We start from the raw sequence: 144,179 nt of genomic DNA on the forward strand, positions 1-144,179 counted from the left end.
ATGCCACCAATATATGAGAGGTATGCACCAATAGAGGGAGGAGGAGAGGTAAGCCACAACAATAATTTCTTTGATAGTTGTTTATAATTTACAAAAGATTGATCGGCTCTAGATAAGATGAACGTAATGTTTGAGTAATGTGCATAAGGATAGGAAGTGCTTATAGCAAAGAATCCCAAGTGTGTAGTTAAGAATATTATGTGCAAGAAGAGAATGAGTAGTGAGTTCAAACTTGATGTGAAAATTAGAGCATATGATATGGACCATATTATCCTTGACCTAGGATTAGATGTTAACATTATTCTAAAGAAAACATGCACTACAAGAAAAAAGAACATTGGTGAGGGGCAAAAAATGTCACCATAAGCTCATTGGTGATGGTCAAAAGAGCCTTCGTCACCAAAAATTGAACGTCACCAAAGTTGTCGTCACCAAAAGTATAGGTGTTGTGGTGACATTCAAATTCTGTCACCAATAATGATTTATAATGACAGATAAAGACTGTCACCATTTCATATGAGCAATGGTGATAGACCATAGCTTCCGTCACCAAAAACTGAACGTCACCAAAGGTGGCATCGCTAAAATTATAAGTGTTGTGGTGACATTCAAATTCCGTCCCTAATAATGATTTATAATGACGGATAGCGACTGTCACCATTTCATATGAGCAATGGTGATGGACCATAGCTTTGGTCACCAAAAATTGAACGTCACCAAAGGTGGTGTCGCCAAAAGTATAGGTGTTATAGTGACATTCAAGGTCTGTCACAAATATTGATTATAATGATGGATAGCGACCGTCACCATTTCATATGAACAACAACGATTTATTGTGATGAATCTTTCATGGTTGTCACTATTGGTGCATGTAGATGGTGACGGTGGTGACAATCCATAGCTTCGGTCACCAAAAATTGAACGTCACCAAAGGTGGTGTCGCCAAAAGTATAGGTGTTATAGTGACATTCAAGGTCCGTCATGAATATTGATTATAATGATGGATAGTGACTGTCACCATTTCATATGAACAACAACGATTTATTGTGATGAATATTTCATGATTGTCACTATTGGTGCATATATATGGTGACGTTCGTTGACCGTCACCAAAAGCCACATTGTCAGAAGTATAGGTGTTGTGGTGACATTCAAGGTCTGTCACGAATAATGACTATAATGACGGACAATGACCATCAACATTTCATATCAACAACAACAATTTATGGTTACGGACCTTTGAGGGTCGTCACTATTGATGCGTATATATGGTGGCGTTCATTGACCGTCACCATTTCATATTTTGGTGAGGGTCAAAAAATTTCACCAATACTCATTGGTGATGGTCAAAATAGCTTCCATCACCAAAAATTGATCATCGTCATTCCATATGGATGTCAGGGCACGATGGAATCGAACCACCAACCTCCTGCTTGTAAAGCAGGTGCTCTTCCATTGAGCTAGCATGCTTTAAAGAATTAGACTTTGAAACTTCATAAATTGTAAATTCTACAACTTTCAATAAATTAAAGTCTTGACAATCTTTTACTAAACAAGCAAAGAAACATTGAAGCTATAGGTCCCTACCTAATGGTTATCGAAGTTATGAAAAGTGGGTGAAGGGGAAAATAGTTATGTATAAGTGAATAAATATGTTTAGTTGAATACTCAATTAAAAGTGATACTCTGAAGACATTTATAACCTATAAATGACCTATAAATAGAAAATGCACCAAATATTGCATAGGAAATGTCATAAGTGGATAGCATATTGTTGTTGGGAAAAGTATCCAATACGGAATGACCCTATCCCACTCTAAGGGTGATAGTACCTCAGCAACAATCGAAGCAAAGCTATCTAAGATTTCTTCTTTATGAAAGTAAAATAGGGGAGAAAGAGATCCACTAACCAATGTCTTTCGCTAATGGTTGATCCAATCTTCTCTCCTTGCTGCTTGCTCCCAGCTCCTTGCTCTTTCACTGGCCCAGCTACACCAAGATCCTGCAAAATGACAAGAGAGGGAAACTACAAGAAGCATACATTCATAATTGATTCAAGGATTAGAATAAATCAAATACACAAGTATAACAATACACCATTGAGACACATATATATAGAAGAACCTCAAATGCTTTATTAATGGAAGAAGTAAAGTTCAGGAAGTGATACAACCATAAGAGGCCTAATCCAACATCACCTTCCCAGCAGAAAGAAATCTCCTCTTCACCTCCTTCAAAGCAAATCACCCAATAGTTCTAAACTCAAACCAACAGCACTTCCTTACATTCACAAGATTCCAGCCTCCCTAGACCTCATGAGAGAGCTCTATATATAGGAGTTTTGGAGAAAGGATGAGTCAGCTTGAGGCTGGCATGAAGCTGACTAGTGTCCTCTCTCACTTCAGTTATTCTTCAGTTTTTGAGTCCACTTGGAGGTTCTTGCTTCCACTTGGAGATCTAGACCCTCTTACTCATCACCAGTCGAATTCCTTGATCCAAGTGTCATTTTGGAAGCTTCCTGGGCATTGACACCTTGAGGAATGACTGTGCCACATGTCCCAACTCACCCAGCGCAGGTAGCCTTCTTTGCAGTTGACATTCAGCGTAGGTAGACAGTGGAGCAGTTGACATTCAGCGCAGATGCTCAGTGGAGCAGTTGACATGATCCAGAATTGCCTTGTTTTTGAGTGTTTTCAGGTGGAGAACTGCTATTCAGTGCTGTGGTTTGCTGACCTTGTTCCTCTAGGGGTAGGAACAACATGTTTAGGGACTTGGGATCCCTCAGATTATGGACATTTCATGCTTCATGCTGCAAGGCACAAAAATGTCTATAACAGTTGCCCCCTAAAGTATGAGGTCGTTTATCGGGTGAAATGCTTTATCAGGAGGATCCGAAGTTCATTCAATCGCTGAGAGGTGACCTGTAATAAAATAAAATACAATACATTATTTTTCATTTTGCTTTCATGATCTAGCTGAGGCGGGCATTCCCATGCTCAGCTTTATAAATTCATTTTGGTACATAGGACAGACGATTGTCTGATGGTAGACTGATAATTCTCTGCTGAAATTATCATCCTTTGAGTAGGATGATCATTTGCTGCAATGATGTACATGTCAAATGTCTTTATATTTCCTGAATATATATCGCAGCCCGGATGGATGAAACTAGATCCGGGGTCTTCAAACTCGTTCGATCTTCACTCTAAGTACAAGTCGATCCATGTGAGAATTGCGCTGAAGTCGAACATGGAAAGAAATCGCTTGATTACCGGTCAATAATGTAAACCGTTAACAAGAGCGAGAGGAATCACCGATAATGATAATGACCCTCAAGGTACTATAGTACAATTCATGTGGTGTGAATAAAGGACTTGGCGTCGAACACCACGCAAAATCTTTCGGTCGAAGGTCATTGATGTATACCTGTCGCCGGAAGTGAGAAACTTGCCATTGAGGCATGCAAGCTTCAAAGTACTGAGGGGGGTGTTCCTAGATCAACTTCTTGGATAATGAGCTGAAGTCGACAAGAAGAGATCCGTCAAAGGAGGGCCTTAATGAATCCCATATCAGTGACATGGAATGGAGCTAATGATTTTAGTGGAGGTGGAAACAATCTGTGATATATGATTCAGGGTGGCGGTCATGGATGGATGAAGGATAATGTATGGCAGTGGATGGGACACGGTTGACTCTTTCTGAACAACATCTCTTGAACATATAATGACACTGATGCGATGGATCGGTAGCATTACCCCAAATGTGGATGGTTTGGCGAGACCATGGTGATGAGACCGGTGAATGAAACAACCCAACCCGATGTGGTACGGAGGAAAAGTGTCATGTTCAAGAGCGACTTGCTACCATTAAAGCTTTGAGGTTCTCCCAATTTTTCCCCAGTCATTTCTGACCAGTACCTCTTTATTTTTGTCAAGCTTGAGGAGGATAACATATGCTTGTTCTATAACCTGCCCTTCGGGCAAGCCCATCGCTATGTTTTAACGAGCCTAGAGATAGGGAAACTCGTTCTCGTCTAAAGACAAGTTTGTCGCTATTTAATCATTTTAACGAGTCTAACGACAAGGAAAACTCGGTCCTTTTCATTTTTAGAGAGTCTGAAAAGGTACAAAAAGTTAACTCCAAAATTACTTTTTCGTCATCTAATCCCTTAAGTCTGAAAAAGTATAAAACAATACAGAGGGGATGAGTTTTTGATAACTTTAACGAGCCGAATAAAACAAGCGCTCGACCTTTTTGTGCAATAATCCCTCAGGTCCAAAAAGATTAAAATCTAGAGGAGGGATAGCTCTTCCGGTCCTTTTAACGAGCTGGAAGGCCAAAACTCGGCAAACTTTTCATATTTTACGAGTCAGATGAAAATAGCTCAAAGAAGACTCGTCTTTTGAGGAACGAGTGATAAACAGGGATAGCAACTGATTCCAGGTACAGGTTGGAATTTTCCAATCACGGCAGTGTCACAAGGATGGCTAGGTGAAATCACTCTTCGCAGCTGTTCCTCAAAATGGGTAAACACTCATATGGAGGTGAACGATCGACCAAATGGAAAGTGGAGGTGGCAGGTGCAAACACGACCAAGGGTTTTATGGCTGATAAATTTACGATCAGAGTGGTTATTTACCGGAATAGGTTCATTTTTTAATGAGCTTGAATGCACAAAACATTGCTCAAGCTTATGTTTTATTTTTTAACGAGCATGAATTCCGCGTTAAAACTGCTCGGATCTTGCGTTTATTTTTTAACGAGCATGAACTTTGTGCTAAAACTGCTCAATTAATTCTGCATGCCCCCAGCACAATAATGCAAACGAGGCACATGCCCCCTAGACTCTAGGGGGTCGTTTCATTTTTTAATGAGGTTGACACAGTAAAGAACTATCCTCTTCGTCCAAATCCATTAGATGTAGAAGGTTTCATATTCCACTGTGGCCACTTCCGCCAGATTAATCGGAGCCGGTAGGGCAAAAGTACCCATTAAGGCAGGGTCTTTTAGGAGACCTACTCCGATATCTTGGAGCGAATGATTCCTTCCATGGATCATTGGAATGCTTCCCGTAACTTGCGAACTGTTGGGGAGAAAAGTTTGTTGGTCAACGATTGTAATTCCTCCTTGGAAGGGAAATGCAATCTTCCTAAAATAGGTCGACACAACAGCTGCCATGGCATATATCCATGGTCTTCCTAGTAGGATGTTGTAATCAAGGTTCCCATCGATGACTTCAACATCTATTTCTACCGTTTTTCCCTCTAGTTCAACTTTCAGGTTATTTAGTATACCATATGGGGTATATGTCCTTCCGTCGAATGCTTTTAACGTCGTCGCAGACCTCGACAAGGTTGGAGATCCTAAAGTTTTCCAGCAACTCATCGACATAATGCATGTAGATGCCCCCTCATCAATGATTGTTCGATGAACAGTTCTGTTGAGGGCTTTCACTTGAATAAGGAAAGCTAGTTGAGCTGGTAACTGAGGGTCATATCCTTTATGATCAAAGGCCACAAGATTGGAATCCATTGGGTCAATCCCACCTATTGCTGATAATAAAGCTTTCTCTTGGGAGAAGCAATTTTGCGGTACCTCAAGTGTCGACATAGCGGACGGCGATTGGGCCAGGTCCTCCATCTGTGCTACTTTCGCACAAGGATTAAATGTCGATTTGTGTACTGCTCCCTTTTGCGACTTTATCATTGGCCTAGGAACGATGGGTGGCACAACTTCGGTCAACGTTGTTGTCGAACTACTAGCCTTTTCTTTGACAGCTTTGGATTCCTGTAATCTTTATTCCTTGTCAAAGCATCATTCTGTTGCTTTGAGGTAGACAACATAAGCACTTGGGATCGGGAAGCATTTTGATTAGCAACCAGATTTTGACCTGGATTAGGAAACGGATCAGTCAATACTGCTGGGGTTTTTGAACTCTTAAAGAGTTTCTTAACTTCAGCTATATGTGGACAATCTTTCGTCCAATGATCCTCATCGCATATATGACACCCTGCCGGGGGTTTCCTTTTTCTCCCTTTCTTTTTCTCCTTGCCCCCTGGTTGCTTCAGTTGTTTGCGCTTGTCGGTCGACATGGCATTTACTTCTGAGGCAAGAAGTTCTTCATTTGCATTTTGACTAGAAATTTTGTGTTTTCTAATCACGCCATTGCCGGCGTGAGAGTCATTGTTTGATTTAGGAGGAGGAGGAATTGAGAATTCCGGTCTAGGGGCGTCAGGTATTTTGTCGTAGAGCATGCCGGACTGAGTATAGACCAAGTCCAGATATTGCGCACGAGCAATAACCTGCTCTTCCGTTACGACTCCCCCCTTTGCCACATCTTCCGTGATGGCAGGAAGTAATGACTTGATAAACCATTCAGCTAATAGCTGATCGGGAACGTACGTTTTTACCATCCTACGACGACGTCGCCACTCATGTATATGATCAGATATGTGGGTGGCAGTCGTCTGTTTGAATTTGGTAAGGAGTTCTGTTCCCGTTTCATACCTTATTGGTAATTGAAAATGGGTTAAAAAGGTTGTGGCTAAGGTACTGAAGTTGTCGAACGAAGCTCTAGGCAATTCAATGTACCATTTTGCCGCTGGACCCGTTAACGTCCTCTGAAAGAGGCGAAGTCTTATCGAATCATCATTCAGGGTGTTCGATGAACACCATAGATGGAATGTCATCACATGATTCGACGGGTCTTCACCCGGATTTCCATTAAATTTAGGAATATCTGACGGAAGTTTATGTGGAACGCTGGCCACCAAGGGGCATAAGCAATTGGATCATTCGTCAGCCGGTTTAGATCTGGTAATTCTAGAGTTGCTACAAAGGGCAACTGTTGATTCAGGTTAGGCGAAGCATACCCAGGATAAGATGGGATCGCCTGAGCAATGGGTCCTTGCAAACTAGCATAATGCTGGCAACTTTGACAAGGTTGATGGGCATAACCATTATAGTATGGTTGCCCATTACTTACAAAGACTTGTTGCTCAGGTCCTTGATATGATTGCTGGAATGGCGGTTGTTGAGATTGAACTAGCTCTGGTTGTTGGACCATTTGCTGTTGACCAATACTGGATGATTGACCAGGATGAGGAGTCACAGTACTTGTTTGAGCCTGAGTCGCTCCAGATAAGGAGGCACTACCCTGAGATTGTGATTGAGTCGTTGAGACAAGAGGTTGTTGTATTGCAACCTGAGAAACTTGGGGTTGACATACAACAGGTGGAGCTTGTACTTGCGACACATTCACTATAGCAGGTATGGTGGGAATATTCGACACAGGGTGTACTGGTTGCATTGAATATGCAACCCCTGGTTGTTGAGGCAGTATTGGTAGCCAACCGCTGGCTGTAATTCCAGTTTGACCTAAACTTTGTTGTAAACTCCCATATGGTTGTTCTCTGGGAGGGAACAATGAAAGAGCATACTGCCCTCCATATGGTGGAAATCCAGTACTTAAAGGGTAAATTGGCCTTTGAAGACACATTGGATCAATTTGTTGAGTTTCAACATAAGAAATACCAGATGATAATCTGGATGAAGAAATAGGAACTAACCATGTCGTCGTCCCTGGTTGGACTCCGGCTTGTTGTTGACAATTTGCCGGGACAGATGGTATACCAGCGAACATCGTTGGAGTAGCAGCAGGAGGCTCTGTTGCCGTTGTGTCGGACGACACAGTCCTAGATGTCGACGATTGTTCAGACATATCTAGTCTATCCAAAAGATTTCTTAGCGATTCTACAAGAACTTACGATGCCAAAAGACTAACTTCGAAGATCAACGAGGGAATGGTGATGATTATCCCGTTTAAAATAAATTTTAACGACGATTAGACACAACTTGCTTTTTCACTTTTAAAGAGTCGAGAAAAAGCTAAAGATGACTCTAGTCTCCTTCGATGTTTTAACGAGCCCGAAGTGACAAATGCTCAGATGGACTTTTTCAGTTATAGAGTTTGAAAAAGGCCAAAAGAAACTGCTCTGGAGATCTAGGCAGAGGGTGTGCCAAACCTTTCGCAAAACCACAGAATACGTTTTACGGTACGAGTGGTCGATCTTCGTGAATGCTGTGTTCACTGCATTGCGATCAGTAGGGCGGCCGACACGGCTTCCTAAGGATAAAGGTTTTGTTCCTATAGGGGTCTCCCAATATATACGCGACGGTACGTGGGAGCACAAGTCCGTATTAGTGCCATCGACTCTCAGGAGGAATCACCCACCTTCTTCGAGATCGACAGTCACTACGTTTAACGACGCCAGAACACGTCTCTAGCTTAGAACTCTATGTGTTTGCGTTATGTTTCAAAGCGTTGTTAGGTTCATTCAATATATTTTAAGTTGATCTTTTTAAAGTTTGCCTTTCAAGGTTCACCACGAGATGTATGATACAAATTCCTAAATGCAGTCTAAGATGAGAAGTAAGCTTTTTCAATCTTTTCGACTTATGAAAATCTTAACTACTGAGGGAAAAGAAAGACATCATCTTTTCACACAGATCATAGAGCACACACTAATGCACTTATTCCTAAATCAACATGCAAACTTATCAAATGGAAAATGCACAATGCAGGTATTTCTTTTCTCTTTCTTAATGTTGATGTACTACAAAAAGAAAGCTGTTGTATAACTTTGAATTCAATTTCAAGTGAAAGCAAACAAGCTTTTGTCCAAAATCAAAAGACACCTTAAGATTTACTTGTTTCGACACTAGAAATACATAAATTCAAACCATATGACGAAAGCAAAAGCTCAATCAGCTATGAACAACAAACAAACTAACTCTTAAGATCAAAACGACACTTATCACAGGTCTAGATCTAAGAGGCCACAACAAGACTAGTTCACTTTCGTTATGGGAAACTGCAAATGATGTAAGAAATACACAAAGAACAAATACAGTTTCTTTATACAACGAAGGCGGAATAGTGGCAAGGAAAGGTGGTTTCAGATAGGTACATTGACTGATAACAGGCTGCAAAAACAAGGATGAAAACAGGGCAATAAACAGCAGGGAACCCCAGTCGCACAAGGCAAAACTGGTTCAGCGTAGGTAGTACACTGTCAGTTTAACATTCAGCGCAGGTAGCCCCTTCGGGACTTGCGATGAAATGCAGACTGCCTTCACAGTGCCTGCAATGAAGAGAGAAACTCTCATTTCTGTTGGTTTCCGGGTTACAGATTGCTCTAAAATTCACAGTTTTTGGCCAAATCAGAAGCTATCAATCAAGTACACACTAAAGGGTAATTAGGAGGATGAAAAGCTATCACTAAGAGCTGTTCAGAGTCCTTGTGGATCAGCTCTTCAAATCATAAACATGCCCAGAAACTGAGCTAGAGTAGCTGCCCTCTACTTTGCATTTGAAAGATTCAAATGCAGTTCGATTCGGTACTCCCTGTGTTTAGGAAATGAATAGCAAAAACACAAACAACCAACAAGATATGATCCCCAGTGGAGTCGCCAATTTGTTGTTGGGAAAAGTATCCAATACGGAATGACCCTATCCCACTCTAAGGGTGATAGTACCTCAGCAACAATCGAAGCAAAGCTATCTAAGATTTCTTCTTTATGAAAGTAAAATAGGGGAGAAAGAGATCCACTAACCGATGTCTTTCGCTAATGGTTGATCCAATCTTCTCTCCTTGCTGCTTGCTCCCAGCTCCTTGCTCTTTCACTGGCCCAGCTACACCAAGATCCTGCAAAATGACAAGAGAGGGAAACTACAAGAAGCATACATTCATAATTGATTCAAGGATTAGAATAAATCAAATACACAAGTATAACAATACACCATTGAGACACATATATATAGAAGAACCTCAAATGCTTTATTAATGGAAGAAGTAAAGTTCAGGAAGTGATACAACCATAAGAGGCCCAATCCAGCATCACCTTCCCAGCAGAAAGAAATCTCCTCTTCACCTCCTTCAAAGCAAATCACCCAATAGTTCTAAACTCAAACCAACAGCACTTCCTTACATTCACAAGATTCCAGCCTCCCTAGACCTCATGAGAGAGCTCTATATATAGGATTTTTGGAGAAAGGATGAGTCAGCTTGAGGCTGGCATGAAGCTGACTAGTGTCCTCTCTCACTTCAGTTATTCTTCAGTTCTTGAGTCCACTTGGAGGTTCTTGCTTCCACTTGGAGATCTAGACCCTCTTACTCATCACTAGTCGAATTCCTTGATCCAAGTGTCATTTTGGAAGCTTCCTGGGCATTGACACCTTAAGGAATGACTGTGCCACATGTCCCAACTCGCCCAGCGCAGGTAGCCTTCTTTGCAGTTGACATTCAGCGCAGGTAGACAGTGGAGCAGTTGACATTCAGCGCAGATGCTCAGTGGAGCAGTTGACATGATCCAGAATTGCCTTGTTTTTGAGTGTTTTCAGGTGGAGAACTGCTATTCAGTGCTGTGGTTTGCTGACCTTGTTCCTCTAGGGGTAGGAACAACATGTTTAGGGACTTTGGATCCCTCAGATTATGGACATTTCATGCTTTATGCTACAAGGCACAAAAATGTCTATAACACATATGGAAGAAGAGCATTGATGAAGATAGATGCAATATGTTATAAATTGAGTGAAATAAAAATATCAATGTTGTTGTTGTTTGGTGTTTAGATATCTAAATGATATCTAAGCTTCTATGCATATGTAACACAAATCTTCGGAAACCATGAATGACATATAATAAAAAAAATATATATATATATATATATATATATATATATATATATATATATATATATATATATATATATATATATGTATGTATATTTCCCCTTCACATAAACCAACATGAAATTTGGAATTTCACAAGTCTGCACTCAAAACATGACAATAGCCAACAAATAAAAAAATTTGAATTGGACAGAAAGCAATAGCTTCACCTTCATTCTTGAGCTACTTTTGTTTCTTTGAATTTGACTTGTGACATTCTTTATCTAACAAGGAATCAAAATCATCACTAGTATTAAATTCATCCAACACAAACTTTGGAGACCCCACTGACATCTGCGTCTTTGTTGCCATGCCCGAAAACCATGAAGATCCATGTCGATAGTAGAATAAGATGTGTGTCTTCTACTCAGGAACACATTCCTTATTAACGATTGTTACCTGAAAAAAGACAAAGAGACAACACAATATCAGCGTACACAAAATCCCCTACTAAAATATAATCATAACTTAGCTAAGACCTCTAAAAGATGTTCTTAATTAATAAACTTTGTACTAGGAAATCACTTCTATCTATTTATCCAGGAAATTATATCATAGCATATGTCACACAGTAGCAATCTATAGTACCTAAAGTAAAAATACAAATTTTCTCAAGAAAATGGATTTAGAAAAGAGCTTTGAAAACTATATGTTTGTCATCAAAGCTTTAATTAATTTAACAACAAACTAGAAATGAAGAGGACAATGGCCAAAGTCATTATTCATACAATAAAGCTAGTCATTATTTCCATTGCAGATAACTGAAATTTGGGCAATGGTCTAACAGTTAGAGCTTATTTGTAGGTAAGACTTGTCAATACCGTCATTTTTTTCCATGGTCAGTTGTGTCTCTAGGTCCATATTAGATAGCTTGTTATTCTTGAGTTCTACCTTTCAAATACTGATTTTTGGCTCACCCTTTAAAACACAATTCTACCACTCCATTTGATTTTGTTTTGTCAAGAGAATTGGTAGGACCTTCCCATCCTCTGTTTTATATCAATCAATAACCATCCATAAATTATATAAAGAATAAAAGATACACAACAAAGGCCAAAGATGCGTTTTTTTTATACCTATGTTCTAGGACTCATCTGACCTTACTGGTGCAAAGAAATCACCCTGAAAAAATAACATCCACGTGGAATTTACAAAACTTTTTAAAATCAAGCTCCAAGTAAACCAATCAAAATATGAACATCCTTTTAATCAATAAAATCTCTGACTTAAAATAAAAGTGGCCTAGAATTGAATGTTATATCAACCATGTCAAGTAACTAACATTGGGTGAGAAATACAAGCCATGCATATTGGATTATTGAAATAATTGATCTGATAAAGCTCAAAATCAAACAGATAACTTACAACTAAGAAACACAAATAAATGACTTACAACTAAGACATGAGGTTTCCCTTTCAACCCTGTCATTAAATAACTCTTCTTTATGTCACAGACCATTAAACTTTTTCTAATGCCAGGTGGAAGTGGTATTGTAACATTAACCTCTGATAGAGTCTGTGTCCATGACTACTTCTCAAGATCCACTCCATTACCAACATTTGGGGCTAGATAACATGCAAAAACCATCAACATGAAAATGAAATCTACATCCTTGTAAAAAAATGGGAGGAAAAAAAAATCCACAAATTGAAATAGACTGTAGGATAACTCATTTCTGCAACATGATTATCTTGTCATGAGCAATAAAAAAAAATCAGGAGAAATGTAATTTTTGCCACATTTTGACAATCATTTCTTTTTGCATATTTTATGAGCAATTGATGAAAAAAGTCAGCGAAAGCTTGTCAACATTAGGATTATAGTAAAACATATACGAACTACTCCAACACATATATAATCCTAAACATAAGTATTTATACATAGAATTATTTATTGAGGACATTGTATTTTGTGAAAATATGGAAGTCAAATCTTTGAAATAACACAATTTATGGTACCACTGCCTTATGAAGTCCGTTCATTCGAGTATTTACGAAGTCTATTCAAGAGTTTCTTCAAAGTTCAAAGCTCAAACAATTAATATGTAGTCTAAAAAACTTAGATTTGAAAAGGAGATGACCCAAAAATATAGAGTATATATCTCACATCTATATATCCTAATTTCCAAACATTGAAATGACACTTTTTAGCATACTATTGTGAATTCATCCAAAAATGATAGAAAAAAATATTGATGGTTATTTTTGTTAAAAATGAAAACTAGGGCCAAATTCCAATTTGAACAGGTCCTTTGGGGAAGATAATTGTGACACTGAATTCCTCTTTTCGAGATGACCAAAATATATCTAAAGATCATCAAATTTGGATAAGTAGAAGTGGAATTTTGAATTTATGTTTCTCATGTAAACTATTTAGGTTGGCCTCAACTATATGTCGACTTAAGAAGATAAAAAGTCACACCCATTCAACTCCATTAAATTGTATATATAGAGGAGAATTCTCTCTCATTTGGGACACATCAATCAAAAGAAAAAGATATCTCGCTGGAAACAAAGATTAAGGAGGATAAATTCTGGTTATGGTTGGCACTGTTTTGGTTAGGGCTTTGTCAGAACAGGTCTGAGTTTGGAAGCAGTGCTTCACTATGGTTAAGGAAAATCTTATATATGGGTTGTGACTTGTTTTGTATGGGAATTCTTCTTGTAGTTTGGCCGCAGCTAGAAGTATACTCACAACTTGACCATAAGCCTTGAATCACTTGCCCAGGAAGCTAAAATACAACTGAAAGCCGCTGACCTTATTTGATAGTATTTGAGTGCTTGTTGAGGATGACATGGAAACTTAAAAACATGCTAGGACTACTAAAAATAATAGAGCCCTTGTAAGAAGAAAAAAGTCACATTGTTTGTAGATATTCCAGGGCTAGAGCATCATGCTTCAGAAGCCCTAATCTAGAACCAGAAAGATAATATCAACGGTGTTAATGTGGTCATAAACTAGCTCCTTAAGCTAGTGAAAGGGAGGATCATGTTAAATAAGGAAGGTCGCAATAGAAAGGAGGATTTTTGGATCAGTCAACCTAGAAAGAAATGGATTGTTGTTGCCCTAACCAGACCAATCTTCTACAACAATATGATTTGTCCTCTATGACCATACTGCCCAGATTACAAGATTGAATGGATCTAAGAGCAGTGATGCCTGATCTTCATATTGGCAAGTTATTTTATATCATTGTACTCTCTCTCATTCTATATTGAACATTTGATGATAATAATAAGAAGATTTGATCAAGGGTTTTCCCCAGCTTAGGTTTTTTCCCTGGCTTAAGCCATATTCTCGTGTCTTTCTATCTTGGCTTGTCTTCTGCATCTATCATTTATGTTTTTTCCTCAGTTATTGTTATATAATGTCTAATGTGATTGGTAAATGGATTAATGGGCATGTTATCACAAAATTAGACCCTGATAGGCTGCTGATCAGGAAGACTTTGAGTAACTATTTCAAACCTACTTTTGGCTGAGGCTTAGCCTCCTCAATCTGAGAGGGCTCTCTCAAATGATTAATGATATTGATAATGGATTAGATGGATAACTCTATTGAACAAATGAAGAAATGTAAGTAGTTGAAACACAATCAACAAACATCCATTGGGCTTATGGAGTCAAAAAAGCTTAGTATGATAGCAGTATCAGCTAAACATGGAAGTCAGGGCATCAAAGTTAAATATTTTTGTTTAACACATAGAGACATGTAGGAAAACACACTCCATGAATGTATGAAGGAAGTTAGATAATGTCAATGAGTTCTAAGTATCATACATTCATACTAATGCACATAAGGAAATAAGGACAAACATAAACAAGCCACCATTGAACTCCTTCTGAATCCTGAGAAGTAAAGCCAAAGCCTACATTCATAAAAACATAATCTTCTACAATGGCACAATATGAGTCTTTCTCTGAAAATTTCCAACCCTTAATACATTAGTTCTTCTCCCATATCTAGAGTTCATGTAGCTTCCTTCCTCTAGCATGAGGGGAATTCGAATTCCTCCTAATTTGACACCTACTGACACTTAAAACTAACTATTTAATACAAAGGACAACTAACTAGGAGTCCTAGAGACCTAATACAACTAGGAGTGTAACTCCTTATTATGATTACAAAAACCTTATATAAAAATTTAAAGAATTATTTGACAACTAAAACTCCATGAAGTTGAATATGATGGTGCTCATAACCTTCCAGCTGGCCCTTGATGACTCATCCTTCTGCTGTTCCTAGAAACTAGGAGACTGTCCCTTGCTCTGTTCTGGCTCAAAAATAGGTCTTGGGACAAAGCTCGTAACTTCTCATAAAAAATGTATTTGGAAAAATGGAATGAGGATTTTGTGAACCAATCCATTCTGAAAGAAAGCCTCTCTTGGTTTTTTGAAACATCTTTCCTACCGTCCAGAATGAGTCTTTGAAAAACAGGTGTAAAAATATGCTTGTGAAAAACTGCACTTACAACAGTTTCGTAGCGCAAGTTTGATCATTCATTTCTCTCAAATCATAATGGATTTGAAGAAAGTGGAAGAATTTTTTGTACTTCAGAATCTTAGGAATGAAAACCTCTTTCACTTTTCAGAGATGAGTTTTTAACTGCTTGGTAATCCCCTCGGAAGTCGACTGCTCTTTTCATAACATAAAACTTTGGAGTTCATAAAAGTCTTTCCTTTCCTTGTTTTTCCTTTGCTTGATGTTTATACCTTGTAAGTAATCCCTTTCAGCTGCCCATCCTCAAAAATATATCCTTTTGTCTTACAAAAATGGTCCATCAAATCACAATATGCAGCTACAACAGTTTCGTAGCGCGCTACGAAACTGCTGTGCATTAGGCATCACTTACAGCAGTTTCGTAGCGCGCTACGAAACTGCTGTGTAATTTCAAAACACAGCTTTAAGACCAAAATTTAACCTTTTTGAGTCTTTATTTTTCTTGAAATGGCTTTCTCCACATGTCATGAAGTTTTTTCAAAACTGAATATAATAAACACCATTCTTCAAGGAAAACTTCAAAAAGGTAATGCATATCAAAATTTAGGATTACCTTACTTGCCTTGCTTGACCCTTCAAAGAACTTTGATGTATGATGACCCTGAGTTTGGCAAGTGCTTCTTATGCATGAAAGGAGCATGAGAATAACAAATACCAAATCTTTCTTACCTTACCCTTTTCCTTTGAAATTAGTTTAGTGATAACAGGGCATATGGTTGAATGAAGTATCTAACCTAAGCAAAGAACATGTTGTGAATTACTATACTGGAGCATATTTGATGGCTAGTTTAACCCTCCCTTTTGATGCCATGGCTTGGCAAATGATGGCTTGAACTTCTAAGAAAAAATTGGCACTGGATAGGTCAGCAAAAATCTTGGTGAAACTACCCATAAAAAATACCTTCAATTTACAGATAATAACTGGTACGACTTCCTCAAGTGATCCCAAAGTCTGTGAGTGAGTGAATCAACCCCCTTTTTCCTACACGAACTATAGATGGAAAATATGACCTCCAAAAATCCCACAGTCTCTAGTGGTACCCATGACCTAGCAATGAGATGAATCTTTAGCAATAAATACCAGTGAAATATCTGAGTGTTCTTTTTTCTTCTGATCAACTAGGGTGGATTTGTTTCACCACCGAAACTAATTCATTCAAGGATTTCACCCTTTGCACTCAAAAGGCACAAGAGATCTCCAAATTGTTATGAGAAAATGATTGTGCATGCCTTAAGAGTGAGCTTCATCTCTCTTTTATGATAAAAAAGAGTGAGCTTCATCTCTCTTTTATCATCAAAATTCCGCTGGTGTCTTTTTATATCTTTTTTCTCCCTTGGTGTGATCATTCATAGAGGAAAATTACACTTGCACCAATATTGACTCCTTTTAAAATCATGATACAGGTGGGGTTGGCCATAAACATTGGTGGATGGCTTAACTGTTAAAATTGGAAACTAGGGCCAAACTCCATGTGGGTCTTCTTATTTATGGCAGCTGATATTTTTCTTGGATTCTTCTCGTCAAGAGGTGTATTTTTGATCTAAATATCATCCAATTCCGACATGTATTCATGGAGATATCAATTTATTTGTGTTACTTGACAATTTGTCAAGGTTGGCCAGCAACTAAATTACCCTAGCTTATCGTCAATGTTTCATTATAAATAGAAGAGGTCTTCAAGTCATTTTTCACACACAATTCTCCTAATGTCTCTCTCCACTCATTTGGGTTTGGTGGCTACAGAGATCAAGAGAGAGAAGTCCTAGGCATAGTGGAGGAAGAGTTCTATACACTGTTGATGGAGGAAGCCTAGCCACTGTTCAAAAGGAAGATCTAGCCATGCCCTAAGGATGTATGGTCATTGTCTTAGACATGCCCTAATGCCCTAACAGTAGGCCTTATTATGCAAGATCAGGAGGCCTAATCAACAGCCCTAATCCGCTGTCAAGAGAGACTCATACGTAGTCTTGGGAGGCTCTTATTTACTATCATGAAAAGGCCTTATACACAGCTCTCCTAGCTACATTTTGAGGCCCTAATCAACAACATATGAAGGCCTAAAGCCACAATTATAGGAGCCCTTATCACAACTTGAAAGGGACCCTTAGATGTAGCTAGAAGTGTGGACCTAGCTGCAACAAAAGGAGTACTACAACAGTGTGAAGGTTCTGTGTTAATACCACATTGTTGTAGGTGATAGTGTGGGCTCATTCAAGGTTGTTTAGGCATGATAAGGTTGGTCTTCAGCTTGATTTGCAAAGTAGTAGAAGCCTCTAAAAGGAGGAGAAAGAAAATGTTGTTTAAGGGCTGATTGGGTCACTGTTTGAAGGGATCAAAGTTACAGTCCACTGCTGGGCTAGGCCACAGGCCATAGCCAGCAGTTGGAGACCTTTTAAGGAGTTGCGTTCAGAAGGTAAGCAGCCCTATAAGGCAGTGTATGGTTGGAGGGATTGTATGAAGGCTAGCCATAGTCAATAGGTGGACTGTGGGGTGTGTTTAAGGTGTTGTGGCACTCAGAGCTTGTGCCCTAACCAGTGAGCAAGTCTGCCATGAAATGCACCAGTCCTTGCAACATATGAAAAGTGCCTGATTAGCAACCTTATCATGATCAGTGAAGCAAAAAAGGAAGGAGAATCTTATTGAAGGAAAGCCTCAATATTCTAGGTAATTAGTTGAGTTGTTCTAGGACTATCATATGTTGCATATCTTCAATCCTTGGTATCAGAATTGCAACCTCATTAAATCATTGTCACGGAAAAGATTTTTCATCTCCTATTTGGCAAGTCAAGTATTGAATTCAAATCATTATACTATATCTCTTTCTCTCTGCTAAACTATTGAAGAATATAAGAAGAATTGATCAAGGGTTTCCCCACATTGGGGTTTGTCCCTGGCTAGTGCCACATCTTGTGTCCTCCTGTCTTGGTGTGTCTTCTACTATTTATTTTTATGTTCTATCTGCACTTTATTATCATGCTAATGTGATTTTTAATTTGAATATTGACATTGGGGTAATATGAAAAATTGAAGTAAATTGCTCTAAGCATAGAACATACCTAATTTTAACATGGTATCAGAGCTGAGTTGAAGATAAAGCCCAAGCAAGAGTGGAAGAGCAATCATCAAAGACAGTTGGAAAGGGAAAAAGGCTCAATGGGTTCCTCATCCCACTTCTCGGTTGAAGACAAGCTCCATGAAAATTCTGACTATCACGGATGGAAGATGTCTCTTGATCTGACATTGGAAGATCAAGAAGTGTTGGATTACATGAAGGGTAAAATCCCTGAGATTTCATTAAATGCACCAGCTGCTACAAAGAACAAGTACACTAAGGGTGAAGTCAAAACGAAGAAGATTATCAGAGATTCCATTGAAAAGTGTTTGGTGGCCAACATCTCTGATCTAAACACCTCCAAGGATATCTACGACAAATTGGTAAGCATATTCAAGGTTAGTGATGCAAATCAAGTTTTATTACTAAAAAATAAGCTAAAGGATATTAAGAAGGGTAAAGACGAGGATATTCAATCCTACTTCTTAAGGATCTTTGAGATTAAGAATGATCTTTTATCGATTGCAGAAATCATATTGTATTAATTCCATCCGCAGTTCGTGTAGGAAAAGGGTGGCTACTAGTTGTTGCTAAAGCAATACCAAGGCAACATAGGACAACACATGAATTGTTTGAGCAGTTATCTACAAATTTCTTGAGGGTGATAGATCTCATGGAGGCATGGGTATCATCAAGATGGCAAGGAAAAAAGGAAATTAAATACAAGTCTGAAGATGATGATATAAGCAAAACTGAAGACTTAGTGGTGTATACCAAGGCAGGCATAGAGGAAGACTTGAAGACTGCCAAAGATCAAGGAGCTTTGGAAATTACATCTGAAGGGAGCCAGAACAAAAGTGATGAATCAAAGGATATGGAGAAGGATATGAAGATCACTTTTCCAGAAAGCATCCTCAGGGCATCGATGAAAATGATTATTTGATAGGTAACAGAGGACCAGAGAAGTCCAAACCTAGCCAAGAAGATTATGGTGACACTGGTCATTCTATAAATAATGTTGGTGGCAGTATCAATAAGAATTATTCTACTGTTATTAAGGAACAACAAGCTGAGTTTTCCATCAAATGACTTGGAGTCTTGTTAGAACACATTGGACCTAAAAGGAAGATATTTGAGAGGGATAATCCAGCTATCCATAGTAATCATAAATAAAATATTACTGATCCAACATAGAGTAGCAAGACCTTGGGTTTATTTCCATGTGTGATTACTTTACAAGGAAGAAACATGAAATTTTCCCAAAGTTCAAATAAGGATCAAATTATGAAGGAGACTCTTTTCAACTCTTGTAAAATGGAAGGTATTGAATTGGGGGATATGTATCATCATCAAGATAGCAACAAAAAGACCTATACTCAGTTACCCAACAACATAATTATAGTTTTTGATTGAGGTAAGGGGAGAATACACTAGAAATGGTGCAGTTCCTTCGGGAATGGCCTAATTGAGAAAATGGGCCTTTGGCATACTTTCAATGAAGAAGACGCAGAACCATATCCTCCACTCTTTGTTAAGGAAATTTGCAAGCCAAAGGGTATTAAGACTTTAAATCTAGAAACATTGTTAAAGGAAGGTGTGCCTAGTACTTTTTGGCCCTTCTTAAATGAATATGATTATCAGTCAACCAACAGTCTGTCTCCTTTTGATGCTTTGCAGATTTTGAAACGAACACCTCGAAAAATCATGAAGGAATTAGGTGTGACGACTTCAGTAATATAGCCAGGTGCATTTATTTTAGATTTCCTTCCTAAATGTGCACTATATGCTAATATGACATTTACATTGAAGAAGATTATTGGCACTATCGGAAAGGTCAAAGAATCAAATTCTAGCGGAGCTAAATTCTTGTTACATAATGTATATGTACCAACTTTTTTGTGGATATGTTGCATTCAATCTCTTCAAGGTTTTCCCCACACGATGGAGTCATTCAATAAGAACTTACAATCTATACCCTTGGAGATTTAGTTGCACATTTTCATAGAATTAAGCTAGATGATGATATTTATTACTATAGAGTTATTTCTCCCTACAAAATTTGCAAGGCTCTATTTGTAGAACGCCTTTTGAGGCATTGGGCTCGCCACCCTTTGAGAAGTAATGGAGAAATTAATGCTATAGAAGAACTGCTGGCTTGTCCAGAAATTAATGTTAAGGGATTTTGGGGCTCATCAAATAATCATCTAGTACCCTTGATGGGGAACAAGAAATTTCATCAAATTTACAAAGTTATCAAAAGGCTACAAGATGAGATTGAAGGACCTCCGAAATTGCGCTTGTTGTGGGAAGCTTCAAGGGTGAAAAATATAAGTAAGGCTAATACAATAGTCAATCGATTGGAACTTATAATTCAGAGGCATTTCTCTTTCAATATGGAATCTCAGAGTGTTGTATTTTCCTTCTCATTGTATAGTGAGGTTGTTGAATTCTCTTATTATAGAGACACCATGGTACACAAAGTTATACGTGTTTTGACACTTGCTATATATAGAAGCGATGAAAGTGTCAAAAAGTTTATCACAAGCCACAAAATGTTATCATACTCAAATTTGGTGAAATTCCTTAAGGAGAAAAGCTTAAAATTAGATGTTCTTGTTGTTTGTGTAGTACAGGTTGATGATGTTTTTGAGATTGCAACAACATTATTTTCTTTAGTTGAATAAATAAGAGATGACCTTTATTACTGCAGGTGACATAATTTGTGCTAGTGTTTCTGATTTGAGCAGACCGATGACACATAATTTTCTTAATTTATTGGTTTTGCAAGATTTTCTGTCATCCCTTAATTTATCTCTTCCCAAGATGAGCACTCTTACATCATTGTATATGACGTCTTGTCTTTTACAAGTGGTCAATAACAAAGAGTTAGTGAATAGTATTGTTACTGCTTTTTTGTGCCCACAAACATTGGCCGCTGCAACCTTCAACCCTGAGTGCAATGGTCATTTATTTGTTGGAGACTTGCTAAATGAGATAACAAAGGTAGCTGAAGGATCTAGAATATATATGGTCAACACTAGTATTCAAACTGAAGAGCAACAAAGTCAGGGAAATGTTGTTGGACCTTTGGAAACACAACTTGTGAATATTACACTTATGGATACAAATAAAAAGACAAGTTCAAGTGGATTTATATCCTTTGTTTTTTGTGGGAACGACAAATTGGTGTTGGCATCTCCGAGCTTGCTGGCTGTCCAATTACAGAGTGAAGAGTTAGATAATTCATTGTTAGATGTACAGGGTATTATTCCTCAAAGAGTGCAACATAAAAACTCACAAGGTGACCCTAGTAAGGAACTAGGATCTAGTGAGAGCATGCCAATGTGCTAGATTCTTGATACACTGATAAGTCTTCTCTGTTGGAGACCTTTGTGTACATAAAAAACATATCATGCAACCTTGTCTTTTCAAAAACTACTTCCATAAAACGAAACAAAATTTTATCTTCATAATTGTAATGTTGCTTATGAGAATGCTTGTGACGATCTTATGAAAGAAGTCAATAGAAAGACTGCAAGAAAGCCTTAGAGATACCCGCACTTCAGGAAGATTTCAAGTTCATTCTTCTACTTGATTCTTGGCCACATATTCTAGATGGTGACAATTCTTCTTACTTTATCAAAGTAAGGAAGCTAGCAGTAGAAATAAAACATATGGAAGGTAAAAGTTTAATTGGTGAAGGCAAGCATGTTGATTTTGTGGCCTATTCCATGTAATATGGTTGTGTTAGTTTGGAGGGCATTTAAGACTCCAGCCAGAACTACAATGTTAAAGTCTGCAATTCATTATTAATGGACACACATTACTTTGCCTTAATGGGCGTTCACTTTAAGTTTGATACTATACATGGAATATTTGTTGCATACCTACTAGAGGAAACTTGTGAATCCTTGAATAGAGATGCCATGCTAGGGGCTTCTAGTCCTAATGATGCTAATGCAATAGCTACTTCTGAATCCTTGATGAAATGGATTTGTCCTTGTTGGTATCTAGAAAACCATTCTACTACGGACTCCATGGTACTAGAACAATAAAAAGTTGCAGGTTCAAAACAGATGGGAAACTTTACAAGTATATGAAAGATTATCAAAATACCTTTTGGTCTCAACAATGGCACATGCCACAAACATCATTAGTTTTAATAGTCATGGGGATGAAAGAATTATGGCTCTTGTATCTAGGGTTTTTATTAAAGTATGGGACCCAGACATACAGGCGGATTACTTGGGACAAGAAATATTAGGTAGGGAAGACTGTAATGTCCCTATCATTTGAACAACAAGCATATTTTGTACTTTTTTGGAATTTTTGGTTATTTTTGCAAAGGGGAAATATTTTTTTTTTTGGAGATTGGCAGAAAATGATTATTTTATTGGAGAATGGTGGAAAATGAATATTTTATTAAAAAGGTGGCAAAAAACTATTTAGTGGAAAGTGGCCCTCACTAATAAAATAATATTTAAAAGAAATTCTAGAGGTTGCTCAAAGAGAAATTATAAAGAGGGGAAGGAGCTCATTTGGGGATCATTCTAACTTACCATTCTACTTTCAGCTGAAGGTGAGATCAAGAGAGTTCAACTAGAGTGTCTCAAGGGAGATCCTTAACCCAACTTCGTTAGATTTAATTGCTACCCTAGCTAGTTTTCCCTTCTTCGGTGAACATTCTTGCCATCCTAGTGGGATTTTGTTTTTGTGCTTATTTATGAAGATATGACGAGAATTTTGGCAAAGAGGTTATTGGCATCATAATCTGATTTTGTAGGTCTGATATTCCTTCCAAAAAGAAGCACGAGTTTCACTGTTTCCCAAACCCGAAATCAGTGAAATTTGTGGGTTGACTTCCCTGAGTTCTATAGAGGCAAATATTAGGAATGAAGAGGGCTATATTCCTTGCTTTGATACAGGTAGTGGGTTATTATTACTTGTTGGAGGATTCCTAAGGGTGATCGAGTTGAATCCCTTGCCAATACCAAGGTTGTGGTAATTTTCTCTTGAAAATGGACACATTTTGGGCATAAATCCAACATCTCTCTATGTTGTAACTAATTTTAGGGAGGCCCATAGTGTTGAGTATTATATAGACACCAATGCCACAAATTTATCAATTTTGGGTCATTTGGAGCTAGAGAGAGAGTACTGAAGCAATGTTAAGAATTCTGAGTGCACTTGGACAGTTTGTGGGGGGGGGGGGGGGGGGGGGGGCGAGGAATTTATATCATATCAGCCTCAAAGAAAGGGCCACAAGCTTCCCATCTACTGGATTAAAAATCTATTAACTATGGACCACTGAAATCGTAGTACCCTGAGGGAAGAACATAAAATATTTCCATGCTGAATTTTATGATGTATTGCTGGTCACATTCCTTCTTCAACTACCGCTCTGGAAGCATATCGTGAGAAAGAGGTCACAGGTTGCTTGATTTTCTTATGTCTTTGTGTATTTAGTTAGTTAATGTGAAAGAATCTCCTCTATTTTATTTATCTATGGTGTACTAGCTATATACATATGTAAATTTCTGAACTTTCATAAATCTATTTGAGCGCTTAGAGTACTTTATTTTGGTATGCACGTTAATTTTTTATGCACATTTAATTGGGTGAAATTTGTAAAGCCGAACCTACAACTACACATGGCTAAATTGTTGCTAGAACACATCACTAAACCTCACACACACTCAGAAACCTATTGAAAATTTAAGGCTTTTCTGGAAAGGAACATTACACTTTTCAAAGCTCCCATCAACTACATGCTTGATCTTGTCAAACTGTCTAAAATCAATCATTGATTCCCTAGTAGGTCTTGGAACATATCCAAGAGATCATTCTCAAGAAAGGAGTTATACTACTCAGTTACGACATCCTTTTGTACCTTCTTAGCAGCTACCCCTAAAAAAGGGAGGTCTATGTCTGAAGAATAGAGGACAATAGTGCAACATAAGTAGGAAATTTCATAGTTTGATGACTCACCTAAGACATGGATATAGATGCCCCCACTTGTTCCTGCACACCCTATAATGCTTGAATAAGCCATCTTGACTTCCTGGATACACTAGAATGTAATGAGGTCTTTGTTTTTTAACTAGAATATTGCTGATACGACTTTGATTTCTTTTTCAATTTTAGAACAGAATCGAGAACACCAAGCTTTTTGTGTTCATTAATCACTATAAGATGTTTCTATGATTTTGAGGACCATTCATCCTCATCAAACTTCATATCCTTTCTCACCAATATGTTCATTTGAACTTGAATTTAGATTTAGTAAGCCTAAGATGTATTACTCTATCCAACAAATATCCCCTTTATATTCAAGGGTTCAAAGTTTAGTCCTTTTCTTATCATGAATATGAATATAAATTGGACAAACAAAAAGATATGGAAATGTAATACTTGTGGCTTCTCACTAGTAAAATATTTCTTTGGTGTTTTGTCCTTCAAGATCCTGTGAGGACATTGGTTCAAGATATAGACAACTATGTTGTAAGCTTTGTCTTAAAGACAGATGGGTAAATCCACATCATGGATCATGGTTTTAACTATCTCAATGATGTATTTGTTACTCTACAACCCCATTCTTAGCACCCTCTTGATTCTTGTTTCCTTGAAAAAGGTATCAAAATCCTTGGAGGTGTTCTCTCCCCTAAAATTAAAGCATTTTGATATTTTCCCCCATTTGATTTTCAACCAATGCTTTGAACTCTTTAAACTTACTAGATACTTCATATTTAGTCTTCATAAAATAAATCTTGGTTTTGTGAGAGGAATCATCAATAAAAGAAACATAATATAGCTTATCTATGAATGAAGAGGAAGGCATAGGCCCACAAACATCTGATTGCATTAACTTGAGAATATTTCTTGATTTTTCCTCACTAGATGGAAAAGCAATCTTTGAATGCTCATTGAGTGCACACCCTATACACTCTTCAATCTTCTCTACCTTGAAGTTTGGCAATCCATACACCATATCTATCAAGAGTGGAAGAGCTCCATGGTTCAAGTGACCAAAGTGCTTGTACCACAACTTGCATAGATTTCCACTATCATGCACTAGAGTATCATCCTTTGTAGTATTGGAAAGAAGCTTGTAAAGGCCTCCTTTGAACACACCTTTAGCTAAGAACCAAGGAAATTCATGGTTGCAATATCTAATAATGCACTTCTGATCATTGAGCTCAACTATATGCTTCTTATTTGTGATAGATGAGATAGAAAGAAGGTTCTTCATTAATTCTAGTACATAAAAAACATATTTCCAATCAAGATTATCCCCTGATGGCATCCTAAAAGAGATGGTTCCAATTTTAATCATATGATATGTAGTATTATCACCCTACTCCACTTGTATACCCACATCTTGTTCTAGAAGCTTTCTGAATTTTTTTTTATTGGTCACATGCTAAAATGCTCCATTATCCACATGCAAAAAAAATACTAGAAGGGGTATTGGTAGAGAGGAAAATCAAGTTAAGGATGAAAAAACACACTCCAATGATATGGCTTCATCTACGAACAAGATAGGGGAAAAGACTGTTGCTAAGTCTAGAGGTTTAGGGTCACCATTCAAATGTATTGGGTTGAGTTTAGCCCAATAGATGAATACAAAGAGGGATGAAGAGATGCATGCTTCCAAGCGACATATGTAGCTCAAAAAAGGAGGTACATGGCTACTCTTTGGAATGACATTTTGGAATTACAAAACAATATTTTGAAAAGCTAGCAACAAGTTTCAAGGTGATCATACTTGTATTAATGATGATATGTGGATTCAAAACCCTCTAAGTGGGTGTAGATGAGACCAGGTGTAAGTCCTGGATTATTTTGATGCCATAGAATTTCCCCTCATAGTGTCATTTCTTAGCCAAAGGATAGTTGTCAACAACTTTCTGAAAAAACATATCATAAAATAAAATCAATGATTGAATCTTCCCAACTTTAACTCATGTTACCTTCATACCTTACTGTTGATTTCATGCAAGGCTTAAAAGTTTGGCATCTCTATTCGATTGATGCAGATTTAGGCTTTTTTAGCCTTTTTTCTCACCCTTTTATGTAAAAAAAAAACACATGCGGGGTGTCCAGATGTCCCCCTTTTTGGGAGGGGGCACCCACAAGCCCAACTTTTTGGGAAGTGTCCTTGCACACCAGCAAAACATTGGACTGTGCATTTCATGTATTTTTTGCAAAAGAGAGGATGCAAGGAAATGTTTTGCTAGATGGCCCTGAGGCCTGTGGTCCTGAGGATGCAAGGAGCATGTCCCCAACCTTGGGAGTATGTCCCTATGTAACACTGGATATTTCCACAGAAAGCTAATAGCGGAGACTTGGGGAGCTAGACTCTATGTCATAACTATTTTCATCTGTCCCTAATTGTCCATGTGTGTTGAAGGACAGGACCTTTCTAAGCAATTGGGAGGTTATAAATTGTTAAACTCAGCTTGAAACCATGCCCAAAAAGTCTTAGTAGATGTGCATGTGTGCTTTGGTTTAACCACTCAACCCATTGTTCAATAAATTAAGATAAGTTTGGTATTGAATATAGAAATTTAAACTCCAATATTTTAGTTTTTATTTTAAGCCTAAGTTATTTGAAATTTGACAGAGTCCTACATTTTCGTTAAGAAATGCATCAAATACTACCACAACTAACAAAGAGTAAAATCTTTACGGTAAAAAATGAATTTGGATTCAAAATCATTATAGAATAAACTGAATTTGGCTTTAACAAGCAAAGCTAGTTCTTGTTGAAAATTATTAAATTCCCCTCAGCTAAGAGGCCATGTTACCATGTGAAAAAGTAACCTTACATATTGTTGCATATCTGGTTGGTTAAATACATTGTGACATACTTTAAATGTGTACATTCTTATTGTCTAACACAATTACTCACTCTAAATATAAGCAGTCTCTTTTCTATGTGATACTAGCCTTCTACAACATAACTACTATGATTCCCATGACTTAACTTATTTCACCTTCAGATTGAGTCTAATCTCTCTTGTACTTGGACATCATTAAAATAACACTAGCATCCAAGGTGATTCCTTAGGATACCCCCAAAGACTGATCTCCCAGTCCAAAGAGGGCATCTTGCTGAGGTGACAGTGGTAAGATCCTTGATTTGCCCAAAGTTGGCACCCTATGAGCCTTGCACTACTTCTTAGAGCCACAGAGTGGGAACTAATACACTACTTCTTAGAGCAACTAATTGGGAACTCATCCTCTTCAGATGGAACCATAGAGACAGAAGTGGAACTACTCACTTTAGATTACAAATAAAGAATTAAGAAGTTGAACTCAATCAATAAGGATGGGATGAATCAAGATATATTGCAATCACACTAGCCTTCTTAGAAGCTTAGAAATGTTGAATTCATTCAATAGCCATAAGGATGGAACAAAACCATAGATATTGGAACCAGTTCACTAGCCTTCATAGAGCCATAGTGTGTGGTTTCACTATAGAATTTAGTACAGATATATAAGATGAGAATGTATGCATAGATTCTCGTAAACAAAGAAAAGCATAGACTCATAGATAAAGAGGAAAGGTTTTTGTATAATCCCCGACTGAAGGGAGGCACCATATAAAGTAGAAGGTTTGAATTCGAAGGTTTGGAATTGAAAGGGAAGGGATGGTACCATGTACCAGGTACTATATGGTACTATATATCACTCTATATAAATTATATGAATTCTAATCTAATATTTATTTTGAAGGGAACTAGGTATAGTGCCAGGCATAGACAAGAAAGAATTGGAAGGGAAGAGGTAACGAAGTAAAAGTTGGTAATACCACTTCAAGCAAGTAGGAGAATGGTCTTAATGGTCCCAACACCCATTGTAAAACAAAGAAGATGTGGTCAAAGGTTAAATGCTTGGTTTGAGCACCATAGCTCAAAGGAGCACACATTGCAATAATGTATGATCTTAAGAAAGAATGATAGTCAACCTTGAGAAGCGCTCCACCCAAATTGAGGTTTTAAATTTCTATATTTGGACATTCTTGAGGACCACTACAAGGAGAGGAGTACAGGTGTTATGTGCACCCTATTAACAAAGTAAACAATCCTAGTTTAAAGGGAGCACTCCTCATAAAGCTAAGATTGGAACAAGATGAAGAAAGAAACAATCTCAATATTTTGATATAGGATACAATTAAGAACGTAGTGAGTTGGAAACCAAACTTATTAATCTAAAGAATCAAATGATCAATATGTCTCTAAACATGTTGTAGCATACCATAAGCATGGCAAGGTCAAACAATAACATAACCTCATGGATGAATGGTCTTAATGGTCCCAACACCCATTGTAAAACAAAGAAGATGTGGTCAAAGGTTAAATGCTTGGTTTGAGCACCCTAGCTCAAAGGAGAAACATGGCAATAATGTATGATCTTAAGGAAGAATGATAGTCAACCTTGAGAAGCGCTCCACCCAAATTGAGGTTTTAAATTTCTATATTTGGACATTCTTGAGGAGCACTACAAGGAGAGGAGTACAGGTGTTATGTGCACCCTATTAACAAAGTAAACAATCCTGGTTTAAAGGGAGCACTCCTCATAAAGCTGAGATTGGAACAAGATGAAGAAAGAAGCAATCTCAATATTTTGATATAGGAGACAATTAAGAAGGTAGTGAGTTGGAAACCAAACTTATTAATCTAAAGAATCAAATGATCAATATGTCTCTAAACATGTTGTAGCAGACCATAAGCATGGCAAGGTCAAACAATAACATAACCTCATGGATGAAGTTTGAGACTTGAGTTCTAAATAAGAAGAATCTGAATGAGAAGAGAAGAAAAAGTGGGAAAAGGGGAACACTATAAAAGTCCAAACACCCATTAGAGAGAAAGCGAAGAGTGACTTCAAGCCTTATGTAGTTGAGATTTTCACCCTTAAATTCAATCAATGGTTACAACAAATCGATGTTTATTTAAGTGTGCATGCAATTAGTGAAGAGAAAAGAATCTCTTTCACTTGGTTGAATTTAGAAGGTTGTGCATTAACCTAGTGGCAAAGGTATGTTACCATTCAAATAATTGAGTAGGAAGCACTAGTAAATCAATGGGAAACATTAAAGAATCTCATTATATGGTAGTTCTATCCCAACGGATATAAGTAAGAAAAAAAAGATAAAATGGAATCTCTTTCAACAGAGACAAGGAAAAACCATGCAAGGGTCCACCATTGAGTTTCAAAAATGGGCCATTCAATTGATTATATCTCCCAATAACAATATTTTTTTAAGTCAATATTTGGGAGGACTACATAGTGATATCCAAATACAACTGATGTTTTGAAAACCAAAGTCCATTGATGAAGTTAGTGTACAAGCAATTGGAGTTTTGATATCAGTGTCCCCTAGTAACCAAACTAAGTTAATGGGACTAGAATATCTCTGGTAGACTTTAAAGGGAAAAGAAAAGAAAATAAAAAAGCAAGCCCAAATGATGCCCAGAAAGAAAGTCATAGAGAACTCTTCAAGTCTAAATGAAACCTACAAAGATAGCCATAGATATTTCCAAACGGTTAAGGGGACGAAGAACAAAAAGTTCCAAAACCCAACTCCCGAGGACAAATAATCTTGTAAATATATGATGTGTATTGTGACCCTGAGTTTGTTATGATCTAGGGAATCTCAGAGCACAGAGGGAGAATGTGCTTGTGTTGAAGAACCACGAAGAACCTAAGGAAAAGAGGTATGTTTGACCAACTACTTGTTGCATCTTGTGCTTAAATGGGGCTGAAGATGTGGATCATCTATTGTTGCATTGCAACTACTCAAGAAAGGTTTTTTGGGAACTGTTTAAACCCCTGGGAAGAAAATGGGCTATGCCTCCCTTTTTCCAAATTATGGCCAATGGGATGTCAAATTATGGTGGAATATGGCACCCTCATTTTGTATGGGCTATTTGAAAGGAAATAAATCGAACAACGGGACAAGAAAATGGAGGAAAACACTTTGGCGAGAAGGAACAAGATTCTAATAAATGAAAAAGTGAGCATCATGCCAGAAAAGGAGAAGGACAATAAACCTTAAATCCTTGAGGGTGTGTGGTTTCCCTATCATTCCAACTACCTTAAGATAATTCAGGGGATGGGTTATGGCTAAAGCATTGGACCCCATCATCTAAAACATTCATGTGGGAATAGGATAAATTCACCCCCTAGTATTAAGAATTATTCCCATACTATAATAACTACTCACTATGAACCTGGCATAGAGGAGTAGAGATTTGCCTTGAGGTTGATGTTCATGGTTACTTGGTTCATGGTTAGTGAGGTGATATGTTCTTTCATGGTTGATTTCTCAAGTAATTACTGTTTTGATCATCCTAGTTGTTGAATATGTATTTACTTTGATGGTTCCTCTCTCTTGTATTGGTTAGGTGTTCTCATAGTCTATCAAGGCTAAAACATAGTTTGGAAGCCTTAGTTTATTGATGCATTAGTTTTATACCACATCCTTATAAAACCCTAATCTATGATAACCATTTTATTGTGCTTGGAGTTGTGCTTGCTAGACTTCACTCTCCTTCCTTGAGTAACCTCAAACCCTAACCCTAGTTGACTCCATTTGCCCTAACCCTAGATTAGAGTGAGACACTAGTATTACCATAAATTTGATGCTTTTCACAAAACCCAAAGTCTCATCCTAGGTAACAAATTATCTAGGGTTTAATCCTAAGCCATAGAAAAACCTTTAAATACTATAAAACCCTAAAATACTCAAATCTAGACCTACTTGACATAGGCGCCTTACCTCCTTGTTTTTCCCTAGCTAGTAGGATAAATACATTTACTATTTTTATAGGGTTGTATCAGCCTTACTATCAAGGTTTGATTGAGTTTGAGAAAGTTTCAACTGTTGAAACAAATCTTTTTCTCCCTAAGTCTTCTCCTTGTATCTAGGACTCATTTTGATGGTTGATTTCCTTAATTTGAAGGTTGGAACTTGCTATTGTTCCTAATCCTCTAGTTCAAGTCTTAACGATTCACTCTTACTGCTGCAAAAATACAGTTGTATATTTTCCTCTTATTTCTTTTGGTTTGAATTCAAAAAAGTACCCACTTACCTAGGAGAACTAGCTCCAACATTGGTTTCAATCTGCTGCTGATATAATTGATTAATTTGTTGATATATAGCTGGTGTAATTGACTATACATATACATATATATATATATATATATATATATATATATATATATATATATATATATATTTATACATATACATATATATATCTATATATCTATATATATATATATATATATATATATATATATATATATATATATATATATATATATATATATATATATATATATGTATATGTATAAATATATATATATATATATATATATATATATATATATATATATATATATATATATATATATATATATATATATATATATATATATATATCTATATATATATATATATATATATATATATATGCTGTTGAATGAAAACAAAATGTTGGTATGACATGATATAAGTGTTGGTGTGATTATGATAGATACTATTTTGTTTATGATGTATAACAACACTTGTTAAGGGAATAATATTATTACCAAGGGATTATAAAATTACATATTGTTGCACATCTATTTGGTTAAATACATTGTGACATAATCTAAATGTGTACATGCTTATTGTCTGACACAAGTAATCACTCTAAATAGAAGCAATCTCTTTTCTATGTGATACTAGTCTTCTACAACATAACTACTATGACTCCCTTGACTTAACATATTTCACCTTCACATTGAGTGTAATCTCTCTTGTACTTGGAAATCATTAAAAGAACACTTATATCCAAAGTGATTCCTTGGAATACCCCAAAAGACTTATCTCCCAGTCCAAAGTTAGAGGGCATCTTACTGAGGTGACAGTGGCAAGATCCCTGAGTTGCCCAAAGTTGGAACCCTATGAGACTTGCACTACTTCTTAGAGCCATAGAGTGGGAACTAACACACTACTTCTTAGAGAAGCTAAATGGGAACTCATCCTCTTAAGATGGAACCATAGAGAGGGAAGTGGAACTACTCACTTCAGATTGCAAATAAAGAAGTGGGAAGTTGAACTCAATCACTATGGATGGATGAATCAAGACAAAGTGCATGCAAAGGAAGAAGTGGAACTCAATCACACTAGCCTTCTTAGAAGCTTAGAAAGGTTGAAATAATTCAGTAGCCATAAGGATGGAACAGAACCATAGAGATTGGAACCAGCTCACTAGCCTTCGTAGAGCCATAATGCGTGGTTTCACTATAGAATGTAGTACAGACAGATAAGACGAGAATGCATGCATAGATTCCAGAAGAAAGAATAGATTCCAGTAAAGAAAGAAAAGAACGGAATCGTAGATAAAGAGGAAAGGTTTCTCTCTAATCTCCGACTGATGGGAGGAACCATTTAGAGCACAAGGTTTGAATTAGAAGGTTTGGAATTTGAAGGGAGGGGATGGTACTAAGTACCAGGTACTATGTGGTACTATATATTTCACTCTATATGCATTATATGCATTCTAATCTAATCTTTATTTGGAATGGTACCAGGTATAGTGCCAAGTATAGTTAAGAAAGAAATGGAAGGGGAGAGATAAAGCAATCTAATAACAAAGTAAAAGTTTGTAATACTACTTCAAGCAAGTAGGAGAATGGTCTTAATGGTCCCATCCCACTGCAGGACAAAGAAGATATGGTCAAAGGTTAAATCCTTGGTTTGAGTGCCCTAGCTCAAAGGAGCACACATGGCAGCAATGTATGATCTTAAGGAAGAATGATAGTCAACCTTGAGAAACACTCCACACAAATTGAGGATTTCTATTGCTATATTTGGACATTCTTGAGGAGCACTACAAGGAGAGGAGGACATGTGTTATATGCACCCTATTGAAAAAGCAAACAATCCTGGTTTAAAGGAAGTACTCATAAAGCTAATATTGGAGCAAGAAGAAATGAACAATCTCAATATTTCGATATGGGAGACAATTAAAAAGGTAGTGAATTGGAAACCAAACTTATTAATCTAAAGACTCAAATGATCCATATGTCTCTAAACATATTGCAGCGGACCATAAGGATGGAAAGGTCAAACAATAACATAACCTCATGGATGAAGTTTGAGTTCTAAAGAAGAAGAATCTGAATGAGAAGATAATAAAAAGTGGGAAATGGGGAACACTATGAAAGTCCAAACACCCATCAGAGAGAAAACAAAGATTGACTTCAAGCCTTATGTAGTTGAGATTTTTACCCTTAAATTCAATCAATGGTTACAACATCTTGATGTTTATTTAAGTGTGCATGAAATTAGTGAAGAGAAAATAATCTCTTTCACTTGGTTGAATTTAGAATGCCATGCATTAACCTAGTGGGAAAGTTATGTTACCACTCGAATAATTGAGTAGGAACCACTAGTAAATCAACGGGAAACATTAAATAATATCATTATGTGGCAGTTCTATCCCATTGGATATGAGTAAGAAAGAAAGTATAATGGAATCTATTTCAACAGAGCAAGGACAAACCATGCAAGAGTCCACCATTAAATTTAAAAAATGGGCCATTCAATTGATTATATCTCCCAATAACAATAATTTTTAAGTCAATATTTGGGAGGACTACATAGAAATATCCAAAGACAAATGATGTTTTGAAAACCAAAGTCCATTGATGATGCCGATGTACAAGCAATTGGAGTTTTGATATCAGTGTCCCCTAGTCCACTAGTAACCAAACTAAGTTAATGGGACTGGAATATCTATGGTAGACTTCAAAGGGAAAAGAAAAGCAAGCCCAAATGATGCCTAGAAAGAAAGTCATAGAGAACCCTTCAAGTCTTAATGAAACCTACAAAGAGAGCCATAGAGATTGCCAAATGGTTAAGGGGACAGAGAACAAAGAGGTCCAAAACCCAACTCCCGAGGACAAATAATCTGGTAAATCTCTGATGTGTATTGTGACCTTGAGTTTTTTATTATCTAGGGTTTGAGCACAAAGGGAGAATGTACTTATTTTTATCAAGACTCTATTTGTAGGTTGGTCTATTCAATGTCGAGCTTGTATATTTGTTACCGGGAATAATGTCTATGCAGAGCTGCTAATCCCACTAAGGCTGGTAGCTACCTTAGAAACAAACAAACTTAAAACTACTTTCGTTTTCCTTTATGAGAGATAGATGAGAGAAGAATAAAGGAGACCAACCTCTGTCTTGTGCTTGGTTCCTTGCTCGATTCCTCTCTCTTCTGATAGTCCTTTGCTACTTGCTTTCTTGTATACGCAGCTTCACAGAGTACCTGTAGAATCAAAGCAACATAACACTATACGAGAACATAGATCTATTATCATAAGAAATATAGGATCAGATATATATTAAATATACAAATGCATAAAACATCAATCACACAAGTGTATGGAGGAAAACTTGAATAGCTTTATTGATAATCAAGAAAGAGCCAAGAGAATTACAACCAATTGTTTTGACCCAGCATCATCCTCTCAGCAAGAAGCCCTTCTTCACCTCATGAAAAGCTTAGATCACCCAACACTATGATATTGCACCAATAAACCAGCAGCAAGGGAGGTGATTCAGCTTTTGAGATTTGATTAGTGTCTTCCCTCTGATAGTTCTTGATTCCACTTGGAGATTGATGATCTCTTACTCATCCCTGGTCGAATTCAGAGAGGCAAGTGTCACAGGAGAAGTTTCTAGAAGATTCAATGCTTCTCCACCTTGCAGATTGACCCTGCCATTTGTCTCTTCTCGCCCATCGCACCCCATAGAAGGGATTTTTGACATGCAACACACCTACTGAGTGTATTTAGGTGGGATGCAACGCACTTTGCCTATGGAGCAGGTGAAATGATCTAGTTTTGACCAGTTCTGAGTGGTGTTTTATGGAGAACTTCTGGGAGAAGCTGTAATCAGTTGACCTTGTTCTTTTAGGGGTTGGAACAACACCTTTAGGGACTTAGGAGCCCTTGGTTTATGGAAATTTATGCTTGGGGTTGCAGTGCCCAAAAATGTCTATAACAGTTGCCCCCTAAAGCATGAGGTCGTTAATCTTTTTGATGTCGGGTGAAATGCTTTATCATGAGGATCTGAAGTTCTTTCAAGCTGGAAGGAGACCTGTAATAAGATACAATACAATACATTATCTTCATAACACTTTCATGATCTAGCTGAGGCAGGCATTCCCATGCTCAGCTTTATAAATTCATTTTTCATGTACATGAGACAGACAATCATTTGAGTGTAGACTGATGATTCTAGTAGAGCCATCATCCCTTAGATTGGATGATTATCTGTGTAGCAATGATGTACATTTGATGTCTTTATTTTCCTGAATATATATCGCGACACGGATGGATGAAACTAGATCCGCGGTCTTCAATCTCGTTCGATCTTCACTCAAAGTACAAGTCGATCCAAGTGAGAGATGTTCTGGAGCCGAACATGGAAAGACATCGCCTGATTACCAGCCAATGATGTAAGCTGTTAACAGGCGCGAGAGGAATCATCGATAATTTTAATGATCCTCAAGGTACTGCACTACAATTCACATGGTGTGAATAAGGGACTTGGCGTCGAACACCACACAAAATCTTTCGGTCGAAGGCCATTGATGTAAACCTGTCGCCGGAAGTGAGAAACTTGCCATTGAGGCATGCAAGATTCAAAGTACTGAAAGGGTTGTTCCTAGATCGACTTCTTGGATAATGAGTTGATGTCAACAGGAAGCGATCCATCATAGGAGGGCCTTAAAGAATCCCACATCAATGACATGGAACGGAGCAAATGATTTTAATGGAGGTGAAAACGATCTGGTGATATAAGGTTCAGGGTGGTAGTCATGAAAGAATGGAGCGTAAATGTATTGCAGTGGGTGAGACACAGGTGAATTCTCTGAGCGACTTCTCTTGAACATATCGGCGACATTCACATGATGGATTGGTAGCATTAACCCCAAATGTGGATGGTGTGATGGAACCATGGTGATATGACCAGTGAATGGAACAACCCAACTTGACTAGGATGCGGAGTGAAAGTGTCATGTTCAAGAGCGACTTTCTACCAACAAGGTTTCTTCAAGTTTTCTTCCAAAATTTCCCCCAGTCATTGCTGACCAGTACCTCTTTATTTTTGTCAAGCTTGAGGAGGATAACATATGCTTGTTCTATAATTTTCCCTTCGGGCAAACCCATCGCTATGTTTTAACGAGCCTAGCGATAGTGAAACTCGTTCTTGTCTGTTATGGACAAGTTTGTCGCTATTAGGTTTTAACGAGTTTAACGACAAAGATAACTCGGTCCTTTTCAATTTTAGAGAGTCTGAAAAGGGATGTAAAGGAAACTCCAAAAATCCTTTTTCGTCATCTAATCCCTTAAGTCCGAAAAAGTATAAAATAATATAGAAGGGATGAATTTTCAGTACTTTTAACGAGCCGAACAAAACAAGAGCTTGATCTTTTTGTGTAATAATCCCTCAGGTCCAAAAAGATTAAAATCTAAAGGAGGGATAACACTTCCAGTCACTTTAACGAGCTGGAGAGGCCAATGGCTTGGAAATCTTTTCATATTTTACGAGTCAGTTGAAAAGAGCTTAGAGGAGACTCGTCTTTGAGGAACGAGTGATAAATTTGGGTAGCAGCTGATTCCAGGTAAGGTTTGGAATTTTCCAATCATGGCAGTGTTACAAGGATGGCTAACAGGATCACTCTTCGCAGCTGTTCCTCAAAAGGGGTAAACAATCAAGTGGAGGTGAATGATCGACCAATACAAAGTGGAGGTGATGATGAGAACACGACCAAGGCTTTAAAGGCTGAAGTACTACATTCATGACGGTTATTTACCAGAAATTGGTTCATTTTTTAATCAGCTTAAACGCTGGGGGAAACACTTGCTCATTGCTTATGTTTATTTTTTAACGAGCTTGAAGTCTGCGTTAAAACTACTCGATATAACGGTCATTTCTTGACTTTACCATTAATAGCTTTGTTCCTTCAAAGATTGTACTACATGCTCAATTGCTTCATCAAACTAGTTAGAAATGAACAATATATGTTTGAAAAATGAGCTAAGACACTAATATTTTACTTGAATTACGTAAAAAGTAATTTAAAAGTGCTTTTACCTCTCATTTTACCATTTCATTTGAACTTTGGCTTATTGGAGCTTTGGAGGTGCTTTTCCCCCTTGATTTTCACCAGTTGATTCCGGGAGATTCTGTGGACGATTTTTGGCGCCGTCTGGACCAGGTAAGAGCTAAACTTGAGCTCTTTCATTTCATCTTTTCCATTTTTCATTCTGAGCTTGATTTCTGGTTTTTTCTGAGCCTCTCGGGTTTTAAGAACTCGCTCTGGCTCCATCGCACCCTTTGTACATCAAAAGGTGCGTTGCATGTTGGCCTGTTCACTGGAAAATTGGCATGCAACGCACCCAGGACAAAGTTGGAGGTGCGATAGGCGCAAGGAGGGAAATTTGTGCATAGTTTTCAATGGACATTTTTGCCTGTTTTTCACCAAATCAGGATCTAACTCTTCTCTTATTTGTTTTTAGAGATTTATTGGAGCAAGATGACCATTACATGGCGAGAACGTGAGCATGAAGAAGAGGACATGCTTGCTTTACATGATCCGGCTATAGCAAATGCACTGCGGAACTGTGGCCTGCTGAAGTTTTTCCGCATTTCTAGCATGAGGAAACAAATCAACTTGTTGCAGTATTTGCTCAATGCTTGGGACCCTATCAGCCAGGTGTTCCAGATTAGGGGCAAATCCATCCCCTTGACTATCGTGGACATCTATTTTTTGACCGGCTTATCGAGATGGGGTGCCCCCATCTCCTTATCAGGTTCGGCCCGTGGGGGTGAATCTGTGAGAGCTTACATTCACAGGTATTGCAGAGAGGGATCTCAGCCGAGTAAAGACGACAAGATCATTATCCGAGATGTCACTAACAGGTCCCTGAGGACCATTCTGTTCACCTTTGCTAGGATGGCTGGTGGTGCGGCTCTTCATGTGGCCAACTGGTCTTATATGCAGTATGCCTTAGAATGTCTCGAACCGACGGTGTTCAATTGGTGTGATGCAGTACTCCTTGTGATGAAAGAACAGTTGACCAAGGTGAAAAACGAAAGATTGAAGAACTTTGGATATGGTTCTATTTTGACTGCCTTCGCCTTGGAAAAGATACCACTGATGCATCCGCAGTATATTGCACTTAGTTTACCTCCACCGACTGAACCACGGATGTAGAGATGGGTCGACCATATGTCCAGGGATGCTGGTCAGTCTCAGATTTCCTTTTCTGATACCTTCTTCGGGTGGTTCGATCGTCAGGAGATGGTTTTTTCCGAGTGCCCATATGTTGGTATGGACTTCCGGGGTGACCCGGATTCCGTACTGCCGGCTGGTGAGCAGTGGGGTGCCATTGGTAAATTCTTGACCATATTTCTATTTATCATTTTTCTTTTATAATGTCCTTGTGCTTTATTCTATCAAGACTAATCAGAACTCATGTGCTCATGTAGATGTTGGTCCCGTTCGGCTAGTAGTACGCCTGAGAGTGCCAGCTGCCGCTCCAGCAGGAGAGGTTGTGGGAAGGGCTATCCTTTGCGACCTTGATGTGGCCGAGACTCTTTCAACATTACAGGATCAGGTTGAGGGCCTCACTCTCGGTATTCCAGATGTGAGGACTGATGAGCTGCCTTTGAGGTTGCAGCGACATACTACTGGCGTGCCAAGTCGATGGACTAGGCTTTTATGCATGATTGCATAGGCAGTGACTTGTTATCACCAGCATCATTAGACTAGGATACCCCCTAGCGTTTTTAGTTTTGGGTCATTTGACCAATTTTGTCTTTGTTATAGAGCATTATGTGTAAACCATAAACAATTATATATATATTTTTGATTTTCAGAGTTTTATTTTGGTTAAGTTACATGATCCGAATGTAAATATTGATGAAATGCTTCTTTTTATAAATGTTGCAAATGTCTATCTAACACATAATTTTCCAATGAGTCAGTTAATGTGTTTAAGTTTCTAGAAATATGCTAATATTGAATAAAATCAAATTGCCTTTCCAAAATCTTAACCCTTAGGAACATGCGATAGATAGCTAGATTTCGGACGGAGTAGATACCAGTGAGCTATAGTATGACAAGCTGTGAGTCTAGCCTGACGACCAGTCAGCGTATGCCATGTGTGATGGCATCAAAGAGGAGTTCTATCAACGCGATATATTCAGCGATTTTATTCATTGATCAACCAATACATACCCCTCTGAAACTTACTAACTCGCCGCTTGGATCAAAAATGGCCCAGGCCGCAGAAGATAGGTTCCGCGAACTATGACTTGCTCCATCGGCATATCCAACAAAAGATTCCAATAGGTTCGACATCTGTGACAAATGTAAAAAGTGGATTTACTTGACCAAAACGATTACCCTTAGCGAAAATAAAAATGTAACAAAAGCATATAGGTTACCACACTGAATCATGCATAGTAATGCTTAAGGTACAACCTGTTACGGGGTTGCGCCAGTGGAATTCTGTCGTGATCCATTAACTCGTAGGCTCCTTTTGCTAACACTCGCTTAACAATATAGGGGCCCATCCATAAAGACTTTAATTTACCTGCTCCCAATTTATCGGATTCCTGGTCGTAAAGTAAGACCAAGTCACCTTCTGAGAAGACACAGGGTTTGACATTCTTGTCGAATTGCACCTTGACTCGTTTCTTATGGGCTTCGTTAGCCAAAGCGGCATCACGCAGGGTTTCATCCAATTGGATTAGTTCCAAGAAACGAGCCTCCTCTTTTGAAGTTCCGGGGAGAAGGTCGGTTGCGAGTTTGAGGGATGAGATTTCACACTGAACTGGTTAGATTGCTTCTAGGCCATACACCAGTTGGAAAGGTGTAAACCCGGTTGCATTCCTTACCGATGTTCGGTATGACCACAAGGCTGAGTACAGGATCAAGTGCCAACTCCTTTTGTGGACTCCAATCATCCTTTGGAGAATGCACTTCATGACTTTGTTGATTGCTTCAACTTGTCCGTTGGCCTGCGGGTAGTATGGAGTAGAGCTATCATGAGACAACCATAATTTGGCAGCTAATTCGGCCATGAAGTGATTGTGAAAATGTGATCCATGATCTGTGACTATAGCCTGTGGAACGCCGAATCTGGCGACTACATGATTGAAAAAGAAAAGGGCAGCGGTTTCACCAGTGTTATCTAATGTAGGCATCGCCTCAGCCCATTTGGTAAAATAGTCCATTGCGACTATGATATACCCATGCCCCCCGGTCGAGGTGGGGTTACATGTCATGAAATCAATGCCCCATTTGGAAAATGGCCCAACAGTAACTATCGGCTGCAGAAGTGCGGGTGGTCTTCTGGTTTTGCTATCGAAAATTTGACAGGCATGGCAACTTCTGACTGCGTTTATGCAATCTTTGAACATTGTTGGCCAGAAGTATCCTACTCGTAAAATTTTTTGCGCCGTAGCGTAACCGGATTGATGCCCCTCACACGCGCCTAAATGGCAATCATTCAGGACTTTTTTGACTTCCTCATGGGTAAGGCACCTCCTTAGAACTGTATTGACACCACGACGGTAAAGCGTGTCACCGACGATCTTGTAGTCTTTTGATTGGTATCGAATACGTTTTTGTTCGGAGCGGGAGGTGTTAGGCCTATATTTTTGGGTTTGGAGATATATGATTATATCTCCATACCACGGATTGCTTGAAGATATCAGAAACAAAGATTCATCGACGATTGTTTCTTCGGATGTTTCATCATTGGACGATGATGGGAGATCGCATAATAATTCTGCGAAAACTAGGGCTTTCTTTGACTTGGATTTTACAAATTCCAGATCAAACTCTTGTAGAATTGTTATCCATTTTGAATATTTGCCCCCCAGCAACTGTCGCGACAATATATAAGTCATGGGGTTGCAATATGACAGAATGGTAGTTTTTCGAAAGAGGACATAGTGTCGAAATCTCTGTATCACTTGAACAGCTGCGAGTGCTAGCTTTTCAACATAAGAATATTTGCTTTCTGTATCATTTAAGTTCCTACTTAAATAATATATAGGATGTTCAATTCCGTTGTCTTCTTGAACTAAAACCATTGCGATGGTTGTATCCGCTGCAGCCAGATACATGTTAAAGTCTTTTTGATAATCAAGAGTGTACATTAATGATGCTTTCATTAGGGATTCTTTTAAAGCATCAAAGGAAGCTTGTGCGACCTGATCCCAGACGAAGGGTACTTCCTTTTTCAATAGACGTGTATAACCTTTAACAAGTTCGACGTAATTTGGAATGAACCTCCTCAGAAAGTTTGCTTTCCTTTGGAGTTTCTGAATTTGAAGCAAATTTGAAGGTGGAGCCAAATTAATGATTGCCTGAACCTTACATGGGTCAAGACGAATCCCGTCCTTTGAGACTACAAAGCCAAGTAAATGACCAAAACTGACACAGAACACATATTTGTGTGGATTGAGTCGTATCTTGTAGTGTCGACAACGTAGAAATATCGCTCTTAAATGTTGTGGATGATCAGTCCGCTTTCGCGAATGAGTTGGAAGGTCGTCGAGATATGGTTGAACAATGTTTTTGATGTCATGGAAGGCATAATTCATTTCCCTTTGAAACATTGCCCCTACATTCTTTAAACCAAAGGGTGATTTGCGATATGCGAATGTGCCCCACGGACAAATAAATGTAGTCTTTGACTGGTCCTGTGGGCGGATATTTATTTGATTATACCCGGAGAATCCATCCATAAATGAAAAGAATTCACATTCGGTGCATTCATCAATTATCTGGTCAATAAAGGGTGTAGGGTAGTTGTCTTTTGGACAAGCTTGATTTACATCCCTATAATCGACGCACACTCTAATCGTTCCTTGTTTTTTCATAACACGAACAATGTTCGATACCTAATCGGTTAGAGGAACCGGGTAAATGAAACCAGCATGGAGAAGCTTTTCAACTTCCGCCTTGATGGCAGCGGCTTTCTTGGGGTGCACCTGCCGTAGCCATTGTCGTACTGGTTGACATCTCGATACATCTTAATTTCGTGTTCAACTATACTCGAGTCAATGCCCGACATTTCATCATATGACCAAGCAAAGACATCTCTGAATTCGCGAAAAAGAGCGTTATATATTTCCAGTTCGGAAGGAGAACAACATTTGCCAACATATATATTCTCTACAACATCTGTTTTGGTCGAGATATTTATGGCGATAGTCTCTTCAATGTTGGACAAGTTTCGCTCGGAATCCACTGTGTTTACAGTATTTGATAGGAAATCAAAAACTGAAGGATGATGAAGGTCAGCAGGAGTATCTTTTTTACAATCCGGAAGATGGGAACGATGGTAGTAATCTTCCCATGGCGCCCCTTCAATTACCATTGATTGAACAATTCCTTCGTCGGTGTAATGCACTTGCGACCAAGGATCTGAAGGGGTGCCATATTCCTTAGACCTATCTATCCAAACGCTTGATGAGTGTTGATTTTGGTTTGCCTCCCATGCTAGGAACATTGATTGCTACAATATTTCCATTGGGATTGGAGGCAATACTTGCATATGATCCATGTTTATATCATTTTCTGAGATCTTTTGAATCGAAGATACCATATTGCAGGTTCCTACCGACGCTGCTTCCGCCAGATTGATTGGAGGTGGAAGGGCAAAAGTCCCCATTAATATAGGGTCTTTTAGTAGGCCTACTCTGATATTTTGAAGCGAATGGGGGCTTCCATGGATCATCGGAATCCTTCCCATAACTTGGGAACCATTGGGGAGGAAAGTTTGTTGATCGACAAATGTAATCCCTCCTTGAAAGGGAAATGCAATCTTCCTAAAATAGGTCGACACAATAGCAGCCATAACATATATCCATGGTCTTCCCAGTAGGATGTTGTAATCGAGGTTTCCTTCGATTACTTCGACATCTATTTCTACTGTTTTCCCCCCTAGTTCAACTTGCAAGTTACTTAGAATACCATATGAGGTATATGTTCATCCGTAGAATGCTTTTAATGTTGTCTAAGATCGCGACAAGGTTGGAGATCCTAAAGTTTTCCAACAACTCATCGACATAATACATGTAGATTCCCCCTCATCAATAATTGTTCGATGAACAGTTTTGTTGAGGGCTTTCACTTGAATGAGGAAAGCTAGTTGAGCTGGTAACTGAGGATCGTATCCTTTATGATTAAAGGACACAAGATTAGAATCCTTTGGGTCTATCCCACCAATCGCTGATAATAAAGCTTGCTTTTGGGATGGGAAATTTTGCAGTACCTCAAGTGTCGACATAGCGGATGGCGATTGGGCCAGATCTTCCACTATATTATAATGTTGTGTAGCTTCGGCACAAGGATTAAATGTCGACTTGTGTACTACTCCCTTTGGCGGTTTTATTGCTAGTTCAGGAATGATGGGTGGCGCAAATTCTGTTGAAGTTGTTGTTGAACTACTAGGTTGATCTTTATCCTTGTTGTTCGACAGCAGTGGATTCCCGTAATCTTTGTTCCTTGTCGATATCAAAGCATCATTTTGCTGTTTGGAAACTGACAACATCAGCACTTGAGACGGGGAAGCATTTCCACTGTCAACCAGATTTTTTCCTGGATTTGGAAATGGATCAGTTAATACTGCTGAGGTTTTTGAATTCTTGCAGAATTTTTTAAGCTCAGCTTTAAATGGACAGTTTTTCGTCCAATTATCCTCATCACATATTATGCATGGGTTTCTTGGTTTCCTATCTCCAGGAGGGTTTGCAGAAGATTTTTCAGGTGATGATTCCTCCTTTTTCTTCTTCTTCCCTTTGTTTTTCTTCTTGCCTCCTAGTTGCTTGGTTTCTTTGCCTTTATCTGTCGAGACGGCATTTACTTCCGAGGCAAGAAGTTCTTCTTTTGCATTTTGACTGGAAATCTTATGAGGCTTTTTAGATGTAGCCTTTGTCAATTTTGTGTCTGTCGTGCCAATCAAGCCATCACTGGCATGAGAGTCAATGTTCGGTTTAGGAGGAGGGGGGACCGAAAATTCCGGTCTGGGAGCGTCAGGGATTTTATCGTAGAGCGTGCCAGACTGAGTATAAATCAAGTCTAAATATTGCGCACGAGCAATAACTTGCTCTTCAGTGACGAATCCTCCTTTTGCCACATCTTCTGTAATGGAAGGTAACAAATACTTAATAAACCATTTAGCTAAAAGCTGATCAGGAACATACGTTTTTACCATTCTACAATGACGTCGCCACTCATGAATATGATTAGATATGTGAGTGGCCGTTGTTTTCTTGAAATTGGTAAGAAGTTTTGTTCCCGTTTCGTACCTTATTAGTAACTGAAAATGGGTTAAAAAGGTTGTGGCTAGGGTACTGAAGTTGTCAAACGAAGCTTTGGGTAATTCGATATACCATTTTGCTGCCGGACCAGTTAACGTCCTATAAAAAAGGCGAAGCCTAATCGAATCATCGTTTAGGGTGTTTGATGAACACCACAGATGAAAGGTCATCACATGATTCGATGGATCTTCACCCAGATTTCCATTAAATTTAGGAATATCTGACAGAAGTTTATGCAGAATCGCTGGCCACCAAGGGGCGTAAGCGATTGGATCGTTTGTTAACCAATTTAGATCCGGTAACTCTAAAGTCGCCACGAAGGGTAACTGTTGATTCAGGTTAGGCGAAGCATGCCCAAGATAAGACAGAATTGCCTGAGCAGTTGGTCTTTGCATACCCACATAATGCATTTGATGCTGGTAACTTTGGTAAGGTTGATGGGCATAACCATTATAGAATGGTTGATTTTGACCATTTTGAATATACGACTGCCCACTATTTGCAAAGATTTGTTGCTCAGATCCTTGGTATACTTGTTGGAATTGTGGTTGTTGGTATTGCACCAGCCATGGTTGCGAAGCCATGTTCTGTTGTCCAATACTGACCGTTTGACCAAGATGTGGGGTAATTGTACCCGTTTGGGCCTGTGTCATTCCACTAGTTGGTGATTGTGGTTAAGTCACAGGGACAAGGGGCTGTTGCATTACAACCTGAGAAACCTGAGGTTGACATACAACAGGCAACGCTTGTACTTGCGACACCGTCACAATAGCTGGTGTAGTTGGTATATTTGACATAGGTAAACATTGTTGCATTGAATACACAACTCTTGGTTGTTGAGGCAGTATTAGCACCCAACTGCTAGATGTAATTCCAGCATAACCTGAATTTTGTTGTGAACTCCCGTATGGTTGTCCTCCCAGAGGAGACAATGAAAGGGTATACTGCCCCCCATACGGTGGTAATCCGGTACTTAAAGGAGTTGTTTGCCCTTGAGGACCAGACTACCCAAATTGACACCCTGAAGGATTAATTTGTTGAGACTCAACATAAGAGTTTCCGGATACTATTTTGGATGAACAAACAGGAACGGACCATACTGTCGAAATATCCCCTGAGTGGGCCCTTTATAGCGATTGAGAGCTAGTTGGGACAAATGGTATACCAGCGAACATTGTTGGAGTGACAGTAGGAAGTTCTGCCATCGTTGTGTCTGACGACACAGTCCTTGATGTCGATGGTTATTCAGACATTTCTAGTCTATCTAAAAGATTGCCTAATGATTCTACAGGAGCTTCCGATGGTGGTAGACTAATTTCTGATGAAGAAGGATACAGAGTGATCCCGACTCCAAATTGCAATGGAGTACTAGATGGAGGATCTTCCACAATCTCTTCTATAGCAATCAGACCTGGTGGAAGAGGTAGACCGTCTGGTCCGTAAAATATTTCTAGTGCCAAAGAAGGTATAGAATCTGCAGCGACAGATGTTTGGGGAATAACACCCTCCGAATCAGCTGTAGATGGAGCTGGTTCAGTAACACAAGTGTTTACCCTCACACTAGGATCAGTGCTACTATCCTTCTGTGGCTGCTGAACTTCTTTTGTAAAGGCAGGGATACCAGAAATGTTTGGAGTAACCGAAGTCTCTGATGGTGTTGGAACACTTGTTCTAACTTTACCAGGGGATTTGGAACCGGTTAAACGAGTTCGCTTTGTCCGTAATAGTTTCGATTCCGGAGACAAAGACGGTTGACTCGTAAGCCTCCGCGAACGACGAGGTTTCAATTGACTTTCTTCCACGATTGCAGATTACTCGATCAACTAAAAATCAAGGGGAAGTATGTTTCCGAATTAGATGAATTTTAGACGCTTTGACACAACTTGTTTTTTCAATTTTTCTATCGCCATTTTGTTATCGGGAATAGTGTCTATGCAGAGCTGCTAATCCCACTAAGGCTGGTAGCTACCTTAGAAACAAACAAACTTAAAACTACTTTCTTTTTCCTTTATGAGAGATAGATGAGAGAAGAATAAAGGAGACCAACCTTTGTCTTGTGCTTGGTTCCTTGCTCGATTCCTCTCTCTTCTGATAGTCCTTTGCTACTTGCTTTCTGGTATACCCAGCTTCACAGAGTACCTGTAGAATCAAAGCAGTATAACACTATACGAGAACATAGATCTATTATCATAAGCAATATAGGATCAGATGTATATTAACCATACAAATGCATCAAACATCAATCACACAAGTGTTGGGTTGTGTTATATTCTTTCCACGACTAACCCACGTAGTGAACCGGGGGGTTAGAGGGGGGGCGGAGCCCCCCTTTTGTTGCACCGATTGCGTAGCTGGGGCAGTAGCCCCCCCATGTTTGGGGTGTTTGAGGGGGGCGAGTAGCCCCCCTCTACGGGGTCTGGGGCAGCGCCCTGGGAAATTTTTTTTTGGACCCTATATTAGGTTGGGCGAACCTACCTATGGTTTTCGGTCCATGGTTTTGGATTTCATGGTTTTCGGTCCATGGTATTGGATGCTTCGACATGTATAAATATGTATTGTAACATTGAAAGGAACATAATGAAAAATCAAGCTGGTAGTCCCGATTTTGGGATCCAGGGGAAAATCTCTGTGTATATGTGTTTTATGTGTTATGCTCTCGCATTGTTTATTTTTATGTGATTTAGAATTCGTATGTAGGTAATTTCTGTATGGGGTTGAAACCTAGATTTTGTATCAGAGCCAAAGGTCTCGAGTTCGAATCACACCCGGCTCGCGCTGGGGGGAGATTTTTGGGCATTGGATAATCCAGCACTCCCCATGTGTTTCATGACATGGACTAACTGCCTCTCGAGGATCCATTAACTCTGGCGATGCGTCCATTTACTAACACCTACGGGTTTTGGTATCAGAGCAGTTTTGGCTTCAAGGGGATGCCTTTATTGTTGAGGGGTTTCACTCGGGCCTGTGGTAGACCCTGTTTAGTGGGAGATCTGCGAGATCGATTTTGGTGGTGAAAGAAGATGGCGAGCATCAGAAAGATAGAGATCGAGAAGTTCAATGGTCAGAGTTTTGAGTTGTGGAAACTCAAGATGAGGATCTGTTGGTGGATAAAGATCAGTGGATCGCGGTAGATCCAGGTACTAAACCAACGGGAGTGACCGATGAAGAATGGAAGAAGTTGGATCAGAAGGCAAAGAGCACAATTGATTGTGTGTCTCAGATTTAGTATTGTTGAATGTATCAGGGGAAGCTACGGCGAAGGCTTTGTGGGACAAGTTAGGGACTTTGTACCAATCTAAGTCTCTAGTGAACAAATTGCTCCTGTGGAAAAAGTTGTATAACCTGAGGATGAAAGATGGAGACTCGGTGACAGAGCATCTGAACACATTTAATACTTTGATAAGTCAGTTAGCGTCTGTTGATATTACAATTTCATATGAAGATAAGTGTATCAGTTTGTTGTGTTCTCTACCAGATTCGTGGGATAGTCTGGTTATTGAAATAGGTAGCAATGCAACTGCTTTGTAGTTTGATGAAATAGTCTCAGCCTTGCTGATGGAGGAGATGAGACAGAAAAATATGGAGAGCCAGAATGGTGATGCCTTGTCTGTACAAGGACAGTCCCAGAATAGAAACAAAAATAAGTCATCGAGTGGGAGATCTAAATCTAGAGGGAGACCTAAATCTCCGGGAAAACTTGTAAAGGTGGTGTGTTGGAAATGCGGAAAGGAAGGGCACCTCAAAAGGGACTGTAAATCTAAAGCTCCCGATAAAGGAAAGGGATCTGATGATGCTCCTTCTGCAGAGGCGAAAACCACCTCAGATGAAGGTGGGAATGTGTACTTGGCTTCTTCAAGTACACATGTAGATCATGAGGCATGGTTGATTGACTTAGGTGCATCCTTTCACTTCACTTCCCATAGAGAGTGGTTCTGCGAATATGAGAAATACGATGGTGGTGATGTCTTCTTAGAGATGATAGGAAGGCTAGAATCATTGGTCGCGGAAAAGTAAAGTTGAAGTTGCAAGGTAGAAGGGTTAGAACACTTCCGGGTGTTCTGCATATTCCTACATTGGCCAGAAATCTGATTTCTGTAAGCAAGTTGGATGATGCAGGTGTAAAAACAGTGTTCAAGAAGGATACCTGCAAGATGGTTCGGGGAGCACTGGTATTGATGCGGGGAGTTCAGACTGGAACTCTGTACAAGCTGCAAGGTAGCACTGTTGTTGATGGGTGCAACAGTTTTGTGGTTCCTAAACATGGAGCTGAAAATCTAGTGGTCTCTGGAGAGAAGACCATGCTGTGGCATCAAAGGCTTGGACACATTGGAGAGAAGGGCCTTCTAATACTTCATGGTAAAGGTATGGTAGAAGGTATGAGCAATAGCTCTCTGGATTTTGATTTCTATGAAAATTGTGTATATGGGAAGTAGAATCGAGTGAGTTGCACCTCTGGTGCTAAGAGGGTGAAACAGATATTCGAGCTTGTGCACAGTGATGTGTTTGGACCTGTGAAAGTTCCATCACTGGGTAAGTCTATGTACTATGTATCATTTATAGATGACTTCTCAAGGAATACATGGATATATTTCCTTAAGAACAAATTTGAAGTCTTTGACAGGTTTAAAGAATTTAAGGCTCTGGTGGAAAATCAGACAGAGAAGAAGATAAAGGTGCTGAGGACAGATAATGGTGGAGAGTTTTGCAACAAGGAATTTGAAGAATTCTGTAAGAAGTGTGGTATAGCATGGCAGAAGACTACTCCATATACACCCCAGCAAAATGGAGTCGCAAAAAGAATGAACAAGTCGTTGATGGAAAGGGCAAGAAGCATGCTCAGTGGTGCTGGGTTAGGACAGGAATTCTGGGCAGAGGCGGTGGATACTGCATGTTACTTGGTCAATAGGTCACCTTCATCAGCATTGGAGGATAAGACTCCACAAGAAGTATGGACTGGTAAGAAACCCTCTCTTTCACATCTGAGGGTATTTGGATGTGATGCATATGTACATATTCCAAAGGAGAAACGAACCAAGTTGGATAGTAAATCTGAAAAGTGCATCTTTATTGGGTATAAGGATGGTTTAAAGGGTTATAAGCTTTGGAACCCAGTCACACGGAAGGTTGTGTACAGCTGAGATGTGGTGTTCAGAGAGGTAAACGATGTTATTAAACATGAAATCCAATCAAAGGAACCTGAGAAGATAGAGTTTGAGCTAAAGGAGGAAGAATCAGACTCTGCAGTAGAGGAGGAATCAGAAGATGAAGAGCCACAAACTTCGGCTGTGAGAAGATCAGTTCGAGAAAGAAGGCAGCTAGAAAGGTATAGTCCTTCTGCTTTCTGTTCAAATTTTTCTTTGTCTGTTACTGATGATGATCCCAGAACTGTGAAGGAAGCAGTAGATTTAGAGGATGGAAAACTCTGGAAAGAGGCCATGGTTGATGAAATGGCATCTTTGCACAAAAATGAGGCTTGGGATCTGGTGGAGTTGCCAGTTGGAGGAAACCCATTGGCAGCAAATGGGTGTTCAAAAGGAAGACAAATGCAGAAGGGAAGGTGGAGAAATACAAAGCTCGGTTGGTAGCAAAAGGTTATTCCTAGGTACCGGGAATTGATTTTGGTGATATTTTTCTCCTATTGCTAAGGTAACTTCTATTAGGTTACTTTTATCTGTTGCTGTTGCTTTTGATTTTGAGTTAGAAAATTGGATGTGAAGACAGCATTTCTTCACGGGGATTTGGAAGAGGAAATCTACATGAAGCAACCTGAAGGCTTTGCAGTGAAGGGTAAGAAAGAATTGGTATGCAAGTTAAAGAAGTCTTTGTATGGGTTAAAACAATCACTAAGGATGTGGTATCAGAAATTTGATACATTTATACGGGGACTTGGCTTCACCAGAAGCAAAGAAGATCACTGTGTGTATTTTAAATTAATTGGTGACCGGGTTATTTATCTAGTCTTGTATGTGGATGATATGTTGTTGGTTGGAAATGACAAAGAAATTATCTAGAATTTGAAGACCCAATTGTCCTCCAAATTTGACATGAAAGATCTTGGTGCTGCAAACTATATTTTGGGCATGGAAATTAAAAGAGATCAGGCAAAGAGGAAGCTCTGGTTAAAATAGAGGAAGTATGTCGAGACAATACTGCAGAGGTTTAATATGCAGGATATTAAACCGGTGAAGGTTCCTATTCCTGTAGGTGTGAGGTTATTTGCTGAACAATGTCCCAAGAGATAAGAAGAGGAAGAGGACATGTCTCGTGTTCCATATGTGAGTGCAGTCGGTAGCCTGACGTATGCAATGGTCTATACTAGACCAGACATTGCACATGCAGTGGGAGTATTGAGCAGGTTTATCTCAAAACCAGGGAAGGAGCACTGGACAGCAGTGAAGCGGGTTTTCAGGTATTTGTGTGGCACTAGTGATTATGGTTTGTGCTACCAAGGAAGAGCAGGATTGGACAGACTGTTGGATATTCATGGCTTTGTTGATGCAGACTGGGCTGGAGATATGGATCAGAGAAGATCTACAAGTGGGTATGTGTTTAACCTATTTGGAGGTGCAGTCAGTTGGATGAGTAAGAAACAATCTGTAGTGGCACTATCAACTACAGAGGCAGAATACATGGCAGCCACTCATGCAAGCAAGGAAGCAGTTTGGTTGCAGAGATTGTGTTCAAGCATGGGGTTAGTACAGGGAGCTATAAGAATAGACTGTGACAGCCAAAGTGCAATTTTCTTGGCAAAGAACCCTGCTTATCATTCAAAGATAAAGCACATTGATGTTCAGTATCACTTTGTGAGGGATATGATAGAAGAAAAAAAGGGGTTGCTGGTAAAGGTGGACACTTTGAAGAATACTACAGATGCATTGACAAAATCTGTGAGCTCTGAGATGTTCTATTGGTGTAGAGAAATAATGGGCATTTCAGGGCTGGAAAAATGACTAAGCTCTCCAGTGGCTCCCTGTGGAAAGAAAAAAACAAGTGGGAGATTGTTGGGTTGTGTTATATTCTTTCCACAACTAACCCACGTAGTGAACCGGGGGGTTAGAGGGGGGGCGGAGCCCCCCCTTCGTTGCACCGATTGTGTAGCGGGGGGGTCACAAGGGGGGCGACAACCCCCCCTGTCCAGGGGGTTTGAGGGGGGCGGGTAGCCCCCCTCTATGGGGTCCAGGGCAGCGCCCCGGGAAATTTTTTTTTGGACCCTATATTAGGTTGGGCGAACCTACCTATGGTTTTCGGTCCATGGTTTTGGATGCAATGGTTTTCGGTCCATGGTATTGGATGCTTCAACATGTATAAATATGTATTGTAACATTGAAAGGAACATAATGAAAAATCAAGCTGGTAGTCCCGGTTTCGGGATCCAGGGGAAAATCTCTGTGTATATGTGTTTTATGTGTTATGCTCTTGCATTGTTTATTTTTCTGTGATTTAGAACTCGTATGCAGGTAATTTCTGTACGGGGTTGAAACCTACAACATGTGTATGTAGGAAAACTTGAATAGCTTTATTGATAATCAAGAAAGAGCCAGGAGAATTACAACCAATTGTTCTGACCCAACATCATCCTCTCAGCAAGAAGCCCTTCTTCACCTCATGAAAAGCTTAGATCACCCAACACTATGATATTGCACCAATAAACCAGCAGCACTTCCTTACAAGATACAAAATTCCAGCCTCTAGATCTATGGGATGAGGGATCCATATATAGATGTTTGCAAGGGAGGTGAGTCAGCTTTTGAGATTTGATTATTGTCTTCCCTCTGATAGTTCTTGATTCCACTTGGAGATTGATGATCTCTTACTTATCCCTGGTCGAATTCAGAGAGGCAAGTGTCACAGGAGAAGTTTCTGGAAGATTCCATGCTTCTCCACTTTGCGGATTGACCTTGCCATTTGTCTCTTCTCGCCCATTACACCACATAGAAGGGCTTTTTGACATGCAACGCACCTACTGAGTGTATTTAGGTGGGATGCAAAGCACTTTGCCTATGGAGCAGATGAAATGATCCAGTTTCTACCAGTTCTGAGTGGTTTTTTATGGAGAACTTCTGGGAGAAGCTGTAATCAGTTGACCTTGTTCTTTCAGGGGTTGGAACAACAACTTTAGGGACTTAGGAGCCCTTGGTTTATGGACATTTATTCTTGGGGTTGCAGTGCCCAAAAATGTCTATAACAATATTCAACACAATTTCAGCTTGTCAACATGGGTTACAAGAAATAGTAAAGATCTTGGATTCAAATAGATGAGAGCAATGTTCAAACACTATGGAAGACATGAGTGGCTGTCAGGATGAGAAACACAAACTTTGCAAAGAATTAAAATGCTCTACTTCTATTTTTACAGCTTGAAGAGAAGGGGTTTAGAAGTAATCATGCACATACCGTGGATGAGAGAAAAAAGGCTTCCATTGGGATAGTTATAATAGACAAGAAGCTTCTCCTTAGCCTAGAAATAAGCTCTCAGATAAACTATATTCTGGTGTTAAAGCTTACCCACCATCTCCATATGTCTCTCAAATTCGTCCCTAGTCATCTTGTTAGAATTCTTCAATATCTTCACAGTTACAATCGTTCTGTTCTCCATCAAAGCCTTATAAGTAGTCCCTAGCATGCCTCTCTCCATAATTTCAGCAGATGCATGGAGCAGATCCTCCGAAGTGTACATCTGAGCTTCCCCATGGCAGAACATAAGAACATGACTCATTTACTACTCATGCTGAAGGCTCTTACAATATGTATTAACATAATACATATCATAACCAATCTACTTAATTGAAATCTTATCTCCTACAACATTTTTAGCCTCATCCCCAGGCTTCTACTATCTGTACCTATTTCCATAAAAACTAATAGTGAACACCATGGAAATCACCCCAACAATGGATCCCGCAATAATTCCTGCTATCTTTCCTAGATTTAGCCTTTCATTCCTCTTAGAAAGTGGCCTAAAAGATTGCTCCATTGGAAAGATTTTAATAATATGGAATGGAAAAGGGGTCACTACTGTGTTAGGCACACAGGGCCTAGGCAATGGTCTCCCAGAGAGCCTAAGATTTCTTGCAAACGAGGAAACATTGAACATGGCCATAACTGTAGTAGCTGACATTCTTCCATAGAGTTGGTCATTAAAAACATTGAATATTTTCATGCTAGATTGATTAAAATTAGGAGCAAAGCCCTCAAAATGATTGTTCTCCAATAGAAGAGCATACAGGATGACTCATTGGTCCATCAGAATTTGAAGGGAATGGAGTCTGTGAGTGTTCATTGTCCCTTCGAGCATTCACTATCTGAGATTGAAAAGATTGAGTGACTTGAGGTTCTGTCATGCCATAACTGGACCCATTCCACTCTTCGACATCCCTAGTTTTCCATATTGCTCCACTTCACAACCCTGCTTTGCCAAAATGAAAAAACATGCTGATGGTTACAAACTTATTTCAAAAAGCCAATTATATAGTAAACAATCTACAACCATTACAACAACAACAGATTGAATCTATCATAGACTGTAAAAACCAATCCTGGATATAATAAAATTTGGGTCTTTAAACATTCATCATATCCTAACAATGGCATTCCAAACATCTCTGAAATTCACTCAACATTACATAAAATCATCTTGAACCTCACGTAGAATTTATCATAACGACAAGATAACTAAATGCATATTGCCACCACATACAAAATAAAGACCCTAAATCAAAATCTAATAAATGCAGCCAACCTTTGGGCCAATAAGCTTCACCTTAGGGCTAGGAAGGGCAAAGTCTCAATCGCTACTAGTTCTCCGATGAAAACACAACAATTCAAGCAAAATTTGAATCTCTAATAGCTGCAAAGTCTTGATCGCTACTGGTTCTCCGATGCAAAGAAAAAAGTTCAGACAAACTTTGAATCTCCAATAGCTAATTGTTCTAAGATGCAACTGTAACCGTCTCGAATAGCTAATTTTTCTCAGATGCAACTGTAACAACCTAAACAAACTTTGAAACTCAGATTTTGAAGCTGCCACCAAATTACTAAATGCTTAGAGGGAAATTACTAAATAGTTAGAGGGAAATTTAAAAATGCAAAATTGTGATCACTAAAAACGCAAGGAAGAAACAAAGAGGGCATCTTAATTTGATTGCAAATGGGTAATTGAAAAAATTAAGTAGGCTATAATAGGAAAATATAACACATTATATGACTTTTAGGTAAATAAAAGAAATTTAGTCATACAAATATTTAATTTTTTGTTTTTTTTTTTCCTAATTTTTTCCTTTGAAGAGAGCAACACAAATTTTAAGAAGGAAATATTTTTATTTTTATTTTTATTTTTGTAATTTTTTGCTTTGGACAAGGAGTACAAATTTTAAGAAGGAAGAGATCAGACATTAGATTACTTTTAAATAGTCTTTACTTTATTTATTCATTTTTGTAGTTTTTTTTTTTTCTATATTTTTGTGTTTTTTATTGATTTTTATAGTTCTCTTTACTTTCTATGTTGCTAGGAAAATTTAGGTAAATATTCAAAAATATCCCTAAGCTAAAAGCTATCAAAAAACTAATAGATGTTAATGTAGAGGCATGGAAATAGGTGTAGGTAGTGGGGCGTGGCAAAAACGTGGGTTTGGTGGCGGACAATGAACTCGAACCATGGTCTAGGTTATCATTGGTTTCCGATGATGGCAACCTTCTCATCGACTTGGACTGACTTCACTTACCTATGCCCTGCACTATTTAGACTATCATTTGCTCGCTAACCGGGTGACCACCTCCATTTTAGTCCATCCAGTCCATTCTTTATTTCTTTTCGTGGCAACCTGCACTACATTCCCTCTTGACCTGGCATTTTTCAGTTGCGGTCTTGGGATGGTTATACACTACTGTCGGTTATCATGGAGGATTGCGTTGTTGATTACTCCAAGGACCCCTCTCCACTTGACCTCCACTGGACTATCTTCCCCTCACATTTGTCGGTTATCTCCTCGAATCTTTCGCTTAACATTCCCTCTACCCTAGCTGGGTCTTCTAGGGTTTACTCTATCCCAGAATATCCTGCTTTCACTTCTTTGGCTCTACAGACTCACCATTCTGGGTCATCCTCCTCTACCTTGCCATTTTTTGGCTGCCCGGATGTGGTGGATTTCCCACCTGGAACTGACCTCCCTCCGTTATCCTTGACCTCTCTTCAGTTCATTTATGCCTACCTCGACCCACCTCATCCCCCGTATCCATCACATCTACCATCATCCTCCTCACTTTCCCTCTCCCACATCCCACCACCTCCAACATCTCAAGCCTTGTCGGCCCAGCCACTTGAACCTATGGTCCCATTCCCCCCTCCTCCCTCCCACGACCCTCCCACATCCGGATGTTTTGCTGATTTATCTTCCCCCCCAAATCGTTTTGTTTGGGAATCCTCGCTCGGAGGCTGCAACAAACCCACCACTATCCCAGTGGGTGAGAACACCCCCCATTCGGCTAGGGTGCCCTGCAAAGCACTTAAAATGGATTAAAGAGGGCAATAAATAGATATACCTCACTTTTGTGGTTGATATATAGATGGGAGAAGTTAGGGATACGTCCGACCAAGTTTTGGTTGGTCATGTTCAGGAATGGGCATACTTGGCAGCGTGTTTGAAGCAGTGGGCATTAGAGATTTGGGGTCAAATCCTCACAAAATTGTCGTCATTGGTAACTCTCTCTCTCAAGGATGGTTCACATTACGCTTTTAGAGGCCTAATTTTATCCCATGGGTGTTATCAAAACACTAGCACATTGAATTGGCCCCAGTCCTCCTTAAGCATTGGAGCCCCCTCTTCAATCCTGAGTGTGAATACCCTAGGGCTGGACCCATCTGGGTCAGATTACCTAGACTCCCTCTACGTTTCTGGTCAGAAGACATTTTCAAATGGATAGGGAATGCTTTTGGCAGGTATATGGACTTTGATAAATCCTACATGCTAACAGGAAACATGTCCATGGTGTGCATTTTGGTCTTCCTTGATACCAGAGAAGGTCTGGAGGAAAGCATGCAATTGCATTAGCAGGACACTTGCAAGATTCATATATTGGACTATGAGGGAGTCCCTTACCGATTCAGGAGATGTCAAAAAATTGGACATGTCTATAAGGATTGTCCCCTTCTTGCATCAATCTCAGCTTCGATCGCTCGGTCTAAACATGATCATACAAATCTGGACACTAATCGACGAAGGAAAGCACCTGCAGGTCATATGGTTGATCAACCTTTGGACACTCAAGCTGCTTGTGGCACAGACACTTGCAAGGATCGTTTTTGTCCCCCATCCCCATGTATCACCAGATCACGTGTGGCTGTGGCGGCAACTGCCTCTGATGTGGGTACTATCTCTAACCCTCCTCCTTTCCATATGATGTTGTCTATTTCTTCTCCTAGTTTATCTGTTTGTAATGCTGGATTTGTGCAGTGTCCCCCTATTGTTTGCACTATGATTACCACTGCAACTATTTACTCCCCATACCATATTTGGGATTGTGTAATCCCCCTCCCCTCCTAAGCCATATAATGAATCTATTTTGGGACATGGTTATTTCCTTCAGTCAATATCTCGTATACCTTCAGGGGATGGTAGTGGCCTTGGCATTACACCTCATCTACCTTCTTCCAAGTCGGCCTAGGGTCAACAATATAACATCTCCAAAGCCATTCTTTAGGCTGGTCTAGAAGTGGCATATGGGAGACAACTCCCCATTTATCAGGTCCTTAGAGCACTAACCTCTTCCCCCCCTTGTTCCCCATGAAGTGGCTGTCTTACAACTGTAGGGGGTTGGCTAGCCCTGCAAAGAAATTAGCCTTCTATCATTTAATGGAATTGGAACCGATGGATATTATATTTAGGAGACCCTTTCGAATGGTATGAAAAATTTTCCCACCCTTGAGGCTATGCTACTTGGATGGCACTTCACTGCACTAGATGCTCGTGGGCTATATAGGGGTTTATTGTTGGGGATTTATCTCAAATCCATTAGACTATTAAACTCATGGGGGGGTGGGTTTCATTAGAGTAGATATTTACTCAACAGAGCTTGGTAGAGAGTTGCATCTTTTCAATGTCTACAAACCCTAGAACAATAGGCTCAATTTTTGGTAAAAGATTCTAGACATGGAACAATTCCATGCTGAGAACATTATTATTGACGGGGATCTTAATTTTTCTTTGGGACATGTTGAGTCTTAGGGCATGAATGCTCAACTGGACTCTCTATCAGATGGGATATTACATCTTATGGAGAATCAACTGCTGATTGATATCCCCTCGCCCAGCTTAAAGCCCACTTGGAGAAAATGAAGGACCAAGGATGCATCATTAGCTAGAAGACTGGATCGGTTTCTAGTAAAGGAATCACTTTTGGAACAATTACCCCTTTATCGACAATGGGTGGGATCCAGGGGGTTATCAAATCATCATCCCATATATCTAGAGATTGCTGGCGGTGTTAGAAAACCTAATGCACCCTTCAACTTCAACTCAACCTGGCTAAATGATGAGAGCTATATACAGTTGATTACTCAGACTTAGAAATCCGTATATTCTCAGTAGGGTTTAAGCACTATCTCTGAGATTTTTGCAAACAAAATGGAAATCATAAAACATAAATCTATTAAATGGGCAAAGGATAAAAGGACCAATGATGTGATGATACTAAGAGACACTAAACTGAAGATTGAACAATTGAATGGACCTAAGAGTCATGGATTCACATGTGTTGATTGTCAAGAGCATTTTATTTGGCTTGAGATCATGCGAAATCATATCTTGAAAGATAGGGCAGAAACCTGGTGACTCAAAAGTAGGTCCATCTGGTTAAAAGAGAGAGATGAGAATAAAAAGTTCTATCATCGTCTTGCATATGGGCGTAGGGTCATCAACACCATCTGGCATCTCAAGGATGAGCATGGCACACAAGAAAAGACCTTTCACGAATTGGCCAACCTTGGTATGTCTCACTTTGGACATTTATTCAGAGCTCCCCTTGATGCAAACCTTGCCAATATTATGAGGGTAGCTGGACTGATCCCCAGATATGTCGATCAGGATGTCGGTGAAGATCTACTTAATCCTGTAACCATGGGGGAGGTAGAGGCTACTATTAAGTGGTTTAAGAAGGATAAAATTCTTGGACTGGATGGTTGGTCAATTGAATTTTATATTGCATTCTTTGATATAATTGGACATGAGTTATTACAGGTCATCAAAGAATGTCAGACTACTGGGTGAATGTATGATGCCTTCAATTCAACATTTATCGCTCTCATTCCCAAGTCGGATGACCCACAGAGTTTTGATGATTATAGACCCATATCCCTGTGTAATTGTATATACAAGATCATTGCTAAGATCATTGCAAATCGGCTCAAACCCATCCTATCCGAGCATATATCCTCGGAGCAATTTTAATTCCTTGACCATTGACAAATTCATGAAGTGGTGGGCACCACACAAGAAGAACTTCACTCTATCAAATTAAAGAATCTCAAAGGGGTGATACTTAAAATTGATTTGGGAAAGGAATTTGATCACACTTTTTGGATATACATTCGAATGCTTCTTACACATCTTGGCTTCCTCTGCTATTCATTCAATGGATTATGCACTGCATTAAAAATGTATCTTATAGCGTTTTGATCAATGGATTTGCATCCTCTTTCATTCATGCAGAACGAGGATTGAGACAAGGATGTCCACTCTCCCCCCTACTCTTCCTATTGATCATGGAAGGCATGAGCTGACTCATCATAATGGAACGATTGCAGGGTAGACAGAAGCGCATCAAGATCACAAACAGTTGTATTCTCACCCATCTCTTATTTGTTGATGACATTCTTATTTTCTGAATGGATCCCTTGGGGATTCTACAACTTTTTCTGCTACATTCTATTTATTCTGTCATGCTACTGGGATGCACTGCAACAACCAAAAATATACTCTATCCACTTATGGGTAAGAGAAATAATATTAGAGTGATAATATTTAAAAAATTTAGTCATAGGAGAAATAATATTAGAGTGATAATATTTAAAAAATTTAGTCATAAGAGAAATAATATTAGAGCGGTGTAATACTAAAAAATTTAGTCATAATGATCCATATGCTTTGATATGAAATAAATTTTAAAAATGTCAAATTTTAAAATCTCTTGTGTAGTTATCTATTGTCAAGTAGAATATCACAATAATTTATGTCGGTAATGGTGTGATCATTTCTTTTATTTTTTTAAAGGAATGCTTTCTAGACCTACACCCCATCAAGCATAAATCATTTTAACATATACCTACTTTTGAAGTAATATAAATCATCCTATGGCTATCCTCAAAAGATCACCCATAGCCTTAGTGATAGTGTAAGGCTCGCGTCAAAGTGGTATGAGCTTCTTATAGGAGTTTGTCAATTTCCCTTTATGCAAGTCCAACCATAACTTGTTACCAACCTGAAACTTATGTCGAACCTAATAGATTGTGTATCTACATGTACTTGGAGTTGGCAACTTTCTACAAAATATCATGATTTCATTGTTGAATTTGTCGGATATGTTCCTCAAAATTTGTTTCTTTACTTATCTCGTTCCAAGTATAGGAGGTATCTTCATGTGCTATACCATGAACATAGCTACATCAATTTGTGCCAATTTTTGGGACCCCAAGCACACCTAAAAAGGCTTGTGGCAATAGAAATGTGAAGAGTTATGTTGAATTTATGTTGAAAATATGGAAGGCTTTCAACACGTGTATGTGGATGCCCGGAATTGTATACTCTAGAGAAATCTATAATAATCCTATTGACTACTACTTTCTATTTATCAATATAGGGATGGAAGGTAGTGGATTTGGTCAAGCTTGATGTCCATCATGGACCAAAGGTTAAACCAAAAAATGCTAAGGAACCTATTATATCTATCAAGAAATATGGTATTTGGAAACCCAAAGTGAACCAAAATATGATCGAAGAAGAACTTATGAGTATATTTTGTTGTGACAATCTTCTTACAAGGTGCCAAAAATCCCATCCTAAGGAAGAAATCAACAAGAACAAAAACACATTTGTAACCATGCTCGGTTGAGGGAAAACATGACATAAAATCTAGGGGCACTAACTCCCAAGGATTATCTAGAGTAGCCAAAGGCCTATAGTTGGTGTGGATGTCATTTCCTTTGGTAGAATATAATTCTTCCACTGCTTATAGGCTTTGGCAATAGAATGTAGCTTGTTGTCATAGGTTGGGTATCTTTGAAACCCATCATAGTGTGTTTGGCTATGATAGACCATTGAATGTTTTTGTCGCGTGGGCACTACATTGACAACATGAACAATTGGCTAATAGGGTCCCTGTTGTGTAGCCATTCATTGAATAATGGTGTTGGAGATAATATTGTTTCCATAAAGGAGAGAACTAGAAATAGGCTCATGAACACCATCAACATCTACTGGAGGGGTAGAAATTAAAGCAATAATGAATACAAAATTGCGGTCAATAGGATAGGGATCATTAAGATGTTGAGCCTTCCAATGTAAAGATGGTTTTTAATGCTAGTGATCTAGTCACATAAAAGACCCCATAAATTTGTGCTTTGGGATACCCTGAAGATTCCATAAGTAATCCAAAGTGAGAGGATTTGTTGATAAGATGACAATGCCAACAACCCTGAGTTGACCCAAAGTGACACCTTGTGAGTCTTGCACAATTAGGGTGCCAATTTGAGCATCAAAAGGAGGCACAATTGCACAAGTGGCAACATCTCACATTTTAGGGCACTTGGCCACAAACCTTTATGCATTTTTCCGTTGAGGGTACCTTTAACATTTCCTAAGGCACAAATTACATATTTGGAGGAATTTTGGATGACTTGTTGCATTCCACTAGCTTCATGCATGAAGATGTGCTACCATCCTTTAAGAATATTTTGGAGAATTTCATGGCATAGTCAAGGGTCACATGTATATAAGAATAATGCCATAGTCAAGAATATGAAAATTGGTATTTGTATCGCGTGGCATAATTGAGGACATAGGTGAAGAGTACTCCATTTAGAAACATCTAAAAGATTGTTTATATCCTATTTCCAAATAAGAGAAGATACCTTGTGAAAAAAGGTCCCAATTTCCAACGGAGGATATTAGGATAAGGGTTACTTTTTTTTTCACATGTTGAGAGACATTATGTATTTTAAGGCATGTTTTGTTGTTGAGTTCACATATTTGGAAGCACAATTGCATAGGTAGAAACATCTCACATTTAGGGCACTTTGCTACAAATTTGTATGCATGTTTTCTATTAAGGGTATCTTTTACATTCCCCGAGGCACAAATCAAATATTTCAGTCACTTCACACATGAAGAGGAGTTCCCATCATTTAAGAATGTTTTGGAGGGTTTTCATGGCATAGTCAAGGGTCACATTTACAAAAGAACAACTCCCAAGTCAAGAATATGTAAACTATGTTTCCAAGGGATTGTTAGACATGGTAGGTGTTATGGCATGTCAAGATGTAAAGTATGTTGCTTAGTTGTTTTATGGCCATGGTTAGATGTGAGCCTTGACTTGGTAACTTGTAACTTGTTAAGTGAGATAAGTTGAAATTAGACATGAGTAGCCTAAGATGAGTTATATTCAGTTCTTAGGTGAACAAGGCACAATCTATTTGTAGTAACTGTAACTTGGTTAGGTTATTGTTGTCGAGGCAAGAATTGGTTGGGTTCCCAAGTCCCCAAAAAAATAAGGGTAGTTGTGAGGGCATGATAATTAAGGAGTGTCGAGGCATGCCAAGGAATGAAAAGGCATGCTAACACATGCCAGACAGTTTCAATGCATGTTGAGGAGTGTTAGGGAGTGCCAAAACATCATAAGGGAGAACTAGGTCAAAATGCATGGAAATGGATGAATAAGAGCGTGTGCCAAGGAGTGTCAATTGATTCCAAGTGTCTCAAGGATAAAGTGTGTTAGGAGAAGGTCAGAATAATACTTGTAGGAGGCAATCCTATGGTTATAATAAGGGGTTGGACAAAGTAGTTTCAGACAAAGGGAGACTTTGGGTTGGGCACAATAATGACTTGGTTGGGTTCCCAAGTCACAAAAAAAGCAAGGCTATCTTCGAGGGGACGAAAGTTAGCGAGTATGAAGGTGTGTCGGGAATGTTAGGAAGTACTAGCACATGCTATATGGTTCCAAGGTATTATAGAAATGCCAAGATGTGTCATGTGGTAAGGTGTGGCATGAACGTGTGCTAGAGAGTGTGAGGACGAAGTTCCAGGGAAACACAAGGGAGCACCAATTTCAAATGCTTGGAAATGAAGTGTCAATGAGTTCCAGGTGCGTTAAGAAGGGAGTGACGAGGTATTATAGGTAGTTCCAAGGCATGATAGAATGCTAGGTAAGAATCCAAGATGTGTCAAGTGCCAAAGTGTGCTAATGTGTGCTAAGGAGTGTTAGGGAGTACCAGGGAAACACAAGGGGCACTAGGTAAAAATGCATGGAAATGAATGAATAAGAGTGTGTGACAGGGAGCGTCAATGAGTTCCAGGTGTGTTAAGGAGGGAGTGACATAGTATGATAGGCAACGCTAAGTCATGCTAGAGTGTTAGGGTGCCATGCATCCAAGATGTGCCAAGTGCCAGGTTGTGACAAATGGGTATTGGCACTAACACTAGGTGCCAATAGGTGCCAAGTGCCAAGTGTCAATGCATTCTAAGTGCCAAATCTTCCTTTATTTCTTCTCATCTAGTTTCCAATAATTGATCTCAAATAAATTTAATATTAAACCATGCCAGGGCATACTAAGTCATCTTAATGCATGCTAAACATGCTAAGACTTGCCAAGTGCCAATGTGCGCCAGGGAGTGTGATACATGATATGAAGTGATAAAGCATATTGAAGAGTGGTAAGGTGTGCTAGAGACTACCAATGCATGTTGAAGAGTGTTAGGGAGTACTAGGACAACACAAGGGAGAACTAGGTCAAAATGCATGGAAGTGAATGAATATGAGGGTGTGTCAAGGAATGTCAATGAGTGCTAGCCAAGGAGGGAGTGACAAAGTATGCTAAGCACGGGTAAGGCGTTCCATGGAATATCAGGAAATGTTAAGAAGTGCTAGAGTGTGATAGGTAGTTCCGGGGTGTGCTAACATGTGTAGTGCCAAGGCATACCAGGAGCTAAGACATGCTATGATGTGCAGGGTGCCACATTATGCCAGAGTTTCAAGGAAAAAAAAGGAATAACCAAGCTAAAATGAAAGGAAATGAACACATAAGAGGGTTAATAAGTCGAGACTTTATCTTTTTCAAAAGGGGCATGGTAGGCACACTAATAATATGTTCCAATACATGCCAAGTGCCAATGTGTGCCAAGTGATAATTTTTGTCAATGAAATATTATGCCAAGGTGTTCAAGAGCATGCTAGGGACTACAGGGCATGCCAACACATGATAGGGGAGTGCTATGCTATGCTAGGGCATGCCAACATGTGCTTGGGAATCCTACTCATGGCAAGATGTTCTAGGTACAAAGGTGTTCCAAGACATGTGAGGTACCAAGGAATGTTAATGGATTGTTCCAAAGCATGTTAAGGTGTGCCATGAGTGTTGAGGAGTGCTAGGTCTCTCTCATTAATAGAATTAACAGATCTTGATTATGTATTAAATAATATAGTTCCTACACACACTAGTGGAACTTTATTTAAAGGAAATTTGCTAGATAATAAACCTAATAGATGAAGCATGTGTTGACTCATAGGAAAATTATATTCTTATGACTTGAGGGAAATGATACATACTAATTACTTCTTAACAAATTGACTAACTATTATAACCATTATCAACTTGGACACATAATGAAAAAGACTTCACAAAAATGGTCTTAAATCGTTATCTTTTGACAAAAATATAGTAACATGTACATAGCGTCATAAAAAACTAATTGGAATGATCAATGATGACGAATATTTTTTGACCGTCACCAAAAGTAACCAAAAATGGCATTGGTGAGGGTCAATAAAATATTGTCACTAGAGTGTCACCAAAGAGAGAATTAGTGATGGGCCTTTAACGACCCTCACTGAAAGTGTCACCAAAGATTGAATTAGTGACGGGCCTTTAATGACCCTCACCAAAAGTGTTATTAAAAATGGCTTTGGTGACGAGCCTGAAAGGACCATCATTATATATACTCAGAATAACGTTTTTTTAAAGACCATCACCACATGCGACATTGGTGACGGACTTTAAAGGTCTATTACAGGCATGAAGCATCATAAAAAACTCATTGGAATGATCAATGATGACGAACATTTATTTACTGTCACCAAAAGTAACCAAAAAGATCATTGGTGACGACCAATAAAAGATCATCACTAGAAGTGTCACCAAAGAGAGAATTAATAATGGGCCTTTAACGACCCTCACTAAAAATGTCACCAAAGGGAGAATTAGTGACGAGCCTTTAACGACCCTCACCAAAAGTGTCATTGAAAATGGATTTGGTGACAAACCTTAAAGAAACATCACTATATACACTTACAACAACGCTTTTTTAAAGACCATCACCATATGCGACATTGGTGATGGACCTTAAAGGTCCGTCACATGCGTGACCCTCACCAATGACCTTTTTTCTTATAGTGATGGGAGATGAGGGGCAGACGAAAGTTGATTTGGTCACCAATCCAGCTAATAATGGATAGTCAATCAAGAATCTTGCCCAATGGTAGGGTAGTGGGAGTAGAATTCAATATTGATGGAGTTAGCAACATCATTGATTTCTATTGAAATAAGGAATTGCTGAGAGCAGGGGGTGAATCAGTAATTAAGAACCTCTTATTCTTTTTCTTTTTATGGTTACAATCTCTTCTTACAATCTTTAGCTTGTTAGAGAATTCATTCAAAAATCATTTAACCAACAATGGCACACATATTCAAACAATAATCACATGGGCAACACACATTTGACACAATGTTTTCACTTGGAAACCTAAAAGGAAAAAAACGATTTTTTTATTTGTTTATGATGTAAATTAAGCACCCACTTAATTACATATGTTTATTTGTGAGCACCCACTCACAGGAGGCACCGAACCCCTTTGTTTAGCAAGCAACATCTTCCCAAGAGGCACCAACCTCTTTAATATGTATGCACCAACCTGCCTTTGGTTAACAAGCACCAACTTGCCAAGAGGCACCAACCTCTTCAGTATGTAGGCACCAACCTCTTCAGTATGTAGGCACTAACTTTTCCTTGCCACTCTTATAATATTTCATACAATTTTCAAATTGAAAACAGAGGCATAGAATTATACAAGTAAAATACTAACCAATGGCTATCTGTAGATTCAACTTCTGCACTCTGCTTTTTGTGCTCACTTGCAGTAAATCTCCTCTTGCTGCTTTAAGTAAAACTTCCTCTACAGTATGCCTTCACCATCAAGGGCTCTTCACTGACTTCTCTTCAACACTACCATCACTGTTCTCCACACAACACTCTCACTGTTATTGTTGTACTACTAAACAAAGTCCTCTCAGGTGCTTCAACCTGACAGTCACTATGCGCTTCACTGACAGCTCAATACTCTCACATGCCTGCTCAAATCCCCTCTCTTCTCCATTACAAGTAATTCTTTTGTTCTACTAAGGCACTTTGCACAAGGTAGACTTTGCTACATTGCTTTGGCTTCCTAGTTGTACTTAGGCATGGCTTCCCTTGTCATTTTTGCATCTCTTGTCTGTTTCTAGTCATAGTGTAGAAACAAAGATTGACCTTGCAACCTGTCATTGTCTCAATGCATACAGATCCATGCTAAGAAATTATTTCTCAGATGACCTACACACTGCTTCATGAGTCTGGTACTTACATTTAACTCACTGAATATGTGCATGAGAGCGCAGTCATGATTTGTCTCATCTCAAGGCGAACCCAATGCTCTTTCCTAAAGATCACGGTCCTTGTTGCCTTGACCCAAGAATATTTGACAATCACCATTACTCCTGAGACCAACTCCTCTGCTCTTACATTCAAATTTGTAGTTGTCAACCTATACATTATTTAGATCCTTGTACTTCCTTATCAAAGCGATTCCATATCGCAATCTTCACAGTGGTGTAGTATTCTCATCTTTTTGTTGCTGACTTCCGATATGACGAGCTCCTTCCGCTTAGCACTTCCCTCATTTCTCACCATAGGGCTGAGGGTTGTAACCTGCTGCTTAGTCTTGGGGTGCTAAAGCATTTTTTATCCTGCTGAGGGCTATTTTTCCTTTGTTAAGTGCTTAATGCCCTCGATTCTTTAAGCTCTTCTTGATCATGTGCTAGCCAAATATCGAAGCCCCTCACATCAGAAGTTTCAAATCGGGAATTCAACTTTTTTGTTGCGATATTCCCACTTCTGATATAGCCCATAACTCTTGGTGCTTAGCCCCAACTTCGCGTCTTTGGTTATTTGAGTCTTTGCAACCATGGTGCCAACCTAATATCGGAGCTCCCTTATCAGAACTTTTTCAAGTATCAAGTGTTACAAAGTGTTGACACCCTCTACCTCTAATATGTGATCTCTGATATGACATCGTCACTTCATGTGGCACCTAATGAGTGGTGACATGTGTTACCTAAATTTCTCCCCTTAGGCCCCCTCAAAATGCCAAAAATGCCCACCATGTGTTTTTCCGTACCACCACGTCATGCTAATGTCAGATGCCACTGTAGCTTTACCATAACCAATCATATGTGGTTGTGTGTCCTGCTAGAGGAGAGAGAAAAGGGTCACCCACCTTTGGTTTTGCAATGAAATCCTTTGTTAATCCTTTATCGGCATTCCCAGCGGCCTTTAATGCTATCGACACTTCACCCATATTACAACGTTTAAAAGGTTTTCACATTAAGAAGTTTTGATTCTTCAATCGCCGATATGCCTGATATGATGACCTTCAATAGTCGATATGTCGATATTCTGGTCCACCAATCTTTGATATTCCGATATGCTGGACCGCCGATCTCCGATATGCTAGTATTCTTTTCTTCCTAAGGCTTCAAATCCTTGAACTTCAGGAGACCATAAATTCTAAACTAGGAATTCATTTCTGGACTTCCGCATATCATTGCAAAGCTTATTCAGAACACTTTCTAATGGAGAGTATCTGATGGAGGCTTTGATTCCTTCTTCTTCTTGGAAGATGATTGAAAAAATCTCTCCTCATTGACTCCTTGGATAACTGAAATCACGCCTACCATAATTATCTTCTCCATGAATCCTATAGCTATCATAGGAATCCTTTTGCGCCATGCATTATTTCCATACTAGTTGAAATCAGTGCCAACATTCATGCATAATATTAGCACAACCACCATCAATTGTCCAACAATCTCTCCCTTTGGCATTAATGGAAACACCATAAGCTCCCCATCAGGCTAGGCATGGCCTATTTTGATGCTGATCTTCTCCCCCTTTGACATCAGTGGCAAAGAATACTTCAAGAGCACCCCCCTTGAACCATTTCAACCTACTCTCCCATGATTGCACATTTTGAGTAGCTACCACCACCTTCCAAAAAGAAGTCATTTGGAGGGAGGAGTATCTGCTCCCTGAGATACTCAAATGGTTCTCTTTCTAGTGGCTTGGTAAAGATATCTTCTAGTTTCTCTTTAGTGGGTATATTTTCAAGTCTGGCAGTGTTGGCTACAACCTGTTCCCTCAATAAATGAAAATTGATAGGAATATGCATAGTCTTTGAATGCATGATAGGGTTTTTGGAGATGTTTATGGCACTTGTGTTGTCACACATTGTTGGAATGGGAGAAGACAACTCTACCTGTATATCTTTCAAGGTTAGTTTCATCCATATAATCAGTGTACAGTAGGTAGCAGCAGCAATATACTTTGCTTTAGCAGTCAATAGAGAAATGGAGCCTTGTTTATTGTTGACCCACGACACCAAGCATTTGCCCAGGAAGAATGATGCACTAGAAGTAATCTTCATGTCATCAATACTTCTAGACCAATCTGCATCCATGTAGGATTTCAACTTGAAATTTTCACTCTTGGCATACCACAGTCCATACTTTGTTGTTCGTTGAAGATATTTGAATATCCTCTTGACAGAAACCACATGACTTTCTCATGGAAAAGTCTGAAATATATCCACAATCCCCACTGCTTACATGATGTATGGCCTTGAAGCTGTCAGATATAGTAAGAATCCTATCATTGACCTGTATTCAGTTTGATTTACTAGTGGTGTTGCGTCTTCTTTGCACAATTTTCAGCTTGTAGTCAGGTTCTCAATCTTCCCTTCCAAATTTCTTCAGAGTTTCCTTGAGATATTTGGATTGGGATATAAACACTCCTTGTGAAGACTGAGTAATTTGTAGACCCATAAAGAAGGGAAACCAATCATTGACATTTCAAACTCTGTTTGCATACAATTTTCAAATTGATGCTCCAATTTTTCCATATCGCTTCCAAATATTATATCATCCACATACACAACTACTATCAGTAGATGGTCGTCTTCTGATTTTCCATAAAGTTTACTCGCAATTGTGCCTTTATTAAACCATTTTTGTTGAATATACCTATCCAACCTTTCATACCAATCTCTAGGGGCCTATTTTAAATCATATAGGGCCTTCTTAAGTTTGCATATGATCCCTTCATCGGAGGAAAGTAGAAATCCTTATGGCTACTTAATGTAGACTTGTTCATCTGAATCTCCATTTAGAAAGGAGAGCTTTACATCCATCTGATATAGTTTGATATTCTTATGGATGGCATGGGAAATAAAGATTCTTATAGATTCCAGTCGAGCTAATGGTCCAAAGGTTTCATCGAGATCTACCTCTTCTATTTGGGCATACCATTTGTAGACCAATGGAGCTTTGTTCTTGATTACTTGACCCTGTTCGTTTAGTTTGTTCTTGAAAACCCATTTGGTTCCAATAAAATTTTTCTCTCTTGGCCTTGGAACAAGCTCCCATGTAGCAATCTTTTCAATTTGGTCAAGTTCTTCATTCATGGCTTTCACCCAAAACTTATCGTCACTTGCTTGACAAAGGTTCTTGGGTTCTATCTGTGATAGTAGGGCCATATTCATATTACTTGTATTTCCAACAAGTTTTCTTCTGGTTTGGACACCATGTATTTGATCTCCAAAAATATGATTCTTAGGATGTTTGTTTTGTACATACCTGAGGGTTCCTTTAGCCCTGAAGTCGTGCCTTCCTCCTCATCTTCATTATTTGAATCTGTTTCTTCCAAATCCAGGGATCTCAAATCTGAACATTCTTCATCATCTGAGTTCATATTTCTTTTAGAGGATTTAGGTTGTGAACCTATCTCATCTACAATTACATCGATGAAATCCTCAATCTTCCTTTTCCACTTGTTGCAACACTTATAACCTTTTCTTCGAATAGATTATCTGAGCAATATTCCTTCATCAGCATGTGAATCAAACTTCCCAGGGATCTTTTCATTCCTTTTAATGAAGCACTTGCTTCCGAACACCTTAAGGTGTTTAACTGATGCATGCCTTCCCTTCCATAACTCATAGGGATTTTTATCACTATTACACCTAAGTCGAATTTTGTTTGACATGTATACTTCTTCTTGGGCTTCTTCTCCCTAGAAATTATGAGACACTCCTGCTTCATCTAACATTGCTCTATCCATTTCCTAGATTGTTCTATTCTTCCTCTATACTACTCTATTTTGTTGAGGAGTTCTAGTCAATGAGTATTGCCTCTTGATGCCATGCTCTTCACCTAATTCCTCAAATTATATTTAGGTGTACTCTCCCCCTCTGTCCGATCTTAAGCATTTTATCTTTAAATATTTCTCATTTTCTACTTGATCTTTAAACTTCTTGAAATGCTTGAGCGCTTCCAAATTTTCTTTTAAGAGGACAATCCAAGTGGCCCTAGTGAAATCATCAATGAGAAACATAAAATACCTCTCCCCTTTTGAGGTTCTTTCTTTGGTTGGGCCACAAATGTCTGTGTGAATGAGCTCCAGAGGTCTAGATAAGAAGAACTCTTTTGATTTGAAATGAGTCCTAGTCTACTTGCCAAAATAATATGACTTATTAATTGTGTTATTATGCTTCGATAGTCTTGGTAATCCTTTCACTACTCCCATCTTGCTTACTTATATGAAACTGTCAAAATTCATATTCCCAAGCCTCTTGTGCCACAATCTTGCTTCACTTGTTTTTATTAAATAACAGTTAACCTTGGAATCATAACACATATACGTTATTGTGGGTTCTAATTGCTTTTCCAACTAGTTTTCCATTCTTTATGTTACGAATCTCAAATTATTTAGATTGAAAGGTCACATCATAGCCATTATCACACATTTGGATAACACTAAGCAAATTGTGCTTGAGACCTTCTACATACAGCACATTCTGTGCTTCTGTTTTTTGATCAAGACTCACTACACCTTTACCCTTGATTCTTGTTGGAGCATTGTTTCCAAAGGTGGCATTACTTCTTTTGTCCTTTTCCTTAAGTGGATTTTTTTTTCTTTTGTCCCTAGTCATATGTTTGGAACAACCACTATCCACATACCATTTGTTTCCTTGGTTATGAGATGATAAGGAAAGTCCACACCACATGCCTTCTTTAGTTTTCTATTTCTAGCTCCCATTATCCTTCTGGATAGTTGACTATCTATCATATTGGGACTTATACAAGTGTTCAAACCTGCATCTACACTCACTTGCTTTGTGCCAAAAATTATTACATTTGAAGCATTCTACTTCACTTAGTAAGGGAGAGAAGACATTCTGATTTCTAAGAGAGGAATCTTGAGACTTAGAAAAATCTGGTGCATATTATATATGGTATTTTCATCTCTTTCAACTTTGATCCTTCTACAATCAATGGCTTTATGTCCAAATATATGACACCTATAGAAGCAACCATAAAACAAATAGGCTTGCCTATTTTTAAAAGCATTATGAGATTGAGCAGGAAAATACCTTGGTTGTCTAACTGATTGGTTCATTCTCCATTGACGATCTCCTCTTTGTCCAACTACTCTTTTGTCTTCATTAATTATTTCATGATGCTTCTTCCCATGACTCTGTGGTTCTTTGAATCTCGCTGAGTTGAATTTTATTGTCCCAATAGAATATTCTTGTGTGTTAGAGCATCCCAAATCGGTTTTGATTCCTTAAAGCCTTTGACTATTCAGGATCTGATCTAGTTTCCTTGTCCGTTCCGAAAAAAATTTCATTTATAACCTTCTAGGTCTTTGTTTTCTAAAAATCGGTTCTCAGAGAGACAACCTATACTTCAAGACTCTGACAGTTCTCATCCCTTTCTTGAATCGGGTCTTGAAGAACCTCTTCTTTTTGTTTTGTCTCCCCTAACTCAACTTTCAAAAACAGAATATCATCTTTCCATATTTGTGAGCTTGTTTCCCTTTTAATTTAAGAAGCTCCTATTTCAACTACTTGTTCTCCTCTTCCAGTCTCTCACAGTTTCCTTGATTTTCTTTCAGTATAAGGACTATACTGTCCTTACTCTTGATAGCTTCTTCAATATTTTCTTTTAGATAGGAAAACTCCTCATTATCAAAGTTATACATACCTTCCTATGCATGTTGTAACTGTTCCTTCGACTGCTTATTCTTCTTCCTCGCTTTCTTTAATTCATTGAGGGCACTGATGAGTTCCCCTTCAAGTTCTACTACTCCTTATTCTTCTTCATGTTCAGAGTCCATAATACCTTGTTTCATAGAGTCTGTTTCAAAGGCCATAAGAAGATACTTATCTAACTCATTCTCTAATGAGTCTTCATATTCCTACTCTAGTGCTGAGCTATCTTCTTTGGAGTAGAACCCTTTCTTATTATAGGGCTTTTTATTATGATGTATCTAAGACTTGTTTCCAAATTTCAAATCCTCTTCCCTTTTAGCCTTTTCTTTATAAGGGAAATTGGAAGAGAAATTTCCAACGCTTCCACAGTCAAAACACTTAAAGGGTAACTTCCCTTTATATTTTCTTGAGTCACACTTAATTTTTTTGGCTAGTTGAGCCATCTCCTAATCATATTTATAGCTGGAGAAATCTTGATGATATTTGTGATGCTTTTCCTTTCTAGATACTTTGAACACTACTTCCTTTGGTTCAGACTTTTCTATTCCTACTCTCATCTCATAGGTTGTGAGAGTACTAAGCAATTGATCCATCTTGAGATCCTTTAATTAGCCATTTCCTCAATAGCTGAGATTTTGACATTAAATATCATGGGTAGATATCTTAATACTTTTTCAATGATCATCACTTCCTTGACTTCTTCACCAAGTCCTCTAATCATATTAGTGACTTCATCAAATATGAGGAAGTATTCTGCTATGCTTTCATTCTCATCCACTCTCAATATTTCAAACTTCATTATGAAAGTTTGAAGTTTTTCTTGCTTAACATTTTCATCTCCTTCATGAAACTAGTTAATTTTTACCCACATCTCATAAGCAATATTACAATGCATAACTTTTAACATTTTAGTTTGACTAATATTACCAAGAATGACACTCTTTTCTTTAGTATTTCCCAACCATAATTTTTTTCCATCTGCATCTATGGGAGCAATATTAGGGACATTATGGTCTACTAGTATTGAAGACCAAACTTCTACTCCGAAGGACATAAGATGCGCTTCCATTCTCACTTTCCAAAATACATAGTTGGTCCCATCAAGGGTTGGTATTCTACTTGAGTAAGCTTCTTGACTCTCTAGCCTAGACATAATTCCTTATAGATCTACCTTCTAGTGTTTAAACTATAGCTGAAGGAACCTTTCTCTGATACCAATTTTTGAAATAAGGAATTGATGAGAGGGGGGGGAGGTGAATCAATAATTAAGAAACTCTTATTCTTTTTCTTTTTATGCTTACAATCTCTTCTTATAATATTTATCTTGTGAGATCATTCATTCAAAAATCAGTTAACCAACAATATTTTAGGCACACATATTCAAACAACAATCACACGAGCAACACACATTTGACACAATATTTTTCATGCGGAAACGCAGAGGTAAAAAACCACAATATTTTTGTTTGTTTATCATGTGAATTAAGAACCCACTTAATTACATATGTTTGTTTGTGAGCACCCACTCATAGGAGTCATTGACCCCCTTTGTTAGCAAGCATCAACTTGCCAAGAGGCACCAACCTCTTTAGTATGTAGGCACCAACTTGCCTTTGGTTAGCAAGCACCAACTTTCCAAGAGGCACCAACCTGCCTTTGGTTAGCAAGCACCAACCTGCCAGGAGGTACCAACCTCTTCAGTATGTAGGCACCAACCTTCCCTTGCCACTGTTCTACCATTTCATACAATATTCAAACTAAAAATAGAGGCATACGATTATACAAGTAAAATACCAATTAATGGATGTTTGTAGATTCAACTTCTGCACTCCGCTTTATGTGCTCACCTGCAACAGATCTCCTCATGCTACTCTCAACAACACTTCCTCTGTGCTCTGCCATCACCGTCAAGGGATCTTCACTGACTGCTCTTTAGCACTACCCTCACCATTCTTCACAAAACACTCTCCCTTCTCTTTCTGCACTATTAGAAAAAGTCCTCTAAGGTGTTTCAATCTTACTATCACTATGTGCTTCACTCACAATTCAATACTCTCACACATATTGCTTAAATCCCCACTCTTCTCCATTACAAGTGATGAATTTATTCTACTATGGAACTCTGTGCAAGGTAGACTCTACTACATGTCCTTTGGCTTCCCAGCTATACTTAGACATGGCCTCCCTTGTCTCTATTGTGTCTCTTGTCAGTTTCTGGTCATAGTGTAGAAACACATATCGACCTTGTAGTCCTTCATCGTCTCACTACATGGAGATCCATGATAAGAAATTAATTCTTAGATGACTTGCACATTACTTCATGAGTCTCATACTTCCATTTAACTCACTGAAGGTGTGCATTGGAGCACAATGATGGCTTGTCTCATCTCAAGGTAGACCCAACACTCTTTCCTGAAGATCGTGGTCCTTGTTTCCTTGACCCAATGATATTTGACAGATGCCATTACTCCTAAGACCAAATCCTATGATCCTGCATTCAACTTCACAAATTCTGACCCATATAATCTTTAAATCCTTGTACTTCCTTATTAGAGCGATTCCATATCGCAATATTCACAGTGGTGTAGTATTCTAATCTTCTTATTTCTGACCTCCGATATGACGAGATCCTTCTACTTATCCCTTCCTGCATTTATCACCATAGGACCGAGGGTCATGACTTGCCTCTTAGCCTTGAGGTGGTAGAGCATTTTTTACCCTGCATAGGGATAATTTTTCTTTGTTAAGTTCTTAAATCCCTTGGTTCTTTAAGTTCTTCTTGACCATGCACTAGCCAAATATCAGAGTCCCTCCCATTGGAAGTTTTGAATTGGGGATTTAACTTTGGAGTTGAGATATTCCCACTTTTGATATAGCCCATAGATCTTGGTGCTCAGACCCAACTCCATGCATTTGGTTCTTTGAGTCTTTATGACCGTGGTGCCAACCCAATATTTGAGCCCCCTTATCTGAATTTTTTCAAGTATCAAGTGTTACAAAGTGTTGAAATCCTCAACCTCTGATATGTGATATACAATATGACAGCATCACTTCACATGGCACCTCATGTGTGGTGACATGTGTTTCCCATATTTGTCCCCTTAGGCCCCCTCAAAATGCCAAAAATGTCTGCCATGTGTCCTTCCGTACTACCATTTCCTGCTGATGTCAGATGTCGTTCTAGCTTTATCGGAACCAATCATATGCAACCATGTGTCCTGCCAGAGGAGAGAGAAAAGGGTTCACCCACCTTTGGTTTTGTGATGACATCCTTTTTTAATCCTTTATCAGTGTTCCCGATAGATTTTAATGCTATCGGTGCTTCACCCATATCATAACTTTTAAAAGGTTCTCGCATTCAAAAGTTCTGATTCTTTGATTGCCAATATACCTAATACATTGACCTCCAATCATTGATATGTTGATATGCTAGGTGAGCACCAGTATTGCAGCAATAATGCTGCAATTCCTGGGCTGCCTACTTTACTCTTATCAACCCGGTAGTTCGTAACAAAGTTGGAAGCGACGATGTTGTATGCACAAGTACTAGTTCTTACTGCAGGTTGTCAATTGGTTAGCCGACGCAAGATCACTAGCAGCTCAAGCCAACTTCTATGGATTCCAAAAGAAGCTCTATATGTGATGAAAGGAAAAAGAGAGATTACTCTACAAATGCTATTCTACTTGTAGAAAGTAAGATTGAAATGTAAAGCAAACCAAGGAGATCCTAATTAACCAACTAATCCTACTTTTGCAGAAAGCACTATGAAAACCATGGAAAGAATGCCATTACCTATTCAAGGAAGTAAACAACATCTAACTAAACTATTTATGGAAGAAAATGAGCAAAAAACATCTTTTTGGATTTTTATGTGAATTTTTCATGCATGTAATTTATTTGTTTGTGAATGTGGCAGCGAATAGGTGGCGTTAAAGGGCGGTTTTGGGACTTGAGAGGATGTAGGATGGTGTGGATGGGTCCTAGGAGGTCTCAGGTGGCCTTCTGGAGGCTTTTCCCATACTCGGCCTTCAAAAGAAAGCCTACAGGAAAATCTACAGGAGGACACAGGAAATCTACAGGAGGAAAAACAACGTTCTACAAGAGGCCTACAAGAGGAGGCCGAGAGTAGTTTTGGATATTTTGAGGGTGTGAGAGTGGGTGGAAAAGGTGGATGAGGGTTGGAATGAAGTGTTAGGGCACCTAGGGTCTACCAAGAATCATTAGGAGAGAGAAAGATGATTGGATTTGCTCAAGGAGAGAGGAAGAAATTCTATGGAAAATGCAGGAAACTAAGGCAGAATTGAGGGGAGACTTGGGCAAACTGTAGGGCATGGACCAGATGGAGGATGGGATGGTTGATAGGTTGCATTGCTGCTAGAATATATCTACTGCATAAACAACTGACAGTCAACCAATGAGATTAAGCAAGCAAGGAAATAAGTGCATCTAGAAAAACAGAGTTTTTGCATCAAGTAAACTATGATCTATGAAAGGAAATGTTGATAACCATTGCAGGAAAATAAAGCATGAAAGAATATTGTTGAAAATAAGGAAATGAGCATGATGAAGAAGTTCTGAAGCAAAGCTAAACTAGACTATGAACCAACTAGAAAGCTGCAAACACTAGAAGTCCTATGAATGAGGAAAATCTGTGTTTTTGGGGCAGCAAGAGGGTCTTTGCCTCAAATCATTGTCCCAAAGGGAGGAAGAGAGGCCAAGGCACTGTTGCTAGCCTTTTGAATATTTTCTTTATCACTACTTAATCTTCTATAGAAATCACAAATGGAAGAAAACTACTAAATCATCAAAAGCAACCTATTCTTAACCATAAAAGAAATGCATCTAACAGCAACCTAATCTACAGACTGAAATGAAACATAAAAATACAAGTAAAGAGGAGCTTGGCTGCTTGGATTGGGCCCTAACCCAAGAGCTTCAGTCCTCTGAGGCAACTCAATAGTAACTCAAAAAGGATTTTATCTTTATTCTCAAAACAATAACAAGATTACATGAACTGTCAAGATAATAAGCTCGAAGTTGAGCAAAGTTTACATAAGCAAAAATGCAGCAAAATTCCAACAAAAATCCCACCCTAGTGAGGCCCTAGGCCTCTCTACTTATAGAAATGAAGCTACCAATATCTTCCTTAAAATCAGGGAGGCTTGGCTCCAAAAACTCGAGATAATCATCAGGCATCCTCCACTTGCTCGACTGCCTGCTAATGCATGACTTGGCTGCTTGTACTCCAAGCTGAATGAAGGGGAATTCGAAGTGAGGAGTAATAAATAAGGGGGATTCCCTCCTATAAGTCCTCTCCTTTGTCCACTTCGAGTTATTTTTGCCATCTGTCCATTGGATCCTTGACTTTGACCACAAAATTCATCAATAATATGAATTAAACACATTTTAGACCACATGGCATCATAACTAACTCAACTCACTCTATAAGCATAAATTTAATTAGAAAATCATACAATAAGCTTAGAGAATGGTTGATTTGACTAGGTTAGGAGGTAAAATGAGCCCATATAATTACCCATTTATGAGGCTCATCATCACCCCCTACTAAAAGTGTTGCTCATCCTTTGAGCAACTTAGTCCATCTCCTCATCTTTTATGGCCTTGATGGTTTCCCTAGCATCCCATGCTTCTAATGTGGTCTCCTCTTCCTTGTCATAGAATCCTGCCTTCCTGTCTATCTCTTCCCATTGCTATTGCTCTTCTTCTTCTTTTCTGCTTCTATCATTCCTAGTAGTAGTGGGGGACTCAATTTGAGGCCAATCCAATTGACCTTTAGCCTCTGCATGGAGCACTTTTACATTGGCACTCTCCTTAATGCCTCTTTCATCTTTATTGGGGAATGATACTCCTTGATCTGTAGACTGTGTGGTAAGGTGTTCCATCTCCTCATACATGCATGTAGAGAGTTATCTCCAAGTAACCTTTCCATATGCTCAAAATGTGCAATGACTTGTGCCTGATCACTGATATATCTAAGGACAATTTGAGGATTATGTGCAAGCAGGTTATGTGTGTTGATGACTGCCATGGGGTCTGATGGCTCAGCTCTGATCATTAAGGGCTCATTTTGTTCCTTTATCATGAACCTTCTTATTTATGTTTCCTTTAACTCTTCATGGTTCATCCATGAGGCCATGGCCATTAGTTGCAGGTCCCCTAGCCTAGCATTGGGGTCCCACACATTCATGTCTGTGAGGGCCTGTTATGTAGATAGAATTTTGCCATCTTTGCCTTATCTTCCGATGTGCTTTGGTCACATAGGTCCATAAACTACCTATAGTCTTGGAAAGGCATTGGGCCTCTTTATGCAAAATTCTTTATCTAAAATTGCATCCATTGGTCCTTGAGATATAGGCAATAGGATTTTGCTGGTGTCCTACATTGCAATGCCTCCATGGACCAGCTGGCCATGCATGCTAGTTGGGTTTCTTTCTCTTACAGCTATCTTCTTAGCAATTCATTTTCAGTTTCAAGGTGACTTCTTGTGATTACTTCCCTGTGTCTGAGAGCACTTAACTCTATGCCCATTTCTCTATGTTTGTTCTCCATATGGCCAATATCCTCAACTCCCTTGGATTTGGCTATTTGCATCCACCTGTGGGTCCTTATTCTTTCTTTCTCTAATTCAAAGAATAGGGTAATTGCAATTTTTTGGGGAATGATTCTTTCCCCTTCAAGAATATTGTAGTAGGAGCCAAGACTAGGCTGTGGATCAGGTACTTGTGCCTCTGTTTCTTCCTCCTTTCCCTGTGGCTGTCCTTCTACCATTTTTTCCAGCTTTTGGGTCTCCTATAGTTTTGACAGGGTCTCCTGTAGAATAGTTTGTGCCTCCTATAGGACTATTTTTGAGTCCTGTAGTTATACTTCTTCTTTCCATATGGGAGATCTAGGAGTCCCCCTTTCATAAGTGATAGGTGCCTTGGAAGGGGATTCTTTTCCTTGGGTAGAGGGTGAATCTTCAACAATAATTTGCACTTTAGAAGAAGGTTTGGGTTTCCTTGTTTTGATCCTTGTGCTCTTCCTAGCCCTGAAATACATTGAGGTTTGCCTCTTCCTCTTCTATTTTGGCTTAATTGGTGTGTTGAGTGCAGTGAGAACAACTGCTGCCTATCTTTCTAGGGTCCCAGGGGACACTTCTATCTTTTCTACCCCCTTTTCTCCTCCTTCTCTCTTTCTTTGTCTCTATTTGCTCTATTTCTCCCTGCTCCATTTCTTAATTTTATCCTCCTCTCTTTTGGTTTCTTCCTTGTTCCCTTCTTGTTCCTCTAAATCACCAGTTTGTTCACCTTCTCCCCCTTGCTGCTCTTACTCCTCACTACCAGTAGGGCTAATATCATAGGTCAGGGTCTTTATGTCATCTTCAGCAGTCATGTTTCGGAAGATTTCCCATGCTATAGGTAGTGTAAATATATGAAAGGCTTCTTCCACTAAAATTTTGATTAACCCATGGTGAGCTAGCTATTCTGGATTTCCTGCTTTTACTTTAGTATTGGATTCAATGAGGGAATGCAGGAGGAAATAGGGGATGCTGAGCATCTGAGGGGCTGGAGTGTCATGCCATACCTTAATTCATGTATGATTATAAAGTGGTAACCATAAAAAATGTTGTACCTCCCCTCACAGGAAATATACTTGATTATTTGATAGATAACCTCATCCAAAGGATATGGTATGCTAGCCCTTCTTATGCCATTTTTATCTTCTACAGGGGTTTCATTATTTTGGAAGAAATTTTTCTTGGCAGCCTGGCCAATTGGTTTTTCATCCTTACTCCAAGGCAACTCAAGAGGAAGGGTAGTGACCCTACTGATAAATTCAGGGGTTATCTCCATGGAAAGATCTTTAAAGGTGACAGTGGCATGTGTTCTAGCGTGAAGGACCAAAGAGTGGGCAAATTCCCGGGCAATTTTGTCATTAAACCCTCAGAATTTCTCAAAAACGTTCATCCAATTTGCTCTTGTGAATATGTCCACTACTTGTGGATGTGCATGGAGCCTGGAGGAGTTGATGGGATCCTTCCTCATAAATCCTCCTGTCATTTTGTTTACACATTTTTGGAACCAAATGTGGAGATGGAGACAACAATTTTTGGAGAAAAACAGAGAAACAGAGGAGACTGTGTTTTTTTTTAAATAGAATTTTTCTTATGTATTTCCTCCTTCTAAAGGATTTATTTCCTCCTCAAATTTAAACCCATTGCTTCCATATATTGATATTTAATAGGGGGATGCATGGAACCTACCTCCTTAGACTGAAAATCATGCTAAAACACGTGTTTTCTACTTTCAAAACAACTCACTGCCCCGCCTGTAGAAGCCTGTTGTCCCTCCTTTAGAATTCCTGTAGGTGCTCCTGCAGAACCTATAAGTGCTCTTGTAGAAAATGACGAGAGGAGGGATATGGGAGATCTCAATGCAGAATGATGGTTACGAGGCTATGGGGGCATAAGAAAACTGTTGTGGCTGAGTTACAAGGAGAAAATGAAGAATAGGTGGTGAGCATGCACGGGGAAGAGTGCTCATTGCTTTTTATGGATGTTTTCAATTATGAGTGCTAAGTTGGCAAGGTGTACGTTGCCCAGATTGGGATCATTGGTCCCCACCTAATTGGTCATCATGATCCTTCCTTGTAATCATCCCTCATTATTGCATCGGAGTTAACTCTTCCCCCCACTATCTGTCCTTGGCATCTTGTGCTTGAGTTGACTGTGTGCGCATGTGGGTGACATCTTGGTTAAGTGGAGTCAACTAGATGAAGGTGGCCAAGCTAACTGGTCACCTTTCCCTCAACCATCTCGTTGCTTTTGAATGACCTCTAATTACACAAATGCAAACAGAGGAGTGGGTTAGTTACTTACCTGTGATCTGAATGTATTTGCTGTGAGGTGTTGTGGCTCTCTCTTTGCTGCAATTATTGATTTCTTTTGATGCATGTTGTCTGCTTGCTAATGTGTGGTTGTGTCTTGTGCAGGTTAGTCTCTGGTTGGGTCTGAGCTTTAGGTGCATTCTCAACCTTCATGTGTGTTGTTCCTTGCTGCTGGTGCTAGACTTCTATGGAATCAGCTGCTGTGGGTTTGTAGGACAGTGACTTGTTTTGTCCATATCTCCCAAATGATAGACTGGATTGACCTGAAAATTTATGAACATGTTTCCATCATCATTATGCACCTCCCCATAGAAATATTTTGGTCAATGGATCCACGGATCTTGAGAAAAACAAAAAATGGCTGAAGGTGATGGAGGCCGATTTCTTGGAAACCGTGCACTGAAATTTTCTGAAATTGCTTGAGAATGTTACCATCATCCATATGCACCTCCCCATGAAACAATTTTTTAAATTGATGCACAGATATTTAGAAAAAGAAAAAATGGCTAAAGGTGATGGAGGCCAATTTCTTAGTAACCGTGCACTGGAATTTGCTGAAATTGCTTGAACATGTTACCATCATCCATATGCAACTCCCTATGATACATTTTTTTAAATGGATGCATGGTTCTCAAGTAAGGGAAAAAACAAATTTTTTCTCTATGTATTTTTGTATCCTATAGGAAAACAGATCATCCTGTAGTTTTTTTTTTTTAGGACAACAAGGAAAATGAGTGGTAGAAGCTCGGGAATGAGGGGTGGATGGTGAAAATAGATGACCGTGATGGATTGGCATGGCCTTGGCCTTGTTGGAGCATTTGAGCGAAGTAGGAGAAAGTCGAAATTTTACTTCTTTTGACTAGGCTTGACACATTTTCCTTTTGGTACCAACTTGTTCTTGTTGCTTGCAGATGTTGGAGAGTATATGCATGCATGGAGCAAGGATTTTTATTTTTTCTCCTTTTTCTAGGCCTACTAGCAGCCTCAATGAGGTTTTCAACTAGTAGGTTTGCCTAGGCGTCTCAAAGGAGGTTTTCACCTAGGATATTTTTTCTCTTTTTTCTTTCCAACCCATTGACCGCCTCATGGAGGTTTTCAATCAATGAGCCAATTTGACGCGCCTCCAAGGAGGTTTTCACCTTAGATTTTTATTTTTTCTTTTATTTTTCATTTTTTTTCTCCTACCCTACCCTACTTGTAAAACAAAATCACTTTCAAGTATAAGAATACTTCCAAAGGAGCCATGTGCACATCAAGATGATAGACAAAATGATGTGGAGGCTTGAAATGTATGCTTTCACATGTTCCTGGATTTCAGATACCAAATGATTTGACTTTGAAAGGATCAAGCATAATTGAGGAAGAGAGTGATGATGCAACTTAGTGACTGTCTGGAACCATATTTCAATATAGTTGTGATGTCCTTGATCCTTTTTCTGATCTGGATCATTCTTCATGTCTTCTTCTACCATGACCTTCACATCTTCCTCTTTTTGCTGATTTTTCTCTTGAATACATGGAGGATTTGATGGTAACCATGAGGGAGCTCTCTCGATCTCTGATTTTGATGTCTTCTCTTCATCAAGTGTAGCCCATGGTTCTTCGATCTTCTCTTTTGAATCTTCTTCTTCTGGATGTGGTCCTTCAATGATATCAATATAATATCGTTTTTACAATACTCTTCCTGAGCTATGGTGAATACCATTGAGCTTAAGAGGAGTTGTTTGGAAGTGTTGTACCTCAGCATTGTAAATGGGTTGAGCTACTTTGATATGTGGGTTTGGGAATGGTGGTACAGGTAGTTGAGTGGGATTGTATATTTGAGATGGCTATGGATGGGGTTGTGGTTGGGCAGGTGGTGGAGGCAGAAGAGTGGGAAGAGAGTTGTATTGGGGCCTCCACCCCTGATGAGATGCATTCCACTGAGGTTGTGGCTGAGCATAGGATTGAAATGAATGGGTGGCTGGTTGGGCATGATATGGAGATGTGAAGGACCAAGGAGGAGGTGTGGAACAGGAAGGATGAGCAAGGGGGCCCCAAGAAGGTATGGATGTGACTTGGTTGGGGTTGTAGTATGCCTGAGATGTCCCTTGCATCCCCTGCTGATATGGTCTAGGTCCATGTGGCCTCCTTTGGTTTATGTAATAGATCTGTTCAATGACTCCTTTCGCCCCTTGGTATACATCTTTAAGTCTAGGCAAGGACGGTCACTTGTCTGTAGAATGATTTTCTTCACAGATGGAACAAAGCTCTATAAAGTTCAATTGGCATTCATTCCTGGGATGCCTCCTGGTGCATCTAGGGAAAAAAATGGCCAAAGCCCTCTTTTCTTCCTCTTATTTTCTTTTGAGATGTAAGGTATCCATTTGCATGGCAAGGATCTGCAACATCTCACTCTTGAAGTGATCTGGATTTAAATAGGAACGCAACAAATTATAGAGATAACCATATACACAAAGATGTAGCGGAAATAATACTTCATTTCATTAATGGAAAATACTGAAATATGCTTACAACCAGAAATGGAAATAAACCAGCTAGGGCGATGGTAGCTTATCTCTGAGAAGAGATGTGGTAGCTACATGCCTCTGAACTATTAAAAATTGTGTTACAATGAGGCTCAAAGGCCTATTTATTGTTGAGAAACAATGGAAAACCTTTCACATCCCGAAACCTAACCCTAGAAGATGAAACGCCAAATTGTGGGCCCCGTTTGGGTAAATTGGTACATCAATTTCCCGGGGTCGTAACTTTGGCATACGATATTCGTTTGACGCGTACAATAGTTAGTTAGAAAGATCTATCCAAGCACTACCACTTTGGGAGGTGTTATAGACATTTTTGTGCCTAACAGCATGAAGCATGAAATGTCAATAATCTGAGGGATCCAAAGTCCCTAAACATGTTGTTCCTACCCCTAGAGGAACAAGGTCAGCAAACCACAGCACTAAATATCAGTTCTCCACCTGAAAACACTCAAAAACAAGCAAATTCTGGATCATGTCAACTGCTACACTAGCTACCTGCACTGAATGTCAACTGCTACACTGGCTACCTGCACTGAATGTCAACTGTTACACTGGCTACCTGCGCTGAATGTCAACTCCAACACTAGCTACCTGCGCTGAACGTGTTTGGACATGTGGCAGACTCATTCCTCAAGGTGTCAGAGCCCAGGAAGCTTCCAAAGTGACACTTGCATCAAGGAATTCGTCTGGTGATGAGTAAGAGGGTCTAGATCTCCAAGTGGAAGCAAGAACCTCCAAGTGGACTCAAGAACTGACGAATAACTGAAGTGGGAGAGGACACTAGTCAGCTGCATGCCAGCCTCAAGCTGACTCATCCTTTCTCCAAAACTCCTATATATAGAGCTCTCTCATGAGGTCTAGAGAGGCTGGAATTTTGTGAATGTAAGGAAGTGCTGTTGGTTTGTGCATAGAACTATTGGGTGATTGCTTTGAAGGAGGTGAAGAGGAGATTTCTTTCAGCTGGGAGGTGTTGCTGGATTGGGCCTCTTATGGTTGTAACACTCTCAGAACTTTACTTCTTCCATTAATAAGGCATTTGAGGTTCTTCTATATGCATGTGTCTTTGTGGCGTATTGATGCTTTTATATTTGATTTATTCTAATCCTTGAGTCAATTATGGATGTATGCTTCTTGTAGTTTCCCTTTCTTGTGCTTTTGCAGGATCTTTGTGTAGCTGGGCTAGTGAAAGAGCAAGGAGCTGGGAGCAAGCAGAAAGGAGAGAAGATCGGATCAAACATTAGCGGAAGACAACGGTTAGTGGATCTCTTTCTCCCCTCTCTTACATCTCATAAAGAAGTAATCTTGAATAGCTTTGCTGTGATTGTTGCTGAGGTACTATCACCCTTAGAGTGGGATAGGGTCATTCCGGATTGGATACTTTTCCCAACAACAAATTGGCGACTCCACTGGGGAGCGTATCTTGTTGGTTGTTTGTGGTTTTTTGCTATTCATTTCATAAACAAAGGGAGTACCGAATCGAACTGTGTTTGAATCCATCAAACACAAAGTAGAGGGCAGCTACTCTAGCTCAGTTTCTGGGCAAGTTTATGATTTGAAGAGCTGATCCACAAGGACTCTAATAAGCTCTTAGTGATAGCTTTTCATCCTCCTTTACATCCCTTAGTGTGTCCTTGACTGATAGCTTCTGATTTGAGCAAAAACTGTGAATTTTTGAGCAATCTGTGACCCGGAAACCAAGACGGACGAAAGTCTCGTTCTTCATTGCAGGCTGTACAAAGGCAGTCTGCATTTCAGCGCAGTTCCCGAAGGGGCTACCTGCGCTGAAGGTCAAACAAACTAATGAAGGCTACCTGCGCTGGGCGTGATTGGCAAGCACAAAATTTATAGTCAAAATGCAAATGAAGAACTTCTTGCCTCAGAAGTAAATGCCATGTCGACCGACAAGGGCAAACAACTGAAGCAACCAGGGGGCAAGAAGAAAAAGAAAGGGAGAAAAAGGAAAACCCCAGCAGGGTGTCATATATGCGATGAGGATCATTGGACGAAAGATTGTCCACATATAGCTGAAGTTAAGAAACTCTTTAAGAGTTCAAAAACCCCAGCAGTATTGACTGATCCGTTTCCTAATCCAGGTCAAAATCTGGTTGCTAATCAAAATGCTTCCCGATCCCAAGTGCTTATGTTGTCTACCTCAAAGCAGCAAAATAATGCTTTGACGAGGAATAAGGATTACAGGAATCCAAAGCTATCGAACAACAAGGCTAACGAACAACCTAGTAGTTCGACAACAACTTTGACCGAAATTGTACCACCCATTGTCCCTGAGCCAATAATAAAGTCGCAAAAGGGAGCAGTACACAAATCGACATTTAATCCTTGTGCGAAAATAGCACAGATAGAGGACCTGGCCCAATCGCCGTCCGTTATGTCGACACTTGAGGTACCGCAAAATTGCTTCTCCCAAGAACAAGCTTTATTATCAGCAATAGGTGGAATTGACCCAATGGATTCCAATCTTGTCGCTTTTGATCATAAAGGATATGACCCTCAGTTACCAGCTCAACTAGCTTTCCTTATTCAAGTGAAAGCCCTCAACAAAACTGTTCATCGAACAATTATTGATGAGGGGGCATCTACATGTCCTATGTCGATGAGTTGCTGGAAAGATTTAGGCTCACCACCCTTGTCGAAATCGTCAATGACGTTAAAAGCATTTGATGGACGATCATACACTCCATACGGGATTTTAAGTAACTTGCAAGTTGAACTGGGGGGCAAAACAGTAGGAATTGATGTTGAAGTAATTGATGGAAACCTCGATTACAACATCCTACTCGGAAGACCATGGATCTATGTCATGGCCGCAGTTGTGTCGACCTACTTCAGGAAGATTGCATTTCCCTTCCAAGGAGGAATTACAATCGTCGACCAACAAAATTTTCTCCCCAACAGTTCACAAGTTACGGGAAGCATTCCAATGATCCATGGAAGGAATCATTCGCTCCAAAATATCGGAGTAGGTCTCCTAAAAGACCCTGCCTTAATGGGTACTTTTGCCCTACCGCCTCCAAGTAATCTGGCGGAAGTGGCCACAGTGGAATATGAAACCTTCTATGTCTGAAAAATGAAACAAGGAGTCAGAGGACGGTTCTTATATTGTGTCAACCTCATTAAAAAATGAAACAAATCCCCTTTCTCAAAGGTAAACCTTCATTCCAACCACCGAGTTGAATGCAATGAAGCTTGGGGGGCATGCACCTCGATTTGCGTTATTATGCTGGGGGCATGCGAACTTATCACCGAGCAGTTTTAACGCGGAATTCATGCTCGTTAAAAAATAAACATAAGCATTGAGCAGTGTTTTGGCGCATTCAAGCTCTTTAAAAAATGAACCCAGTCTCGGTAAATAACCATTAAGTATGTAACCTGATCAACCATAAAAGCCTTGGTCGTGTTTTGCACCTGCCACCTCCACTTTCATTTGGCCGATCGTTCACCTCCATATGATTGTTTACCCATTTTGAGGAACAACTACGAAGAGTGATTTCACCTAGCCATCCTTGTGACACTGCCGTGATTGGAAAATTCCAACCTGTACCTGGAATCTGCTGCTATCCCTGTTTATCACTCGTTCCTCAAAAGACGAGTCTTCTTTAAGCTCTTTTCAACTGACTCGTAAAATATGAAAAGATTGTCGAGTTTTGGCCTTCCAGCTCATTAAACGACCGGAAGAGCTATCCCTCCTCTAGATTTTAATCTTTTTGGACCTGAGGGATTATTGCACAAAAAGATCGAGCGCTTGTTTTGTTCGGCTCGTTAAAACTATCGAAAAATCATCCCTTCTGTATTGTTTTATACTTTTTCGGACTTAAGGGATTAAATGACGAAAAAGGAATTTTGGAGTTAACTTTCTGTTCCTTTTCAGACTCTCTAAAAATGAAAAGGACCGAGTTTTCCTTGTCGTTAGACTCGTTAAAATGATTAAATAGCGACAAACTTGTCTTTAGACGAGAACGAGTTTCCCTATCGCTAAGCTCGTTAAAACATAGCGATAGGCTTGCCCAAAGGGCAGGTTATAGAACAAGAATATGTTATCCTCCTCAAGCTTGACAAAAATAAAGAGGTACTGGTCAGAAATGACTGGGGAAAAATTGGGAGAACCTCAAAGCTTTAATGGTAGCAAGTCACTCTTGAACATGACACTTTGTCCTCCGTATCACGTCGGGTTGGGTTGTTTCATTCACCGGTCTCATCACCATGGTCTTCGCCAAACCATCCACATTTGGGGTAATGCTACCGATCCATCACATCAGTGTCGTTATATGTTCAAGAGATGTTGTTCAGAAAGAGTCAACCGTGTCCCATCCACTGCCATACATTATCCTTCATCCACCCATGATCGCCACCCTGAATCATATTTCACGGATTGTTTTCATCTCCACTAAAATCATTAGCTCCGTTCCGTGTCACTGATGTGGGATTCATTAAGGCCCTCCTTTGACGGATCGCTTCTTGTCGACTTCAGCTCATTATCCAAGAAGTTGATCTAGGGACAACCCCCCCCCCCCCAGTACTTTGAAGCTTGCATGCCTCAATGGCAAGTTTCTCACTTCCGGCGACAGGTATACATCAATGACCTTCGACCAGAAGATTTTGCGTGGTGTTCGACGCCAAGTCCTTTATTCACACCATGTGAATTGTACTATAGTACCTTGAGGGTCATTGTCATTATTGGTGATTCCTCTCGCGCTTGTTAACGATTTACATCATTGACCGGTAATCAAGCGATGTCTTTCCATGTTGGACTTCAGCACAATTCTCACATGGATCGACTTGTACTTAGAGTGAAGATCGAACGAGTTTGAAGACCCCGGATCTAGTTTCATCCATCCGGGCTGCGATATATATTCAGGATATAAAGAAATTTGACATGTACATCATTGCAGCAGATGATCATCCTACTCAAAGGATGATAATTTCAGCAGAGAATTATCAGTCTACCATCAGACGATCGTCTGTTCTATGTACCAAATTGAATTTATAAAGCTGAGCATGGGAATGCCCGCCTTAGCTAGATCATGAAAGCAGAATGAAAAATAATGTATTGTATTGTATTTTATTACAGGTCACCTCTCAGCGATTGAATGAACTTCGGATCCTCCTGATAAAGCATTTCACCCGATAAACGACTTTAGGGGGCAACTGTTATAGACATTTTTGTGCCTAACAGCATGAAGCATGAAATGTCAATAATCTGAGGGATCCAAAGTCCCTAAACATGTTGTTCCTACCCCTAGAGGAACAAGGTCAGCAAACCACAGCACTAAATATCAGTTCTCCACCTGAAAACACTCAAAAACAAGCAAATTTTGGATCATGTCAACTGCTACACTGGCTACCTGCACTGAATGTCAACTGCTACACTGGCTACCTGCACTGAATGTCAACTGTTACACCGGCTACCTGCGCTGAATGTCAACTCCAACACTAGCTACCTGTGCTGAACGTGTTTGGACATGTGGCAGACTCATTCCTCAAGGTGTCAGAGCCCAGGAAGCTTCCAAAGTGACACTTGCATCAAGGAATTCGACTGGTGATGAGTAAGAGGGTCTAGATCTCCAAGTGGAAGCAAGAACCTCCAAGTGGACTCAAGAACTAAAGAATAACTGAAGTGGGAGAGGACACTAGTCAGCTTCATGCCAGCCTCAAGCTGACTCATCCTTTCTCCAAAACTCCTATATATAGAGCTCTCTCATGAGGTCTAGAGAGGCTGGAATTTTGTGAATGTAAGGAAGTGCTGTTGGTTTTTGCATAGAACTATTGGGTGATTGCTTTGAAGGAGGTGAAGAGGAGATTTCTTTCAGCTGGGAGGTGTTGCTGGATTGGGCCTCTTATGGTTGTAACACTCTCAGAACTTTACTTCTTCCATTAATAAGGCATTTGAGGTTCTTCTATATGCATGTGTCTTTGTGGTGTATTGATGCTTTTATATTTGATTTATTCTAATCCTTGAGTCAATTATGGATGTATGCTTCTTGTAGTTTCCCTTTCTTGTGCTTTTGTAGGATCTTTGTGTAGCTGGGCTAGTGAAAGAGCAAGCAGCAAGGAGAGAAGATAGGATCAAACATTAGCGGAAGACAACAGTTAGTGGATCTCTTTCTCCCCTCTCTTACATCTCATAAAGAAGTAATCTTGAATAGCTTTGCTGTGATTGTTGCTGAGGTACTATCACCCTTAGAGTGGGATATGGTCATTCCGTATTGGATACTTTTCCCAACAATAGGAGGCAACATGGTCCATGGACCCATGTTGCCCCAAATTTCCCAAAAAACGTCTTTTAGGGCCTCAAAACGGCTCCGGAAGATCAGGACCCGAAAAACTGCTAAAAATAGTAAACTGTGCTACAATTTAGGAAACTAAAAAAGCTGAAAGAGACAGTTGTGGGGGTCCAAATGGGATAGGTGGGTGGCGACCAACATCCACCTGGATCATTCCTCCCCCCTTAGGAAGCAATGGTCCCCATTGCGTTGAGTTCCTCCCTGAGATGAGGAAGCTTCTGCTAAGCTGGGTCTCTGGTGAGTTGTTCTACAATCTCTGATGTGTCCAGAAATGGTGGGAAGCATGGTCGACAACGGTCCACATTGAACACTCAGTGCAAGTCAAGGAATGGAGGAATGCTGTGCTTCAAAGCATTGTTTCCTGTAGCCTTGGTACTGGTGTAAGGACCATGTCGAAGTGGTCTGAGTTTCTGATGGGTTTTGGTAGGGCGTTCTCTCTGCAGATGTAACCAAACTTTGTTGCCCACCTGAAACTTATGTGGTACCCCTGTGGGTGAGGAGAAGTTGTTCCTATGTTCTGTCATGACCGTATCCCTTTGCTGTTGCTGCTGCGTGGAGGAACCCTTTGTAGGGGCCATGGATGTAGCAACGATCTTCCCCTTACTTTGGGAGTGAACTAGACAAATGAATTTCCTGGTTTGGGATATGAGCTTGTTGCCTTTCTTAATAGTGATCAAAGAGGTTGCGGTAGGTGGGGCTACCTCCGGTATCCTGTATAATGAATTATCTAAAGAAATAATGACAGTGTGAGACCTTGACTCATACACAGCATGTCGCTTCCACAAGTATTGCTGACCTAATAGTACATCGCAAACATCCAGAGGTGTAACATCACACAATACCTCGTCTGTGAAGGGCTTGATGCTGTACGGAAGGCGGCACTGCTGGCGAACTTTGAGATCTCGTCCTTCATGAAGCCACTCGATACTATACGGCTACGGGTGTGGTGTAGTCAGTAGGCCCAACCTCTTCACGACCTCTGCTGAAACGAGGTTCTTTTAGCTGCCACTGTCGATAATGAATTGTAGCGGCGAGCCATTCACCCACATTTGTGAGTGGAAAAGATGCTCCCCCTCTGGATCTTCGAGCTCATTTTTCTGGATCTTGGCAGTGGCAACAACGGCACTGTGATCCGCATCAATGATTTGCTTCCCTTTGCCATTCCCCTTGTCAGGTCCTGGTTCAAGGTCGGAACATGTATCTGATTTGGAAGCCTTCAACTCAGCCACCAGTGGCTGCTTGGTCCGACGCTCACTTGTGTTACGAGTGGGACTCTTGTGGAACTCACACCACTTTCCTATGTCCTTCTTCGTCTTCATGGTGGTGTTCTTTTCTTGTGGCTTCGAGGGGTTGTCTTGGGTCACCCCACCTTGGCTTTGTCCTTTGGGCTTTGGATTTGTAGATCCAAAGTCTCGCTTCTTCTGTTTGAACTTTTGCTCAATTTTGACAGCGTATCGGTATGCTGTGCTGAGTGAGGAGATGTTCAAGAACTCCATCTCTTCCTGGATGTATCTGTGTAGGCAGTCACGGAATTTGAGTACCAGATGCAGCTCAGAATCTTTGATACCCAACTGTGTGTGAAGGGTATGAAAAATGTTTGTGAACTCCGACACATCTTGGTCTTGTCCCTGCTGCAGTGTGGTCCATTTGATGTATTTGTCCTCATAGCTTTTGACAGGGTAGTACTACTCCTTGATGGCATCCCGGAAGTCATTCCAAGTGGGTGTGGCTGAAAATAGTGAGCCTGTACTTTCATCCTTCTGCTCGCAGTAGGTTTCCCACCAGTCCTTGATGTGGGGGGCTACTTTGAGAAGAGCGAAAATAATCTTTTCCCGACGTGAAAATTCATGAACAGAAAAATACCCATCTAGCAAATTTAACCATTTATCTACGGCATCTGTGTCTATTTGACCCTTGAAGATGAGGATTTCAAAATTAACTTGTACCTTAAAGGGTGTGGCATTTCCAGAGTAGCTATTGGAAGCTGATGCGTCACCTTTGGGTAGCCACTGAAGGATCTGGGAAAAGCTATCCATCATCGCGTTCCTTTATTGCTCGAGGGCTTCTTCAAGCAAGATTTTGATAGGATCTCCTACCCCCTCGTCTTTCTTCTCATCCGCCATGGGAGGCCGTCGGGATTTGCGAGGCTGGTCTTGCAAAGGTTCGACCAGTTCAAGGCTGACTCCTTATATCCCAACCTCGTTGAGGACATGCAAAGAAAAATAGAGAAAAAGCAGACCGCTCTGATACCACTGATCCAGATTTAAACAGGAACACAACAAATTACAGAGATAACCATATACACAAAGATGCAACGAAAATAATTATTCATTTCATTAATGGAAAATACTGAAATATGCTTACAACCAGAAATGGAAATAAACCAGCTAGGGCGATGGTAGCTTATCTCTGAGAAGAGATGTGGTGGCTACATGCCTCTGAACTATTAAAAATTGTGTTACAATGAGGCTCGAAGGCCTATTTATTGTTGAGAAACAATGGAAAACCTTTCACATCCCAAAACCTAACCTTAGAAGATGAAACGCCAAATTGTGGGCCCCGTTTCGATAAATTGGTACATCAATTTCCCGGGGTCGTAACTTTGGCATATGATCTCCACTTGACGCGTACAATAGATCGTTAGAAAGATCTATCCGAGCACTACCACTTTGGGAGGCAACATGGGTCCAAGGACCCATGTTGCCCTAGATTTCCCAAAAAGCGTCGTTTAGGGCCTCAAAACAACTCCGGAAGTTTAGGACCCGAAAAAATGCTAAAAATAGTAAACTGTGCTACAATTTAGGAAACTGAAAAAGCTGAAAGAGACAGTTGTGGGGGTCCAAATGGGATAGGTGGGTGGCCACCAACATCCACCTGGATCATGAAGTCTTCTAGCATGTTTCCAATTTCACCTTTAATGGATGAGTTGGAAGAAAAGGTATTGCCCTCAACATTTCTATTTTCAACCATTGGCTCCAGAGGAATGTTTTCTTCTTCTTCTTCCCCTATAGGTTCTTCAAATATGTTTGGTTGTTCACCAAAGGGTTCTTCTTGATTGCAGCCACCGAAGAAGAGAGAAGGTTGACTGTGAAGCAGTGGGGGTGTTGGGCAAAAATTTTCCTGAGTTATCTCTATTCTTATGAGGCATGAAAGGAAATATTTTTGGTTGGTTTTTGTTTCTTATTCCCCACACTGAAAGTACCCGCAAAACTGAAATTGATTGAACAAAACAAATTGTAACTAACTGAAATGAACTGGCTGAAATGAAATTTGCAGAATTGAAGAGGAAAGCAAGGAAATTCGGAACTTGAAAGAAAAGAATGACTAGACTACTCTTGCTGAAATGAAATTTGCAGAATTGAAAACAAAAGCAAGGAAATGCAGAACTGAAGGAAAAGAAAGGACTTATCTATTTTTGCTTAAATAAACTATTAGCAGAATGTTGCAAGAAGAAAATAGAAGAAAGCAGTAATCACAGAATACTCTAACGCTTCCTCGGAAACGACACCAAAAAGTGGTGAGCACCAGTATTGCAGCAATAATGTTGCAACTCTTGGGCTGCCTACTTCTCTCTTATCAACCCGGTAGTTCATAACAAACTTGGAAGCGACAATGTTGTATGCACAAGTACTAGTTCTTACTGTAAGTTGTCACTTGGTCAGCCGGCGCAAGATCACTAGGAACTCAAGCCAACTTCTATGGATTCCAGAAGTAGCTCTATATGTGATGAAAGGAAAAAGAGAGATTACTTTACAGATGCTATTCTAGTTGCAGAAAGGAAGATTGAAATGTAAAGCAAACCAAGGAGATCCTAATTAACCAACTAATCCTACTTTTGTAGAAAGCACTATGAAAACCATGGAAATAATGCCATTACCTATTCAAGGAAGTAAACAACATCTGACTAAATTATTTATGGAAGCAAATGAGCAAAAGACATCTTTTTGGATTTTTATGTATTTTTATGTGCATTTTCCATGCATGTAATTTATTTGTTTGTGAATGTGACAGCAAATAGGTGGCATTAATGGGGAATTTTGAGACTTGAGAGGATGTAAGATGGTGTGGATGGGTCCTAGGAGGTCTCAGGTGGCCTTCTAAAGGCTTTTCCCATACTCGGCCTTCAAAAGAAAGCCTACAGGAAAATCTACAGGAGGAAAAACAACGTTCTACAAGAGGTCGAGAGCAGTTTTGAGGGTGTGAGAGTGGGTGGAAAAGGTGGATGAGGGTTGGAATGAAGTTTTAGGGCACCTAGGGTCTACCAAGAATCATTAGGAGGGAGAAAGATGATTGAATTTGCTCAAGGAGAGAGGAAGAAATTCTATGGAAAATGCAGGAAACTAAGGTAGAATTGAGGGGAAAATTGGGCGATTTGTAGGGCATGGATTAGATGGAGGATGGGATGGCTGATAGGCTGGCCTGCTGCTAGAAGATATCTGCTGCATAAACAATTGACAGTCAACCAATGAGATTAAGCAAGCAAGGAAATGAGTGCATCTAGAAAAATAGATTTTTTGCATCAAGTAAACTATGATCTTTGAAAGGAAATGTTGATAACCATTGCAGGAAAATAAAGCATGAAAGAGGACTATTGAAAATAATGAAATGAGCATGATGAAGAAGTTTTGAAGCAAAGCTAAACTAGACTATAAGCCAACTAGAAAGCTGCAAACACTAGAAGTCCTATGAATGAGGAAAATCTGTGTTTTTGGGGTAGCAAGAGGGTCTTTGCCTCAAATCATTGTCCCAAAGGGAGGAAGAGAGGCCAAGCCATTGTTGCTATCCTTTTGAATCTTTTCTTTATCACTACTTAATCTTCTATAGAAAGCACAAATGGAAGCAAACTACTAAATCATCAAAAGCAACCTATTCTTAATTATAAAAGAAATGCATCTAACAACAACCTAATCTACACATTGAAATGAAACATACTAATACAAGTAAAGAAGAGCTTGGCCACTTGGATTGGGCTCTAACCCAAGAGATTCATCCCTCTGAGGTAACTTAGTACTAACTCAAAAAGGATTCCATCTTTATTCTCAATACAATAACAAGATTACATGAACTATCAATATAATAAGCTCGAAGTTGAGAAGAGTTTACATAAGCAAAACTGCAGAAAAAATCCAACAAAATTCCCACCCTAGTGAGGCCCTAGGCCTCTCTACTTATAAAAATGAAGCTACCAATAGCTTCCTTAAAATTAGGGAGGCTTGGCTCCCAAAACTTGAGATAATCATCAGTCATCCTCCACTTGCTCGGCTGGCTACTAATGCATGACTTGGTTGCTTGTACTTCGAGCTGAATGAAGGGGAATTCAAGGTGAGGAGTAATAAATGAGGGGGATTCCCTCCTATAATTCCTCTCCTTTGTCCACTTCAAGTTATTGCTGCCATTTTTCCACTGCATCCTTGACTTTGACCACAAAATTCATCAATAATTTGCATTAAACACATTTTAGACCACATGGTATCATAACTAACTCAAATCACTCTATAAGCATAAATATAAATAGAAAAATCATACAATAAGCTAAGAGAATGGTTGATTTGTCTAGGTTAGGAGGTAAAATGAGACCATATAATTACCCATTTATGAGGCTCATCACTGGTCTGTTGATCTCTGATATGTCAATATGTTGGATCGTCGATCTCCGATATGTTGATATTCTTTCCTGTCAAAGGCTTCAAATACTTGAACTTTAATAGGCCATAACGTTTGTACCATGAATCCATTTCTGGACTTATGCATATCATTGGAAATCTTATTCAAAGAACTTTCCAATGGAGAGAGTCCGATGGAGGCTTTGATTCCTTATGTTGATTGGAGGATGACTGAAAAATTATCTGCTCATTGACTCCTTGGAGAGATGAAATCACACCCACCATAATGGTCTTCTCCATGAATGTTGTAGCTATCATAGGAATCCTTCTAAGCCATGCATTCTTTCTAGTATGGTTGACATGAGTGCCAACATTCATGCACAATACTAACACAACCACCATCAATTGTCCAACAATTTCAAGGTAATTGATATTGTGGACAACACTAATCCTTATCCTGCATTACCTGGGATTGGTTGATCCTTTAACATTCAAGTTATAATAAAACTTAAGAGAAGGAAGATAATCTTCAAATTATGAGACGTAAGAGTGACAACGTCCTTAGACAGGATGGAAGGAGAATATGTGGAACTAGTGAGGGATGGATTCAATGCAAAAAAATCGATAATATTTACATGTAACAACATGTAGAGAATATTATGTTAATCCAACCACTGGTGGAGTGTTGAGTTAGTGAAATTTTGATTCTTGCACATCATATTCGAACGAGGATTTTGAAAATCAGCAACACAGGTTGCATGAAGTATCCACTAGAAGATGTGCATGTATTACCCACACAATGCATTGGATAAAAAAAAAGATACATGATCCTCCAAAGTATGATGAAATGAAAAATGTAGAGGTTTTTGTGAAAAGAATTGAGCTACATGTGCCCAAACAACTCAAATTTATAGCCTTAGAGATAAGTTTATAAGTGACTCTTGAACAATGGTGGGTTGTGCATAAAAATGGAATGAAGAACTAGCAGAAATTGTTATAGACCGCACATAAGAAGTGGGAAGGAAGACTTAGCAGAAAGGTGCACACTCTCCAGAGTAAAAAATAGCTACCAAGAACTAGCAAAGGGTAAATAGTGAAAACCATAAAAAGGAAGGAGGCGCCAAAAAACATTAGGTCTATAAAATTGTAAAAAACAATTACAGATGACAGTTTGGGTACACCTTAAAAACATAGTCCTTAAATATTGCTGAATCTAGAATAAGTGACCATTAATAGGACATTGACATGCCTGATTCCATGCACTGAGATAGAATGAACATGGAGGAAGAAATATGAAATGATATTGAATCACACTTGACAGATTTGGAATTATTGCAACTAGAAAATCACACAATAGGGTAACCAAGTATGGGGGAGATAAGATCAACAAAGCTCATTTTTACTATGGTATATGAAGCATGCAAAGAAGGTCAAATCTATGAGATGAAAACTATTTTCAGAGCCAAGAACCATGACATTTTTTAGAGGAGGAACCTCAACCCCAAGATGGAGAGCAAGGACTAACACACCAAGGGTGCCTCTAACCCCTGCACGACCAACAGTAGAAAAAAAAGTAGATGAGATAGTAATAGGGAAGTTTCAGAAAGAATTGTACTACCAAGGAAAGATGCTACAAATTTGATACATCTCCAAAAGGATCCTAAGTACCAAATCATAATTCCCTAGATCCCAACTACAATGATCATAGGAGTACATGACCAACATAATCGAGCACTTAAAGTTTTTAGATCATGACATCACTAACACAAAAAAAAATTATACAAATCACACGAAACAAATACGTTATGAATATCCAAAGCACAGATGACCCAGTTATCATAGTGGAACCAAAGGACTGGGTGCACGTAATACAAAAAAAATGTATTTTATACTTGTTCGAAATCCCACATTTTGGGAGAAGGGTGGAAATTAACCTATGTGTTAAATACCTATTGAGTTGCATTCATGGAATATTTCTATAATTCGATTAGCTAGCATCCATCAACATAAAGGTGATTAGTAAAATTACAAGGCTTCTCATAGTAGACAAAGATCCATAACTATGCTTCACGAATAAAAGCAAAGAAAAACCACTTACCAAGAAAGTAAAAAAAAAGTATTGCACATAGAGGGGTAAGCAGGGATTTTTCATCCTCAGTATAAATGATTGTTTTATTAGGTTTGAAACACAAGATATGGCATGCAATTTACTACATAAATTTCGAAAGGATGAGGTCCAAATGGAGTAATAATGAAACAACTAAGTGCATAGCAGGAATCTAGATGAATTGGGCCATGTTTTTACTCAACGAGTTCCTAATTGATTGGGAGAAGGTGCAGAAAAACAATGCAACATTCCACTATGAACGGATCTTGATACCAATCCTTCACATCACATGGAGGATAGTATATGATTTGTAAATCCCCACTACAAAGGATAAATTGTTCATGGAACCTCGATAGGCATCCCCATGGCATACCACAAATAAGAAACAATAGACATATAATAATTTTTCCTTTTATGTGTATATGAAAATTATCTAGTACATAAGAATGCATCCTGCACATACCTCCCTAGATTGTTGAAGTATATATCTTGATATCATGCTTCAAAGCAACTCCACACTACATGTGGATATAATCAAAGAGGCATACAACATATTAATGCTTACAAAACCATTACAATTTGATGGAGGAAAAAATCTACAATATTATTAATGACTAGGACATAGAATGGAGGGTCCTCGAGACAAATGGAACCTAAAATATCGAGAGTAGAAAGGATTAGTTAGTACAGGAATTTGTGTCATAGATTGAACAAACAAATGGTGTCATAGATGCACAAGAGGATTATACTACATAGGTTGGAGAAAAGAGGATGTAGAAAAAGACAAGGTAAGAAGGTACCTCCCATGCATGACCAAGGAGGAGAGCCACTAAACCAATAAACACTCTGAGACAACCATTGGCTAGCATTGACCATGAAGAAATATTAATAGAAGATAAATGTGAGCATATACATATGTTATTTTTAAATTAAAGGAGATCCATAAGGCAACGAAGAAGGATATAATAGGTAGCAGCACGAGGTGCCTCCAACATAATTGAACCATAGTCAGCACTGTCAACAACACCAAAACAACACTATTTCCTTCAGATGTCATGAAGTTCAATGAGATTTCGTTATGAGGCCATGCAAAAGAAAGAAGAAGAGTTAACCCATATATAGTTTTTTCTTTCTCACAATTGACATTGGAAAAACTACACCAATCACAATATAGTATTTCCCAAGAGATACAACTCTGCATTATGAAAATAATTATGGAATTGATAAAGTTGAACACCATGCATGACATGCTCAAGATAGAAAAATTTGACTAATGGCTAAGAGGGAGAAAGCATAATAGAGAGAATAGATACTACGAAAAGCATTTGAAGAGGTCTAAAGTAATATTTCATGGACACTTATGGAATTAAACAAAAAAATAGAGGGGAAACTAATAATGTTAATTTACCTTAGTGTTATATTATTCTTTTCTTACATCATTTACACATTGATTTAACCATGCAAAATTATAACATAATTACATCATGTGCAATTATGTAGAAAGAACAACATCATCGGTAATGCAATGGAACCAAAAAAGGAACATCAAAAGAAAAGAATTCACACAAACAGACATAGGAATTTGGTCAGAGATCAATGCAAAAAAACCTATTGTAGTTGTTGCAACCACACCTCCCAAAATCCCGACAACCTTAAATTTTGGGGCCCCTACACTAGGTCTAAGCCTCGGCCCTGCTAGGTCCTACCTGAAAAGTCAGTCAGTGTCGGTAAACCTGAGGAGAAATCCAAGTTTTGACTAAGTTAAGCCAAGTCGCTAGTTCCCACCTTAGTAGGTCAATCGCAGAGTCAGAACGCGATTATCAATAATAATTGTGACCATGTCAACCATTACGACCAGAACGACTCATGGGTCGCAAGGTCGCGTAGTCGCACCTCCATCCTCATGGCCATCTTGCGACCTCGTGACATTTCGAGTCGCATAAGTCGCAAAGTCACAAGGTCGCCTTAATTCCTGTCAGTCACTTGTGCAACTATGTAACTAAGCGACTATGTGACTCCACGACTCGTAAGGTCAGAAGGTTGTGCTGCATACTCACATCCTCCAACGCGACCACGCGACTGATGCGACTTCGCGACCTGTGAGTTGCAGGGTTTCAATAGTCGCACTTCCAACCCTCACGACCCCCACACGTGCGACTATGTTATAAATAGGGGAGAACCCAGTCGCATTTGTCAAGTCTTTGTTGGTTGCACTAGAAGCTAGAAGCCCCTCTGACCCAAATTCACGTGCACGTTGTACTTCGGTAAGTAACGGTCCTCCCTCCTGCAATCATTATTTCCTTCCAAGTGTCACTGTTTACCCCTCCTGACCTCTGGCTTATCCCTCGCCCTAGGGTTTAGCCTTTTACTTAACATTCCTCTCATTTTCATGCTTGATAGTTGGACCTATATTTTTTCCCGTGCCTGCACCCAAAAGTTTTTGTTTTTCCTTGGACCTCATCCCCTCATTTTATCGGGAAGCCTAAAGTCCATCCCTCTAAGAGTGACCTCGGCCTCCCAAAGCCATTTAGGGCCTTCTCTGAGGTTTTCTGAGCCATAGTTTCATGCACCATGGCCGCGATACCATTCCCCATGCGACTTCGTGACTTCATGTCTTCACGACTTCTAACCGGTTGCGACGTGCGACCACCACCCATTGTGCGACCTATGACTAGATTCCACGCATCACGAAATTGCATTCACTCTGTGACCTATGACCTCAGTCGCTCAGTCGCATTCTTGACATCTGAAATCGTGCGACTTGCCTTCCCTGTGACCTTCCTGTCATCAGCTAAGTCTCCTTTTTGTTTTGTGTTCGCAATTGATTTTCATGCCATCTCTCTCATCATGGGACTGTGTTTTTGACATGCCAGGTGATATCGAGCTTGAGTGCATATCCATTTCTTATTTCGAATATGAAATGGGTCACTCAACTACTAAAGCTGCTCAAGGCACCTCCGGAAGTGGGGCATGGGAGGCTGATCCAGAAGAACAACCACCTATATTCACAGACATGGCTTGCAACATAAATAAAACCACCAGGCTCTCCTGGTATACAATCTATGAGGAATTTGCTAAGAAGGATATTCCAGAAAAACACGAGGACTTCTAAGTATATATCAACGTCAAGAGGTCAAAATTACATAAAGTAGCAGCACATCCACCAGTATTCCCGTGCACCAAAACCATCGAATGGATCTTTTAGTGTACAAGTACAGATGAATGGATGATCAGGGGTCATGATGGGGCAGCCATAGCCACTATCTCTTTGAAAAACATCAATACCTACTACAAATTGCCTAAGAAGCAGCAGATTTTTAACACCAAGTGGTTCACCAAGTTCACCATCCCAACGAAAGACATATTGAGGGATTGGTGGCAAGAACCTACAAAATTTTGGGTCAGGATAGACCAGGCTTACAAGACAGAGGGGCTACACAAAGCATATCAATTAATCGCTACGATGATGTGCCAGCTATATGGCAAGGTAGACTGTGATGTATTTTTTGGCATGTAGGTTCCCCTCATGTATGCTATCGCCACTCAAGGAACTATTTTTAATTAGGCGAGCATCCTCTAATCATCCTTGAGGACAAACATAGCTGCCACCAAAAGCCCACCCCTCGAGCAGCTTCTGGAATTTTATATGTCGTCATACCTCCTTGATGCTGTCTGTTCAAGGTGCCACTTCAAGCACTAGAGATGTAATTGGGACACAGTGGTAGCCCAACCCATTCACTGCCACTACAAAGTCTTCTGGGACACAACTTATAGAATCATGTTGGATGTAATATCTAAAACATTTATTATCCCATTATACCAACTACTGTTCGAGGAAGAACCACATTGCATGTCATAGAGAGTCATGAAGACCGTGGTCAAAGTAGCTCATTGGTTCCCCATTGATGAAGGAACGATCAATAGAGTGTTCGGTACTCATAAAGCTCCTCACTCTCTTCCCAAGTTCGTCATGGATAGGACACTTCTACGAGAGGTATATTACCAAATGACATAGGGTTTCTCGAAGGTTTTGAACAAAGGCAAGAAGAAACCATGGTCACCTTTCCCTCTCACTATTAGGGAGTACGTGGTAGAAAACTTCAAACAAGTAGAAGGGGAAGTCAAAGAATTGGACGGGAGCCATTTTGTGACCCTGAATTACCGAACGTATGATCCCGAGAAAGTCGTAGCTTCCCATTGCAAGAAGGCGAAATTCAGTTGGTCTTACACCCACACCAAGAAGGACTTTGAGGATGGGATTAGGAATTGGTATAACTCCACAAGGGAAATCAACCCAAGTGAGCAGCAGGCCATAGAAGATGAGCTCCTCGATGATTCCTAGGAGGACGTAAGCCTCAGAGAAAGAGCTTCAATCGTGAAGAAACAATGGCACGAAACACCAAAGGGAGCCAAGGAATCAGGGAAGCGAAAAGGAAAAGAGGTTGAAGACCCCCTAAGAAACAACGAGGAAGAAGAATTTACGCTCATACAAAGAAATGCCAAATTGGCAAGAAATAATTGAGAGCTAAAGAGGAAAAGAGAAATGGAAAGCAAACAATCACAGGAATCCAATGACCAAAGCTAGAATGAGAAAAGGATAAAACGAGTGGAAGAAAAAAGGTAGCAGGAAGAAGAAAAGAACGCATAAGATGAGATAGAGAGGAAAAATTAAGAAGAGGCTGAAAAGCAAAAAAACAGAAGAAGTTAAAAATAAAAAATTAGAGGAACACAAAAGATTAGAACAAGAACTGAAGAACATGGAGGAGGAACTAGAAAGGCAACGGGCACTAGAAGAAGGCGAAAAGAGGTAGCAGGAGGAGGAGCTTAGGAAAAACAAGGAAAAGTAAACTAAGAAAAATGAACAAGGAGAGACAAGAAAGGCAGTCAACTCCAACTTTGGAAAAAGTGAGCTACCTCCTTTGGATGTACCTCCCGCTACTCTCCTCACTGGTGGACACCTTCCCCTCTGAGACCTAGGCATCTCAGAAGATCAAGACGAGGAGGTTCTAGATCTAACTAAATTCACATTTGATGAAGTAAACCTCAAAATTATAGAGGAGAGGAAGAAATCTTGCAGCAGTAACCCAACTGACCCATTGTTAATAACTACGACAATGGATATCGTGCCTAATATCATGACAAACCCTCAAATGATCACCTCCGTCGAAAAAACTTTCATGGCTGCCATAGAACACAACTTAGCATCTGAGCAAACGACCACCATTGTGGAACAGGAGAAGAAAAGGATGGAGGAAGAAAACGTGACCCTTTGCTTATTACACACAAACTTAGCAGAATTCCAAGTGGTAATCGCATTAGAAACAAAGATCTTGGGGGAGATTATGGCAAGAGTGTATGAAGAAATGACAAAACTGCACCACACTATAACACCCATCGTGGTCATTCAAACTCACTCAAAAGAGAGGGTCTCCATGCTCAAAGAGGCCATGAATGCTTTGGATAGAATACATGAATGGTCTGAAAAGTACCCTGAAGCCCCGACAGTGGTCCCCAGGAAAGATTGGATCGCTATGAAAAATACTAGGGTCCAACCTCGTATCAAAGTTCAGTCTAGAGAAAAATTGTCCAAGGATGCAGAGTGAGTGCTAGTCTCCTACAGATAGTTGTTTAGTAGTTTGGAATCAATGATACAACTACATAGGGCCTCCTCTATAGGAGAGATTGGACAAGTGAAAAATCAGGAGGAGATCAACAATTAAGTGCATGCATTTGTAGAGACATATAGTCAAGCAGCCCGTATGGGAGATATGCCGATCACAAGAGAAAATATCAAGCATTACGTAGTAGAACCAGTGAGGCTCTACACCAAGTTGGGTACCTTGAATAATCATATACATGCCAAATGGAACACCCTTCTCCCAGATGCACTTGAGTTCTTACACTAACATGACAAAGGCCAGCCACATATCTCTCCCATTGTGGCAGAATACAACATATGGCGCACTTACCTGATAGAAAATCTTGGGCTCAACACCCCGGAACTTGCCATCCGTAGATTAGTCAATTAGGATGGTAGCCATTTTTGTGACATTGTGTACTATAGTAGCACATAATTCCCTGTGAACGTGAAAGATCGCGTAGAATGTCAAGATTCATCTGGTAGATGAAAGGTCATGAGGTAGCCCAAGAGTCAAGGGTAGATCAAGAGTCACTCTTATCCTATAAATGTAACCTCGTGCTTCATTTGTAAGGGCTTTTTGCTGAGGATTATTTTGGAGATACATATACGTATTACATGAGAGAATTATTGTCCTACTAATCAATACAAGAGTTAATTGTATGTCTTCACTATTGAATTCTTAAAAATTTCTATGTGCTTGTGCCATGAGTATTTTCCTCACTTGATGGATCGAATGTTCCTGAAAGCTATTTGATGTGCGGTCTACTCACATGTTGTTTCATACTTCAAATCTAGTTTTTCTACATATGAATGGTATTTGGCTTACTAACTCTATGCTTGTTCCGGTGAACTATTTCTTTTGGTATTAGTATAATCTATCTTGACTGCACAATTATGTACGCTTATAAATGGTTGATTGTTGTGAATTGATTTGCAATCATTAAGAATTATTTATCTAGTATGCATAAGTATTATCTAAAGTACTACTAATAGTAACTTTATCTAAGATTGTGTTGTTTACATTTTGGCTATTCATGGTATATATGGTATAGGAAATTTGTCAATTATTCTCTTGTGTTTATTAAAGCTCATACATTCCATTAAGTTCATATCTGGCCTCCATCCAAAGCTAGCTCTACAAAACTGAATAATAGTCGGGCCTACATACTGGAAGGGATCTCCAGCACACACAGTGTAGGCTCTAGTTGGGAACCTACACCGAAGAGACCCCATTGACTGTTGGTGTAAAATTCCAACCCATCATCAAACCCACAAGTGGGAAAACTCAAAAATAATTCTTCTTCTTCTATTAGATTTCACCAGTTGTTCAGATGAGATACAATGTACATATATTATCAGGTTACTAAGGGCCTATACATGAATTGTTCACAACTTCTATTGTGAACAAGTTTCATTGGCAACACATAAGTTGTCATTTATCATTTGCCATACTGTTGTTACATTAGATAAATTTTGAGGTAAAAAACAGACAATAAAAATCAACTTTATAAGAACCAATAGGATCAATATGACAATGTCAACCACGGGGGATGATTCACCATTTTTGGAATTAAAAAAAAAAAAAAAAAAAAAAAAAAAAAACTATTTTTTCAACTCATTCAACTTATCTCCCTACGATTTTACTCAAATTTCAAGAAGGACCACTCATTAGATGCAGAATTTATTTCTGCATCCTATGAGTACCAATATTGCATACTTTTGATGGACCCTACTAGATCAAAAATGTGAAATACATGAAAAAACATGATTGCAATCACATTTTTCATGTATTACACATTTTTCATGTAGTAGGGTCCATCGAAAGTATGCAACATGGGTACTCCTTGGATGAAAATTAAAATATGTAACCAACGAGTTCTCCTTCTTTAAATTTGAGTAAAATCATAGGGAGATAAGTTGAAAAATTAGTTTTTCATTTTTCCCTCCAAAACTTGATGAGGTAACATAATCTTATTTTATTATTTCCACTATTATTTTATAATATTCCTTAGGAGGCCCATTTTAGACCTCAAAATTTATCTAATGGTGGTGCAACATATAAATAACATCATTGATTTGAGATATGACTATCAAGAATTGAGATGCCAATGAAGCCATATATAAAACTGTGGTGTTAGAAACTGTGGAGTCAATTACTATGGCGACAATTATTCCATACATACTACTTATGGTTCCATAAGTATCTAAAAAGAGACTATACCTGTGAGACTGTGCTCATAAGAAAGATATATAACATATATATCAGTGTTGAGAGTAATAGTGTCGAGGCCAAAATTATACATGGTGTCGTCAATATACATATAACAGTGTCGAGAACTATCCATAGTGCTGAATAGAACCGAGACATATCAAAGACAAAATTGAGACTGTATCTAGCGCCAAGACCCATGTGATGCTAAAACTGTGTATCAATGTAGTGCCAAAACAACAATCTAATTCCAATACTATGATGTTAACGTGATGCCATACAAGCTGTAATGTCATACAGATGATATTCAAGTGTCGAGAACAATAAGTATAGAGAAAAGTTCAAGATATGTATACAACGGAGTCGAGATCAATATAAAATGAGACCAATCATGATTATGAGGTCAATTTATTCCAGGAAAAATATATACAATATATCCAAACAATAGTGTTGAGATTAGTCAATAGAGATCCGTGAGAGAATATATCCAATGCAAGGTCATGTCTATATTTAGAGCAAGATCACAAGTTGTTCTATTTAGACCGACATCATAACCATACATAGAAATGAGGATATCAAATGACATTTAACCTAAGAGTCCTATATCCATTATATTTAATCCAAGAATAAAGGATCTTGTGCCAAAAAGAGATGTGATACTCCTCATATCCTTAGTTTCATATAAACCTCGGAACCTTTGTGCCATACGAACCCCAGAGCCTTTGTGTCATATAAACCTCATATCAAAAGGAAGAATGAAAAACTTTATACATAAGAGATGAAATCCATATCTTTGAGATGAATCAATTTCCTTCTTATAACCTTCCATAAGATCAAATTAGGAGCCAAAAAGGGTAAGGCAACTTTGAATTCTCATGGCAGGAAAAATTAAGATTTAAATTCAAATTTAAAATTTGCATCCAACCATGTTAAAATTGGCAACCAGGGAAAAACTTCATGTGGGTCATCTTATTCATGGCTGATAATATTTTTATTAGATTCCTCTCTTTGAGAGGTGTAGGATTGATATAAAGATCATCCGATTCCGATAAGTATTCATGGAGATATGAATTTATTTTGATTATGGAATTATTATCAAGCCGACCTACAACTCATGTAGGCTCAGAAGCCCAACAGTCGCATCTATTCACCCACCAATGTTGTATATAAATATAAGAGAACTTTTTCTCATTTGGACTCACTCATCTCATCACATCTCTCTCTCTTTACTACACAGATATGAGTCTCTTCTCTACTGCGCTGAAATGGGTCTCTCTCTCTCACACATGTGAAGCCGGAAGCTGTTGAATTTGAAGCAGCAACTGCAGAAGTAAAGATTGACTTGCGTGGCCTAGAAGATCTCCTCTTTGGAACTGCACTACAGGTTCATCTGAACCTCCTTTGAAAGCCGCAACTTTTGGTGGTGGAATGAAGTCAATCCGACGAACGGTTTGCAAGATATCGACTGCCCTAGTTTGAAGCCGGAAACTGCTGAAACTGAAGTAGCAACTGCAGAAGTAAAGATTGACTTGCGTGGCCTAGAAGATCTCATCTTTGGAACTGCACTGTAGGTTCATCTGAACCTCCTTTGAAAGCCACAACTTTTGGTGGTGGAAGGAAGTCAATCCGACGAACGGTTTGCAAGATATCGACTGCCCTAGTTTGAAGCCGGAAACTGCTGAAACTGAAGCTGCTACTGCAGAAGTAAAGATTGACTTGCATGGCCTAGAAGATCTCCTCTTTGGAACTACGCTATAGGTTCATCTGAACCTCCTCTGAAAGCTGCAACTTTTGGTGGTGGAATGAAGTCAATCCGACGAACGGTTTGCAAGATATCGACTGCCCTAGTTTGAAGCCGGAAACTGCTGAAACTGAAGCTGCAACTGCAGAAGTAAAGATTGACTTGCGTGGCCTAGAAGATCTCCTCATCTGAACTATGCTGTAGGTTCATCTGAACCTCCTCTGGAAGCTGAAACGTTTGGTGGTGGAATGAAGTCAATCCGACTGTCGGTTTGTGAGATATGGTCTGCCCTAGTTTGATAATGAAGCCGCTAATGCTGATGCTACTGATCTAGGGTTTGCTACTGCTGATATGAATCAGATTTATTATACTATTTCTCTCTGCTGAATTGTTGAAGATAAAAGAAGATTTAATCAAAGGGTTTCCCCACACATTGTGGGGTTTGTCCTTGGCTAGCTGCCACATCTTGTGTCTCTTGTCTTGGCTTGTTTTCTGTCGATCGTTTAATGTTCTATCTGCACTTTACTTTATGTACATGTGATTGCTAATCGGTGGAATATAATAAGAAAAAGAAGTAAACTATTATAAGCATAGAACATACCATAACTTAACATGGTATCGGAGCTGAGGTGAAGACAAAGCCCGAGCAAGAGCAAGAGCATTCATCGAAGAGAAGATTGGCAAGGCTATCCTAAAAGAACTATGAGGTCCTCAACACTCTTTCCTGCCGAGGATAAGCTCCGTGAGAAAGCTGACTATCACGGATGGAAGATGTCTATCGATCTATCCCTTGAAGATCAAGGAGTGCTGGACCATGTAAGAGGCAATATTGTTGAGCCTTCATCAAATGCATCTGTTGCTGCCTGGAACAAATGGAAAAATGGAGAAGTCAAAACAATGAAGATCATCCGGGACTCTATCGACAAGCGCATCATGATGAATGAGATCATGGACATAAAGGGCAACATGAGATCATGAACATATAGGATAGCATGATGATGATGCACACTAGTTTGAGCAGCATTATGATGGATAAAATCATGGACATGGGCAGCATGATGATAATCATGATCAGAGAAGCATGGTACAGTATGCAGTGGTGCAACTCGAAATCTCTCTGATGGCAATCAAAGGAATGACAAATTCAACAACAAAGGTAAGAGGAGAGCTGGGAATCAAGGAAGAGGACAAGCATTCAAGAAGGCTAGAAATTCGAGGATGTATTAAATCCACCTGACCTCAAAAAGAACCTAGTGTCCATCTCGGGAACGAAAGACAAAGGCTACAAGGTAACCTTCAGTGATGGCAAGGTATGTATATGGAAAAATAATGTTAAAGATGCCTTTACTCTTGGGTTTAGTGTTGATTCATTATATCAGGTCGATGGAAGTCCACTAGGAGTCATGTCTTGCGACACAACGCTTCAGTCCGAACTTTGGCATCAGAGGTTTTCCCACCTTCATTACAAAGCTCTACTCGGTGTAAGACAAATGGTGATAGGGATGCCTGAATTCCAAGTAGAGAAAGAAGGTGTATGTACGGGATGTGCCAAAGGAAAGCTCAAAAGGGGACCATTCCCCTCAAGCCAAAGCAAGACCTCCGATATATTACAATTGGTTTACTCAGGCATACCTGAGGTTGGCATTAAAAGGGAGACTACTACACCACATACTCCTGAGAAGAATGGTGTGGTGGGAAGGAAGAACCACACGATGATGGAAGCTGTCCGGGCCATGCTACATGATCAAAGACTTCCAAAGTTTCTATGGGCTGAAACTAAAATCACCGCCGTATATGTACAAAATCGATGCCCTCATCAAGCATTGGGTTCCAAGACTCCTGAAGAAAAATTCACCGGTAAGAAACCTGATGTTTCTTATTTTAAAATTTTTGGAAGCCCTGTATACTTTCATGTGCCGAAAGAGAAAAGAAATAAATTGGGAGCATCTCGAAAGAAGGGAATTTTCGTGGGCTATGGTGAAAATACTAAAGGTTATAGAATCTATGTAGCCGGTCAAAGGGAAGTCATAATTAGTCATGATGTCACCTTTGACGAAGATATGGCTCTCAGCAAAGTGATCAATCTTCCGACTTTGAGGAGCTCTCAAGAAGCCGACACCAGGAAACCGAAAGAAAATGATGATGAATCAATGCCTGATGTATAAGAACCCATGGATCTGATAGATTCTCATCCACATGAGCCTTCCTCTTCTAGGAAGAGGCCTTCATGGCTTAGGGGGATACTTGATGATGCTGAAGGACATGCTGCACCCTGAGGAACCTTCCATCAAAGTAAGAAACTTAAGAGGTATCAAGGATACCTGACCATCATGAGCACGATCATACAAAATGAGCCTTCGTCATTCTCAGATGCCGTCAAGCATCAAGTATGGAAGGATTCTATGACCAAAGAATAAGAGTCTATCATAAAGAATGATGTTTGGGAAGTAGTTCCCAGACCCCAGAACAAGATTGTTGTTACTTCCAAATGGCTTTACAAGATAAAGCATGCAGCAGATGGAAGCACGGAAACGTATAAGGCTCGTTTTGTTGCTTGAGGTTTCTCCCAAAAGGAAGGTATTGACTATGATGAGATATTTGCACCTGTTGCCAGATATACGACCATCCGCTCGATCATAGCCCTTGCCGCTTCACAAGGATGGAACCTACATTAGATGGATGTTAAGACTGCGTTCTTGCATGGCTCGATCAAAGAAGAGGTCTACGTGGAGCAACCCGAAGGATTTGAGATTTATGATCGAAAATCTCATGTATGCAGGTTGAAGAAAGCTCTCTATGGGCTGAAGCAAGCACCCCAAGCATGGTATGAGAGGATCGATACCTACTTGATGAAGCTGGGATTCACTAGGAGTGAAGCCGATCCTAACCTTTACTTTAAGGTTGAAGATGACAAGCCTCTCATACTGGTATTGTATATGGATGACCTCTTTCTAACAGGTGCAGACCCTCTCATTCACAAATGTAAGAGGGAGCTGGCCTCTGAATTTGAAATGAAAGGCCTAGGACTGATGCACTACTTCCTAGGACTTGAAGTATGGTAGAAGCCAAGGGAAATTTTCCTATCTCAAGGGAAATATGTGGTAAAGATATTGGAAAGATTTGGTATGATGGACTGCAAGCCTGTGACTACCTCGAGGATCTTAACTTCTAGAAGTTATATGGTAGTGATGTCGGACCAGATTTGGGAAATGCCTCTGAGTTTCATAAACTTGTTCACATTGATGTTCTTGGTGAACCTCCGTTCGAACATATTTTTTGCAGTTAGCATTGTGAGCTCATATTTGGATGAGCCTCACTGGATTGATGCTAGGAATCTTCTGAGATGTCTTCAGGACACAATCTCTCATGGATTAAGATACACTGCCGGAGATGTGAGACTACTTGGATATACTGATGTTGATTGGGCAGGCAGTGTGGTGGACCGTAAGAGCACTTCCGGGTGCTGTTTCACCTTGGGATCTGCTTCGATATCCTGGATGAGTAGGAAGCAGAATTCGGTGGCTTTGAGCACCACCGAAGCAGGATATATTGTTGCTAGCATAACCTCGTGTGAGGTAGTCTGGTTGCGAAAGCTCTTCAGTGAGCTGTTTGGATTTACATTGGATACCACTGTGATTCTCTATAACAACCAGAGGTGGGATTCGATTATTGAGGAATCCTGTATTCATCGATTGCTCTAGCAGATAGACATCATCTTGGATATGGTAAGTTGATGAGCAAGGAGGCTCCATCGCATTAAGATGATGCACAGGTTGATACACCTTGTCAAAGCCCCAAGGAAAGATCTAATATGTGATTTTCCCAAATGACTTGGAGTCGGTAAGAAACCCTTGTACAAGGGTCCTACATGTTGCATACATTGAGCTCTGGGAGCTCTGAGGGCTTGCGGTTATTACTGAAGCAACATACGACCACAGGGTGACTCACCCTCCCCTGGTGGTGCGCACTGGAACAAGATGATTCGCTCTCTTGTGGGACAAGATGATTTGCTCTCTTGTGGAACAGGATGATTCGCTCTCCTGTGTAGCAGGATGATTAGTTCTCCTGTGAGGCCTGGATTGATGTGCATACGACCACAGGGTGACTCACCCTCCCCTGGTAGTGCACATTGGAACAAGATGATTCACTCTCTTGTGGGACAAGATGATTCGCTCTCTTGTGGAACAGGATGATTCGCTCTCCTGTGTAGCAGGATGATTAGTTCTCCTGTGAGGCCTGGATTGATGTGTTCTCCATGGCAATTGTAGCAGGATTGATGTGTTCTCCATGGCAATTGTAGCAGGATTGATGTGTTCTCCCGTGAGGCCTGGATTGATGTGTTCTCCATGGCAATTGTAGCAGGATTGATGTGTTCTCTTGTGAGGACATGATTGATTAGTTCTCCTGTCGAGGCATCCTACCCATGCAGTCTGGGACTCATGGGAAGTACCTCTCATTTGATCAATGAGCAGGGAAATGAAGTTAGGGACCATAGTAGTACCGATGGACGCATCGTTGTAACTACCATACTCCCTACGCTAGGATGACCTCCATTGATCTGGGATCAATGATACTGGTCTGGGACTAGTGGTAGGAGTGGTACTTACTATGAAGCTGACTTCAGGTCGGCTGAGACTGGTCTGGGACCAGTGGTACGCACTCTGAGACTGACTTTGAGTCAGTGGAGGATGATACTGGTCTAGGACCAGTGGAGTTGTACTCACTATGACACTGACTTCGGGTTGGTTGAGACTGGTTTAGGACCAGTGGTACATACTCTGAGACTGACTTTGAGTCAGTATGATACATCCTCGATCATTTCTTCTTCTTCATAATTCAGACAAAAGCAGAGCAGAATAGAACAATGCAAGAGCAGAGCAGAACAGAGCAAAACAGTACAGATCAGTGCAGGGCAGAACAAGACAAAGCAGAACAGGCAAAATAGAGCAGAGTAGGGCAAGGGTCAGGCTGTACAAGGTAGTGCATTTGATGGATGAATAGTAACGACCAATAGACAGATTGCAGATGAAGTTCTCCATGGTTGAGAGGGAGTGTTAAAATTGGAAACCAGGGCAAAACTTCATGTGGGTCATCTTATTCATGGCTGATAATATTTTTATTAGATTCCTCTCGTCGAGAGGTGTGGGATTGATATAAAGATCATCCGATTTCGATAAGTATTCATGGAGATATGAATTTATTTTGATTATGGAATTATTATCAAGCCGACCTACAACTCATGTAGGCTCAGAAGCCCAACAGTCGCATCTATTCACCCACCAATGTTGTGTATAAATATAAGAGAACTTTTCCTCATTTGGACTCACTCATCTCATCATATCTCTCTCTCTTTACTGCGCAGATATGAGTCTCTTCTCTACTGCGCTGAAATGGGTCTCTCTCTCTCACACATGTGAAGCCGGAAGCTGTTGAATTTGAAGAAGCAACTGCAGAAGTAAAGATTGACTTGCGTGGCCTAGAAGATCTCCTCTTTGGAACTGCTCTGTAGGTTCATCTGAACCTCCTTTGAAAGCCACAACTTTTGGTGGTGGAATGAATTCAATCCAACGAACGGTTTGCAAGATATCGACTGCTCTAGTTTGAAGCCGGAAACTGCTGAAACTGAAGTAGCAACTGCAGAAGTAAAGATTGAATTGCATGGCCTAGAAGATATCCTCTTTGGAACTGTGCTGTAGGTTCATCTAAACCTCCTTTGAAAGCCACAACTTTTGGTGGTGGAATGAAGTCAATCCGACGAACGGTTTGCAAGATATCAACTGCCCTAGTTTGAAGCCGGAAACTGCTGAAACTGAAGCTGCTACTGCAGAAGTAAAGATTGACTTGCGTGGCCTAGAAGATCTCCTCTTTGGAACTACACTGTAGGTTCATCTAAACCTCCTCTGAAATCCGCAACTTTTGGTGGTGGAATGAAGTCAATCCGACGAACGGTTTGCAAGATATCGACTGCCCTAGTTTGAAGCCGGAAACTGCTGAAACTGAAGCTGCAACTGTAGAAGTAAAGATTGACTTGCGTGGCCTAGAAGATCTCCTCATCTGAACTACGATGTAGGTTCATCTGAACCTCCTCTGGAAGCTGAAACTTTTGGTGGTGGAATGAAGTCAATCCGACTGTCGGTTTGTGAGATATGGTCTGCCCTAGTTTGATAATGAAGCCGCTAATGCTGATGCTACTGATCTAGGGATTGCTACTGCTGATATGAATCAGATTTATTGTACTATTTCTCTCTGCTGAATTATTGAAGATAAAAGAAGATTTGATCAAAGGGTTTCCCCACACATTGTGGGGTTTGTCCCTGGCTAGCCGCCACATCTTATGTCTCTTGTCTTGGCTTGTTTTCTGTCGATCGTTTAATGTTCTATCTGCACTTTACTTTATGTACATGTGATTGCTAATCAGTGGAATATAATAAGAAAAAGAAGTAAATTGTTATAAGCATAGAACATACCATAACTTAACAAACCAATTTTGAATTTTACCTTTGGGGATTAATGGATAAGGAAAATTCTTCCTAAAGTTGAAAATTTACACAAATAAATATTGGAGAGGCTATACATGACCTTAAAGCAAAGGTTGTGGCACTATAATTATAGACGAATCTTGCCACTGCATCAGAAGATAATTTAGCACCATGAAGAGGAACATACCATCACAATGATTATCAAGCAACTAAAAGGACTACATGAATATTTTTATGAGTTGAATGAGAAACAACAAAAAATATGAATAGAATTTATGGAAAGTACATAACATAATGATTTAGTATAGAAAATCCAAGCTTTACAAAAAAAAACTCAGAAGATCCAGGACAACCTCAACATCTTATAACTTAATGAGCATCGAGAGGCCATGAATTAAAAAGCACAGTTGTTGAAACACCTGAATATTATGAGGATCAAGTCGCAATAGTTATCATAAAAGTTCAAGACCTTGCAGGAAGAGACATTCATAGTCACCAAGGAAATTAGGACCATCCATCAAATAGTCAAGCAAGCAATCTAGGATAATGTAGAAAAGTTGATGACCCCCATGATGGCAAACCTAGCAGATGAGATCTAGGAACAAGAGGAGGATATCCAAACAAATTTCACTATAGTAACATATAGATTGGAGGAACTCGTTTCCAAGTCAAAGGAAATTGTGCCGTTAGTAGCTTGACAAGTGGATTGAGTGGCTCGAGATGAGCCACAAGTGAGTCTTGGGGGCCTATTGTAGACATATTTTTGAGGAATGAGTTTAGGGATCAATGTAGAGGAGAACCATGCAGGAAAGCCAACTAAGGGATAGTGTGTAGAATGTGGGAAGAAGGGAATACTTTAGGCTAATTCTGTAGATAATCCTGTAGAATCACAAGCTCATGTAATATACTAAAACAAGAGACAAGAATCTACTTCTACTCTTAACAGCGGAAGCACATAAAGATCAAGAAAAAAATAATCGACAAGATGAAGATAATCAATGGCACATAACACAATAAATATCCGGGGAAAGCCACAAATCAAAACCCAACTATTTGTATTGCATTAATAAAAAAATCAAGGTGAAATCACAATGCTTTTTCTCTCAAGAACAATCCAAATACTCAGTAAAATCAATCTCCAACCCACAAGAAAACTCTTGGCCAACGCTTAGACAATTCTACAGCTCCCCAAGTCCCTATTTTCTTGGGCAATTCCTATGACTGATTAGCCCATATTAAAGGGAAATCAGTGCATCCAAAACTACAGAATCCCTTCTAGGCTCAGTTCCTGATTGCATGCACACTCGGTACAACTCAAAAAAATCTAGAATAAATAATACATTGTTCCTGCACTCTAGTCTCAACTGGGTCTTTCTCAAAATCGACATGCATGAGTTTCTGATGAGGGAATATTCAGTTAACTGGAGTAGAAATAGTTAATGCATTGGTGCACCAACTAACTGTTAACTCACGATTAGTTCCTTAAATAGTTTGGAACTAATCTAACTGGAATTAACTTAGTAAACTAAGTTAACTAATTACAACCCATAATTAACTCATCCTAGACCCCTATAATATAGGGAGAACATATACATGACTTCAAAAAGACTTCCAACTTGAAATTCCTAAGTTAACTAAGTCAACTCACTCTAGTTAACCATTGAAAGTTTCTATGAGAATAGAATTCGATTTTAATTATCAGTTTAATTCAAGGACAAATTAAACTGGAATTTCTGGATTCTATTTTTATCATTTCTTGTTGCTATTTTCAATACTCCCTCTCAACAAGAAACGAATTCAACTCGATCTTGATCCTGAACCTTTGGAATGTTCTGCATGCAAACTTCTCTCTAGTTTTGTTGCTCTAGCAACTCTAGAAACAAAAAACATCCAACCTGAATTTGAATGATGCCTCTGTTGTCAAAGTCTTTGACTATTACTACCTCTATCGACTAAAAACTCAGCCCTTCTGTTGACTCTATCTTTCTTCACTGTTGTTAATCCTTCTCTATGCTTCTTCAATATTTGACTACTATAGCCTCTGTCACATTGATATCTGACTTAATCAATCCCACTGATTCCTCCCACTACTATGTACTTTTGGCTCCATAGAAAGGTACGATCAGTGAGATAAAACCACTCAATGGACCCTATCCAATTTCATCCCTCTTTGGACTATCACTTCACATCACCCCACCTCACACCTAGAGGTATGGCTACATGTGATCCCTCTAACCACTTGGCTCGAAATTTCCCCCTACTGGAGGTCTCTGCATGATTGGATGCCTCCACTCGGTCTCATCTCATCTTCTCCAAATGTGGCTGCTCCACAAATTCCTGAAGATGCTTCAGATGCTTCTTTTGGGGTTGCATGTTGAGAGGTAATTTACTCTCCTTCTCATCCACCAAGGATCTAACCTTTGCCTTACTCCTCAAGGATTTGCATGCATCTTGAACCTTAAGAGCATAGAGGTTCTTGACCCATGCACCGATCTGTTTCACCTGTCTCGTGGTGATGTGTCTAAGGAAAACCTTTCCCTTACTAAAAACCACATCATAGCCATGGTCTTCCAATACCACGACTGAAACAAGATTATTCTTTAGTCTTGGAACATACATCACATCTATGAGCCTAAAAGGGGAGCTAGACTCCCTCTGAAAGGTAATCATACTGATCCCGATAGCTCTATACCTCTCACCACCTCCAAACTCTATGCTCTACTTTAGGTCTTTCTCCTCAAAATCACTAAAGAGATCTATATTCCTCGTCATATGGAATGAGGCAATGCTGTCAAGATACCACATGCCTCCCATGGAAGTTTCGGCCATGCATGAAATGAGAGTGAAATCAAGTTCGACTTGTGAAGCTAGAGCTTCACCTGCTATCGCTACTGTCGGCTCCTTCTTTCTTGCTTTCTTCTGTGGATAGTTCTTGGCATAGTGCTCGTGCTCGTGACAATGAAAACACTGGAATTTCATCAAGTCCATCTTCTTTCCGCCCTCCTCACCTTGGGAAATATTTTCCTTGGCCATATTTGCCTTACTCGCTAAAGAAAAATCCTCTTCCACTTCCTTGGAAGAGGTCCCATCTCTGGTGTTCCTCTTGATCTCCTCCTACATCAAATCTGACCACAGTCATTCCAAGTTTGGAAACTTCTCCCAACCATTGACAGAGTCCTGATAACTATGCCAACTCTTTGGGAGTCCAAGAAGAGAAAGACTCACCATATCATCCTTGGAAACCATGATTCCAACACTTCCAAGTTCATCACAACATTGAGTGAACTTGGTCAAGTAATTTGGAATTGAGTCACCCACCTCCATCTTGATTTCTTGAAGTTTATCTTTTAGTGCCAACTTCCTTTGGTCACTACTATTCTAGAAAAGTTTCTTCAATGATTTCCACATAACATGCAGAGTTTCCTTCCCATGGAGACTCGATACAATGTCATCTTGAACTCCCTTAAGGATTTTCCACCTTGCCCTTGCCACCTACTTCTTACATTCCGCTAGATTCTGAGCATCCAATGTTGGTGGGTTAGGAATGTCCTAATCAATGAATTCCTTCAAGCCATTATCCTCCAACATGACCTCCATCCTATCCTTCCAGGCTATATAATTCAAGCTACCATCCAAGGCATACTTGAGCCACAAATCGTAGAATGTCATCTACTGATCCTAAAGTATGAAATGAAAATTTGAATTTCACCTATAACCCCAAACTTAAAACTTCAAAATCTCCTCTAGTATACTATTCTTAGTTACGATACCATGTAGATAATCTTTTATATTCACAAGCTCTTGTAATATACTAAAACAAGAGACAATAATCTACTTCTACTCTTTACAGTGGAAACACATAAAGATCGAGCAAAACAATAATCGACAAGAGGAAGATAATCAATGGTACATAACACAATAAATATCTAGGCAAAGCCACAACTCAAAACCCCACTATATGTATTACATTAGTCATAAAATTAAGATGATATTACAATGATTGTTCTCTCAAGAACAATCCCAACACTTAGTAAAATCAATCTCCAACTCATAATCAAACTCTTGGCCAACACTTAGCCAATTCTCAAGCTCTCCAAGTCCCTATTTCCTTGCGCAATTCCTATGGCCGATTAGCCCATCTTAAAGGGAAATCAGTGCATCGAAAACTGTGCAATCCCTTCTAGGCCTAGCCTCTGATTGCATGCACACTCGGTACAACTCAGAAAAATCTAGAACAAATAGTACATTTTCCCTGCACTCTAGTCTCAATTGGGTCCTTCTCAGAATCGACATGCATTAGTTTTTGATGAGGAAATATTTAGTTAACTGGAGTAGCACTAGTTAATGCATTAGTGCACCAACTAAATGTTAACTCACTATTAGTTCCTAAAATAGTTTGGAACTAATTTAACTGGACCTAACTCAGTAAACTGAGTTAACTAATTACAACTCATACTTAACTCATCATGGACCCCTATAACATAGGCAGAACATATACATGGCTTCAGAAAGACTTCCAACTCAAAGTTCCTTATTTAACTAAGTCAACTCACTCTAGTTAACTATTACAAGTTGTTATGAGAATAGAATTTGATTTTAATTCTCAGTTTAATTCAAGGACAAAATAAACTAGAATTTATGGATTCTATTTTTATCCTTTCTTGTTGCTATTTTCAACAAGTTCGTGGGTTTTTTCGCATGGTAATAGGAATTTACTATAGTAAAAGTAGGGTTTTTTTGTAACAATGTAAACTTATAACTAATTAAAGCTATGATGTAATAGATATAACTAGACTTAGATATATATGTATGGAATTACACCTAGACTTGGATATAGAATATGTTCTATAAGGATTTCGTGTTGTAACTTGGTAGATTAGGCAACTAAGTGACAACAGTTGCAATGTAATGAAGGATTTTCAACAGTAATACAAATGTGTGTTTGGGTTCACTATGCATTGTTTCACATTATGTTTTGAATGATTCGATATATCTCATATATTATGTTAATAATCAATTTATTGCGCAAATTAGGGGTATGCTTAAAAATTTCTTTTATATTGAGAATGATAGATACAACATAGGCTCCATGTCTCCTTGATCACTGTAAAATTGTCCAGGTTCTTGTAGTCCCACATAAGATTCCTCGGGTGAGACTTCACCTGCTCACAGGTGGTGCCAAAAGGGCCTGTGTCTGGGGGGTTTTGTTGGTAGTTTCACTCTAAACCTAGGTCTACTATGTACCCTCCAACAATTCAATGCTCATAATTTGACCCATCATATCAATTCTTGAACAAAAAAATTAACTAACTTTCAAATTCCTTGTTATAGGAATTCTCGTAATCACTAGCATGTTGTTGAATCTGAGTTTGACCATAAGCTAGCACCCTGATCATTAAATTTGGAATTGGTTCAATAGGTATTGAATCATCTCGTGAACCCTGAACACAAAACACTTGTCAAATTTTGGTTTAAAGTTGTGTTATTATATAAATGAATAAATGGCTACATATTTAATATTCATGTGGTATGGTGTGGCACCCCTTGACTCAGCCTTATTTTGTGAATTTGTATAAGTGTGATGATACTTTGACTATAAGACTTAAATGAAATTGGTTTATCAATAACATAAAGTATTTTGTTACTAATAATTTCTTTATGTATATATGTTTATTAATAAAAAAATATGGAAAATAATGTTGAGGTTGTAAATGGATAAAGAGAAGTTATGGATTGCAAGTTAATGGTTGTATTTGTTTACACTTTGATGTTGTAAGACCTAGGAATCTAATATGAGGATTAAATTAGTAAATTATGGAAAATTGATTGATCAATAACTCCCCCAGATAGACAGGACACTATCTTAGGAGCTGGGGAGAGTGGAGCTCATTAATGAGAAAAATAATTGCCTACCACCTAAAGGACAAGGGAGGAGGTAGTTACTAACTAAACAAGGAATCTTAAAAGAGGGAACTTTTTTCTCAAGCTGGAGGTAGACTCACATAGTGTGGAATTGGAGTGAGGAGGTATGATATACAAAAAGGAAATAGAGAACATAATTTTTGGCTTGCAGTCCATTGAATCTCACGGGGACTCATACAGGAGGAAGAGTCAAGGTTGGGAGGAGCCTTTCATCTCTAGCATTATTTTCTAGAAAGAATTTGAAAAGTTGGTATACTACGTAATTCATATTTTTATTGGTTGTTACATGTTAAGTATTTTATTGTTGAAGATAATATGTGTAACAGTAGTGTTGTTACATTTTGTAAGTTTTCTAAATGTTTATACATGTGAATGAAAAAGGGAAATAGAATTATACTCTTTCAACATTTAGAAAATTATTCAAGTATTTCATGTATACATAGAATAGTAAAGACCATGTTACAGAAATCTGGAATAAATATGTATTTTAATTACTATGTAAGGATTTTAAGGAATAACATATAATAAACATTTACTTTTCGAATGCATTGATAATAAATTTTCATTTTCATTTTCAGTGTATCTATAAACATGAAAAAAAAGAATCAAAATAGAGAATGACATATCTGAGTAAAAGTTATGAAACCGTCTTCTTAGTGTACATTGGAAGTGTTCCTTTCTTGTATGTAAATCTAGTTAAGACAATATTGTGGCAATAAAATAAATGAATACCAAAGGTGTGGTTAAGCTGAGCTAATACATCAGAAAACAAGGGAATTTGAGTCATGTCCCTAGGCCAGAAACGACTTTAACTATAAAAGGTATGGAAATATAAATGCATCTAAATAAAACTTTAGAGAATGATAGAATATTCTCTATAGGTAACTTAGGAAAGTCTAGCAAGATGGAGTAAGTGCGCAAATGAAAGGTGGGAACCAACCTCTATATTTGTAGATGAAATAGAAAGGAACACATCAATGGGAAGATATATACTATAACATTTTTCACCAAAGTATGTGACTTATGAAAATTATCAAGAAAATATATTGTCAATTTCTGAAATTGCAAAGGAAAATCTAAACTTAACCAAGGTAATTTTTCCTTTGAGTCATCAAACAAACGAAGTTTTCATACAATGTTATTTATAATGAAATAGGTGTTAAACAAAATGGTCGATTGAGACCTATGCTATAATTAAAACAAAACAATGTCAATTTACTGAAGGCTTTCAACCTTGGTCATTTAAAAAATACAAAGATGGCATAATTGCATTAAACGTTAAAATTTTCGCTCGTGGTAAAATTTTGAATAGTTCCCATGATAACTAATTCAGAGTAGAAATAATGGTGTTTCAATCCTCAGTGAGAGAATCAAATATATACCTATAAGAAGTTACTAGGGAGTGTAAATGCATCCGACCTATAAGAGAGGAATATGAACTTGTTAAATTACTAGAAGGGTTTTGTATTGAGTATAAAGGAATGAATTTTAAATGCCAAAGAATGAGTGTACCTAAAAATTTCTGAAAATACAAAATATGGGTTGTGGTTTATCAAAGGAAAATTTTCTAAAGAGAAAACCATGTATGAAAACCCACATCCTCCACTTGCAATAAATGTGAACTCTATTAAAATGCTTGCAAAAGAATATTAAGACAACAAAATTGGGTAAGGCTAAAATAGTGTGGAATGAGTAAAATTTCCACATAGGAAGTATAGCCTTGACACATAATTTACATATGTAGCCATGGTGAAAATACTTATGCAAATATTCAATCGTGGACATGTAAAAACCATGGTGTGCTAGGGTTTCATCCTTTAAACCCAAAATTCATAAATTGACCAAGAAACACGAGAAATGTACTGAGGGTTTTATCCTTTTTAATGAAAAGAATAATACACATTACCTTCTGAAAATGAATCCTCTATTGAGAGCGAACCTCTTCTGAGAGGAGGTTGGAAGTGACTTCATATCTTTGTTTTGGATATGCATACAAAAAGAAAAAAGGTTAGTTCAAAACCCTGATTTGTTTACTAAAAATAAATGAAAGACAAGGTTTTACCATGAAAATAATGAAATTAATCACTTGAAACAAGTTTAATTAAGCCAAAGGAAATTTCTTTCCAGCTATAGAGACTGAGAAGAGTCTCGACATCAAAACCTGCAACTCGAAGTAGATAAATGGTTAGTTAAATTAACAATGCAAGCATGTGAAAAAAACAAATGTAGATATATCAGAAGGATGCCTATACTCTATTATTTTTCTGCTCGACCATATTGAGTCATAATGTATCTCCGCCAAAGGTGAAGGAGGACGAGATTACAATTATTCGTAATATAGTAATGAATGACAGATTGAAAAATCCTATTGCAAAATATAAAGGAAATAACCAATTGAAATAGTAGACGGAAGGTCATTATGACCAAAGTGAAACCCTAACATTAAACACCATTGATATGAAAATATTTAATCATAGTTATCTATTGAAAAATCCATGCTTTACCATGTGAAGTCACATGAGGCCAGGTGGGGGAAAACCTTCATGGACCCATAGAAATTATCCATATGGTCAAGCATGGTCTACACATTGGAATTCATATGCCATTGCAAGTGTAAAATAAGGAAACCCTCATACTTAACCCTATACCACAAAGCACATCAACCCATGTAAGATATGAATAATTAAAACATAGAACGCATCAAACTCATATCATATTCCTTAGCATAATAAGTAAATTAAGGTGAGTTTAGAAATTTGTCATAAAGGGCCAAAGAGGAGGGGTGAAACACCATAAAGTTTGTTATAATATTTTTACAAAAAAGAATAAGGATTGAACCTTGCATAAATCCATTAAGGGGTGTTTTTGTATAAAAGATTGTAAGGGAATAAAAGTAAATCTAAGCCTACTAAATGTGTTTAATACCTAGTTAATGAAGGATGTAGTAGTGGTTAAAATAGTCATATCAAACCTTGAAAAAGGTTAAGGGCAGAGTAAAATGTATGTGTTATTAGATGGGCACATTTGGGGTAAAACTTAATAAAATTTGTACTTAAATATTACAAAGGAAAAATGTGGTCAATAAACAAGCCAATATCATAGTATTAAGTCATAGTCTTATGGAATAACACTTGAGTACATGAATTTAGTCAACAAGAAAAAAAATAATAATGTGTGTTTTGATGTTCATTACATGTGGTATTAGAGTTTTAGGTTACAACACCAGGCATTTATGGGTCCTAACTAGAAGTTTTGTTTTTCCATGTATCATACTAAAAGGAAAATTACTGCCAAAAAGAAAATTGAGAACCGACTAAATATATTAAGAGACAGACTTCTGTAGGATGTCCTAAAGGGGGTAGAGAGTATGATTATAAGTAGGGAACGATGAGGGGAGAAAACGGAAACCAAAACAAACACAAATCTTAAATTTTACAAGTAGCTCATAGTATAAAAGAAAAATTATAGTGTTAAATCTAAACAGGAGAAATTGTCTAAGGAAAAAGATGAAAAGGAAGACAGAAATGGGTACATACTAAATAGGTTAGAGGAAACCAGAGACAGTATGACGTATGAAATAAATCATAAGAAAAGTTTCAAGAGTGATTCTCTAGATAGAATTAAACCATTAATTTCTAGTGAGATTCAAACAACCAAGTTTAGAGATAAATAAGACAAACAAAGTTTGGGAGCAACATTGTGTTTAAGAAAAAAAGAATTGAATCTTGATTACAAGGTGAATTTAAAATGATTAGACCTCTGAATTTTGATGGCGAATCTAAAGAAGAGGAAAAAGCTTGGCTTTTGAACATGTCAAAATATTTTGAATTCTATAATTACCCTAGTTAACTGAAAGCTAGTTTGGATACATATCAGTTGGCTGGAAAAGAAACTTTATGGTGAGAAGAAAACAAAGCAATAAATTAGAGGGAAAATTGACCTAGAAATGATTTAAGAATGAATTCAAGAAAAATTACTTAACACATAGGCACTGCGATGAGAAAGCTATGGAATTCCATAAATTAAGACTGGTTCATTTAGCAATGGATGAATTTGTGAATAAATTTTTGAGCATGTTGCAGTATGTGTTGTATCTTAATGAAGAAAAGGAAAAAATTCGAAGGTTTATTAGTTGTTTACTCTTTTCGTACAAATATAGAATCAAATTTGACAATATGAAAGAAATGGATGAAAAAATAAGAAAAGAAAAAATTTTCTACACCTAGAATAAGCAGAAAAGTGATAACTCTAAGAATTGGATGGCAAAGAAGAATGAAAAATGTAATGCTAGAAATAAAGCATTCAATAAAATTGTGTTTTCTATTACTTATAAAAGTGTTCAAGGGGGGCTTATAGTAGGAATGTGAATCAACAAAGAAATATGAGTCAATCAAGTGGCCGAGTAATAGGAACAGGGATCCAAAAATTTGATGAATCTACAAGGTCACTAATAAAGTGTTGTGGTTGTAATGAAAATCATCTGTGGATAAATTTTCTGAAAAATCCTTTGAATAAAAATGAAATAGTGAATAATATACAGGAGGCCTCTATAATAAATGATGTTTCTCATCATATTCAAAGGATTAATGTAGCATTGGATGATAAACATGCATACCATTAATTGACCATGGTGGAGATTCAAGGTAAAATATTTGTTAAAATTGTATCTATGTTAATTGATCCTGGCCTTAGTTTGAGTTATATTTCTCCTTCTATGATTGAAAAATGTGGTCTTAAGAAAGAAAAATAGAATAAACCTTGGTTAGTGCAATTAGCTACAGGAACCAAAAGAAGGGTTACTAAGATTAACAAAGATTATTCAATATACTTAAATGGATTGTACACTAATCTAAACTTGAATATTTTTCCTTTAGGATCATATGATATCCTTATTGGCATGGATTGGCTAGAACAATACAATGTAGTCTGAAATTGTTTGGATTTTTTTGTACATGCATCAATGATGAAGGGCTAACCTATATAGTAAAATGGATACTAAGGGCCTTTTTAGGAAGGAAAATATATTCCTTATAGTTAAAGAAAAGTTCCTGAAAGGGATGTAAACTGTATGCAGTTCAAATTGAAGATCATTCACAAAATAATCAAGAACCTTCCATAAAAGGTTATCCTATCCTAGAAAAGTATAAAGATGATTTTCCTAAGGAAATCCCAGGACTACCTCCATGAAGGGAAATAAATTTCACTATAGATATTATCCCTAGAGAAATCCCAACATCCAAAGCTCCATATGGAATGAGTGTTCCAGAATTGATGGAACTAAAAATGCAACTAGAAGAGTTGTTAGACAAAAAATATATTAGACCAAGTGTGTCACCCTAGGGTGCACTGGTCTTATTTGTGAAGAAAAAGGATGGAAACTTTAGACTCTACAAAAACTACTGATAGCGTAACAAAATGAAAATCAAGAATAAGTATCCATTATCCAAGGTTGACGGCCTATTTTATTAGTTCAACGAAACTATTATCTTTTCAAATATTGACTTAAAATCTATATATCATCAAATCAAAATCAAAGATGAAGACATTCATAAGACAACTTTTAGGACACGGTGTGGGAATTATGAGTTCTTTGTACTTCCTTTTGGACTCACTAATGCACCAACCAATTTTATGTGTTTGATGAATAATGTACTCAAACCATATTCAAACAAATGTGTTATTGCATTTATTGATGACATCTCATTATATTTAAATAAAAAAGAGGAACATGATCAATATTTGCAAATGTATCCCCAAACACTTAGATAAAATGATTTGTTTGTTAAGCTTAGCAAATGCTTTTTTTATCAAACACGGGTTCATTATTTGGGGCATGTTATATATGGAACATGGATTGTTCTAGATCCAGAGAAGATAAAGGCCATTATGAAATGGTTGAAACATAAGGATGTCATTGACATTAGGTAATTCATGGGGATCAAAAGTTATTATAGGTGGTTGATAAATGGGTTTTCCAAATTAGCTTACCTAATCACTTCCCTACAGAAGAAAGGAACTAAATTTGATTGGAATAAAAATTATCAAGGCAATTTTGAAAAACTGAAGAAATTATTAACTAATACCCCAATTTTAAAGATAGTTGATCCCAACACAGAATTTGTATTGTGTATTGATGCACGTAAATAAGGTTTGGGGGATGTATTAATGCAAGAAAGTCATATGGTATGATATAAATCTAAAAAAATTTAAGACCATGAGAAAAATGATGTAATCCATGATCTCGAAATAGAAATTATTATTCATGCCTTGAAAATGTGGAGGTGCTACCCTATTGGCAGAAGATTTCAGCTGAAAATTGATAATATCAACCTTAAATATCTCTTTCAACTATTCAAGCTTAAATGGTATATAAGCTCAGTGGTTGGTTGTGACAGTCCCCATATAATTCCCTTATTATAAACATTTAACCATTTTATTATAATTAAAAAGGTTGAGAAAATGGGACATGGGTTCCAGAGTTTGGTGAGGATGATTGCTTGAGAAGGCCTGGTCATTATTAATGCCAGTTATGCAAAGCTGACTATTGTACCTTAATGTATTGGCTGTAGATTAAATGTATCTGGAAAAAAGGAATGGTTGAGAACCATACTAGATTTCTTGAAAAGTCTTCAAGAGAGATAATTGAAATTAAATGGAAGTACGGTTGTGCTAGCAGACTGACAAAGGTGACAAACCAAAAACGGTGGCTATAGAATTTAGTGGGAGGAATTAATGAGAAAACAATGGAATTTGTGCACAATAGAAGAGGTAAGAATCTCTATGCACCCAGAAAAGACACGACTCCATTCATCCAAAAAGGGTGAGCATCGAAATTGGAAGGCACGAGAAGATAATACTTTAAGAGATTGATGGTGGGAATGAAGGGGTTGTATTCTTCCTAAAATGGAAGAAAATTTTCATTCTGAGAGAGAAAGTTCACTCTATAGTAGCGAAACTGATGAAGCCACTGTGTGGCTTACTGGCTCAGATCAAAGAAATTATAGAATAGTGGTTTATCTTGAGGATAATGAAACCACTATGAGGGGATTCCTCAAGGGTTGATGAAGTCACTGGATATTTTGTAGATTGATGAACCTACTGGACAGGAGGTAGAGACACCCGAGTACATGAGAGGTTGATGAACAACCAAGTGTTGACCTGGGTTGGGAACAATGGTGCTTTCACTCTCTAATGGACTACTTGGATGGGGGATCTCCACACTCTCATGGCATCTTGTCTGCAGATGAAACTTCCCAATATTTGAAAGAAATTTCCTCTTGGTATTGATTTGTAAGAATTTATGCTAGAAATAACTTCAGATAAGTTGTAACAGTTGGGGGTTGTTGAGAATCCCAAGGAAATGGATTCTTATCCCTTGTATTTGACTCCTGGTTTAGCTAGTGAGAAAAGGTGGTCCAACCTTTTGAGACCTTTTTCTAGTTGTAGTGTTAATTTTACCCTTATAAGCACTCCTCCTCAAGCTTTAGAATATGGCTCAGGGGTGACAACTTCTAGTAAAAGTGGTTTTACCTTGTATAAGTTTGGGTGCAGAGTTGAAGTACTGATCTAAGTTTCTAGTGTATTTGGTTGTATAAGATAACATTTACTTGTGGTTTTTATATTTGAAAGTGGGAAAATGTGAGAGGGGTTGTTACAGATTCGTATCAAAGCTTCCAAGTTTAAACACTTGGACTATATGGGTAGAATGTGGTTGTCATGCATGCATGTTAGTTGTCTATGAGTTGTTATGCATGCATTATCATGGCCATTGTTGCATTTTGTGTCATCATCATGACGATATGTTGGTTGAGATAGAGTAGGAGAAGCAGATTATCAAAGCGAGTTTGTAACACTAGACCTCAGGGTAAGATCAGACTGTCATGCAGGTTTTGGATGTTGGACATGCACGTATGTTGGTTTCTAGTTTTTATATGCATTGTGGTTATGTACATGCATATCATTCTATTGTTGTTATGGATACATGCACGATAGATGTTAGTTAATCAGTGCGGTTATATGTATGTACGCCATATAGTCATGAATGATAGTAACTTGTTGTTATTTTAATTGTGATCATACACATGATGATTATGGCCACTGCATTCAAGATATTGATTTTATACATATCGTGCTAATTTGGATCAGCTTGTGCAGATGGTTATGGTTACGATATTCAGGTATGAGTCGATATATTTGTGATATTGTGTCGTATTAATCTGGAATTGATTTGTGTAGATGTGATAGCCTCCCTTGAGATATATTGAGGTATGAGTTTGATTATGTCATCTGTTTGGTTTTATGACATGGTACGTTTACAGGTTGTTTGAATGTTTGATTAATTGCATGATATGAGTATGTGTCTGTAAGATTACATGAAGGAATGATCTTGTTTTGAGATAGTTGTACTAACATGATATGTGTTGAGATAGATGATATGTACTTGAGTGTAAGTGAGTGCTAGTTGTATTAGTATGACTAATGACTGTGAGTTGACTGTTGATTATGACATGTCCATTAGTCTTGGTAAAGGTTGATTTCAAATTAATAGACATGATGCTTTGATCTTTGGAACATGTGACTGACATATGTGAATAGTTGCAGGGAAACATGCTTGGTATTAGCATGAAAGGGTAACAATTATTTATTTATATAACTAACATTTGGGTGATGCGATAGCATATAATAAGACTCAATTGCAGCAAGGAAAAAGGTAAAATAAAGGAATTGGGTGAGAATTCCTTTGGCTATGTTTGGAAACCACAATTCCAAAAAAATGAGTGCTTGCATATAGGAAGTCTTCTTAACCTCAATTTTGTCTGACATTATGTGGATATGTGCTATATTCATGAACATGTATTTGATAGTTATAGCAACTGGTTTCCAATTATGGTCAAATCTGTCAAGGAATTGGAATTCCTTGAGAAATGATATGTGTACGTGTTAAGTTACATGCCAGTCTGTTGGGTACAACAAAGTAAGATAACTAGTATACTGTTATATTTATTTATACACTGACAATTATGTGTTTATCGAAGTATGATGGAGGTATTCCATGGCAAAAAAGATTGCCATGAAATATTAAAGAAGTCTTGGGTTGAGATTTCCCTATTAACCATTGGGAACTCATGGGGTTGATTCATGGTGTCCATTGAGATTCTTGTGCCTTCATGTCCTGTGATTTGTTTGCACTTTATTTGTGGTTTTGATCGTGTCTAATGCATGGCCATGCCACTTTGTTTGTGGTGTCATATTGCTATTGGTTTATCACAGTTTTCCTCTTGTTTGTTTCTTGTTCTTGCCTTTTATGTTTTGAGGGTCTTGGGAATTGATTGGGAAAGAGGAAAGCTAATGGAGCTTGAGGAGAGATGAATGAAAACTGAAAGGTAATGTAAGACTTATATGGAGCTTAATGCATGTATAAGGGTAGTTGAAGGTAAGAATATGATAACCAATTGAAATATTTGGGTCCATTGAGATAAATAGATGGCGGTAGGACAATCATGAGAAAGGTAACATGAAAGGTATAGTAAATGGATTTGAGGCATCATATGACTTGGTGATGCAGGAAAAAACCACCTAAAGGAAATTTCCATGGTTTTCAGAATAATATTACCATGAACCTATGGGTTATGGCCCACCTATACAAATCGGAAGCGTTTACATTGGCGGGTTTTAACAAAAACTCGACCAATTACCAAGCAGCGATATAACACATAATCTGCAAATGAACGCCAATCCCACCTAAATGCAAAAACTAGACTCCAAATAAAATAAACTCGCATCCATACACTTCTCAGGTCCACTCAAAAATTGAACAACAATTGGACAACAATTGAACAACAACTGGTCCCACGTTGACTTTCCCTTTTTCCCGCAGGTGCTTGATTCTATGCTGTCGATCTTACCATTCAATTCGACGGTCATTTATCCACCCGATCATCAAACCCAATTTCCATCCTCCACTGTTTGATCAGGTCACACTTGATCTAACGGTCATTAGCGATATCACACGAGAAACTTGCATGAAACTTAACCACCCTTGCGGAGCCGATAAGGATTATATATCCTTAATCTATAAAAGTTCGAGCCTATTCTGAGATTAACATCCGATCATTTTATGACCCGATATCTGTTGGATATATGAGGTCATCATATTTACGGCCTGTGGGTCTTAAACTAGAACACGGATTAAACACAACTTAACCTCCACAGTTGATTGTGACGTCCGCGTTTGAAAATGAGATCGATGGCTAGGATTTAGCGCAGGCCTTCAACCACAATCAAAACATCCATACACTCCTATTCCCGTAGTTTATTCCTCCACCATTAATATCCCGTGCCTCTCTTCTCTTGACACAATTACTTTGACAACATTCTTCTCCGAGCACATTTCCCATGACATCGAATTCAACATTTCATTTCCTTCCTCTGACCCTGTTTTGATCCAAGCTATGAAACTAAGGATCCCAACACGAAATTCTAGATACCTTCTAACATTGTTCTGTATTCCTTCAACTTACAGCTCCAATCCAATCCTCAATTACGCATTTCACCTTGGCTTTTTTCACTTTGGCTCCAATTCCTCAGGGACCAGACTTCCATGATAAATCTTCATGTCGGTTTATAACATTCCAACTCCACACACGTAGATATTCCCATATGATGTTTCAATAGATTATAACACAATTTCTGCTTTCCTTTGTTTCTAAAGTACTAGAGCGTTTCACCGTGATCATAATTTGATCTCCACTTGGCCATATTTTCTCTTCTTATCTGTGCTTAGGTCCTCTGTCATTTCTCCTCGAATTCATAAAGGAATTCTTCTCTACCTTTCTATCTTTGGTTCCATTTTTTTGCGTGACTTTTCTTGTTATTTCGCCTTCAGATTCTGCACCTGCAACCTATGTTACGCAGAATAAATCAATATCATACACAATCTATATCTCAATTACTCAATACACACATAAACTCAGAATTGAGTTGTTTGTATTAATAAACAAGTATTTACATAAGAGTCTCTCTCTCTGGCCTAATATTCTAATTAGTGGCCTCTATTTTCCTACCTACCGTAGGCTTACAATCAAACCTCTAACTCACAACCTATAGCTACTAACTTGACTTGACTAGCTCTTTCTCTGCCTTTTTGGCTTACATTTATGCAAAATGATTCTACAACCAATTCCTGGTTTAGATCCTCAATCTTCTCAAATAAATCCTAAGAATACTCTAAGTCCTCAATTAGTTCCTAAAATATCTTCTTTATCCCTTGAGGATCTCAACTTTCAACTAATCCTAAGGATCCTCCATAAATCATGAACTACTTTCTAAGATTTACAATATCTCAATCCATACTAATTACTCATCATCAGTCATGTTCTCCTACATTCGATAATATTTACAAATATCCTCACAATATTTAATTAACTCCTATTCTAAATGTCTCACCTAAATCACTCAAAATATCTAAAATTACATGAATAAAATACTTCGGAAAACCACTCTTTTGAAAACACAATACAACCTAGATTATACTAAATGTACACATTTTTAGAACCATGATGCTCCTGCATCAGACTCCCAAAGTAGAAAATAATCATGACCTCTAGATCATGTGCTTATAATCTTTTTCCTCCTGGATCCCAGATTTTGTTTTGTAATTTATCTTTTCCTATTTCTTTTCCTTTCAGCTGTTCTATTGTTGTTGTTGTTGACAGTTGTTGTTTTCCAGGTTTCCATACCTTATGCTGCAATGCTCCAGTTGCCATGCTTTCATAGTCTGCTGCTATCTTCCTCTTGTTGTTGCTTCTTTCCTTTCTTGTTGCTGTCTTATTCTGAGACACTTTCATCATTATCCTTCTTATTAGTTCAATCTCTCTGTCCAGTGTATCTTCTAACTACTGATTTCCTTCAACTCTTGATTGCTGAATTTTCATTTTTATTGCCACACTTACATTCTTACCCTCATTATTGTCCTGCACCTTTTCAGTTGCTGCCACATTGTCTTCCAAGACCATTTTCTTCTTCCATTCATTGCAACAGATAACTTCTTCTTGATTGTCATTTATGACAATTTCTTTGTCATCATTCATCAAAAATTTACTCTGGATATTTATCCTCTACTACTCTAGCTTTCTCCTTTGAAGGTCTAATTTCTATATAACTCAATAATTTTAATTGGAATAGAATTTGGAAATTTTACAAAATTTTCAATGCTTTCATTTGTTATTGACCAATCATCAAATGGTCCTTCTTCCCCTGCTAAATCTAACTCATCATGCTTAAGTATTCAAAATTCATTAGGCACAGTAATTACCTTTTCTTCATCATCATGTCTTAACTCATATCTGCTATTCCAATATTTACTGTTACCAGCTCCAATATTCTGTTGCATATTTCCATGAGACCTTTCTATCTCCTTTCGTTTATGAGATATTGCTATCTCAGTCTTAATCTGAACAGATTTCAGATTCTGCTCCTTCTCCTTAACAAACTCTAAAGTTTGTTCATCACCCTGTGTTGTACCCACAATCATACACAAATCATTAGTTTTCAAAATACAAGACCTTATGGTCTCATTTGATGCTTTAGCCATCAAGTCTTTTGGCTACTCTGAATCATTCATATGATTCAACTCCTTTGTATCTTCATTACTTTCAAAAAGTAATGGTCCATGTTCTGGTTCACATACCAAAACTTCAACACCTTCACCAACATTTTCCTTTTGCTGTAGCTCAACTCTTTCAAGCTTCTCTGTCTCCAATTTGACATCTATAATCTATTCAAGTTCCATAATCTCCTTTATTAACTGCACATTTTCTTGTTGATTCCTCTTCTCTTGTAGCCTTTGCCACTTCACTTTTTTTCTCATGACATAACCATATCTTTGGTCCATCTCATTTCTCTGCAACATCTCCATTAATACTTCAATCTGAACTGCTATCTCAGCCATTTCTTTATCACATTTCTCATCACTCATTCTCATGCCATTTGCCTTGACATATTTCTTCTTTTGTCCTCTGTTGTGATCTCTTTCAGAACCTCTGCTATGACTGTCACTAGTCATCATCCTTTCCATCTCTATGAGTTCCTCACTCACTTCACTATGAGTTGCACAAGCCTCTACAACAGCAAGTCTTCCCTACTGCCACTTACCTCACCAAGCTCTCCTCTAGACTTGGTCTTTTGGCAAGTACTGGTCCTTTGTCTAGAACCTCCTTGAGCATTTCTCTCTCCTCCTTCTAGGCTTCAACTCATCTGCATCTTCTAAGAACACAACTATCCTCTCACAATGAAATACTAGGTTCTGACCACCTCTTCTTTCACTTAAAAACTCTTAGAAACTTCCTTCATCCCTTAGCAATTCCACCTACATCCTCTGTGGAATTGCCTTTATGAGCTGCAACAAAACCCCTATAGTAACAAGTCTCCTTCTTGCTACATATGCCACACTAAGATTCTCTCCTCTAAGCTCAGTCTGTTAGCATTTCTCTGGTTCTTTCCTCTGGAACCAATTGAGCACTCTTTGCTTCTAGGTTGCTGTAATCTTCTCACCTTCTTATGTTGCTACCTGTGCATCAATACTCTCTAATCTTCAAATCAAATTAAAATAAAAACATATCATCTCACCTTTAAGATCTCTGCATGATCTTGTCCCCCCATTCACCTACACTTTGAATGGACTGTTCTTTTATCCAGCCTTTAGTTGTATCTTCAAACTCTGTTACTTCAAGAAATTGTAAAAGTCCCTCTTAAAGTTTAACTACTGTAATCCTACTCTAAATTCTCATTCATTCGATTTTTGCTAATCAATAAAAAAACTTGCATACCATCACTTGTCTTCAGGATCTCACCACTCCTGCAAATCTGTTCAACAAATCTTCATACTTCCACTGCACAAATTTTCAACATTCAGCTACTGTGAATCAGATTTAGAATCTAATTCTTTCTTTCAATCTCCCAACTTTATCTTGGTGAAGCCTAATAGTCAGCAACAATTACTCCTTCACTGAGTTTTCTTTCACTATTTCATCCTTGCTCTGAGTTTATTCAAAAACATTTAGATGTTCCTGCTCTGATACGACTTGATGCAGGAAAAAATCGCCTAAAGGCAATTTCCCTAGTTTTCAGAATAACATTACTGTGAACCTGTGGGTTATGGCCCACCTATACAAATCGAAAGCATTTACATTGGTGTGTTTTAACAAAAACCCGACCAATCACCAAGTAGTGATATAGCACATAATTCACCAACGAACTCTGGTCCCACTTGAATGCACAAAACCGGGCTCCAAATAAAATAAAATCGTGTCCATACACTTCTTGGGTCTGCTCAGCAATTGAACAACAATTGAATAGCAACCGGTCCCACGTTGACTTCCCATGTTGACTTTCCATTTTTTTCACAGGTGCTTCACTCTACACTATTGTTCTTACCAATAAATTCGACGTTCGTTGATCCACTCGACCAACAAACCCAATCGCCATCCTCCATTGTTTGATCAAGGCACACTTGATCTAACGATTAATAGCGATATCACATGAGAAACTTGCAGGACACTTAACCACCCTTATGGGGCCAATACGGATTATATATCCTTAGTCTATAAAAGTTTGGGTCCATTCTAAGATTAACATTAGATCATTTTATGACTCGATATCCATTGGATATACGAGGTCATCAGATCTATGCCCTGTGGGTCTTTAACTAGCACACAGATTAAACGCAACTTAACCTCCACAGTTGACTGTGACGTTAGCATTTGAAAATGAGATCGACAGCTAGGATTTAGCGCAGGCCTTTAACCACGATCAAAACATCCATACACTCCTATTCCCGCAATCTATTCCTCTGCAATTAATATCCTGTGCCTCTCTGCTCTTGACATGATGACTTTGACAAAATTCTTCTCCAAGCACATTTCCCATGACATCGAATTCAACATTCGATTTCCTTCCTCGGACCCTGTTCTGATCCAAGCTATGAAACTAAGGATCCCAACACAAAATTCTCGATACCTTATACCATTGTTCCATATTCCTTCAACTTACAACTCCAATCCAATCCTCAGTTACACATTTCACCTTGGCTTATTTCACTTTGGCTCCAATTCCTTGGGAACCAGACTTCCATGATGAATATTCATGTTGATTTATAACATTCCAACTCCACACATGCAAATCTTCCCATATGTTGTTTCAACAGATTATAACACGATCTCTGCTTTCCTTTGGCTTCTTTATTAGTGTATCTACACCCTCCATAATCATGCGATTGTGTCCAATAGTACTGGAACATTTCACCGTGATCATAATTTGATCTCCACTTGTCCATATCTTCTCTTCTTATCTGTGCTTAGGTCCTCTGTCAATTCTCCTCGAATTCATAAAGGAATTCTTCTCGGCCTTTCTATCTTTGGTTCCCTTTTTCTGTGTGACTCTTCTCTTTATTTTGCCTTCGGATTCTGCACCTGTAACCTATGTTACATAGAATAACTCAAGATCATACACAATCTATATCTCAATTACTCAATACACACATAAACTCATAATTGAGTTGTTTGTATTAATAAACAAGTATTTACATAAGAGTCTCTCTCTTTGGCTTGATATTCTAATCAGTGGCCTCTGTTTTCCTACCTGCTGTAGACTTACAATCAAACCTCTAACTCATAACCTCTAGCTACTAACTTGACTTGAGTAACTCTTTCTCTGCCTTTTTGGCTTACATTTATACAAAAGGGTTCTACAACCAATTCCTGGTTTAGATCCTCAATCTTCTCAACTAAATCCTAAGAATCCTCTAAGTCCTCAATTAGTTCCTAAAATGTCTTCTTCATCCCTTGAGAATCTCAAGTTTCAACTAATCCTAAGGATCCTCCATAAATCATGAACTACTTCCTAAGATTTACAATATCTCAATCCATACTAATTACGCATCATCACTCATGTTCTCCTACATTTGATAACATTTACAAATATCCTCAAAATATTTAATTAACTCCTATTATAAATGTCTCACCTAAATCACTCAAAATATCTAAAATTACATGAATTAAATACTTAGGAAAACCACTTTTTTGAAAACACAAGACCACCTAGATTCTACTAGATGTACACATTTTTGGAACGATGATGCTCCTGCATCACTTGGCTACATTGGGAAATATTGTTTGCAATGTTGTGCATGGATAAAGGGAGTTCTCTTCACCTTAGCCATACGATATATGCTAATTATGTTTTGATCAAGATTATGGTGATGTTTATATATGTATACATATATGTACGCATGTCGTTGTCTGATAGGGTCATCAGGGATCATGATTGTTTAATGCTAGTGTTTATATGTATACATGTATGTTGGTATGTCGTTGTTTGATAGGGTCGTTAGGGATCATCCTTGTAGCGGAATGATTGCTTATGTAGGTGAATGGAATGAATAGGTTCCAGAGTAGCCTTAACAGATCTATGAGGTTATTATCACGTGGATGAGAATTGATATTATGTGCCTCTACTATTCCTATGTTTATGTTATGGACATGTAATGTTGAGAGATACATCAATAGAATTAAAGCAATGTGATTTACGACATGTTGGGACAAGCATGGATAGCGAGGAGACACTAGAAGCTAGGTTGCTTGGTAGAGACAATGTGGTCTATGGATTTGCTATGTACATATGGTACTATGTACATATTGTACAAGTTGTACTATGTACATATGGTACTATGTACGTGTTGTACAAGTGGTGCCATGCACATATGGTGTTGTGTACATGTTTTATATGCGGTGTTGTATACATATGGTGCCATGTGCATGTTACATATGCGATGTTGTGTGCATATGGTACTATGTACATGTTGTATATGTGGTGTTGTGTACATATGGTGCTATGTGCATGTTCCATATGTGGTGTTGTGTACATATGGTATTGTGTACATGTTGTACATATGGTATTGTGTTCAGGTGGTAGTTTGTACACATCGTGTATGTGGCATTGTGTACATATATTACTATGTACATGTTGTATATGTGGTGTTGTGTACATATGGTGTTATGTACATGTTTCATATGTGGTGTTGTGTACATATGGTACTGTGTACATGTTGTACATATGGTGTTGTGTGCAGGTGGTACTTTGTACACATCATGCATGTGGAGTTGTGTACATGTTGTGTAGGTGGAATTTTGTACATGTCATACATGTTGTTTTATGTATATGTGGTATTGTGTTATGGATATTGTGTATTCATTGTATTTTATGGTGTGTACACATATGTATTATGTTGTACATTGAATGTAGTTATATGTGTTGTGTTGTACATTGTGTATATGTATGTGTTGTATAGTGAGATGGGACAGGAAGACATGGGATTTTTTAGGCTCTTGTTGTTTATATTGAGGGTTGAGGTAGTTTATTCTCTAGATGCCCTTGTTATTTCTATTGAGGGTTGAAACGATTTATTCTTTGGATGCCCTTGTTGTTGATATTGAGGGTTGAGGCAGTTTAGTCTTGGGATACCCTTGTTGCTAATATTGAGAGAGGAGGTGTTTTAGTCTCTAGATTCCCCTGTTTCTCGAAGAGAAGAGGAGGCACTAGGTGGTTGTTGGGTTTGGAAGCCGATTCAATGTGTTTGCAGAAAGAAAAAAGATACAAGAAAAGAATGATTTGAAAGATAAGTATCAATATTTCATTTCAGTTTTTAATTATGCGTGTGATCTATGATGCTGATTTATGATGGTTTCATTTTGAGATGACTGAATGTGATATGTTTATACTTGACGATTTTGTCAAATTTCTAGTTTGACTTGTTGTGATAGGAAGTAAACAGAATTGCAGGTGTACCTTATTGACAAGCTACCAATGAGCTAAGATTCAAATTTATTTCAATTTCTTTTGAATATGACAGAAATTGTGTGCTTGGTATTGGAAAGCATGAAAATTGCTAGTTGGATGGTTGGAACTGACTACAAGAATGTTAGCAACAACAGTTAAAGGAAGTGGAATGGACAGCAGTAAGCTGGTAAAGCATTTCAGGAGTAGGGCCATTGTAGGGCACTAGTACCCAATAGTTTCCATTGATTTCCATGAGCATGCTATGACCGATATGATGTTTTTGAGGCAAGGATATGCCTTAGTTTTTGGACCTTCCAATGTAGGGAAACCTTTCCAAGAGAAGGATTACTTGAGGGGTTGTGTAACAAAGAAGGGAACACCCATGGAACTTGGAAGGTGAGTGACTGCATGGAAGGGGGTGATCAGATTGCACAAGGGATGATGTAGCAGAGAAGGGAAGATCTAGGAATGATTTTTTTTTTGGTAATTAGCATTATGAGATGGAATGAGAATCACATTGGGAGTGTGACCTATAAAAATCATCCAGTAATTGTTCACTCAGAGGACAAGTGGCATAGAATCATAGCGCTAGACATTAGATGCAAGTTTTACTTTGGAAGTGGATTTTGGACTTCCTACGAAGGAGGGGAATCTTGGTACTACTTTGAGGGTGGAGGTGTGAGATTCTAGATTCCCTTGTTGCAGATGCATGCATCGTATCCTTTTATTTGATAGTTAGAGAAAATGTGCATATGTATATATGTGCATTTTATTGTGAATAATGTATCGAGCTAGATATATAGGGCTCCATAGAAGGTATGGTTATTTTTTGGTTGAAGAAAATGTGCATAAGTATATTTGATTGTAAATGTTGTATTTAGTTGTGTTATAACGCTCCAGTAAATGGTAGGTTTGTCATGCTTTTAGCAATGGTTAATGTAAATATTGCGAGGACCTGGGTTATAAAATTCCATGGGCAGTACATTTTAGTTTTTTGTGGTATTTCTGGTCATAGGTGTCATAGAACACCAAGGACGGTGTTCCACTAAGGGGGGGGGGGGCTTTGTAACAACCCTAGGATAAAAGTTCATGTAATAAAAGTTAATAAAGGCAATTAAGACGAAGGTCATGGGACACAGATTCCAAGCTGAATGTTGGGGAAAAAATCCTAGTGGGTGTTCATTTTGGTTTATTATGGCTAAGGAAATTGGAAAAGGCATTGAAACGACAAAGAGGCATTAATTGGAATTTTATTTATGAAAATAAAGGAAAATAGGAGAAAAGGGAGATGAAAGGTCACATGTTTGCATGAGGAGAAAATTGAAGGAAAATAGAGCGAAAATGAAGAAATTAGAGGCATCAATAATAAAAAGGCATCGAGCATTAGTTTGGGGCCTTTTCTTGTCAATTTTTCTTTGGAGTTAATTGGAGAGAGGAGAAGAGCACAAAGAGGACAAATAAAGCAAGAAAGAAAAGGAAGGAAAGGGAAAGAAAGGACAAGCAAAGGAAGGAAAATGAAAGAAAATGACAAGCAAGGAAGGATTGGATCAAGAAGCTTCAAAAAGAGGACTTTTAGGTAATAGGTTGCATGTGTGATTTCCTAGCTGAAGTGTGAATAAATGGTGTACACATTTGTGTATTTGGTTCATTTACTGTGACTGGCATGGGTTTTCTTGGGTTGAGAGTGGTTTCATCCTTGCCTTGCCAATTCCTAGATAGTCATGGTGTGATGGGATCATTCATTCTTTATTGAGTTTTAGATTTCTAGAAGGCTTTGGATCCAGGAGAGGTGGTCTCAGGAAAATCCCAACGGTTAGGGGTGGACATGGTTTTCTTTGGGAAGTCCTCAATAAGTGGGTGGAGATAGCAAAATACCTCAAGCATTGGTGAAGGAATTATGAGGCATCCAAGTTTGGTTTTGTTTTGTGATCTCAGGACCGATTTAGGTGAGATCACAATAGCATGAGGGTGGAGGTGGTTTAACCTCTGGATTCCATTGGTTTTTTATGTCTTGGTTTATCCCATGAGATCACACATTCATACTTGGAATATGGCATGAGGGTGATTGGTTGAAAGAAAGATTTGGTCTAGCCCAATCTATGGTTGGGCTGACCTCTAGGTCAAGGGTTAGCTTAGTCAGCTACGATGGGTAGGTTGGGGCTTGGAAGTAAGTCATAATCATCATGTAGTCTGGGTCGACCCAATTGACTAGGAGTCGAGACTATGGCTGGAACCCTAGAGGCAGTAGCAACCAATGACTACGATGGGTCAGTAATCATATAGATATAGTGGAATGAAGACAACCCCCCCCGTGGTGTGACATTAATGGGGAGGGGTTGGGTCTACACTTGATAGTCATTGTTGGATTTACACGGGGAATAAGGACCATTGGATGTTGATGATGAAATTATGTTCTGAAACCAAGAACGTGGACCCCCTTGTGATATGACAGAGGGAGAATCCACATTTGTTGTTAGTAATTTATATCCTCATGAATCAAGATTCCTTGAATAGAATGGGTGGAACTTCAGTCATAATGTGGAAAACTCAGATTTGTAATGGGTCAGACTCTTCGTGGGACCTAGGGAAATAAGGCACATGGCATGGAAGAAGGATGATGTGTCACCCTTGTGGTGGGACATGTGGCACCTAGATTCATCCATTTGGCATGTCCAAATGGACTAAATACAAGTGACACAAGGCAGTCCTAAAGGATGCCACATGGAGGGTATGACATCAACAAATGTCATCTTGACATTTTGTAGCTAGGCCAACGTTGAAAATACCGGGAATTATTTCTCAAGATGAAAGAATTTATAGTCAGTTAAGGTGAAGGGATTCTTTTTCCACCTTCCTATACCTTGAAATTTTTCATTGGAGGTGCATAAATAAATTCCTAGGATTTTATCCTTGCGAGTATGTGGCATGCGGGCCTGGTAGACTGGCGTTCGGTGCTACGTGTATGTATGTATATATATGTGTCTATATATATATATATATATATATATATATATATATATATATATATATATATATATATATATATATATATCTAGGGGTATACGTGGAAATCCTATCCCTGAATGTTTTGTATGGAGGCTCTAGGGAAGACTCCTAGGATTTTGTCCCCGAGATGATGTTGAAATGATGGACCCACTTGGTGGTGATGTGTGCAATGTAAGATTTTACACACACACACACACACACACACACACACACACACACACATATATATATATATATATATATATATAGTTCAAAAATGGGGGAGCTCGTGTATAACGAAGTGGCATAGGCCATGGTGGCAGTTGCTAATAGAAATTCCATGCAACTTGGGAAAGGTGACATGGCTGTTATTTGTATAGCCATGTGGGCACCACGTGGGTCTCATATGGCTGGTGAGGAGGACATGGCAGAGGCTAAGAGGCTAATATTTAACTGGTCATAACTTTTGATCTCAGAATCAGATTGAGACACATTTTATATCGTTGGAAAGGTCTCAACGAGATTAATGAAATGGTGATGTTTTCTTTTTGGGTTTGGAAGGGTTCGAAAGATATAAAAAAATGTAGACCTAATTTCCATAATGTGACCTTGGAGGTTGGGTCATCACAGCAACAACCTCCTTACATCCTTATTGAGGTCTATGAGTGGTAAGGGTGTATGTTACGAAGTGGTACCAGAGATTTAGGGTTCAACACTTGGATTGAATGGGTCCTATCACAGATGAAATGAAGAAAAAGGTTCAACTCCAAAATTTTGGGAATAAAATTGGTGCCTTGTAACAAAATTAATACAGAAATAGGTCCAATGCTTGGATCTTTGGAGATGAAGTGGAGCTCTAGCTCTGATTCTAATAGTTGAATGTGGATATGATTGATTTATTTTTAACATGCATTAACCATGCATGTGTGTGCTAATTGTAACTTGAATGTCTCAACATATTATTGTTGGAACCATGATTACTTGTCATATTCTTTACATTCTTGCAGGAAAGTCTACATGGTTTTTTGCATGATTTTTTATAGTGCACTAGCACTATTGGTCAAGTGATTTATTCTTACACACTTGGGATGTATGTGCATGTGAATTCCCACATCATGAGAGGGATTGACAAAGAAAAATAGTGCTCATATTGTATAGTATGGTTGTTTCTAATTGAATCACACACACACACATATTGATTGGATGGGAGAATCCCATGGTCTGTTTGTTATATGCCAGAGCACCTCGATGGAATGGAGGCATGATATCTGTGAATCTATTAGAGAGTCAATATTTTTTATAATTATTGGTTTATGCAAGTAGGTGAGAGTTATAGAACTATAATCATGGATTTTGTATTGATTGTTTTCTTGTGAAATTAAATGCAAGGTGTAGCATTATGATGGAATGGTCATGAATTGATTACATGCATAACCAAGATACATTTAAAAATGTGATAAATATATATTATAATTTAGAAAATGTTGATGTGGCATATCGCTCTATAAATTTCCCCCTTGAGATTGTAGATGCCATGTTTTATAACCTTGTAAACGTGCTTGAACTTAATGGCTACTACCATCCTCAGTGTTGTGGATGGAATCAACCTCCTACAGACAGCCCTTGGGTTGGAGGAAAGACTGGCACTTAGAACATCCTAGATGAGTGCTTTCAAGTTTTCAAGAGCTGTCACACACACTTAGTATTCAATATTTCACTGAACAAAGATGATTCAGAACCCTCCTCTAGAGGAAACATATAACAATCTGATGAGTAATTAACTCAGAGAAACATTAATGCATATCTACAATGACCTTCATCACCTGGGTCTATAGCTTAATAAGCCATTGTAGTATATGGGACAAAATATTTAAACAAGAAGGAAATTCAATAGACATGGCTTATCTTTAAGAATCCTATGCAATGAAAATCAGAGTGTAACGGATTGAGCATATATGGAGGATGAGATGCAAAGATACATAGTATGCACTTTAAGGATTTAATTTCCATGTCCATACATTCATTATATACCAATATTTGACTTCAACAAATCCATACATTCATGATAAAAACATCCAACAACTACTTATGATATAGTCTGAGAGGGAAATGGAACATGTATGAAAGTAACATAGCAAGAACACATACTACAAACACGGATGAGCCAAAATTGCCAAAAATTTATATTAATTTTCAACAGAGAAATAATACATCTACAATTCGAAATGCTTCTCTATTGGAAAGATAACATTCAAAAAGTTCTAAACCCTCCTAAAATATCATCTAGTTGTCTTTATAAGGCCCTTGAAAGAGACCCCATTACAAAACTTATTATTTCTTGATTTTATTATAGGGATTCAACATGTCAAAATTAAGCGTGCTTTGTGACACAACTATTTGTAACAGAAAATGTAATTGACTGAGAAATAAAATATTTATATAGAAGTAAAAATAAAAGTGTTCATGATTGACACAATATCCAATACTTTAGTTTGGCTGGGCAGGAGGTGGTGGCGACATGCTAGGGTCGATGATCTGGAGCATGTGAAGATCAATGAATTCTTGACATCTCTGCCACAATACTGGATTTTGCTGAGGTGATTGGAAGAAAAATTGATATGAGATCTTCATATTTGTTAAGTATGAATAGTCCAGTCTGGCCTTGAATACAAGTTTTACCAACCTAAGCAACTAGAAGTCCTTCTTGAGGTAATTTACCATTTTTCTTCCCTTTAGAGTGGCAGTCTTCTCGTGGGAGGAGTATACTATGATTTTGGCATCTACCAATCGATGTTTGTATTGATCCTAAGGGTTTAGCTCCCCTAATTCCCAAAAATTGGTAAATCCTACCCTTATCAGTGCTTCAAACTCCTCATTGAAAGCATCTACCTTCCTTGACACTACCACCAAGAATTTTTTAGAGTTGACTCTGGCTTCCTCCTTTTAGATCATCTTAGTGATCTTCATTATGGCCCCCACTCTGTCTACCACATCAATAGGCCTCAGTTCACTGAGTGGTATCTCATTTACAAACCCAATGAGCTTTTGAGAAATCTAGGAATTATTTATTCCATCCTCCTTAGTTGATAGGATGAAGCATTCAAAGTCTCAAACCATTGTTTTTTGCTTATGCATCATGGTTATGAATTCCCAGTTCCTCCCCATTTCTTCAGAGATTTCATCCCATACCATTTTTTTAGCCTATAGTAGTGACATGTTCCCTTTAAACTTACTCCTTAGCTTTGAGATATATTTTTTAGCTTCCTATAAGTCCTTGTTAAGGATCTCAGCATTAGTCCTATTAAGCTCTACTTGTTTCTCCTTCTGGGCTAAGTTTTTATGGGCATCCTCTAGATCTCTTTGTACTCTTTTCAGTTCTCCTTCTGAAAGATGAATTTTAGCAAGGGTCTTGGTAAGTTGTTTAGTATGGTTTTGGGGATCCTCAAGAATGTTGACTGTACATACATGTGAGTCACTCTTTTGATGCAACTCAATGATCTGTTGCTTGAGGGATACAACCTCATTGTTCTTGTCAATGATCTCATTGGTCAAGATCTCTTTCTTTTCTTCTACTTGTGCTAGCTCTTTGGATTGGACATTCTTGCTTCCTAACATAT

Source organism: Pinus tabuliformis, chromosome 4_2 (genome assembly GCF_031772625.1).
Source record: "Pinus tabuliformis cultivar Carrire ecotype Pingquan chromosome 4_2, CPIR1, whole genome shotgun sequence".
In the NCBI taxonomy this organism is placed as follows: Eukaryota; Viridiplantae; Streptophyta; class Pinopsida; order Pinales; family Pinaceae; genus Pinus; species Pinus tabuliformis.